The sequence below is a fragment of the Lucilia cuprina genome, chromosome 5, assembly GCF_022045245.1.
Source record: "Lucilia cuprina isolate Lc7/37 chromosome 5, ASM2204524v1, whole genome shotgun sequence".
In the NCBI taxonomy this organism is placed as follows: domain Eukaryota; kingdom Metazoa; phylum Arthropoda; class Insecta; order Diptera; family Calliphoridae; genus Lucilia; species Lucilia cuprina.
This window is the reverse complement of record NC_060953.1, coordinates 60612538-60756716: the sequence shown is the minus strand read 5'-3', so window position 1 is coordinate 60756716 and position 144179 is coordinate 60612538. Positions and strand designations below refer to the sequence as shown.

At 26.4% G+C, this 144179-nt stretch overlaps 5 protein-coding genes across 7 annotated transcripts; all 5 read right to left on the bottom strand.

Annotated features, from left to right (window-relative positions):
- Positions 1–34715: 34715 nt before the first annotated feature.
- Positions 34716–37965, bottom strand: LOC111690860 (probable serine hydrolase). The gene is made up of 2 exons (XM_023453437.2): positions 35789–37965; positions 34716–35726 (listed from the first exon to the last, which is right to left on the bottom strand). Exons 1-2 carry the CDS (start codon positions 35804–35806, stop codon positions 34776–34778), a joined length of 969 nt encoding a protein of 322 aa, XP_023309205.2. The 5' UTR covers positions 35807–37965; the 3' UTR covers positions 34716–34775.
- Positions 37966–38265: 300 nt separating this feature from the next.
- On the bottom strand, positions 38266–96418 carry LOC111690859 (probable serine hydrolase). Of its 2 annotated transcripts, XM_046952852.1 has the most exons (3): positions 96289–96418; positions 76644–76780; positions 38266–39250 (listed from the first exon to the last, which is right to left on the bottom strand). In XM_046952852.1, exons 2-3 carry the CDS (start codon positions 76671–76673, stop codon positions 38315–38317), a joined length of 966 nt encoding a protein of 321 aa, XP_046808808.1. In that variant the 5' UTR covers positions 76674–76780; positions 96289–96418; the 3' UTR covers positions 38266–38314. The 2 variants fall into 2 exon arrangements, with proteins under 2 accessions (XP_046808808.1, XP_023309203.2); XM_023453435.2 differs by lacking the exons at positions 76644–76780; positions 96289–96418 and adding an exon at positions 39520–39685.
- Positions 96419–109878: 13460 nt separating this feature from the next.
- On the bottom strand, positions 109879–111583 carry LOC111690857 (serine hydrolase-like protein). The gene is made up of 2 exons (XM_023453433.2): positions 111395–111583; positions 109879–110923 (listed from the first exon to the last, which is right to left on the bottom strand). Exons 1-2 carry the CDS (start codon positions 111416–111418, stop codon positions 109955–109957), a joined length of 993 nt encoding a protein of 330 aa, XP_023309201.2. The 5' UTR covers positions 111419–111583; the 3' UTR covers positions 109879–109954.
- Positions 111584–113532: 1949 nt separating this feature from the next.
- On the bottom strand, positions 113533–115732 carry LOC111690864 (probable serine hydrolase). Its single transcript, XM_023453440.2, has 2 exons — positions 114815–115732; positions 113533–114661 (listed from the first exon to the last, which is right to left on the bottom strand). Exon 2 carries the CDS (start codon positions 114652–114654, stop codon positions 113722–113724), a length of 933 nt encoding a protein of 310 aa, XP_023309208.2. The 5' UTR covers positions 114655–114661; positions 114815–115732; the 3' UTR covers positions 113533–113721.
- Positions 115733–115867: 135 nt separating this feature from the next.
- On the bottom strand, positions 115868–119250 carry LOC111690852 (probable serine hydrolase). Of its 2 annotated transcripts, none has more exons than XM_023453429.2 (2): positions 119089–119250; positions 115868–117555 (listed from the first exon to the last, which is right to left on the bottom strand). In XM_023453429.2, exons 1-2 carry the CDS (start codon positions 119122–119124, stop codon positions 116566–116568), a joined length of 1026 nt encoding a protein of 341 aa, XP_023309197.2. In that variant the 5' UTR covers positions 119125–119250; the 3' UTR covers positions 115868–116565. The 2 variants fall into 2 exon arrangements, with proteins under 2 accessions (XP_023309197.2, XP_046808330.1); XM_046952374.1 differs by lacking the exon at positions 119089–119250 and adding an exon at positions 118384–118569.
- Between the last annotated feature and the right edge of the window lie 24929 nt (positions 119251–144179).

The following is a 144179-nucleotide window of genomic DNA, read 5'->3' as shown; positions in this document are numbered from 1 at the left end:
AAATTTGTTGAATATTTCATGGTAGAAAGAAAAATTACCTCAATCTCTAATTAGAAGTCTAAGACTAGTCAGTAGACTATCCAGAAGACTAATCAATATACTAGTATATACAATATTCAGAGGATAATTGTCAATAGACTAGTAAGTTGTCATAGAATAGAATAGTCAATAGATCAGTCAATAAATTATTTCATAGATTACCCAATAATTTAGTCAATAGAGCATATAGACTAGTCAATACTTATTGTATTGACTAGTGACAACTAGTGAATATAATAATAACTTAGAATATAAGGTATTAAATTGGACATATAAACTAGTGAAAGTCGGGAACTAGTTAATATATAATTAATAGACAGGGGAATAGTCTAGTAGATTAGTCAATGGACTAATCAATATTGTAGTAAATGACAAGTAAGAGATAAGTTAAAAAATTAGTCAATGTCATATAGACTAGTCAAAGAGATTGAGTGGTCAAGTCTATAAATTAGTAATTAAACTAGTCAGTAGATCCAATCCAATGGCCTTATCAGTAGACTGCCAATAGACTAGTTAAACAGATTAGCCAATAGACTAAAGATAATAGATTAATCCGTGTCAATGACTTATCAAAAGTCTAATTAATAAATAGGTCAATGTTATAGTCTAAAGACTGGCCTATAAACTAGTCAATTGATTAGTTAATAGATTAGTCAATCTATTAATTAATAGACTAGTTAATAGTGACATGTCAATAGACTAGTTAAGAAATTAGTTATATAAACTAGACAAACACATTCAGTGGACTAGATTAGAAATTGATCAGTCCATGTAAAGACTAATCAACACACTAATCAATAGACAACGGTATTGTCTATAGACTAGCCAGTAGTCAATATACTAGTTATTTGCTAAGTCAGTGAATTTGTCGATATTGTAGTTACTTGACTAAAAAACTAGACAATAGACTAGCTTATATACTAGACAATAGAGTATTTAGCAAACTAGCTGACTTGTATATGTCTAGTCTGTAGTGAATGAATATATCAAAATACTGGTCTATATACTTGTCAATAGACTATTCAATAGATTTGTCAATAAACTAATTAATCAACTAGTCAATAGAATAACTGAAGGATTAGCTATATGATTAGTTATTAATAGATTAATTTATATACTTTCCAATACACTTCCAAAGATAGACTTGATAGACTAGTTTATAGATAACATTGGAAATAAAATTAAAATTATTTCTTCTCTTACCGAATTATTTGTTATTTATTGCTTACATATGTACCTTTTAACCATATATAGTAGAATACAACTCCACACACATTAACACACAAGCTTATATTGTTTTACATTACTTTTTCTTTTTTCCCCTAAAATAGAGTTTTTCTATGGAAAAAAATCTCTAAACTGAAAATTTAAAAATACCTAAAACTTGTTTTGATTTTTTTATATCAAAATATCTTAAAAAATGGTAATAAACTTACTTGCAGCAACACAAACTAAACAATAGCCAAAACATTAGCCTTTTATAAGTCATTTGACACAAGAAAAGTGAGTGTACTTAGAGCTCATAACTCTTTAATTTCTGATGTTTCTCAAATCAAAAATATATTCTTTCAATTTAGAGGTATATTTTCTGTGAAATGCCATAATAAAAGAAACATTTGCCACTTCTGGAGAAAAACATAATCTATAATAGATTTAGAAAAAAAAAAAAAACTGCAGCTCGGGAAACTCTGTAGTATTTTTACCGAAAAAATATTGTTTTTATTGTATTTACAATTTAATTTTTTAACCAAAAAACACCAAAAAATTATACAAAGTTTATTTTCTATAGAAAAGAGAAAATAAACAACATTGACGAAAAATATTGTAGAACGAACCACACAAACTTTATTAAAAGCTTCAACAGGAAGAAACATGTCGATAGCTCTTTAAAGTGACTACAGATTTTTGCTGGTTTTTTTTTTTTTTTGTAAATTCTCTGGTATGGTATATATATACTACACATGAATATTAGGGTGGTCTCAAAATTAAAATTTAGTTCATTCTAAGATACCAGTTCTGAAAATTTTTGTCTTGACGCCAATATTTGGTGAGCTGGTTCAAAGGATAAAAGGGTCCTTTTTTAAGGATTTTATAATTTTTTCATATTTTGGCGAATAAACCATATGCAAATTTAGTATCATATGAAAGGTCTTTTAAAGACGATTTTAATGACATAACACAAATTTGTATACAACTCCAAAATTATATTCAATTAGTCTATGTTAAAATGTAAAAAATCTGAAAATTTTACGAAAAGTTACAAAATTTTTATTACTTTACTGTTACACAATTATATGCTATTGAAAGCGTCTAAAGGACCTTTCTTATGAAACCAAAATTTTATATCTTTCCTTTAGAAGATATATGAAAAAAATCGCAAAAAAAACCCAAAAAAGGACCTTTTAATCCTTTGATCCAGCTCGCCAAATGTTGACCCCAGAACAAAAATTTTGAGAAACGCTATCTTGTTATCAATTAAACTTTAATTTTAGTCGGGAACATCGACACCTTTTTTTCCTCCATACAAACCGGGCCACACTAATGTATATACATTTTCTATGTATACATACATATGTGATTTCCCTTTCTACGCTAGATTTTTTTGCATTATTTCATTTTCTTACATTCAATAATCACACAAATAATTCATAATTTTTGTGTTCTTTTTTTTCATCTTTTTGTTTCATAGGGTCTTCATGTCCTTAAAGATTTATGATGTACTCCTTGTTGTTCTAGTACAAGGATCAGGTCTATAAGTATGTATAACAGGAAATAAAAAAAAAACGAAAACCATATTCATAAATAAATCATATTTAAAGATTAGTCTAAATGATGACATTTTTATTCGAATTCCATATCGATATGTATGGTAAGAGTGCGAATATTAAATTAGAATTTGATGCTTTCTTTACTATTGAGATTTATATCATCACCAAATCAACTTATTCATGGGGGACTTTATAAAAATATGTGATATTTGTAGGATTGTACGTGTATTGTGTAAGATAATTGTGAAATATGACACGTGTTTAGAACAATAATTTTATTACAATTTTTTGTTTAATTTTATTAAAATATTTTATTTAATACAAAAAAAATTGAAGTAATTGAGAAAAAAATTTTGTAGCTTAATCAGAATTACAATAGATACATATATGTTTTTTTTTTAAATATAATTAAAATAAATTCCAATAAACTTCATTATAATTTCTTTAAGTTTGTCTGTTTACAATATAAATTCCTGTGGATTCAAATTTAGCTTTTTCTTAATTTTGAAACAAGGAAAAGATACATACATATTTCTGTAATAGATTAACTTAAAGATGTCAATTTGTCATACTAATTTAGAAAATTTGTACAATTACTCACTCTCATAATTTATGTCTAAGTATTTTAGTATAATACCGCCGGAAATTTTGCTTATGTATGTTTTAAAGCCGAAATATTAATAAAAATAATACATGTAAAATAATGCTTATAATGACATGTAAAATAATGCTTCATTTTACATACAAGCCTGTAGACATAAATTCATAGTGAATGAAGGCAATAATTTGGTAAAAAGAGGTATTTAAGGCTCTTTTTCGCCTCACACTTTAACTATAATTGTTAAAATTGTTTCTTTATATAAGAGGTACCACGTATATTGTACCTCTAACCTTTTAATGCATACATACTTTTAACTCCATATTTAAAAATGTTATTGATGGTTTATAGCAGAAATTTTGTATAGAAAATGTACGTAATAAACATAAAATAAGCAATTAATATCTTTATGAATACAGGGGTTAAACTTTAGTTTAAAAGGCCTCTTGAGGGGCTCTACTGCAATACTTAGTATGACCCTTTAAAAATATAAAAGAATTTAAACAAAAACAAAGTGTTAGTTGTCATATCTTTAAACAAAATAAAATTGTCTTGGAAATCTACAAAAATTTTCTTACACCAATCCAATACATATACCATACATGCAAACATACATACATATATTTTCAAGGATATACTGAATGAAAAAGAACTGTTTAAAATGAAAGATGTATTAGTGTTTATAAAGATTACTTGATTACATTGTCATTGATTAACAGTAAACCATAAATAATAATATTCTTAACATATTTCTGTTGTAGTTGTTATATTTGTGTGCAAATAAAATTTATTTCAATATAAATTTATTCATTCACTCATATTCATTTTACCAATTATTTGTGGTTATTAGAAGAGTAAGTAAATCTTCTTAAGAGGAATGAATCTTTTCTGTTATAAATTATATTAAATATTAATTGGTTTAAAGTAACTTATTTTGCATTATTAAAATGTTTTATGGAAAGGATATTTATAAATGTATAGGGAATATTGAAAATAGAAAAGAAAATGTTAGGACATTGAAATATGTTTTATGATTATTACCTAGCAAAAACTTGTTTAAGAATTACAATTGTAACAATTTACCTATTAACATACTTATCAATCATTACTACATATAATTCTGATTATATAGAAGTACTTTACTTAAGTCTTATTAATAATGTGTTATATAATTTTTTTTTTGTAAATCGTTAGTCAGCTTCTGAGTGAATATATATGTATAGAACGATTTGCATTGACTGATTTTTCTCATTACTTGTAAACGATTACTGCAAGTACTTGTCTTCAATGACACTATCTTGTTAAAACAATGACTTTGCTATTGTTTAAGTAAATTTTAGTATTTTAATCCTTTACCTGGTAATGAATGAAAGTTTATGCTGAGTAAATTAAATATTGTTATATATGTTTTATTAGAGCAACATTATATTAATATGAGCTGATGTTTGTAACATCAAGAAATTTTGGTCTTTCATGTATATCAGCCCACTCAGAATCATTTTATGAGTTCTTCCGTACGTCTGCATATCCATTTGGCAAGTAAGCCTTTTTTGGTTTAGGCAATAATTATAATAAAAAGGATTGAAATAGGTCAATTATATCATAGCATTGGACCACCAGAAAAGTTATAGTTATTTAGTTAGTTAGTTTGAAAGGAGGATGTACAAATATATATCAAATCCAATAAAATACACCTAGGCATCTAACGGGCCTGTTGTGCGTTCCTTAACCAGTGCCTCAGGTGGGAATCGAACCCACCACCTACGGTCTACCTGACAAGAACACTATCCACTAATCTAACGGAGGCCAAGGTAAGTAATTACAATTAAAAGCTATTACCCAGTTTTTGCTGGGATCATAATAAAATTCTAAATAAATTTCTTTTATAAAACGAACCGTAACTTCTAAAGAAGCGAAAATAATCCAATTTTTTTTATTTGAAGGTATATTCTTTGTACTGGAATTTTTGAAATAAACTAATTTTAATATTATTTGATTCAAATTAGTTGTATTTTATAAAACTACAATTTCACTTCCTAATGATTCCCAAAAAAAAAAATTACTTTCTAAGGAATGTCTTCAAATGTAGTGAATTTTGTATCAAATAAAAAATTTTCAAATAAATGCCTTCTATGATAAGCTTGTGTTAAAATCATCAAATCTTCAGGCCTATTTCAGTACACACATGAAGTAAATTCTACTTCTTTTTTGCTTCCTTGAAAGTTCTTTTTTTGCTGTATCTTTTTACAAAAAAATATAAATCCCCTGTTTGTTAAATGAACCCCTAAGACAATTGTGATATAACAAATCCAAATTGTTTTGTTCTTTACCAGTAATAACCTATTCAGCTAAATGTAATAATTTCAGATTTTTTCTTGGTCCATATAGCTTCATATTCAGGATATCTCTTTTTTGTCAACAAATTTTTGAAATATTTGAGAATTAAGCCAATGGTTAAGTACTTAAAATAATTTAAATTTTTTCATACCAAACTTTTACTTCTTTTATACTTCTTTTATTATTTGACAATTTAAATTTCCTTTAAGAGAAAAAAGTCTCCATTTTTTTTTTTGAAGAAATTCAACTATTTTTTTTCTCAACTCATTTCAAACAATTATATTTGTAAATATTCAAAGGATATATATTTTTTTGTTTTTTCTTTGGAACAAATCTTAGAAAAATATTTAATATGGACAAATACTAATACGTATGAAAAAAAAAAACAGATATGTATACAATTTCTGTTGCCTTTTTTATTTGTATTTATTAGATTTTTCTTTTATGTATTTTTTTTTTTTTTGTTATTTTTATTTACTTTATTTATTGCCATTAGACAAGTGTCAAAAATTGTGTGAACAATATACTATTTTTATTTTTGTATATATGTATTTGTGTTAGATTTTGCAAGGGGTAGATAATAAAATATTTTGTGCAAAAAAAAAAAAAAAAATTTGCAAAAAAGAAAATTTATGCGATATTTTTTGTTTTGCTCTCTACTGCTAAACTTATGTAACATATAAGGTTTTCCACTACAATATTGCTTTAATTTCTAAGAACATTTTGTTTATTTAAATTATTGTCAATATTAGTAAAACTTGCTAAACAAATATTGTGTGTATTTATTAACATCATAAAGAAAATGAAAAGAAAAAAAAAACACAAGAATGCAAATATTTTTTGTAGTTGTCATAATTTGATTAGGATTATTAAATTAGATAAAATAAAAAAGGAAACAATTTTCTTTGAAAATAACAATGTACTTGTATGAAATCTAATAAAAAAAGTTTTTAAAGACTTTTTTTATGGTGACATATAAACATAAAGATTGTTAAAGTTTTTATTCTAAACTACTGTAATTTCCTTAAGAACAACATTTGATTTTGTTAAAACAAAATTTAAATAATTTTTAACAACTTTATTACTGCATATTTCAATATGTATTAAATTTGAAATTCATATTTCTACTACAAATTTATCAGCTTTATTTGTATACTGTTTTTTCTTTCAATTATTTTCTTTTAACTAAGTTGTTGATACACAATCTATTTACTAGGATATAGTAAAGTATTAATGTCCTCATAAACTAAAGCATAATTTACGGCACTTTTCTGTTCTGTACAACAAAGTCGTTCTTTAACCAAAATTTTTTGATGCTGCTTGATAGAAAGATGGAAGGAAAATAATTTTTGCAACATTAAAACCATGACTACATGTAAAACAATAGTAACTAATGATTTTTGTTGCTATTTTTTTTTTTGTCTTCCGAGAAACTATCATCATTTTAATTATTCAGAAGATTGTCTCTCATTAAATAACCGAGTAATATTTAATGTCCATACTGAATGTAAAAGTTTGTAAGTCTGTCCGTTATTTAGTCTGTCTGCATGAATATTTGAGATGGAATAATAACGGCTACATTTTGTGCTGCTGATGTTGATAATAATATTGTTCATGACAGTGCTGTCGAAGCTGTTGATGATGCTGGCAACGTTCAAGTTTGTTGCTTCACTGAGTTTGCTTGAGTGTCTGTCGTTGTGTAGAGTCAATGTTGTTACAATGTGAACTTTAAAAAAAAAAAAAATAAAATAAAATAATAAAAAATATATTTGAAAAATGTAGTTGGATATGTTCGACGGTATCACACCCCACATCACCGATTCTCTTAAAATTGGTTAAAAAATCCGAAATAACATCGAAATTTCTATAAATCCGATTGTTGCATAAAATTAAGGAATTATATTCAACTGGAACTAAACAGGAATGAAAACTATGATTAACACAGGCAAAGAGTACAAACTAAATATACCTTCCCAACTATAGCACTGTAGACTATAAAAATAATCTAAAAATCCAACAAGAGGAAGAAAACAATTACTATTGTTTTAAGAAATTGATGATATAATTGCATTATTGTTTTTTAGTATTCGCAATGAAAACAATTGCAAAATGTTTTCTTGCTTTTTTTTGCAGTTTTTCAAAACTATTATGAGAAACTATTCAATAAAACTGCTGCTACTGTGAAATATCCTTAAGATATTTTTTGAAATAATATTTTAATAAAAGGTACTTAAAACTAGTTCCGTAGTTTTGATATTAAAATATATTTTTAATATAACTTAAGATATTTAGAGATCATGATGTGTCCATAAGAGATGTAATTTAAATGATCTCATGCTCATACAGATTTCACTGTCCTTAAAACAAGACACTAAAATGAAACAACACAGCATCGACAAAAAAAAAATAAATTTAAAAAAGCAGCTGGTACCAAATTTGCAACATGATTCTTTTATGATGTCGTTTATTTGTTGCAGTGAATATAAATTTATTTTTATGCGATAAAAAAACAAATATTGCAGTTCTGGGCATTATTAGTTTCAATTGATGCTCCGGAACGCGCAATGCATTATAATTTAAAACAATAGAAACTGGTTAAATTGAAACTAAATTTTTCTTGCACTATGTTTTTTTTTTATAGAAGTAAAATTGTATTGTTAAGAGAACAATACAAGAATTCTGAGAAAAAAGTTATGAAATATACTATATAACCTTTTGGAAATAATATTGTAAATTTAAAGGATTCTTCAAAAAATATATAAAAGATAAATCAGCAATATTTGTTTTTTCAAAAGATTAAAACAATTTTTTGTAGACATTGGTATATATTGATAAGCGCTCATTTTATGTAGGGTATAATTTATTTCTCATAAATTTTATCAACAAATTTATTTGAATATTTATAAGAAGCGGAAAAAGAACCCTTTACTGTATGATAGGTCAAGCAACAAAACTATTTATTTGTTTCTTTTACGATTCATTTAATGTTTGTATTCTTAATGAGGAAGGTTTGCAAAACAACATAAAATAAAATAAAGGATTCATTTAAAAAGATACAATATTGTGAAAGTAAATAAAAGAAAATGTAAAAGTGCTATTTTCCTTTATTAAGTGCCAGGAAGCTGTTTGTAAGCGCTTAATTTAGAAGTTAAAAGTTTTAAGGTTAGATATAAAATTATGTTTTGTGAGAAATACTGATTAAATAATAGAACTGATCTGAACTAGAGCTGAACTTGAGCTGAACTAGAGCTGAACTAGAAATGAACTAGAACTGAACTAGAACTGAACTAGAACTGAACTAGAACTGAACTAGAACTGAACGAGAACTGAACTAGAACTGAACTAGAACTGAACTAGAACTGAACTAGAACTGAACTAGAACTGAACTAGAACTGAACTAGAACTGAACTAGAACTGAACTAGAACTGAACTAGAACTAGAACTGAACTTATTCTTTGATACAACAATTTAGAATTAAGAACTTTAAATATAAATGTTTGTTTTCTGATTACCATGTTCTGTGCAGTAAAAAAATTGCATAGAAAAGTTTTCATAATTTTCACAATTAAACTTTGTTCACCTAATTTGACTTGAACTTTTGTTGTCATTTTAATTATTCACTGTCTTCTATAGTTTTTCCTTCTTCTCATTCAGTTTGTGTAGATTCAAATTAGAAAAATAAATTGTTTTCATTTTTATAACACTATAATGATTGTGAAAAGTTTTGTAGGAACAGTTTGTTGCAGTAAATTATTAAAATTGTCTCATGTAAATAGCCCGCGAAATTTTTGTTAAGTACCAGGTATAAAACAAATTTCAGACTTTAGTTTCACAAAATGTTTGGAATTTCCGTATATCTAGTTTGTCTGCAAATGCTGCGAATAATTTAATGCAATGATTATTATAAAAGTTTAAGAGTATATTACAAACTCACTACAATAACTTTTTAAATGTATACAAATTATGTTAATTGATAAACATTTTTAATTGTTAAGAATGAAATTACCCTATTAGTAAATAGAGTCTAATGAGTTTATTATATTATGTAAAAATTTTATCCCCCATATTCATAAACAAATTTTTATTTTATAAACGACTTATAAATCAAATTTCGTATGAAAATTTTGTTTTATAAACCTTTTATAAAATAAAGTGCTGTTTATGAATAAGGGGGTATATTAATAACATTTTTTTAACATTTTAACATTTTTTTAGAAAATTTTCTTGTAAATTTTATGGAAATCATTTATCAATTTTCTTCATTTATTTCATGAATTTACTCTCTCCCGTTGACGTGTTCACCGTCAATCTCTTTAATGACATCAACACATCAGGAGACACCTTCTATTATTTCACAAAGTGAAATAATGAAAACAATATTTTCTAAAACCAAATTTTTTCCAACATTTCCATCAGAAATGTTTGCAAAAATGTGTCACATGTTTCCCAACACACATTACAGCTAATGACTCTACAACAAAACTTTGTTAATTTTCAAAATGTTTTTTTTTCGACTTGTCATGCTCTATTTTTATATATTCTGTCGGAGGGAAAAAGTTGATAATGTTGTCCAAAATTGTATGGTAACTGGGGATATTCGTACATACTTAGAGTATGAATACATATTTGTATTTTTGTAAGTGTTGCATAAAATATACACTTGAAAAAATCATATAAACCTAAAGTAATACTGAACTAGTGAGCACTGGAAATGAAATAGAACAGAAATAGAATAGAACTATAACTAGAACTGAACTAGAACTGAACTAGAACTGAACTAGAACTGAACTAGAACTGAACTAGAACTGAACTAGAACTGAACTAGAACTGAACTAAAACTGAACTAGAACTGAACTAGAACTGAACTAGAACTGAACTAGAACTGAACTAAAACTGAACTAAAACTGAACTAGAACTGAATTAGAACTGAACTAGAACTGAACTAGAACTGAACTAGAACTGAACTAGAACTGAACTAGAACTGAACTAGAACTGAACTAGAACTGAACTAGAACTGAACTAGAACTGAACTAGAACTGAACTAGAACTGAACTAGAACTGAACTAGAACTGAAATAAAACTGAACTAGAACTGATCGTTTTTAAAGAAATTTTGTTTATTACATAACCAGTTCTAATTTAATATTTCATAAGTTGGTATTTTCAAAGTGTATTTCACGAACCGACAACACATCTGCGGGAAATAGCGGGAGGAGCTATGTAAGGACTTTAGTTTGGTTGAGCTTTGCGTATTTCATTTTAGTTTTTTTTTTCACTTTCTGTATTTTTATTAACAAACTATAAATGTGTCGGCGGAAAATGCGATATGTAATCTAAAGTTTTATTGTTGGCATTTCAGTCATTGCAACTTGCTATTGCTTTTTTTGTTGCTTTTTTTCTCACATAAGTAGTGTTTATTGTAATGTGTATGGTAAAGTGAATATAATTACAGTAATGTGCAAAATTATTGGAGGTGTTAGATAGAGAAAACCCAAGAGGTGAAAAAAGTACTTAGCGAGTAATTGTAACATTGATATACATACATACTTACGTATGTAGTTAAACATTTTAGTATCTTACATAATGTAAAAAATATTAAGCTGTAGGAAAAATTATTAATAAAAAATTAAAATTAATATGAAATGTTTAAGGTCACACTTTTATCCTCTCACTGTATACTTACACATATATGTATCTGAATATAATTGTTTGTATATCTGTCACAGTTGTTAAAATTACTACAGGAATCTCTATTTTTGAATACACAAGCATGACTATGACTAAATAAATGAATGACAGACTGACTGACTGACTGACTGAATGTATATATGAATAAATTCATGTTTCTATCTACACATTTACATTAGAAACGGTTGTTGATGTCATTATCTTTTTGTTTATGAACTGTAAAACATGTGCGGATTTTAATTTTCATTATTATTACTTTTTTTGTTCACTTTTGCTATAATTGTTGTACTTTTCAAATTTTGTCAACATCATCATAGCAAATGTTGTACATATTTAGTTGGCAGCAACTTTAATTGTCAACAAACTGTTGGAATTTGTAATGAATTCATTATACATACGTTTCCACTAAATATTTTTTAAATGGGATATCAAATATTTTTCATAATACATATTAATATGCATATCTTATAATTTTAAGTCTAAGGGTTTTAAATATTCTTTTTGATTAGAATTTTGTTGGTATATATATTTTAAGAATTTTATATAGTCTGAAGTCTGAAGTTTTACTAATTTATTTTTCCTATTCCCTCGTTCTATTTTATTTATATCGTGTTATTTAAAATAGAAGACCAGATCTGGATCAGTAGACAGACAATATATCTTTACATTGTTCGATATAAAAAATGCATTTTAACATATATGAATTCAATTGCTTAATGTTCAATGCTAACAAAAATGTATTGTAGTTAACACTTGAATCAAACTTGTCAAATAAAATTGGCTGCTATAAATTAAAAATCTAAAGTCATTATTTTTATTGACAATAATCATAAAATGTATGCATTGTAAATATCGTATTTTATTTGCGTTAGCAAAGGGTACAGGAAAAAATTACTTCATAAAAAAAATTCTTAAATTATTGAAAATTTCAAATTGTGATGGTAGGTGGCTTACCGAGTTACTGCAATAAGCCCTTCAAATCATCAAAAATTCGTATTCATATTCATGTAAAATTATAATGCAAAATCTATACAATTCTATCAAAGAAAACTTTTTTGTCATTGCACCAATATTCATTAAAAATTATGATAGAAATTGAAAAATATTATATATATATTCCCAAATATCCTATCTGTACATTTTCCACAAGCCAGCGAATAAATGCATAAATTTACATGGACAAATATGCTAATTAAAACTAAGCCATTCAAATAAAAATTTTCCCTTATCTGTTATTACTGTTGAAAAATTTAATATAAATATACAATTCTATTAAATTTAATTTTATAGAATTATATGTATGCATACATACGTAATCGAGTTTATTTTACAGTATTTTCATAAACTACGAAAAACTTTATTTTTAAATTTAATTAATATTAAACTTAAATACAAACAGGTTATAAAGTAAATATGTATATCCTAACAAATAGAAGAAAGGGGGTGAAAAGTTTTAATTAAATCATAAATAATTTTTGTTGAGGGTTTTCGTATTATTTTTCGTTTAATAAAAACGTTTATGCAGAATATTAATAGTAATGACGTGGATGTGAGTGTGTAAACTTAAACAAATAAAAGTATTTAATATATATTTATTAATATTGAAGTAGTATAAGTAATAACTAATATATAACATTATCATACGCAATAGTGTACTTCAAAACACATTTCAACATAACTGTGTGAGATTTTCTTATCAATTTATTTAGACGCATCACAGCTTCCGTTACTTCTTTTTTTATTGTGCTTTACTCAAATAAACTTTCAATATTATGCATTTATTCGTTTCGCTCCATTTAAAAGCAATTTATTTGTTTAAGAACATGTAAACAAAATATAATCTACTACGGGAATTGCTACATTGAGTTAAATAAACTGTCTATCTAACTGACAGGCAAAATGACTGATTCAGTGACTCTGGGTTTCATTTTCTTATACTATACTTACATAAGATCTTTTATTAAAAGAAGCTAAAACACTGTTTTTTGTTTTCTTAAATCTGAGAGAATTTAAACATAACAAGTAGGAAAGTATAGTCGGGCATGGCCGACCATATATTACCCTACACCATGAGTATATTTTTAAAATTTTTACTTTTTATAAAATTTTTATTTTTTATAAAGAAAGTTTTATGTTGAATATTACCAATAATTCCAAAATATTTAAGCAATTTATTGATAAAAAACTAAAATTTCTAAATGAGGCTTTATATAGGTCAAATATGGACCGATCCTCGGTTAATTTGGGAAAAGGATATATTTCTAAATAACAGTTAGTTTTGTTGAGTTTCATTGCGATACAAATGGTTACAAGTAAATTTTAGACGTTTAAGTAATTTTTTGAAGGGGGTTTGTATGGGGGCTAGGGTCAAATATAGGCCGATCCTTACGAAAATCTGCAGTGTAATTTATACTTATATAAAACTTATTTGTGCCAATTTTTATAGAGATAGCAGAATATTTGACGTAATTATGGCATAAAAAGTTCAAATCGGGAGGTACGGTTGTATGGGGGCTAGGTGAAATAATTTACCGATTTCAACCATTTTCAATAGGCTTCGTCCCTGTGCCAAAGAACATGCTTGGTCTAAATTTCATCAAATTATCTTGAAAATTGCGGCCTGTACCTTGCGCACAAGGTTTACATGGACAGCCAGCCAGCCGGACATACGGACGGACGGACATATCTTAATCGACTCAAAAAATGATTCTGAATCGATCGGTATACTTTAAGGTGGGTATTGGACCAATATTTTTGTATGTTACAAACATCAGCACAAACGTATAATACCATCCCCACTATAGTGGTGTAGGGTATAAAAACAGCATAAAACAGCATGTTTCGATATCTTTGTATATAAATAAAAATTGTAAATGTAAAGCATATAAAAAAGTCATTACAGGTCAATTCTCGTTACCCTAAAGCATGATAGCTTTTAATGTAGTTTATATTCATGCTATTTAAATCGAAACAAAAATCTAATGGTACATATTAAAGTGCTTTACTTAAAACATGCACTTTTAAATATACACAATACTGGTGATACTTTTTGTTTTCTTGAATAATATTCATGCGTTTGAATAAACACGACCTTGGCTTCTTAAACAAATTCATTCAATTCCATTGTTTATCCTGCAACTTTGGCATTCGGAAAGAATGGAAACAAAACAATACTGAAAAATAAAAATATTTTTTTCAACCAGAACTTATGAATGAATTGTTTTGCATTTTAATGTTATATAAACATGCATTCTGTGGGAAATACTGTTTTAATATAAAATATATATAAAAGGCAAAAACTTAAGTGCTAAAGTTGAATGTGTTCTAATAGCAATTTAGCAGAAAATGTTAGAAATTAACATTTAAAAGTGATAAGATGGAAAACAACAGTTTTCCGATATAATAGATATAAAAATTAGAAATAATCGTTGTATAAAATTTTTTTTATTCTAAGTTGTCGAAATTGTATATGATTGATAATGATGTCTTAAGTAAATAAAACCATATTTGATGCACAAGGATCGTTTTTTATATTAGATATATATAAAAGATTAGCGTTACTGACTGACTGATTCATCATCGCACAGCCCAAACGGCTGAACCTAGAATCATGAAATTTGATGTGTTTTTGGTTATGTAGATCCACTAAGTAGGAATTTTTGGAAATTTACGGGTAAAAAGGGGAAAAACGAGTAAATCAGGTTTTTTAAATACCTTACATAATATTAGTGATACAAGAAAAATTTTAAATGCACCTGTATCTACTCTTAAAATGAGCAGATGGGTACCTGGTACTTTTTTTAAATTCGTACTTTTAAGGGGTAAAAATGTGTAACAAAGGTGATTTTGGTACCTTTTTCAGCCCTTTATAACTTTTAAACTAATTAACATAATCAAATTTTTCTAAATATTTTGGATACATCTCTTAAAATTATGAGACACCTGTTTCGTACTTTTTTTTAAAATTCAGTCCTTTTTGGGTGTAAAAGGAAAAAAACTAAATTTATGGTACTTTTTTTAGCACATTAAGAAAAATGTTTCGGTTCATATTAAATTACGGACTAACTCTGTTATATTTATTGTAATAAAATTTTTGATATTTCACTGGGTAAAAAAGTACCAAAAAGGGGAAAAACGGGAAATTTAATTTTATTCAAACTTATTGAGCCAACTTTTATAAAATTTCAAAAAGTAGTTTATTTACTCACACAAAATAAGCTTTTTGTATATTATTTTGGAATTCGAGTACTAAGGCATATATAGGACAAAATCGAGTAAATTGTTTGGTACCTTTTTTAAAGCACAATTTTTCTGGAATAAATGAATGCAGATTTGAATTGTTTGAGTTTTATCTGTGATATGTAGTAGATTTATATACGGAACATTTTGTAAACTTAATTCTCAAAAAGTATACTTCTAAGCGAAAAGGGGAAACATTGTACTCTTTTTATTAGTACTTTCCAATTAGGTAAACTTTATTCCACTTTTGGTACTTTTTCTTCCTTCAAATTATACTCTATGTATGTTCTTTAATATGAACTGAAGACATATTAAACATACACGGTCCTCATTGAATAAGATCCTTTAAGAGATAACTTTTCAGTACTTTTTATCTCATAAATTGTACTTTTTTAATTTTCTAAAATATTTAACCTGGGAACATTAATTTTAACATACATGGTCTTGACTGAATAATATTCTGGAAGTGGGAACTATTTGGTACTTTTCTATTATTCAAATGGATTCTTTATAATGGTTAACAGGAACACACGGTCCTTATTAAATGAGAATTTATTGAAAGAGGTCTTTGTACTTTTTCGTTTTTCCGATGGTACTTTTTGATATTTTTACGATATTGAACTTAGATAGGGTAGGGAAGCACCCAGGGTATGCTAGTTACAGAATATTTGAAGAGCCAAATATCGAGAGGCTCTTATACACACGTCAGCACAAAAAACATTATACCCTCCCCAATATTGTGGTGTAGGGTGTAAAAAGTTTTGACGAATAAAATGTGTAATAAAAGTTCATTTGATTTGTTTCATTAAATTCATATTCAAATTCTGTTCGATTACAACATTTGTAAACATTTTAAAACAATGTCAAACGATATTAAAAATATAATTAAATTAAGTTAACAAAAAATTATAACAAATATATTTTAATGTAAATTTCAAGTCCATATGTTAAAAATTGATCAAGACAAAACGTATTTATTGAATGCACAATGAGATTGTTCAAGTTTGCCAGTCTAACTAGTCGATGAGATGGTTTTGAACGTTTAAATGAAAGCCGTTAAGAGGTGTATTTATAACCAAGGGAAAAATAATGACAAACAATAACTTTTCATTTCAGCGATATATTTTAGTTATTTCGTTACATTTATAAATATAAAGGCAATATATTATTAAACTGGCTCAAACAAATAAAATAAACGTTCACTTATGAATATTTTCTTTAATAATATGTTAAATTTTTCCGATACATATGAGATCTAAGGTTTTGCTCTTCTCTTTTTAGGGAGTTGCTTTAATATGAATACTGTATAGTTATATACATATGTATATATGTATGTATGTTGTAACAGTTAACAGGTGTTAAATATTCAGCCATGTTTATTAATGGTAATTTTCTTAAGCAACAGTAAAATATCTTAGCACATTTCTTCCACTCTAATGTTAATAGTTTGTATAATGTGTATAATGGATTCCCAAATGGATATTATGTGTTAATTTTGCATTACTATGTTAATAATAGCCCACTATATATTACACCGTACTAAATGATTCTAAAGGTATGGTGTTTAGATATTGTATACGTTTGAGAATTGAAATTTTGCTTTATTCTTTATAATTACTTTGTAATTTTGGTGTTAATGATATATTTTTTTAAACAAAATATAACCCTTTGACAAATTATTTTATTACAATTCAAGCATGAAACTAAATTTAACATTTTATATTGTTGAGATAAAAATGTGTGGTTTTATACTTATTTTTTTATCAAAATTTGAAAATTCTTTTTTTTATCTAAATATCCTTTACCTTTTGCTTTGTTCATTTTTGCAAAGGATATTTTTAATTATACATAGTAACAAAATACATTTTTCAACATCCTCTAACAGAGCAAAAGATAATTAAAGGAAAATAAGAAAATATTTTAAAACAAATAATGAAAAAAATGTTGTTTTTATATACAAGTTTTAGGATGAGTTAAGAACAGTTAATAGCTGTGATGTAAAGCAAGTATGTATTTGAAATCGAAAATTTTAGAAAAAAATTTTATAACACATCAAAATTTTAAATAAATTATTTAAAATTTTTGATGATATTTAAATAAATTGAAATTTTTTTAAATGATTTAATTCTTTAAAAGTCAACTGTGACGTATTTATTACTTTCTTTATAATGTCTTTTTCAACTACAAGGTACTGAGTTTAATTAAAATTATTTTTTCTTTTTTTTTACAAAAGTATTGCTTATTTAGTTGTATCATGTTCTAATAAGTATAATTAAAGTAAAAAGTAGTATATACTCAAAGAAAACCCCAACATGGAAAAAAATGTAAAATCCATTAAAAGAAGATAATGGAAACATATGTATGTATGTGAAAAAAACTAAAGTAAAAGGCGATTTTAAAAACTTGCTTTATCATTCTACTTGAAATAAAATTATAGCATTAAATATCATGAATAAAATCAGACTTTGTCATAATATATTTTAATTATACCCTACAGCACTATAGTGGTGGTTGTGTTTGTGGTGGTGGTGGTTGTGTTTGTAACGCGCTTAAACATTACTATACCCATCTTAAAGTATAAATTTCTGATTCGATTTAACGATGATTGTCTGTTCCGTCCGTGTGTCCATGTAAACGTTGTTATCACAGAACAGGTCGATATTTTTAAGATAATTTCTTTAATTGTATCTCGATAAAAGGTCAGTTAAAAAAGGGCTTTTATTTGACCCAGGCCTCCATACAAAGCCCCCCATCAGAAAGTGACTGTAATATCCTACACATTTATTAATATATTTATTGCAATAAAATTTACAATATTTTAGTTTCGTTTTTTGTTACTATTCTGATTAATTATAAAAAATAAATCACATTTCACATTCAATACTGGTGTAGAGTATCATATGGTCGAATACGCCCATTACTAGTTTTATTCCAACATTTGCCTGTTTATTGTGCAAAATTAAAAAAATAATTTTTATATTGTTCGAAGGTATTGACATGAGCACAAGTAGTTAAATATTTATATTTAAATAACTTTATTTATGTGTAAAAAAGAGCTGACACATTTTCTATAATGATTTGCTTTTTACATAATTTTGCTTGGTTATTTTAAATGCGAGGTGGGCGTGAGAGTTTTGAGAGTTTCATTTACGAGTTTCAATATTGAAAATTGTATGTGTTTGAAAATATCAGAAAACAATTTTGCTAATTTTTGCATATTCATACAAATATATAGCAACATAAGGGTGGTTTCAATATAAAAGTAGCTGATAAAAATTTAAGTTTTTTTTAAATACTATTTCTCACAATTTTAAGAAATTTTGAAAAATATATAAAAGAAATTATAAAAACGTTAGGAAAGGACATTTTTTATACTTTGATCAAGCTTGCCATATATTGACGCCAGGATACAAAATTTTGAGAATTGATATCTTAAATTAAATTAAACTTCGATTTTAGTGGAAACTTTGACACCTTTTTTATCCTTCATACAAACTAGGTCACCCTAATGTACATATAGTCATATGAAATCCAAAAAGCCCTGAGTTACATTGAATAAATTTTTCAGGAAAAGCAAACAACCGTCTAAAATGATAAATAAACCAAAAATGTTTAACATTTTTTCAAGTTAAGCTTATTTATTATTGACAAATTATTATTTGAAGAAAAGTTTGATAACGGATTTTTTATTTGAAAAAATTCTAAAAACTCTAAATTACAAGGAATCGCTAAAAGTGCATTTCACAGTTTCGAAGTTTAAAACTAAAAAGTATTTTAAATTTTTTTTATGAATTTTGGAACAAAACCTTTTAGAATTTCTAGATTTTAATTGTAGGAGTGTAAAATTTAGCAGGAACATGTATTTTTATAATCAATCAAAAAGTCGATTTTGATTTTTTTGTAACTTGGATTTCATATGAAGATATGTTAAATTTTATCTTACTATCGACAGTTATAATGGTGTTTTACAAACTAATATGCATGATGTTATTAAAAAATATACAACAGGATTTAACAAATTGTTATAAAGTGTTACAAAATCTGGTACAAGGCATCACATAATCAATAGGGAAATTGCCACAAGGTATTTCTAGAATTACATTCATTCATTATTAAAGTTCTTAATGAAGCCGATATTGTACTTCCGATGAAGGTTTGGTTCAATTGGTTACGATTCAAAATCCATTAAAAATCTAGTGGAAGGAATTATAACTCAATATGCGGTACGTAAACTTTCGTAAAATATTTGTCCAATTCACAATCGTTGTTGTACAGTTGTATTGCAGTATGTCGTGATTTTTTATTATTTATTTCTTTTTGTTTAAAAGAAAATATTTGAAGCTCAGTCCTAATGATCTATAGTTTTCTAACTCACCTGAGTTGTTAACAACTACCCATATATACACACAATCTGTTACTAACATTTGTGTATTGACTTTCTTACATTCAGGTACATACTTATTACCCATGTCAAGACTAAAAAGTAACCTTTCACTTGCATTGACAAATGTAATATATTGATATAATATGTGAAGAAAATTTAACCATAAAAGAGAATTTATAGAATCCCTTAAATTAGCAACCCTATAACAGTCCTACGGTACATCATGATCACTCTTGATTGATTATGTTTCTGTTTTAATTTTTACCTTTTTTTCCAATCACGTTTTACAACAAATCAATCAAACCATTTAAATATTAATAACATATTCAGAGAAAAATATAAATACAAATAAAAATATCCGTAACAAAAGGGTGTGAACTTTGTTAAGTGTCACGAAATTATTTCCATGTTCTAGAAAAAAACTAAATGAAGTCATGCAGACAAAAATTCAGCTTTATTTTTTTGCATGAAATAATTTGAACAAAATTTTATAGCATTATATTTATGAATGTAGAAAAAATCAAAATTAACTTTTTAAGTATTTAAGCATTTGATAAGGGTTTGACATTAACTTAAAACTCAAGACTTAAATAACACAAGTGACAAAAAATTTGCTATAAAATATAAGTAAAAACAAGTATGAATGTATAGTCGGGCGTAGCCGACCATATGATACCCTACACCAGACAGTATGTATGTTCAAAATGGGGATTATTTAAAAAAATAAAGCATTTGGTTTGTTTTTTTAACTTTATTTCGGAATATTTTTACTTTTTTTTGGGCAAAAAAAGAGATTTTTTTTAAGAGGGTCCAAAGGGGAGTAGGGCAAAATATGGCCATATCCTTAAAAATGTTGGTAGGGGGAGTAAGTCTTCTTCAATATTATTTATGTAGAATTTAAAAGTGTTATTAGTGTTTGTAAGTGAATTTTGACCTTTAAGTCATTTTCTGAAGGGGAGTTTGTATGGGGGATAGAGTCAAATGAAGCCCGATCATTCAGCCCGGTAGTGTCATTTAATGTTCTATAAAACTAAGTTTGATAGACTTTTGTTAACATAATAGATCATTTAAATTAATTATAAGCCAAAAGGCCCTATTTGGGGGGTACGGTTGTATGGGGGCTAGTCGAAATGATGGACCGATTTTAACAATTTTCAATAGGCTTCGTCCTTGGGCCGAATTTGTGTGCCAAATTTCATCCAATTATCTTGAAAATTGCGGCCTGTACCTTGCGCACAAGGTTTACATGGACAGCCAGCTAGCCAGACGGACATAGCTTAATCGGACGAATATTTTTGTATGTTACAAACATCAGCACAAACCCAATATACCCTCCCCACTAAAGTGGTGTAGGGTATAAAGAGGAAATTATGTTTAAATTTATTTTCTTTGAAATTTTTCTACTACAGCTTAATTAGGCCTTATTGCCAAAACATAAGTTAATTTTTGGCAAAAAAAAGGAATATTAAATAACAAACAAAAAATAGGAATTATTATTTTTTTGCACATAGAATACTAAAATAGAAAATTTCTTTTAATGACTTTTTAATTCTAAATGATTGGGGATGCCTACCAAGCGTTAATAAAAGATTGATAATTAATTTTATTTAAAAGTTAGGAAAAACTTTTTTTTTTAGCTTCTTGTCTGTTTTGTGGCTTCATTTACATTTTAATAGATATGAAAGTATTTTAAAAGAAAACAAAAATTAATGCGGAATTTTTGTATGTGGAAAGGCAGTCGGTGTGTTATTATTTTATAAAACTATATAATAACATGTTAATCAAACTCAAGTATTATGGAAAAACCAGAGTAAATACTTAATTTTTTTCAGTTTATTCTACTTGCTTCAGATTTACAAAAATCCAAATTATGGTTCTATTTGTCTAAAATTAAAATCATCCTTATTCTATAATATTCAACTTGTACAACTTTTCTTATATATATATATATATATTACCCAAATATTAAATATCAATTTGCTAATTGCTTCTTTTACAATTTTTGTCACTTCTTAAATATAAATTAACAATGAATTCAATTAGCAAACAACTAACAAAAAACTAGCAGCTACAAATTGCTTAAGAAATAGACAAAAATAGAAAACCATTTGGTCACTTGAACCCCAAAGACATGCCCCACAGACATCTAAATTGCCAATTTGCTTTTGATAGAAAAATATAAAAAAATCTAAAGCAGACAAAATGTAAAAAAATTAAAAAAAGTATGATAAAATAGAAATAAGAAAAAAAACGGCTTCAATCTATTGGCTCCTTTTGGCCAGACTTATAATCAGTTTGTTGTAATTGTTGTTGTCATGTTTATATATGTATACTGCATTTTAAGTATCTGCAGCTACTGTGGCATCAACAGCACTTGTTTGAGGTTCTTGTTCATTTCTTTCCTTACTCCATGTTGGTGGTTAAAATTAATATTGTACTAAAAGTTTTTTTTACTTTTCAAATCCACTTCACAAAATTTTGGAAGGATATTATAGGTTTGTTATAAAATTAGTAATGTTGAAAAAAATAACGATCGTATAGAATATTTCATTTTAACCTTCTTGTATAAAAAAACGCTTTACCATGATAAAGATTCTAGATTGTCAATTTTTGTGTTTCTAGCCATGAATTGATCTACCTATAAGGATTATAGTAAAGAAATTACAAACGGAACAACAAACTTATGTATACCTTTCTCAAGCACGCCAACAATCACCCCCACAGGATCATGTTTTCTTGATGTATGATCCACATCATGGTGTATTGCATTCCAGGGGTAAAGAGGTGATACTAGTACCTCTAGTCTACCGGGACTACAAACTGGTGATGCCACTTTACACCTCGGCTAGTTCTTGATATGATTTTACACGGAGTCTAACCAGAGCACCACATATTCTGGCCAGTTGCCGTTAACCAACTGTTCAGTATTTTGGCTGATCAGTTGATTAAATTTCCACGCAGTGGCTGTGGTTTAAACCTAAACACGCTACTGAAATAACTCTGTTAATAAAACTTTGATCTGTTTCCTTGGCGCATGTTTAAAAATAAAAGAAGTCATTTTAGTAGTATGGTTGGGTGACATAAAAGGTTTTCATGTGTCGATGTTACATTGAGCATATCTCATGACACCTGTTGTTCCCCAACGGGGCTACTATTGCAGGGGATTTGATAGCTCAAGTACTTGAGCAAACTACACGTATACTGGACCGATTATTCCATAACGGCGTGTAAGAAGAACAATGGGGTGGCGCTGAGTCGTATAGAAGCTTTCTGATGCATAAATAAGTCCGTCAAGGCATATGTTCACATAAAGCTCTTGGCTTTGTCACGAAGGTGGAGCATTTAAAGAAGATGCTTATCATACAACCAAGTTTTCTTTGTTCTGTGATAAGCATAAGGAGTGTTTTCTCAAGAAAAAGTGATTGTCAAACAAACCAGTTTTCCATAGAAGAAATAATTTTCAAGAAAGCATGTTTTATATAGCAAAGCAATTTCAATCGACAAGTTTCCCATTAAAAAGATACTTGCCACTTAAGCAAGTTTTCTATAAAAAAGTTGTTTGCAAAATTTGAATAAAAAAATTATTGCCGAACTGAAATTTTGTTTGTCTTAACTACAGAGTTTTCTATAGAAAAGTGTTTTCTCAAGAAAAAGTGATTGTCGAACAAACCAGTTTTCCATAGAAGAAATAATTTTCAAGAAAGCATGTTTTATATAGCAAAGCAATTTCAATCGACAAGTTTCCCATTAAAAAGATATTTGCCACTTAAGCAAGTTTTCTATAAAAAAGTTGTTTGCAAAATTTGAATAAAAAAAATAATTGCCAAACTGAAATTTTGTTCGTCTTAACTACAGAGTTTTCTATAGAAAAGTAACTTTAAAGCAACGTTCTCATGCATGGTGTAGAATATCTATTAATCGGACACAATCAACATAAACTTGATTATATTATTTTCCACAAAACGTTGGCATTTACAATTTTTTAATTAAAAAATCTTTTAACTTTTCTCTTTAGAGCTGTGGTTAATTGACGTAGTTATCTATTGCTGCTAATTCTACTATAGGGTTTTAGTTTTCTATTAAGTAAACACCAATATAATGAATTGTATATATTTCTTTTATTTATCACTTACTTAAATTTGTCTTAACAACAACATGATATAAAATTATTTTATTAACATTTAAAATTAAAGATTTGTCTTTAAAGTTTTTAATACAAGATGTGAGCTACGTTGCGTATGTGAATTATTTAATATAAAATATTTAATTAAAAAACTTTGGTATACAACAAATGATTGCTTTTCTCTATTAAAATAAAATCTACAATAAAATAATAAACTATGCTTTTCAATTACATTAAAAAAACTTAAATTTAAAAAAAATTCCTTACAGTACACAAATTGATTTGCCAATATCTATGTTTGTATGTATTTGTGTTTATAGTTCTTCAAAAAAACCAATTCCCAAAGTTTTGGCCAAAATAACAAACAAGACAAATAAAAATATTTGCATAACTAAAATGTTGCATTACAATTGATTGCAATTGCAAACCAAACAATTGAAATATCAAAAAAAAAGAATAAAATTCCAAATAAAATCTATTCGTATTCATTTTGCCAATCAATATGAAAAGTTTCGAAAAAAAAATCATACACACACAAACTTTTATTAAGAAGTCATTTTGTGGCTGTAGATTTAAGTGCTAGGAGATAACTGTTGGGTTGGTTGTGGTAGTTTGCATGATTTAAAACTGCAAAATGTTTTCAAAAATATACAAAATTCTTTCAAAGTTTATTCATAAATTGATATTATGGCCCATAAGGATAAAATAAACATCAATTTGAACTACAATATTTGGCATTTCATTTTTGGATGTGATACAAAATTTATTGAGTGTCTACACAAATTTGTATAAATTTTTAAGTTGTTTTAATTTTTTTTGTTTTCTTTTATTTATTTTTTTTTTGATGTTGTACTAGACATACAAATTTTGTAAATGTTATTTTAGGTCATAGTTGGGTTTGGCTTTAAACAACACTTGCATATTACTTATGTGAGATAAATATTTTATGCATCTAAAACATAAGCATTTAAAGTATCAATTTAAATTATTATTTTTTTTGGAAATGCTAAATTGCCATATGAAAATATATGAGTTTTACTTTGCATTTAACATGATCTCTGAAATGTTAGGAATTATATATTTGTACTAATTTTTGTCCGTTAAATTGTGTTTTTTTATTTAGACATGAACCACTTTTACAAATAAACCTTGAAGAAATCTACTTCAATTTTATTACATACTTATATTTCAAAAGTGAATGTTACAGCTGTAATTAATAACAAAAGTAATGAAGCTATTATATTTACTTTATTGTTGTGATATGATGACAACGAAATGACACAACTATTACGAGAATAATAAAATATAATGCAGACACAAAGTATAAATAATTGCTGTATCTTAGTTGATATTTTAATATGATGTGTCCATTAAACATGTAATTAATATAGCAACATTGAAACTATTTATGAATATAGTTGACTTGTGATGTGGTAAATTACGATTAGAATGGTTTTAGTAAGAATTTTACTAAAAACAATGAAAAAATATTTTTGAATAGAGTTGAAGTTGTTAATGCGGTAAAGAATAATTTTCAACAATTTACGTTTACTATATAATTGTTTCTCAAAAGACATTGATAACAAATGTTAGTAGTTTGCTACCAGTCTATTTTATTTATGTTTATTTCATAATTAATTGCGCTACGTATGAGTAATAATTATGCAATTTTTTAAATTAAATATCAATCATACGTAACCAGTTGTTTTACAATTAAAGTATAAAGCAGTGGACTGTTGTTAGGTGAATAAATAAAATTTAATCAAATTTATTTAAAATCACTTATTGTATTTAAGAATATCTGTAAATTTATGTTACTCATGGTCAACTATTCGATAGGTACATCTCTTAAACGAATCCAATGTATGTCTATTAACTGTCAATCTATTTGTACCTTATACACCACTATAGTGGGGAGTGTATATTAGGTTTGTGACGATGCTTAAAAGTTATATGTCGGGACTTATTTGGCCTTAACTTCTATTCATATTCCGTTCAGAATGTTCACAATTGACTTATAAGCACCAATATCGCAATGACACAAATATATATTAATTTAAATTTATATTTAATATAAATCTATGCTCCATATTTTATCGTGATCAGTCTATCTGTACTCTTAGAAGCCATATCAAAATAACGATCTAATTTTTCATAAAAAATCGTTAACCAAATCCATTTTAAAAGCGGCGTTTACATTTTTAAAAACAATACAATTATCATTGATATCATCTGCATTACTTTGAAATTATCTTATAATGACTTACATATAATCAGTTAAATAAATCACATTATTTTTAGTTTTGCTGTTCTATTTGCACATGGAATTGTGCGCTAGAAACTGTTTTTCACACACACAGAAATAAAATAGCTTTTATGTGAAAATAATTATTATACGCGTTCTAAGTCAGACAGCGAACTTAAGAACCAGTAGCCCTGATTCGTATTCTGTGTGAGCATTTTTTGTTTATTTTAAGATAATTTTTTAACTCCTTATTTGTAAGAACTTATATAAGTAATGTTTTGTAATCTAGCATGATATATACTTGCCTCTAATATCATCATCGTGTTAAAATAACAATTGAGGTTGTAGCATAAAAATATAAATAATTTTATTGCTACTTTTGAAAAGTAGAAATAGAAATCTTTGCTACTAGCTGTTCGTTCTATTGCCACCAAATAATTGAGATAGCAATGGAATAAAAATAGAGGTAGCAATAGAAAAAATAAAAAACTTCGACAACAAAAAATAAACTAACGAATACACATATCCCAAAAATGTTCAGTATAGGGGCCTTACTAAAGGCATTATTTTATAGACACATGTACATCCATTCGCATTACAAAAATCGTTTCAATTTTACATGCTTATTTAAAAAGGCCTGTAGTTGGTCTTCTGTCGAAAGTTTTTTTTAAGATTTTCAGTTGAAGGATTTGTAAAATGTCCTTATAAGAAATTGCATTAATAATCATATTGACTTATTCATTAGAACTTATAAAAATTGTATGAAGCAAATTTTCATACAAAATTATATACATAATCCTTTGATAAATGTACATGAATACTTTTAGTAGTGGAAATAGAATATCTCTTGCGAAAAGGCAATGAGAAATTAATATCGCATCTGTATAATATGTAAATATATGTTTAGAAGGTCACAAATCGAAGTCCTAGAATTTTATACCGCAGCTTGTGCCTTTTTTCGGAATGATGTAATTTTTTTCGTTTTTTAATAAAAAAAATGTATTTTTTATGCTACCAAATATTTAAGTAGCAATGCTACCTAGAACTGCTACCTAAGTAAAGTAGCAAAAATATAATAACATTTATTGCTACTTCAAGAAAATATTTACTGCTACTATTTGAAGTATTCAACTGCTACTTACATTAAAATATTTAAATACCAATGACTCTACTACTGCTATTAAAATTTTTATTTCTTTACTACATGTATATAACTACTGCTACCAAAATCTAAATGTAGCAGTAGTAATAGTAAATATTTTGCTGCTAGTTTTTAAACATTTTTAACTACAAAAGTAGTTATTTTTACATTACTACAGCTACTTGTAGTCTAGTTATTTAAACACTGAAAATAACTAGTTTTTAAGTAGTGGTGAAAAATGGCTTCTTTAGATTTTTAACTTATTACTTTTCAATTCAAGCTTTTGCTGGGATCATATAGCTATGTTTACATAAAATGGTTGCAAAATTTTTTACAAACTTTATAGAGTTGCTTTTCATTTGCTTACTTGCTCATTTATTCGTATAATTTTATACACATGCAATATTACTTTCAATTTTTTTTTCATCTGAGAAGTAATGATGTTTAGCATCAAGCAAAAAAACTTTAACACAGTTACTTTAATAACTTACATATTATCAGTCCATATACATAATATCAGTTTTTTTCACATTATACAAGATTTTTAATTATGTATAACCTTCATATCTTGTGTAGCCATTTAGTATTTTTTTTTGCATTTTTGTTAGAAAGTTAAATAAAGATTTTTATTTACTTTTACTCTATTTTTACTTTACTAAAAAAGAAAAAATGGCTCCTCCATCATTATTACATCTCAAAAATATATGTTATATATGAAATGTATGTTAGTATATTGTACAAGTGTGTGGCATAAATTTGTTTACTATATTTATTCATTACTGTAGACAAAATAAATACATGTCTGAGTTTTTGTGTGTGTAATTTTCTTAATTAAATCATTTTTTCTTTCTTTACTTTTTCCCCGTTACCCCTTTTCTGTTCCATTATCTATGCTTTCATAATAAATGTTAAATAAATGCAAGTGTCTACATGAAGAAGTAAGTACTTGAAAAATAAAATCTTTTATATGCAAATGTTGCATATACAAATTTATAAATGTCATTTATAAAAGATGAAAAAAGAGGTGAATAATTCTTTTTGATAAAATTAGCAGGAAAATTAATTTTGATGAATGCTAAAGATTACAAGTGACACATTTATTTTTCTACAAATGTTTGTATGAAATGATAAATACATACAGGTGTATGTAATTTATGTTGTAAGTAGATTAAGGTGTTTTTCTTTAAGGAATCGCGTGCTATTTATTAAGTTTGTTTTTGATGCATATGTGTTATTCTACTCATAAACTTCTCAATTTATTAAAAGTTACTTTAAATTATCCCAGTAAAGAATTTCAGTACAAATTATGGGGTAAGGTGACTAAAATTTACTAACAAATATTTTTGCTGGGTTGACAATAATTTCACCAAATAAGGAAAATAGAGAATAGCTGATTCGATTGATACCAGTGATTTTAGAATAGTTTTTATTCTTAAGGGATTTACTGTTATGCATCGTGCCCTTTATTAAATGAAAATATAGAAAAATTCTATCAAAACCTAAAGGATTTTTAAAGAATAGAATACATTTAGCACCTTTTTACAATTATATTCATCCATTATATATGTCGATCTATAATTGTCCACAATCGCAAAAAACAGTTCTTTTTTTAAATATTTTCGCGTATTTTATCTGACATGGTTATTTGCTGTTGTAGAATGTTCGACAATACAACACTTTAGGGGGGAGATAATATTAACATTATTTTCGGAATTGTTTAAGTCATGGTCGTTTTTTTATCCGTCTGTCCTTCATTTTGGCCCAAAAGCCCTATTCGGAGGGTATGTTGCTTTAGAGGCTTGGTAACAAAATTTAACGATTTCAACCATTTTCCTTCTAACTACTGACTTTCGGCCTAAAGAAAAGTATGAGTCAAATTTCATCAAAATTTCTTAAATTTAAACGACGGACGGACAGATGAACAGACGAACATAGCTAAATCGACTCAGAAAGTGATTCTGAGCCGATTGATATACTTTAACCCTCCGTCATACACATGTATCTGGCCCACTATAGTGGGTATAAAAAATAAATAAATAAATAAATAAATAAATAAATAAATAAATAAATAAATAAATAAATAAATAAATAAATAAATAAATATTGTATTAATATAAATCTATGCGCCAAATTTTTTTGGGATGTACTTAGCCTCTTTCAGAAAATTAGTTTTTATTAAAATTTTATTTTTATACATATAAAATTCAATAATAAATTATCTTTGAAATTAATGAAAATATTTTATAAATATTCTTTACTTAAACAAAATTATTATATACATATTTATTCTTTGTCAAAATATTGTTCAATAGTTTGTGGAAACAAATTAAATTGTCTATATAGAAGACATGTGTATAAATGTCTATATTAAAAAGTATAAAATTTTGTTGACATGCTGCAGCAACACAATACAATAGTAATGAAATATTAAAATCTTTTATTATATTTTTGTAACACAGTAAATAAACCAAGCATAAATTGAATACATAAACTACAATTTTTAGTATAAGTGTGATTATTAGAGGGAAACCAAAGATTTCTTATAAAAGAAATCTTATAATTAAAATTTGTTCAATAAAAATCTATTCTATTCAACTATTTTTTAAAATTTGGAATAGTTATCTGCACTTATTTTCTTTATAATATTAAAAGCAAAAAGCTTATTATTAAAAATTCGATATTTCACTGTTGAACTTTTTACAACAAAAACTTAGATAAGAGAAGATAAAACTAATTTACTTATACAATTGCATTTTAAGCCATTATTTTAACATTCAGATGACATTGGTGGTGTGTACTTATATCCGCTTACGAATAGGGAGTTAGGTAAATACTTATTGCGATATCTTGCAAATAGGTAGTTAAGTAAGTAGTTTTGTTTTTGAGATAAAAATTGTGTACTAAGAAATGTCCACTGCGACTACTATTAGTTTTAAGAATTTTTTTTTAGAAACTTAATTACAATAATTGTGTATTTTATAAGTACGTGTGTATATGTGTACTATGTTTTAAATAGTACATACATACTAAATATTGACAGTTTTGTTTAACAAACTTTGTAAGTGTAATTGTTTGTATATGTTGATTATATGGTAACAGTACATTAACATATATCGATTGGGAGATATTTTTACATCAGATTCCAAAAAATGTTGTTCCATTGAACACGCTACACTTTTATAATTACTACATTTTGTTATTATCCATATATCAGTTATATATTTTGATATAATGATATCAAAATATATAACTGATGAGGTCTTTCGCCTCAATTTGAAAATACATACATACATCCAATGTGTGTATGAAAGCTACATGAAAAATTTAAGAATTTACCAAATGTTGTTCGACCATACATTAAATTTAAATGTATTTATAGTAAAGACTGCATTAACCTTTAGTTTACAACAAACTGTCCAAAGTAACTACAAATGTATGTGTGTGTATATAAAAAAACAAAAAAAAAATATTTTTTCTAGAGCCATGTTTACACAGTATTTACAAAACCTTGATGTTGACATGTTGATTCCTACTAGCATTTAGCAATATGTACAACACACAGTAGTTCAAAACAAAAAAATTTCGAAAATAAATGTTGTATATATAATTCAAATATGAACTTATAAATTTAAAAAGCTATGCTCAAATATGCTCTAGGTTAAGACCTTGCCAAAAACCAAAAGTTTATTTACAAAATATTTTTATTTTGGCCCACTATGCAAGAGTAAACAAACAAGACAGCATGTATATACTTTTCAAATTGTTGAATACATGTTTTAAATTTTATTTCCTTAAATTGAAGATTTTTTTCCAGCAAATGAATTTGCATGCATATAAATAACTTAATAGACAAACTTCTATACATCGACATGCAAAAGCATTAGAAGCAAACCCATTTATATCCATTTTTGAAGAAAAAATCTTTTTCTTAAGTTTAGTTTTAACTCCAACAAAACTCTGTAAAAATCTAGTCATTTTAATTAAATTGTACATTAGTATTGTCTATTGTGGTTTTACTTTTATTGCAAGATCGATTTTTCCTACAAACCCCTTCGACAGTTTAATTAAATATTTTAAGGAAAACGTATTGCTCTTTTATTAAAAGTCTGTAAAAATGAATAATAATTATAATATACTTTTTTAAATAAGTATTTTAATATATTTGTAGCACTGAGTTTAAAATTTTCTATTTTTTAATTAGGTATGTTAAATTTTTTGTTATAAAAAATGGTGATTACTAACTTTGTCTTTATACCCTTTTACATATTTACAAAGTAAATTCTTGTAAAATGCTGTAAAAATAATTTCAACATCAAAATCAGTATGTATAGTCGGTCATGGCCAACCATATGATACTCTAGATCAGTGTGGATTATTTTTGAAAAAATAGAGCATTCATTTTGATTTTTACCTTAATTTAGAAATATATTAATAATTTGTTGACCAAAATATATACAAAAATAAATAAATAAAAAATTTTGTAAATTTTGGTAGAGGGACCTCTGCATTATAGTTTTTTTATGCAGAATTTCATCGTGATATTAGCGTTTATAATTAGTTTTTTACTTTCAAGTTATTTTCTGAAGGGAACTTTGTATAGGAACTTGTGTCAAATAAATCACAATAATTAAAAAAATTGATAGTATTATTTAGACTTATATAGAACTAATTTTTGCCGATTTTTGAACATGTTTATAAGCTAGAGCCCTATTTACTTTTCGTCCTCGAAAAGAAGGGTATTTGCTAAAGACAAGAATTATTATGAAATTTGACATGTGTACCTATTTTTGTCTTAAACAAGCGCTTTTGAAAAGAATGGACCTCATTTGACACTAGCCCCCATACAAAGCCTCTTGTAAAAGTTACTTGAAGATCAATAATCATGGTAAAAAACTAATTAACATTTTTTTACTAAATTAAACACTGATGTTATCGGCCATAGCCGACTATGCATTCTAACTTTTTTTTAATAATATTAATATAAATATTTCTAAAAAATGTCAATACTAAATATATGTGGGTGCATTAGGATGACCCTTGAAACACTTTTTAATGCAATAAATACGAAAAAAAAAACAAAATGATAAAAAAATATATACAGCGATTTAAAAATCTTAATAATAAAAACATAACTGGAAAATAACTGCATAATATTTATTCATTTAATTCTTTAATTGATATGAAAAAATATGTTTAATATTTTTTATAAAAGGATTAAATTAACAAATATTCTTTCCAGATTTTGGTATCAAAATAAGCCCTAATATTTGTGTTATCTTACACGATTAGGATGATTTTGTATTTAATTTACGATTGCAATACGATTTAGCTAGGTAATGTATAAAAAGTTTACATGTTCTTCTTTTTTCTTTTTTGAATAAACAATTTAAACTGTTTTACTTCTGCACCTTTTATTGATTGGAGTGATTCCTTCATTTGAGATCCTTATACAAGTACCTTATACTAACTTCTTCCTATTTTTCATTATTTTTTTAGAAAAATTATGCATACACAGAAAAAACTGAAAATGAGTTTTAATTATCAAAATAATTGTATCAAGCAAGTTTTGCACCTATAACCAAAATGATGATATCAATTACCAAATTTGTAAAAAAGTAAAAATATATATTTTTTTTCCAAATAATGAATTAATCAGAACAATAAATGTCAATAATTGAGACAAGATTTAAAATTGATTAATTCATTAATTGTATAAATTAAATATTTAATAAATATAAAATTGATTTTTTATTAAATTATTAATCAAATAAATTAAACTGTTTGATAGAGAATTTTTTATAAATCAATTAAGATGGTGATTCAAACAATCAAATTATTAATCGATTACACACAACGTTAAAGGAATACTAGACCTTTAACAATGCGTTCAGCATTTTCAAAAATTATCACTTTATTGACACAATTTAACATATAAAGTGTTTCATAAATTGTAAAGAAACTTGAATATTATATGCCTAAAATTTTATGGACTATTTAAGAATTATAAATATTGCTAGCACAAAAATTCAAAATAAAATATTTAAAAAAAATCTAAAATGGAAAAGAAGGCCAGAAAAAATTTTTCAATCAATTAAAAAATTAATTGAATTAATTAAAAATTTAATCAAAATTTTACACTTTAGTTTCAAACAGTTTCAAAAAAACGAGATAATTAAGACAAATAAAAATTTGTTTAAATAAAAAATAAAGAAAATTAAAACATATTAATTGAAAATAAACTACCGATAATTTTTTCTGTGTATGTTTCTTTTGTCGCCATTTTTTATTAATATTCAAGAAATTTGATGTATTTTGAAAATTTTTTATATTATTTAATAAATTTTCATTGATATAGCAAAATAGATTTGTGCAACTATTTTGTATTTGCAAAACATATTAGTTACGTGGTTTCAACTGTTCACAAACAAAAAGTTTTCTTTTTCAAACAAATGTATTTTATTAATACCAATAACTAATTGAATGTGTGTTAGTATGAATAGTTTTTGGAATTTTTTTAGAGATTTTTAGAAAAAGGAAGTGAAAAACAACAACAAATACAGACATACTGGTTGATTGATGAATTCCTCTATTCAATTTCAAAACTACAAACAAACAGACAAAAAGAAACATAAAAACTTGAACTATTTTTCATTCTTATCAACAACCAGTTCATGTTCAAGGATCAATGCTATTAGCAAAAAATAAATAAATAAATAAATAAATAAATAAATAAATAAATGGCAACAACTTTGTACAAATCTGTTAAAAAATTGTAGAATAAAATACAATATATAAATAGAAGAACATAGTTTTAAAGAATGGAGAAAAAAAAACATTCCATCAATTCGACAAAAATATCCATAGAGACAATCAATCTTTTGTTTTTAGAAGCTTTTTATTAGTTTTGAAATAAGAAACAGACAAAAGTTAAACTAAAATAAATGTTGTTTTTGGCGTATTTTTGCAGATTTTTAAGAACATTTCTAAATAATTTCAGACAAACCTAATAAAAAAAGTAAAAATAGCCTTTATGGGAATCATTAAGTATGTGTTATTTAATAATTTATTGGATTGGATCATTACGGAAAGTATGTTGGACTATAACTTTTTAATTATGTTAGTATTATAAGTGGTAATTGAATTAAAATTTGATATTAACTAATTATTACAAATATAATAAGAAAACATTTATTAAATATAAATAAAAATCATAATTACAATTTGCTTATTTCACTATAATTCAAATATTCCACTTGGCGATATTTTTTTAAAAAGGGCACAATATATGCTTCTACTTTTTCCACATCCGTTAAATGACAGTGATGTTTTACACCCGGTATTTTATTAAAAATGAAATTTGGATTATTTTCTTTAAGAATCTCTAAAATTCTCTTAGTTGTTGCCTGTTGCTCATTTAAATGATACGAATGTTCTGCTCTTAAAACCAACCATTTAATGTTAAACATTCTCTTGGCCATTAGTTCGGTTAACTTTGGTTCTGTATAGGTTTCCAGCAGGTATTTTATACCACCATCTCGGGACAAATAATATTTATTAGAATCTTTTTTGGATAAAGTTATATTACGTTCTAATATATATTTGGCTTTATCCACGTCCACTGATCTTTCGGAGGCTTTATATATCATATTTTCTAATTCCGCAAATGTATAGTTAGGTGGTTCAACATCAGGAATTTGGTTTATCACTTTACGTTCTGTATCGATGAGAAATTTTTCTATACAAAAATTTAAAGTGTTTATTTGTTGATCCAAAGTAAAATATCGTGTATGCAAAACATCTATGCTGATTATAATATCTACTAATTCGGGAAATAATGCAGCAAAATGATAGATAACAGCACAAGACATTGAGTGACCAATAAGTGATATTTTTGACCATTTATAATAAGTCATTATTTCTTTAATAACTCTAACATAATCGGACGTGTGGTAAATTAAACCGGTAGGAAAATGAGAAGATCTACCATGACCTGGTAAATCTATAGCTAAAATTGCAACATGTTGACTTAACTTAGGAGCCAGTAGAGCAAATGATCCCGCGTTGTCTTGCCAGCCATGCATAGCCACAATAGGTCTTTCATTCCGATTACCATACCAGCAGGCAGCTATGTAGCCTGAACGTACAGGTATTCGTAATTCTTGATTCTGAAAATTAGAAGAGTGAAATTAATAATTTCGTTATTTTCTTGTAAGTTAATATCATTTACCTTAATTTTTGAGTTCATTTTTATAGACTTTAAAAATATTTAAAATAAAAATTATTAAAAAGTAGGGCAAGCATATTTTTGACGATAACTTACTGGTACAAAAATTTGTTACCTTTAGACAAAATTCTAAAGAAATAATAAATCTATAATCTCTCGTAAATAAAACGATAAGTTAAGAAAAGGCTTGCCAGAATTTTAAAATATATTAAAATTTTTACTCCAGATTTGAGCCAATACCGTAAGTAATTTGTCTAAATTTATTGCGAAATAATAAATAAATCTTGAAGTAAAATGTGTTTTATTAACCAGAAAGCTTTTTAACGTAAATGTTATATTTTGAATAAAAAATTTTCAGCTTTTCTTTTTTCAAATTTTTAATGGCAACCACTTAAAAAAAAAACACCAAAACGGTAGTGAAAACACTTAGTTGACAACGTTGTGTTTATTTTTCTCTTTAATAATTGGTCTCTTTTAAAAAATTACTCTTAAAATTAGGAAAATTTTCTCTCACAACAAGTTTGAATTTGTTGTAAAATGGAATTGGTGAGAGATAGTAGAAAATTCTCTTAAAACAAATAACTAAGAGAAAAAAATTAACAACATCAGTTGTTACCGATATTTTTATACTCTACACCACCATCAATGGTGGTATATGTAGAGTACACCTTCATAAGTTTCTGTCATTCTGTTAATATTTATCTTATACCCAACAAAGTGTACCTGTATATTCTGGGTCCATATGAAATTCCGATTCTATTAGTCCTCTGACAAAAAATCGTTCATGTTAAGACTAAGCTAAAGTAATCAACCAAATTTACCATATATATTCATTATGAAGTTATAAGTAAAAATTTCACACATTCTTGAAACAATTTAATTATTTTTTTAACTTTTGGTACATATTTTCGAAAATGGATTTATTTTTAATAACTTGTTCAAAACTATTGCTATCACTACAAAATTAAATATAAATCTAAAGATATTTAATATATTTAATACAGATCGGTATCGGTCCATAGTCATAACTTCCTAAAATAACTTAATTTTCCAAATTAATTAAGAAAGATAAATAATTCGATATATTTGTGTATGTATACTCACTCTAAAAGGCGTCATGAAATAACTCCCCACGAAATAACTCCCCAAAACAAAAATGAAATAAGTCCTCAAATTTGGGGACTTGTTTCATTATGAAATAATTCCCCAATTGAAAAATGAATAAAAGTCCCAATGAAATGAAATAACTTCCTAAATTAAAATGAAATAACACCCTATTTTTTGGAGATTTATTTCAAATGAAACAAATCCGTAATTTTAAAATGAAATAAGTTCCCATTTAAAAATAACGAATTATGGAACAAGTCGGTTTCAGTGACATTTCTAAAAAAAAGTAGGTCGCTCATACTTTCGAGTAGGACTTCAATGTTTAATGCATTTCAGTTTAATCGCATAATAAAAATTCCCTTAATAGCAGGCCTGCGGCCGAGCGCAATGACTTTCTACTCTATGGTATGTCCAACAACGGCTTCACTTACTAAAGATTTCCTAAATAGCCGACATAAGGCTGAAAACTCTTGATACAGAGAGAGTGTATTCTTAGCGAAGCCGGTGTCCAATGTACCCCAGAGGATAAAACCCTTGTGCCCGGCTGGATGCTGGCTATCAGACATATATATTATATTATTTCGTGTGATAAATGTAATATAATGAAATAACTCCCCAAAAAATATTTTTAGGAATATATTTCATTTGTGAATTTTGAGGAATTATTTCATAATTTCATTTTTGTTTTGGGGAGTTATTTCATGACGCCGAAAATTCTACTTGATCATGCTTTGTGTACATATAAATCAATCTAGAACATTTTCCCGTATCAGTTCATAATTGAGCAAAGTCCTAATATAAAATCCACTTACTATAGTCACTTAATCCACATGTTTTATAATTTATATTAAATAAATATCCAATAAGAACATTTTTCGAAAAATAACTTAAGAGAGAATAATTCAATAACAAATAACTATATCTTAATAATACCTTATTTTTTTGGATATGCCCATAGCACATTTAAGGACCTAATCAAAATTATATTACGAAAGCAACATTTAAACTTTAACTATTTGTTAAATATCTAAAAATAGTTAGGTGAAGTGTATTTATGATTCAGCGTAGCCGAATATGTATAATGGACATTTTTAAGAGAACAAACATTTAGTCTCTTAATAAAAGAGTGCAAAAAAAGAAATAACATATTTTATGAGTGGTTTATTGATCTCTAATAAAAACAGAAAGAGATAAAAATACTTAACTAAAGAGAAACCAATATGAACGATTGATTTTAATAAATAATCTTACTCAGATTATACAAACACCTATTATTACTTAATAAGTACATATATAAAATATAAAAATATAAAATTAAATATTGCAAAAATATAATAAAATTTACATACATATGTATGTGACTATATAAAATATACATACATTAAACAAATTTTATTAATTAAGTGTAAAATATAATATTAACTAAAGTTTAGATTTTTCAAATTTTGAATCTTTTTCTTCAAATTTATGCAAAAATTGTATTATCAATTGTGCCACCGGTTTAGGATTATTCAAATGTAAGTGATGTGTACCCATGGGATAAATATGACATTCAAAATTTTTATTATTTTTCACCATAAACTCATCTAATTGTGTAGCTTTAGCACTTATATTTCTTGATTCACCACCTTTTAGAACCAAATAAGGTATAAAATGATCACAAATTCGTTTAGCCATTTCCAGACTTAAACCCCAATTGGGATTCAATTCACTTAGGTATTTTAAACGACCATCTCGTGAAAAATAGAATTTATCTGGATATAATTCTGATCTTTGTATATTACGCTCCAATATATATTTACAGTTTTTCAATTCTACCGATTCTAAAGAACCCTCATATAAAAGTTGTTCACATTCTGCAAATGAGTAACTAGGTGGCTCTGAGGGATTATCTCTTTGTAGGCGTTCATTGTCAACTAAAGCTTTTTCAATGGAATGTCTTATTACGGAGGGATATATATGTGGTTCCCAGTAATAGTTTTTGATTATATCCAAACTAATGACCATATCAACACGATCCGGATAGAAGGCAGCAAAATGAAAGCATACCGAACCACCCATAGAATGACCCATTAAACTAACTGTTTTCCATTTGTAGGTCTGCATTATGCGTAGAATAACACGCACGAATTCTATATTATGATAGAGCATGCCAACTGGTAAATGGGAGGAATGACCATGACCGGGTAAATCTATGCAGAGTATACTACGATATGGAGCAATTAGAGGAGCTAACTTTGCAAATGTTCCACAACTATCTAGCCAACCATGTAGGGCTAAGATTGGTCTTTCCATTTGATCACCATACCAGCGACCACTTATATGACCCCAGGGAACTTTAATGCTTATTTCGCTGTACTGTGAATTTAAAAAATATATATAAAGAAAATTGAAATTATTATAGCACTCTTTCCTTTACATGTAGTGTGAATTGAGATTTTATGTAGGTAGCTTGATCAGAAGCCAAAGTATTTATATGTTTTTAAGAGTAAATATTTTTTTTATTACTTGGAGAGTACTACTCTCAATTTTTATCTCTTTCTACACACACAATACTCTTTAGACTTTTTCTTATCTTGCAAGTAAATATTTTTGTTTAATTTTCTAAAAGTAAATTTCATACTTACATTTATAGGTTCCAAAGATTGCATTTTGTTACCAATTTAAAGTTTATTGTTTATAAATTTGTTGTAGTAAATAATAAAATCAACTTATGCTATATTAATAATTTTTTTTAATGAGAACAAATGTTATAACCGTATTAAAACACTTCTAGACTAATACTGATTCTATCAAAATAAAGCAAAACTGATTTTAACAAGAAAGATAATTACAGGGTTGCCATATTGCTCTTTAAGTGTACGTTGAACTTTCATCGAGATACATTTATATAAAATATAATCATTAGCTCAAAAGCCCTTTTCTAAGTGAAATAATAGACCGATTTTAACCGTTTTAAATAGGCTTCGTCCTTGGTGTTTTCCACATTCCTTCAAATCTTTTTTGAATGGACATCGATAAATCGACTGAGAAAATGATTAGGAATCGATCGGTATTCTTTAAGATAGTTATAGTACTATTTTTTATGCGTTACAAACATCAGCATAAAATCGGTATATTTTTCACACAACTGTACTCTAAAATTAATATACAATGGTAACTCTTTTAATAATTTATCAAATAATAAATAAATAACTTTAGAGTAAAACTCTCTTAAATTATAAAATTTAAAAGTAAACATTAAAAGAGTAGACATCGGTGATGGGTGTTGTAGTTTGTAAATGAGTACAAGAACCAAAGTGTATCATAGAAGTATGAGTACCTTACAGTGGATTTGGTTTGGAATCACAAAGCGGTTTTTAATAGAAACTTTTTTAAAATGAAATAAATCAAGTAAATGTTAAGTTTTTATATTTAATATATATTTAATAAAACATTTAAGTTAAAATTTTTTGCTTTTGTACTATCGTTTAGAAATCACTAAGTAATTTCTTTATATGTATTCCATTAATTTAATAAGGTAACTATAGATATAACCAACTATAATATGAATTGAAAATGAATCGCAAAATTTGTTCGAAGTAATTCCAAAGGAAAAACATTTATCATTATCCATTTTAAAGTTGAAGGTATATTATTTTATACTGATTATTTTGGAATCAAACCAATTTTATTTTGGAGTTAATTGATAATGCGTGTCAAATTTGTTGTATTCTATAATTTTACTTCCTAATAACTTCGATTTTTCAACTTTTGACAATATTGCTAATCAAATTTTAATAGTTATAAATTTATCAAAAGCATTAAAAATGACTGACTTTAAATTCTTTAAATTATTATTTAAAAACAAAATCATGTTGAATAAAATAAATGTTGAAATTATTTAACTTTAAGATATTGAACCCTTTAATACGTATATAACAAAGGACCCTTCTCTTAAAACAAATGATTTGCTTATTTACACACATTTATAAGAAAAGAAAAAAAAACATTGTTTTTACCAGAACATTTGACAACGAAATGAACCAACATGCAAAACAGAAAAATATTCATAAACATTTATTTGAAAATAAACTATTGACATTTTTATTTCCCAAACCACCAAAGCTACCATTTTTACAACACAGCACAAAAAATAAGGACCAAAACTATAAAATAACAACAAAAAACAAAAAAAAGGGCCAACGAAACATGTGTTAATGGTACGAAATGAGAGATGTCATTAAATCCTACTCAATACTCACATGATTGACATGTTTATAAGGGTATTATTGTTGTCTCACTTTAGATCCTTTTTTTAGTTGAGTTGTTGTTTTTCTTTTTTTTTCTAAGCTTTACGCTTTTTTGCTCGGTTGTTTTTAAGTCCTGATGGAGTATAGGTTTCTTTTCTACTAAGTATTTAACATATTGTAAAGGATTTTTCATAAACGCAAACAAGTGTAAAGAAATTTTTTGTTGAACATGACAAATCAATATGCTTAATGAATATGCAAAAACTATTTTAAAGAACACAAAACTTTAAATAAAATGTCCCTAATATCTACACATATTAAATTCATAAATATTAAAAAAAAAACATTTAACTTTTGTCATCTTCAAAATAAATTTATAAATATTTCAATTTAATTCAGTTTTCATCTCCTCAATATAAAGTAAATGACTGGCTAGATAAGTCAATTGTCGTTAATATTTAGTAATAACAATGGAATTTGCTTTCTTAACTTGGTTAAGGAATTTTTCCCATTAACACATACAACAATGAACATTCAACTGTTAAGCAAGCAATCAACATCATTCTTGAGGTCCACTATTGTTTGTATTTTTACTTTCTTTTCAAAAAAAAAAAAAAAAAAACATGGAAGAAAACATAATGTAAAAGAAAAATGTCGTTTCAAAATTTTATAATGTAAAAAGTGTACTTACTAAAGCAGAGCAAATGTTAGAAAAAGGATGTTATTTAGTTCATTGATTTTTATTTTAATTTTTTTTACGCCTTTTCTTTGCTTTGGATACGTTGATGAATTTTTATGTTGATTTCTACTAAAAGAAAATATATTAAGAATTGTTTCTGATATGGAAGAGTTTTTAAACTATTGAGAAGTCGATTTAGAAAATGTATTTCCTTCTTACACTGAAGGGAAAGAAGTGATAGTGTGTTGAAGTTATTTTCTGAATGTGTATTGATATGAATGGTGTGACCAGTTATAAATATTTGTGTGCAATTTTAGCGTTCTACCTCTTTCTTTTACAAACTAACTACCTAACTAGCTAACTAGCTAACTAACTAACTAACTAACTAACTAACTAACTAACTAACTAACTAACTAACTAACTAATTAACTATCTAATTAACTAACTAACTAACTAACTAACTAACTAACTAACTAACTAACTAACTAACTAACTAACTAACTAACTAACTAACTAACTAAATAACTAACTAACTAACTAACTAACTAACTAACTAACTAACTAACTAACTAAATAACTAACTAACTAACTAACTAACTAACTAAATAACTAACTAACTAACTAACTAACTAACTAACTAACTAACTAACTAACTAACTAACTAACTAACTAACTAACTAACTAACTAACTAACTAACTAACTAACTAACTAACAAATTAACTAACTAACTAATTAACTAACTAACTAACTAGCTAACTAACTAATTAACTAACTAACTAACTAACTAACTAACTAACTAACTAACTAACTAACTAACTAACTAACTAACTAACTAACTAACTAACTAACTAACTAACTAACTAACTAACTAACCAACTAACTAACTAACTACCTAACTAACTAAATAACTAACTAACCAACTTACTAAGTAACTCACTAACTACCTAACTAACTAGCTAACTAACCAACTTACAGACTAAAATTTCGTGTTAATGTAATCTAATGAAAATCCATTAAAATACTTCTTTAATAAACATTAGCTCAAAATAAGTTCTCAGAATTTTTTTAAATTAATTTCCATTCTTTTTCAATTTTATAATTAATCAATGAGTATCTAACAGAAAAAATAGCAATGGATGGTTATGGCATTCATAGCGTAACAATGGCGTATTTAAATATTCACTTTAACTGTGGTTGGGTGACAATATCACTGCGATTGATTGTTTAAAATATCTGATGTGTTTGAAGTGGGTTTAACAGCATGCGTTTTTTTTTTCTACACAAATTAAGGTGTCACAAAATGATTAATTGGCATTTAATTTGTTGTATTTTTATGCTAATTTAATAAACACTTTCTTCTATTGTAATCGATTAAAATATTAAGTGAGGGAAATTGATTTAAACAAACTGAGGTAATGATTTGAAAAGCAAATTTAAATTTTGAATAAATTAAGTAAATTAAGTAAATTATTTTTATCTTAAATTAATTATTTTTTTCGCTGTCCCAAGTAATAGTACACAGAAGTATTTTTTCATGTATTTCAATCTTTTTAGCATTTTGAAACCCGTTAACAATAAGAGGCATAAAGTGTTCGAAACAGATTTAAGCCCAATGTTAAAACTACTTTAAGGTAATATGGATACAAAACGCTGATAAAGTAATTGAAGCTTCCAAAATTTTATATTAAAACTGCTGGTCTTGTTGTTGAAAAACACATTGCATTTACCTAATGTGCTTTTATAATTTGATAATCATATTTACATATTGTTACTTTCAGAGTTGTGTGGTATTTGAGTTTTAAATAGCTTGCAAAGTTTTAAGGGTAAAACTACATTTACTTCGTAATTAAAAATTTAAAAAAGGAAAAAAAAATATTTTATTATTTTGATATGTGGGCTTACTTATATCTACGAAACTACTTTCATTAAAGTTATGACGATCGCATTTTTTTAAATTTATATGAATATTGAGATCAGAATATATGTTTGTATGTATTTATGCTTTTAATAAATTTACTAGAAAATTTCAAAAACATAAGATTATTTAATTTCATGTACAATGTACATTTTACATACTTAAATGATTGCAAAATATTTACACATGAATGTTTACCAATCAAAATCAAGTTCACAGTAATGATGATGACATGGTAATTGTATACATACATTACATAAATTTAAAGTTTGTTTACATATGCATATGAGCAAATATCAAATTAAATTAAATTGTTAATAACTTCGCTAAATTTAAATTGTCAAGTAAATTTTTTACAGGATTATGTACACAAGACTTCGTTATTATACTAATTAAAGAGATAAAGGAGATAAATTCTTTACAAGCTTATCCGTGTGACATCACTTAACAGATTGGAATATAGTTGTTGAAATTTGTCACCAGATTTTTTTTTCCAATTTTGATTTTTTCAGTTTTTTTGACCGGGCGCTGACGCCCCTTAAGAATATACAAAAATTGTGACAACAGTAGTTAGCTGATGTAATTATACACAGGAGATACATTGAAGATGGGTACTACAGTTTTTGGTGCGGCACAATCGCACTTACGTTGGAAATAATTTGAATTATTATTATACCCTATACCACTATAGTGGGGATGGTATTATACGTTTGTGCTGATGTTTGTAACACACAAAAATATCGGTCTAATAACCACCTTCAAGTATACCGATCGATTCAGAATCATTTTTTGAGTCGATTAATACATGTCCGTCCATCTGTCTGTACGGCTGGCTGGCTTTGTAAACCTTGTGCGCAAGGTACAGGCCCCTATCCATCTGAACGGACGGACAGACGGATGGACATATCTAAATCGATTCAGAAAATAATTCTGAGCCCATTGGTATATTTTAAGGTAAGAATAGGACCAATATTGTTGTGCGTTACAAACATGAGATATGAAGAATTTTATTCATAACTCAATTCGTTCTTAAGTCTACTTAGGTGGTTTTTGAGTTTAACGACAACGATAACATTGAGAAGTTAAGTAAACATTTTATGTAAAAGACCTTTGTTTCTGCAATACACATTGTCAGTTGCAATTCTGGTATGTAGAAAATTTAATTAAAAACCTGAATATAATTTAATATAAATGTTATAAACAACATCTACATATGTTTAATCGTCATAGTAAGTATCTAGCAAAAACTTTTATTGAAAAGTAAGGAGTTAAAATGCAAAAATTTGCAAAAAAAAAATAACAGCATTTTTAGTGAAAATTTTAACATAAGTATAACATTGGAGGCAAGTTATTATTACAATCGCTAACAAATAGGAAGTTTGATAAGAACCTACTACGATGACCTGCAAAAAAAAAAAAAAAAAAAATACTGCGTCTATAAGTAGTTTTCTCTGGGTTTACAGCAAAAACATGGTAATGAGTTTTAAAGTATCAAAATAGTTTTCAATGACTACTACATATCGTTCTGTTACATAGAAGTACTTTATTAAGTACTTTATTAATGCATTTGCAGCTTCAGTGTGATGATTTTAATTTTAAAATTATTTAACTGTACAATGAAATCAATATTATTTAATCTTTATCTAAAATTTTAAATTCTTTAAATCTTTTATAAGTTTTTTTTTTTTGAAAATCATAAAATTCTACTGCTATTAAGCAAATATGACATAAAACATAAAACTGCAACCACTACTATATGTAGTACTAACAATTTCCTTAAACTTTTGCACACATAAATAGTTTAGCATGTTGTAAACACATGTGGGCTGCAACATTGACCCGAAAGCCACATGAATATGGCCGTGTTATTTGGTTTAACACATAAAACGCATTTTCAGACAACATATTGGTTGCTGAGTTGTAAACGAAGTATGTAAACGGAACGCAGGCTTGTGGCATAATTAAACCTACAAAGGACATAAGTATTTAACAAATCTATTTTTAACCGTTTTGTTACTAGCTTTAAGGCATTTTTACACCTTTAGCACCTTTTTACACTTTTCAATTGTTCTCTTAAATAACTTTTAGTTTTTTTTATTAAAAACAATTTATTTTAATTAAAAAACACCAGCTAACAAAAGACAGGAAATTTTTTCAACTTTTATATTTTCATATATTTCCATGGAAACGCATGTTTTCCTGTCAGCAAGGGTTAAGGAAATTTAAAACTTTTTTATACATTACAACAAGTTCAGGCTTATATACATATATATATATATATATGTGCGTATGTTTATGTGATAGGGGCTTGTTGTGAAATGTTGCACAACTTATTTCAACATAAAATGTTTTATACTTAGTTTTTAAAACAGTTGACTGTTTGTAATTGTTTTTTTTTAACTGCGTTCTATATAATGTATACACACATTTGTATGACAGAGTGACATGACTGACATGTAATAATTTTTTCGTTAGTGTTATAAGTAAGTGTAAAACGTTTAAGTGTAATACAGCATTTACACTATATTAAGTGAGTTGAATAACACAACTGTAAAGTTAGCTTGAGTATTTTTTTTTAATTTTCGACGTATACAGCGATGTTGTATAATACTTTTACCGATTTGTTATAAAGAACAGAAATTTGTTTTATTTAAATGTTTCTTTTTTATAGCATTTTTTATAAATATTTTTACGAGTATGCATAAAACTTCACAAATATATAAACATTTGTAAATGTATGCTTGTAAATGTTAAAATAAAATATTCTTAAAAATAAATATTTTTTATGTTTATTTCGAAATAAATTAGTGTAGTGAGAAAACAGCCGTAAAAACTAATGTAATTGTGTAAAACTCCTTGTCCATGTATTTTTTATTGTTGCTAGGAGAATGTATTATAATATAAGTGTATACAAGTGCTATCTATTCGAGCAGTCACAGATAAATATCTTGTCATCTATTAATCTATGATGAGTAGTTACTTCTTAACTATTACTTTTTAAATAGATTCTAACAAGTATTTAATTAAGCACAATGTTACGCTTTCATGTCTAGCCGCGTATTCTGAGAGTTGTCTACCAATGCTCATATAAAAGAAATCGGTTGTATTTGGCATACTTGCATTTATCAGCACTCTGTAGAACCATCAAATACAGAGCATTTCCACGTATGATTTTCATTTAAGGTCATTATAATCAAAACGTTTTTCATCGCCAACAATAATTTGCTTTGATTTTACATATCATTTTTTTTACATTAAAATAACTGACTGAGTTGTTATAAAGCCTATTTTAGTTGGTAAGTTTACGGATGGACAGACATCATTAGGTGAAATTAGAAAGTGATTTTGTGTCAATTGAAATATAGTCTGTGATGTGTAAATCCTATATTTCTGTTTATCATAGACAATATTTACATAGCACAATTTAGGTTAGTTTTCAAGAGTTAGGTGTAGATATATATCGAATGAAAAATAATAGAACAAACTTGAACAACTTGTCTTGGCAGTGTTATAAAGTCTCAAAAGTGGTATTTTCTAAAAATTTACGACACGATATTTCAAATCCCAAATCTGGTGTAGACATTCTAAGGTCAGATTCGTAGTCAGCGCTGCTCACTAATTTACAAATGCTTAACTTAGTCTCAGGGTTTTGATTTTTTCTATGAATTTTATATTTTTAACCAGAGACAGTAACTCTTAAAGGTACTTTACATTATCTGATTTTGTATTAGTACAAAGTATTATTTAAATATGTTTTGTAGTCTAAATTATTACTAGAATATATTGTGGTTTGAAAAAAAATTTAAAATATTTTTCTTTACAAAATACACAATTTTTTGTTGTTTTCTTTTAGGTTTTGATTTGTAAATTGGGTTTCTTTTATTTTTCACCTTAATTTTCATCATGATCAATTTGAAATTGAAAACCAAAAAATAGGTTTCATAATACATGAATGAAAATTTTTTAATTCATTTTGGCAACAAATTTTATTTTGTATTATAGACAATAAAATTCTGATATTAATGCAAATGTAAAACCCTCTTTATAAGTTTTAATATGGAATTTTAAATTTAATAATTATTTTTCAAGCAAAAAAATTTTAATCTAAAATAAATCTTCTTTTATTTTTTGTTCAAGAAATAATTACTATTTTTGAGTTTTATTTTTTCCATTGAAAAAGAGAAATAATTTTTTAGTTTTATATTTTCGCTTGAAAAATAAAAGTTTTTCTTAAGTTTATTAATTTCTTTAAATATAAAACTTAATATGAAAATATATATTCTTACAAATATAAATGAAATTTTGATAAAAATGTTATTATAAAATTATAGAAAAGTAGCTGTGTTATATTCGGGCAAGCCGAATCTTTTAATATATTATAAACTTAAAGTGAATTTCTATTCGAAGTTCTTTATTACGATTAACTCACTTATTGGATTACCACATACATATATCAAAATAATATGAGCAAGAGTACTTTTTATGTGACTTATTTATATACCAAACTCTCCGTTAAACTACCTTTTTAACTTTAATTCGAACTACTTATACTGTTGGATATTATTTGATCACAATTGCAATTTAATAAACATATTTTCAAGAGTTCAAACTTTATTTTGGAAGGACTTTTTAGAATAAATTTCAACATCCTTGCTTTTCCCGTTTGCACTATACAGTACATCCAACAAACAGACGTTCGTATTTGACTAGATCATCTTAGAATATTATAAGAACCTAGACTGTAAGTATGTTGAACTTTTGTGAGTCTACGACTACGATGAATTACAATACTACAATATTGGTGGGTATAAAAAGAGAATCTAAAAAAAATTAAGGAACTAAATAGTATATTCAATAAAATTTTACTCTAAATCCTTGTATTTGATTTTTTTAATACAAGGATTTTTATTTTCTCTTCCTGGTTTTAACTTAACAAATACAAATACATGTCTAGTGCGTATACTTAATATTTAATTCGGCGAATATTTTTAACACACATATGCAACTATTCTTTTTAAATTAAATGAATGTATAAAAATACCAGACAAAGTTAACAAGATAATTTTATTTGTAAGTACAATTAACTGCAAAGCAACCAGATATCTTTATAGTCAATTTAATTGCACAATTTTACAATATATAAAATTTTTAAAAAACCTTTTTTGCTAGACATTATTTTCTGTGCAAATTTTATCTTTTTTATAAAATTTTATAATTTATGTCTCCCAAAAAGGCAACAAAATTATCTTTTCTCTGCTTAACATTAGATTTGGATTAAAGAAAAATACAATAAATGGAAAAAAATAATATGAAAGCAGACTATTAATATCAGCTACGACACACATACATGCATAAATATATATGTAAATACTTAAACACATTATACAATTGGGACTTTAATAGTCAATGTAGTATTTACACTATTCTCTTTAGATTAGTTTCCAAACTGAAACTTAGTTGTAGACCTATGGGGTCTCTCTTAAAATGTCTACAAATAATTGATAATGCTGATTATTTTTCTTAAAAAATATGCTTAAAGAGTTTTTTACCACAATTTGAATACATTTTGCCTTAAAGACTTTTTTATAAAAAATAAATATTTATTTTTGTTTTTCATATTCTTTAACGTGACTGGGATTTTAGTTAAAACACTTAAATATAAAATCACACATTCAATCAAAATAAAAGGACGTAAAAGCATTAAATTATTTTAGTAAAAAATTAATTATACTTCTTAAATGTATACATTTTCTAATGCAACGTATTGTATATGCATGAATGTACTCATACATACATTTGTACTGTTTAAATTAATGATGTTGGTTTCCACTAGACGGCTTGATAGATATTTATATGCTGCTTCCCCGGTGGTTAATAAAGGACATTCAAATAATTAATGATTGAAACTAAAAAATAGCTTAAATATAAAAATCATGCGAACAATAAATTATAATATTAATATAAATAAAAAATAAAATTAGTATTTAATTCATAAATAGCAAAGAAACATATTTTGTTCGCACAATTTAAAGTCTAGAATTCAATTTTTTTCTTACCTTAAAACTCAAGAAAAAACTGTATTAAAAAAAAACTTTTAGCTGAAAACCAAACAATAAAGCTGTAAAGGTTTTAATAATTAAATATTAAATATTATAAATTAATAATTAAGTTTTAAATTTGCCCACTTTCGTAATAATTATTCTTCTAGAAAGCACAATGTGTTTAAATCTTGTACAGCGTTGCCACTCACTATTTATATTTCTTAGCAAAATTTCTACAAAAAACTACAAAAACTTTTCAAAAACTACTCAATTTTTTCCTTAGGGGATTTCGATTACGATATTGTGTAACCTAATATTCATTTAGATCAGTCTAATGATTTTTTTGTAAAGGATTTTCTATTGACATATGCTTAACTTAAGTACGGCATATTTAGTAAAATTCTTATACTTTGCCCTAACAAGGTAAGAAGTTTTCATTAATTGACATTGAAGGGTTCAAAATTAACTCATCATAGACCTACCAACCAAACTGTCAAAAGTTATTTTGGTAATTTGGACATATGTAGATTTGACCAATATGGCAACGCTGATCTTATCTGCAATTCATTAAGAACAAAAAATAATAAATAATAAAAGAAAACATATGTAAGTACTGCAAACTAGGGTTATGGTTTTAAAAAAATTTGAAGTGGTTTAAATATTTGAGGCTTACAATATTTACTCTAAATTAAAAGTTTTATTTACTAACCCTGATTGTTTGGTCCACTAAACTTTCATGGGATAAACAACATTTACCATTCAAGATGTTTGCGATTAGTTTTAGAAAATCGATTTGACGCGAACGGTTATTGCACCATATAGACCCAAATAGTTCTTCTCGGCAAATTTTGGTTATAACCCTATTGCACACGTATCCTTATACAGGACCTTAAGCTGTGAAACCAAAAAAGAAAAGTTATAAAATAGTCACGCCAATTGCATGTCTTGTGAAAACATGAACCAAACAGCACAATATCTTGCATGAAGTTGTGTGTAAAATGCCTTTTTTAAGAGTTCATTTGTTATACTTCATTTAATGAAAAACCATTAAATTTTATTTTATTTCCTGTTGAAAGTCATTACTTAAATAAGCTCTTAAGTCAGAATTTTAAAGTTTAAAATAAAAATATTATTTTAAAGTTTGTAAACTATGCTATAGTAAAGGCTTTAAACTACTTTGAGGTCTAGTCTATAGTTTAGTACCCAATAGCCAAGTCTGCCTGCATTATAGCTTAGTTTATAGTGAACTCTAGTCTAGTATGTAATGTTTACTTTTTAGTCTTGTATAATCATTAGTCTAGTCTATATTTTCATCTTTAGTCTATAGACTTGTCTATGGTCAAATATATGTAGTATATATGTATTCATGGAGTCTATAGTCTTGTCTTAATCAATATTCCACTGTTCTAATTCCAATAAACTCTTTTCTACATTATTTATAACTTTACAATTCAGCTTTTGATATAATCCAATTGATTGTATTGTCCTTGCTACACATACAATTGATAGAAAATGCCATGAAATTGTCTAACCACTAATAACAACAAATAAAATTAAATATTATACAATTTGATTATATTTTTATCAATATGTTAGTTTCTTTCCGGTTTCCTGTGCAGTTTACAATAAAAGCACAACTACTAGCGGAGAGGTTTAAAAGACTCAACGACAAACATAAAATATCAGTAATTTTACTGTTGCTACCACAATGTTAGGGTGGTCCAAAGTGGTTAAGTTTATTAGCAAATCCAAGTTAAAATGAATTCTTTAATACTTAAAACTCTGAATTAGTATTTTATGTCAAAGCGGAAATTGGTTATAGAAGAGCATAATCATGCAAGTAAAACGACGATATTCTGATTTTGCATCACCCTAATGAATGTGTATATGTACATATAAAACATTAAATGACATTCATTTATTAAATAACAACCACTTCCGGTTACTTTGACAAACTCAAATGACAATAGATACTTAGCTTTACGCAATTTTTTGTCTTTTATATATTTATTTATTTTATGACGACATTTGAGTTATTAAATAATCATGCAATTTATTGCTTTATTTTCTACAACAATATGTAGTTTAACGATATTAACAAAAGAAATACTTTTAAACTGAATATGTACATGTGTATGTACACATGCTTCAAATGTTTTGAAGTGTAGATATTTGTTGATAATTTGATAAGAACTTATGTATAAATAAATACAATTATGTGACATTTTTTTGTAAAATTGAGTTCCTTTAATACTAGTGTTAAGGAAAGATTGTCATATTTTTCTCAGAATAAAAAAACACTTGTCATATACAACTTCCATATTTAAGTTAATATTTCAACAATTTTTTATTCTATTTAATAAAATCCAAATATATTATGCTTAAAAACATTTCAAATTTATTCCGCAAAAAAAGTGTACAGTTTTTGTTTTGTCAAAATAAGTGTTCCCTTCAGATCTTGCTCCACTTTTTACAATATACTTGTAAATGAAATTAAGTAAAAAAGAAAATTTTAGAAATCAAAGAGACTCCCCTTTTCTGTTGTGGCAATTGCACCAAACAAAAAGCAGGAAAAACCTTAAAAAGTGAAAATTTTCAAAAAAAGAACAATAACAATTCACTTTTCAAACCACAATTCTAGCAGTTGACCTAATTGGCAATATTTCAAGAACCACAAAAAAATGCGAAATATTTATGTGTGAGTGAATAATATTGCATGTTTTAAGATCCCCCTACCCCTGTCCTTGTCCTGTTTTTAGCAGAACTACTGTGAAGGGCATAAAAATTGAAGTAGAGGGGTTTAAAAAATATAGTGAATACATTCGTAAATAATGTAAAGAATTTTTCACATCATTCCTTTATGCGATTGTGTTAAGAAACAGAAACTTATAATGAAAAGAAAATGTAGATCTACATCCGACATAAATTCATTATTTCATTGTTTGCGTATGTGTTTATAAATTGTTTCATCTTTTTTACTACCAAGAAGTATTAGAAGAATTAAATATACTTTTATCAAACTTATCTACATATAACATGCGATTCAGAATTGCTGGGTTAGCATACCACCTTGCTATTCTATGTTTTTTTGTTAGGTATGTTTAACCAGAGATTGTTCATTCATGACTATAGTTGTATATTTTATTTTATGACTATTTATAGTTTAAAGCGGGATGATCGATAGCTTATAGTAGATATTAAACATTGATTCAAGGTTTATTTGCTGAGAATTTTATGTTTTCCCATCACTATTAGTCTAGTCTATAGTCTAGTCTATAGTCTAGTCTATAGTCTAGTCTATAGTCTAGTCTATAGTCTAGTCTATAGTCTAGTCTATAGTCTAGTCTATAGTCTAGTCTATAGTCTAGTCTATATTGATATGATATCAGTGGTATTAAAACTTACATTGCTTTGCTGGATTAAGTGTTTCAGCGACATTTGTACAAAAACTCGGTGAAGGTATCTGCTAAGGGAAATATTTTATATATTCCATAATGTATATAGTCTAGTCTATAGTCTAGTCTATAGTATAGTCTAGTCTATAGTCTAGTCTATAGCGTAGTCTACAGTCTAGTCTACAGCGTAGTCTAGTCTATATTCTAGTTTTTAGTCTGGTCTATAGTGAAGGTAAATAGTCAAGTCTATTCTCTAATCTAATCTATAGTCTATGCTACTTTATAATCTAGCCCATGGTATAGTTTAGTCTATAGTTTAGTTTTTGGTTAAATCTATATTCTAGTATATAGTATATTTTATAGTCTAGTCGATAGCCTAATCCGTGTTCTCGGCTTTAATCTAGTCTATTATATAGTCTAACCTAAATACCTGTGATTGCATCTTTATCTGTCCCATATTTTAGATAATGGCATAACTGCTTTATATTCGTATTCCTTCTCAGAACTAAAAATACAAGATAAACAAAAAAGCAATAACAAAAACTAGACAAGACTTTGGTCATATCACCACTAACACGGCGATTGTTGAGGCAGAACGTTAAGGCAAATAAGCACAACAATAAGAACAATAGCAAAAATTGTATAAACGAAAAAAAGCGCAAATAAACTGGAAAAAAGATGCATTTAAAGCGGATACGGAACTATGACTATTGGCGCCAAATATAAATAATAATAAAAATAATGGCGACTAAATGGGAAGAATAAGTTTATTTTTTTTGTATACACAAACATTTAAAAGCTAAAATAGAAAATGCAAGTTTTACAATACGAACTTTGCTAAAAATAAATGAATAATCCAATTGTTTTTTTTTTGTATATTTTCATAAAATTTATAATATAGTTTTTATCTTTTAAGGCTACAGCATGAACAAAGCAAATACTGCATCATAATTTGTTATGTTGGGTTTGTTTTAAGAAAACGGCAGATAAGAATAGTAAATAATTTTTTTTTAGGTTTTAAGGAAATTTTTCATTTAAAAAAGAGCAATATTTTAGTTTATTTTATTATGATTACTTAGAATATTCAGACTTGAATATATGTATTTTAGGGTTTGTATGCAGATTTCATTTTTAAAATACATTTATTTTAATGAAATAGTAATTACTAGCAATGTTGCTGTTTTTGTTGTTGATATTATGCAGACAAAAACTCATTTTTTTCAAATTTGCAAACTTATCATTAGATAATGGCGGAATTTTGGTTATGTATTTAGTGATTTTATTATCTACAAAATTCCCTGCTACAATGATTTGTAAAAAGTTAATGTATTATTTTGTTACTTTTCCGAAGTATGTAAAAAATTTTCAAATTTTTAATGAGTTTCAAACTAAATAGAGCAGAAATTGTACTGTTAATTTAAGATCGACTTGGTAGCTAAGGATAAATTTAACGGTAATTGTTTGTTATTTCTACAAAAAAAATTAGAGCCTTAAGTGAATATGCTCTTTTTACATGTTACCTCTGGTTCTATGTATGTTTGTATTATTTTTTTGAATTTTATTTCTTTAGATTCTACGTTGGATACATGATTTTTGGATAAAGTTATGCATGAATATTTAACGAGTTTATTAACTTTCCGTAGTTTGTTGCTAATGAAACTAACCTCTAACAGTGTAGAAGAGCCAAATTTAAAATTAAAATTTCAAACTACATATATATTTTTTAGTCGAAACTCGAGTTTTTTCTAGTTACAAAAACGTACAACAAAGTTTGTAAGTATTACAGTTTAATTCTACATTTTTTCCTTTTACTCCAACTCAATCCTCGTTATCGTACAATCCAATTTTTGTAAAGCAAATATTGGTTTTTGGTTTATTTAACCACATGACTAGGGTTAAAAATGCGTGTTTAAACTAAACTTTGTAGCAAAGTATCAAAATCATTTCATTAAAATGTATTCATGGTTTTTTTTCATGCAGCAAAATTGTCAATTTGTTTTGTAGCAATTTTATTTGTTGGTTTTGCGTATTGTTTGATACTGTTTTGTTACTTTCTGAGTGTGGCTTTGTTTATGAAAAATTAAATTAAATGATAATTTTTATTGACCATTTCATATAAACAATTTTTAATTATACAATTTTTGATTATTTGTGTCATTAAACCGTTCCATGCATGTAAATTTGTTTAATTTACCATAATGATGCAATATGTAAGTGGTTGGTGGACAGGTTTTGTACTTTGTAAAATATTTTTGTGTTTTTCAAATATGTAAAACTTTTACATATTTTATTTGATATAATAAACCAAATATTTTCTTTTTTGTAAATATTACAAAAATTAATATTTTTCAGGTGATTTTTCAATACTAAATCGTAATTGATACTTAAACTCTAAGTATAATTAACAAAGTTTGATTTAGTTTTGAAATTAGTTCTGAAGTTATCATATGGGGCGTATACTAAATTTTGAATACACGTATATTTGACGTAACTTATACGCATAGTATAAAACACCGTGTTTAATTTAGTTTTGAAAATGTCTTTCTCCAAAGAGTATGCTACATATTTCTCATTATTTTTTTTTTTGAAACGTATACGTATTATGGAGAGAGATGACTGATATTCTTTCTTTTTCTCTCTCCCGCAAAATCGAAAGATTCCCAAAAAAGTTTCCTAGTGTGGACCGACAGTTTGAATCAATGTTTTTTTTTGGGTTGTATAACTAATACTTCCAATACAACCAAATGAATTTAAATTTCGTGTGTGATTGTAAGCAGAAAATATGATACATAAATTATATAAATATTTAGTTTACTAATGATTCAAATCTTACATTGTTTTGAGCCTCAATAATTTAAAATCATGGCATTTAAGATATTTTAAGATAATATTAATCTTTAAAATAATCCAAACTAAAATGTTTTAGTAACGCATATAGACATTCTATATATACAAAATGCTACCACAAATATCCCATCAAATCTTTTCTAACTAAAATCCATCTGTATGAAAATTTCATAAATTTTACTTTATTTAATGATTTCAAATTGGCCATTGAATAGCAAAGTTTTCTTTTATAAACATTATTTAATATTCCAGTCACGTTCTGTGGTAAAGGTTATAAAACTTGTATATTCCCCCAATGAAGATGAAAACGAGAAAAACCCAAAATAAAAAAAAACAATTTACAATGGTCACCCTCACCTTCTCATATACTGCCAAAACTTACTTGAACATTAATTGTGGGACTATAATGCTACGCAGAAACGATTTAACTAGAAGTGTTTGAGCATTTAAGATGCCATTGATAATGAAAAGAAATTGTTACTAACCGAAAAACGACTGTAAACTAAAATAACCCTCTTCCTTTTCCTGCAAGTACATAAGAAAATGTATAAAGATAGAAAAAATGTTTATATTTATTACAAGACAACAACAAAGAAAAAAAAAAAAAAGAAATGTTAATGTTTTGCGTTTTTTGCTGTATTTGACCACAATTGGCACAACAAAAACAACATAAGTTGTTATTGTAGTATGAGATTGTGGTTAAAAGGGAATGTATGTATATGTGTTAATGTTTTTCTACAATTTCCCATAGAATTTTGTGGCCGGTTAATGGAGTTTTTTTTTTACTTATTACTTACAAATATATGTTTTTGGTTTGTTTCCTGTCCCTTTTTCTATGTATTTTGTGACCGAATTATATTTATGTGGTTACATATGTATGTATGTATATGGTTGTGCTTAATGTTAGTTATGGATTATTTGGTGGGTATGAGAGTGTGACTACAATTTTCAAATTCATGTGAGAATATAATATTTTTTGTTTAAAAGTGCAAAATAATTTTTTCATGTGAAAATGTTAAAAATAAACTTTTGCCATCAAAAACAGTTTTATATAATTGAAAATAAGAAAAAAAAGATCAGATCAAATACTAATGGATATAAAAGGTGAAATAGTTTTAGCCAACCTATTGTTTTAAATGGCTAAAGTGTATAGTTGCAAGCTAAATGTTTTTGGTATTTATATTTAATTGCAATGAACAATAATTTCTATTTCTGGTACAATTTTTAACTATTTAATTGAAATGTAATGAACAAAATATACTTTCAGTTTTTTTTATTTCAAAATTCTTTACAATATGTTATAATTTCTCATAATTAGAGAAGCTACACACATTAATAAATTGAAAAATTTTTATTTTAATTATAGCACAGTTGGATACCTTTCGTCATCATAAAATAACAAACAAAAAATCATTCTAACTCACCATTAAAAGAATAATAAATATTTTACCTCTATAAATTTTTAATTTCTAAAACATTGTCGACAATTAGGAAATATTTAATGGCTTTTGTTTTGATGAAATTACAATGTACATAAGACAACGGCTAAATAGTTAGTAAAAATTAAACAATCAACATTCATTATATAGATTTAGCGTTTGTTGTTTTGTTTATGCTAAATAATTTTAATTATTTAAATAATAAAATATTTACATGTGAATAGTTTGCATGAGCAGTAGGATGTCTCGTTGATAACTTCTTTTGTAGGATTATCATTTAAACATTTGTTCAATTTACAATCAAGTTGTATATTGTATCTACTAAAATTTAGTAACAGTGATTGTGAACAGATTTTTGTAGCCAGTCATAAGTTTATGTTCACAATGAGAAAAAAAGGAACAATGCCAAAAGTTAAAAAAATCAAATAATATTAAAATTCATTATTTATTTGAGAAACATATGAAAAATTGTCGCAAGATTTGTATAGAGATTTTGCATAGAAAATACCAACAACATTGTTATGACTATTGTAGCAGCTGCTGACATACAACGCTACAACATTGATTGTGAATTGAACAATTGTGTATTAATAAAAATCCTGATTTTGGTACATTATGTTACAAAAAAATTGTTTTAAAATCATTTCGAAATAGATCAAAGTTGGACATTTTGGTCATAAAGGGTTTTATTCAAATTGGTGTATAACTTCGGTTTTTCATATATATTTTTTCCATGTTCAGTTTTGTATCGTTAAAATAAAGATTTTTAAAATCGCAGTTCATTGGGACACTCTAATAAGTATTTAAAAATAAAGAATTATTTATTAATGAAAGTAACTCAAATAAAATAATTAGTTAAACAATTGGGTAATTAATTTGCAGAGGAATCAGATAAAAAAGAAACTTTTTAAAAACTTTTCATTTCTGATACTAATGGGAACTCAGTGGATGTTGATGTACATTTGAAGTTAGTAATGATTTTGTAGTGTATATTAATATGTGTACCACATTGACAGGTGTTGAGGCCTACAAACAAAACATATTAGTTACATTTCGTTAAATTTATAGGAAAAGGTATGTACTACTTATTCACAATTAATGTAGTTCACTATAAAAATTTTTGTTTAATCCTCTTAGCAATGATATGGTTATCAGTTGTACTAACTCAACAACTTATCCATTCAATTACTACTTTGACTTTTACTATCAAAAACAAAGCTGCTTACTTAACGCCGATCATTGTAAGTACTTATTTAACTCCCTATTTGTCAGTTAATTACTTGTTGTCAATCTTACTAACGTGTTAAAACAACGACTTAAAATACTATTCTGTAAGTAAATTTTCCTATTTGAATTCCTAACTTTATTATAAACATTTTTGTTGTTCAGTTCAATATGTCATATACTTATCTAAAAATTTACTGTGATTAGAAACATATTCATTCATATTATATACATATATTCTGCATACATATATATACATATGTATTTTGTAATACATTTTATTTGTGTAATTTACATGTGTCATGAATCTCAATTATCTTTACAATTGATTGAATACTGAGTTGCGGGTGCGATTTTGCATATTGATAAACTGGTACATAATATTTATAGAACATATCTAAAAATTTGCAAATTCCTGGATATTTATCCAAAATTTGGCAATAAACTAAAATAAACGTGACCCAACTTTAAACGCAAAGTTTTGCAATTGCAATGTAAATTTTTACACAGTTTTTTAACATGATTGGTCTAATACTCTTCTAGTTACAGTGGGTCAAGTTTTGGAATTTTTGCAAAACATGTGCTCTTTCATCTATATATATGTATATAACTTATTACCGTTTTCATAGCAAAATTTGTTATAAATTCTTTAAATAGCTATTTATTTAATCTATTGGAAAATAATATTAAAAATTTGGACTTTTTTGTCAAACAAAAAAAAAAAAAAAAACTTTTTTATTTTCGTTTATGAGCTTCTTGGAATATTGGTGTTTACGAAATCTAAAAAAAAACTACACATATACTGAGCTATTTAACCATTCCGACGGTATGTAACATGTCCTATTAAAATCTCATATAGTCCATATTCTAATACCCGCAATAGAGACGCCCCTTTAAAAATGAAACTGAAATAATCTGCATCTACTTTAAAACGATTACACCAGTCGCTGGGAAATAAAAAATTTATTTCTAAAAAGTATTAGTAATGCTTTTACCAAATTTAGTTTTGCTCATAATTATCGTAGTTTTATTTGTTATGTAGGTGAACGTTTAATTAGAATTTAATTTAACTTTAGCTATTTTAAATACATAATTTACAATATTATTTAAAAATTTCTTTTTTACTATATGCCTTATCTGTGAAAGCCATATGCAACTAAATATAAAAGATACAAAAATTTTATATTCATTTAATCGCTATTTATTTAAATATTTAAAATGCTAAAAAATATTTAAACTAATTTGTTTTATTAAAATTGCAAAAAATAAAAAAAAAAAAAATATATATATATGTATTGGCAAGTCATATAATAATATAAAGTAAATAACAATTATTTTGAAATAACCATTTAATGCAAATACTTTTCACATTTTTTCAATAAAAACAGAGTTCATTTAGATAAGGCGGCAGTTAGAAAATTATTTTGTGAAAATTTCACTTGTTTAAAGAAATTTGTTTGAAACCAGAAAAAGATTTTTATAATATTTAAAATCATGGTTTGCAGTTTGTTGGGTATTTTGAAAATATATTTTTAAATGATTTTTAAATCTGCCATTGCAACCATTTCATGGCTTTTTCCATGTTTATTACAAGACCACTTTATTATCAATAATAATATATAAAAATAATACAAATCTATTGTAATATTTTGGTATTTATTTTAGTATTTAATAGTGTTAAATAAAAAACACTTTCATTCATAAAAACTTATGTATACAATTTTGTTTAAAGATTGGATATAAATATTTATTTATAAAATAGAGAAAGAATTTGTAATTTTAAATAATAGTGAATTTAGTGTGAAATATTGAAAACAATCATGGTATATTTTTGCAAAAGTAAAAATTAAGTAAATAAATAAATAGTTTAGTGGTTATAATAAAACTTAGAAAAAAAAAAAACAGTTTCATATTTTAACTATATATTTAACATTTTTAATTGTAGGTTTCAATTAAATTTTGTCCCCTTTAGTGTTAATAATAAAGCTGCTGGAGATATTTTTTGTATGACTTGAATAATTGGCTTAACGTAAAACTCAATACAAAATGAACAAATTATTTAAAATTGCTTTGCAAACTAAAAAAAAAAAATCAAAACAAATTGATATGTTTTGAAATGCATTTCAAGTACAGAAGCTATACATTCTGTGTTGTTAATAAAAACATGTTTATAAATTTTATAGTAAATATTGAATTAATGAAGCATTTCTTTAAATATTATTTTTAAATATTAAGAATTATTACGTCTAATTATAAACAAGTATGAATGTATAGTCGGGCGTAGCCGACCATATGATACCCTACACCTGTCAGTGTGCATGTTAAAAATGGGGATTATTTAAAAAATAAAGCATTTGGTTTGTTTTTTTAACTTTATTTCGAAGTATTTTTACTTTTATTTTGGCAAAAAAAGACAAGAGGGCTCAAAGGGGAGTAGGGCAAAATATGGCCCTATCCTTAAAAATGTTGGTAGGGCGAGTTACGTCTTCTTCAATATTATTTATGTAGAATTTAAAAGTGTTATTAGTGTTTGTAAGTGAATTTTGACCTATAAGTCATTTTCTGAAGGGGAGTTTGTATGGGGGATAGGATCAAATAAAGCCCGATCATTACAAAAATCGGTAGTGTCATTTTAAGTTCTATAAAACTAAGTTTTGTCGACTTTTGTTAACATAATAGATCATTTAAATTAATTATAAGCCAAATGGCCCTATTTGGGGGGTACTGTTGTATGGGGGCTAGTCGAAATAATTGACCGATTTTAACCATTTTCAATAGGCCTGTACCTTGCGTACAAAGTTTACATGGACAGCCAGCCAGACGGACATAGCTTAATCGACTCAGAGAATGATTCTAAGCCGATTGGTATACTTTAAGGTGGGTATAGGACGAATATTTTTCTATGTTACAAACATCAGCACAAACCCAATATACCCTCCCCACTAAAGTGTTGTAGGGTATAAAAATGTGATAAAATGTATTTTTGTAAGCTATCCATATATGTAGTTTATTGGGGGTGATACTTTTTACTCAAAGTATATATAAAATTCGCTTATCTTTAAAACTTTATTTTCATTGCCTTTAAGAAAATTTATCTTCTGCACGAATTTCCTTTGTTTGTTAAATTTTCATTTTAAATTGTATTGTTGCAACACGTATTGACACATTAAAATTAAGCAATAAAATTGAAGCAGGCTTAACAGTTATTGATATAAATCTAGTAGCAACAATAAAAATAATTTAATGAACATATACATTCAGATAAAATTTTTCGACACACTCAAAAAATTTAAATTAAATTATTGCAAGTTATAATGACAACATGTGTTGTGTGGTAATGATGATTCTGGTGGCATGCTGTCATTAAATGTGTCACGATTGTATGTACGATTGTTTCTGTAGACAGTGATAACCACATAAGTCGACTAGAAACAATAAGTATGAGAAACAAAGTAACTAACTAACGAACAAACTAACTAAGTAACTAACTAACTAACTAAGTAACTAAATAACTAAATAACTAAATAACTAAATAACTAAATAACTAAATAAATAAATAACTAAATAACTAAATAATTAAATAACTAAATAACTAAATAACTAAATAACTAAATAACTAAATAACTAAATAACTAAATAACTAAATAACTAAATAACTAAATAACTAAATAACTAAATAACTAAATAACTAAATAACTAAATAACTAAATAACTAAATAACTAAATAACTAAATAACTAAATAACTAAATAACTAAATAACTAAATAACTAAATAACTAAATAACTAAATAACTAAATAACTAACAAACTAACTAACTATATACAAGCATTTCTTTAAAACTATTATTTTAGACTTATTCCCTTATCACTTCTAACTGTAGGTTTGAAATATACGTATATATGCATATGTATGTGTCTCCTAGGTCTGTAGGTATGTGTTTTCCTAGCGTTGTATTGTATGTTAATTAAGTCATCAATAAATGATGAAATTTTATGGATTTCCTTATCGATGACATTTTCAAAGGCGTTTTTATTTCTCCAATAATTTAATGACTTCAGTTTTAAGTATATCAGTTTAAAAATGTTTCATGCATGTCATGAATAAAAAATTAGACAAATTATGCTACAAACATACAAAAATACTTTTATCAGATAAATCGAAAACAGTGTTTATTATGTAGAATATAAAATAAACAAACAAATCCCATTTGGATTGTATCAAATAATTTAAAATAATTGATAACTTCCTGAAGACAAATAAGAATAACAAAGTCGTCAGAAATGTGAATATGTGGATTATTTTTTTAACATAAGTAATTTTGTGTTGTTCTTATACCCTACACCACTTTAGTGGGGAGGGTATATTGGGTTTGTGCTAATGTTTGTAACATACAAAAATGTTCGTCCTATACCCACCTTAAAGTATACCAATCGCCTTAGCATCGTTTCCTGAGTCGATTAAGCCACGTCCGCCCATTCTTCGGTCTGGTTGGCTGTCCATGTAAACCTTGTGCACGAGGTACAGGTCGTTATTTTTAAGATAATTGGATGACGCTCTTTTCTTGGCCCAAGGACGAAGTCTATTGAAAATGGATAAAATCGGTCCATTATTTCGCCTAGCCCTAATACAACCGTATCCCCCGTATAGGGCCCTTGGGCTCATAATTAAATTAAATGTTCTATTATATCAACAAAAGTCGTCAAACTTTTAATGAAATTGCCGAATTAAAAATTGCCGTCAGAATATGATTTGAAGGTTAAAATTCATCTATAAACATTAATAAACATTTGAAGTAGACGCTAATTCCTCTACTAACATTTATAAAGATAGGCCTATATTTTCCCCTACTCCCCCTTGAGACCTCATATAAAAAATCTATTTTTTTGCCAAAAACAAGTAAAAATATTCTGGAATAAAGTTAAAAAAAATACTGACATGCATACCATATTTAACATACTGACCGGTGTAAAGTATCATATGTTCGGCTATGCCCGATATATTTATACTTGTTTTAACATAATTCTGAAATAACTGACCAATTTTTTTGCAAACAAATTATTTTCTGAAAAAGGACTTACTTATATGGTGATAAGGGTATGCAGAGTATAGGTATTTAATATAAATATATTTTTTAAGTACAAGGAACAGAACACAAACAATAGTTTGTACTTTTCCGTTGACAAAACAATATTTAAGAGTTAACTTCTTTTTGGTATCCTGATTTTTATTGTATTTACTTTTGTATTTAAAGTTTCTATTTTTAAAGTTTCTTCTCTTAAAGCTTTAAATTTATATATTTAAATATTTCATACACATATGTATAATCCTACTTCTAACCTATTTAATCCTAACAAAAATACTCACATATCATTTCAAATTGTAAGATTGTGTGACGAAATAGAACACGAAACCTTTTACTAAATATTAATTATGTCTGACAGATTATTATTGAATTCATATCAATTTTATTACTATTATTAAATATTATTAGTTTTCATGTTTAACACAATCATCACAACCACTCAGCTATCGGTTCATTTGAGCCACAACATTCGCAATTATTAACAATGGTATTAATATTTGTACATTTTATGAGCTGATTTTACTTACATACATATGTATCTAATCAACCGTTTGATGTTCTATTACAATTCAACAAATCTCATCATTAAATCTAAAGGCTATAATCCTGCAAAAGAAGGTTAAATATATAGTTTTTTTTGTACTATAAGGATTATTGTATTTTCATATATTCATTAATTTATATTTCCCTCCGTCTGTTTGGTGGTAATAATTATGGAAAATCTAGATTCTAGAACATTTTCAGACAAAATGATTTTCATGATTTATTTAAAGGTATTAAATCTTTTGGAGAACTTTTTATCATATTGGCATATTTGCTGTTTACATTATAAAGGAAAGTAACCTGTTAGTCGAATGCTAAGATATTTGATTCTTTTTACGATATGTTACCAACCAATATGTTCGACGGCATCAATGTTTGCCATTTGATACTTTCAACATCATTTCATTATTGCTTATTATATGAATTTACGAGCGAAATAAGGTTTTGTTTGAAATACCGCCATACATGTATGTATAGTAGAGTGGTTTCAAACTAGAAGTTGCATGAATATGAACGTTGTACTCAAGAAAAACTTACATTGAAAAGTAATGAGATAAACTTCTAATTAAAGCTCTTTAAAGATGACATCGGAGGCAAGTACTTATACGCTCGTTTACAAATAGGGAGTTAAAGATGTACTTCCAATTTCGCTTACAAAAAAGTCACTAACTAAGTTGTTTTATTATAATAATAAAAAGTGCAAGCGAGAATATGAATCAGAGACTATGGTTTATCCGTAAAACGATCTTCCACTGCACAACTGTTTAGCTATTTTATACTAGAGTACTTCAAAGTAATGCAGGCGGTAAGTGGTAGTGATTGAAAAATAAGTTGTAGGGTAAGTACAACCCACTACTGTTTTTTTCTGGGTATGTAATGGTAGAACGAAAATTAAAGTTGGAGGCTGATGTTCATTCAAAAATACGATTTCTCAATTTCCGGGTCAATAATAAAAAGTATTTTTTAAAAATTTTTGTCTCCATTTTAACGGTGTCATCCTAATGTATATGCTCACTAATAGCAAAATACCCTGTAGTTAGGCAACAGTAAGAATTGTGTTTTTGTCAGAGCTTTAGTATTAGTTTTATAAAGTTTTTTTAGTACTACTGGGTACTCATGGACCAGTTCCACTTGCTACTATAATCAAACACTTCAAGTTAAAGGACTTTCTGAAGTATATGAAGAAGAATGAATGAATTAATAGCAATAAAAACGCAAACAACAAACGGAAGTTCATTAAAATTTATTAGTTTCTTTTGAAAACGATTTTCTACAGCCACAACTCCATAAAAGACCACTAGCCCTTTTAACACATACTTATATACAAATACTACAAGAAATAATGAAACTTAAACCCACATTATGAAACTTAGTAAAGCATATTTTCAGGCATTTTAGTTTATGATAAAGAGAAAGGAGTTTGGGGGTGTGTGTGAATAAATGAATGAGTATAAAGGATTGTTATTTTACCACGTTTAAAAATAGCAACAACCACTTGATGAAATAAAACTACAACAAAAGAGAGAATGAAAGCAAAAAACTAAATAGAACTACACAATAAAAACAAAATATAAAAAAAAACTTTAATGTATTTTATTAACATTTTCAGCATGAATTAAAACTTTGTCAGTATTTATTTATTTGTTTAACTGGCAAAATAAGAATAAACTTTTGTATGTTTTTGAAAAGAGAGGGAATGCCTTCCTAATGTTGTATTTTTATATACACATGCAAATAACTTCGTAAGAAGTTAAATTTAAGAGATTTTAAATTAGAAATTTCTTTTTCTGAAAATAAAGAAGAAAAAAACTTCCCTAATGTTCATATTACAATTTCCTTAACAATTCGTAAGTGAGCAAAATATTTAAATATTTTTCATTCACTTATGTTTCTTCTATGTATGTATTCTTAATGTAATTACAATTGACCTTCCATGTAAATTGCTGTAAATGTTACAAATTAGTAATTGCAACTGCTATATGTTTCTCAACATGACTTGTAATAATTTAAAACAAATTTTTAATGAAATCAAGCTTATACATCAATTTGAAACTATTTCTTTAATTTTCTTTTATGTAAAATTTAGCACGCAATGTTTTACATAATGTTGGAAATTAAAATTGTATATAGTAGTTGATTTAATTAAAGACCACTGGAATGATTGTACTTGTGGAAAATAGGGCTTAAGTTGTTATTGTTTAATATAAAACTATATGAAATATGGTCTAATCATAGTTTTAAATAAAGTTTAGCCTATGTTATATAGACAGGACTAAAGAAAACCCTGGACTCTAAAAATTAGTTCGAAGTAACTATTAGAATAAATAATATTGATTATAAGTAATCTAGTCTATTTTCTAGTCTTAAGACTGAATCTATTCTAGAGTTTATTTAAATCTTCTTTTATAATTTGGATTCTAGTCTAGTTTAGTTTAATGTCTTTTGTGTAGTTTATACTATAGTCAGGAATGTAGCTTTATCCCTAGTATAGTAGTGGTATAATACATCAAATTCAAAGAATACTTTTAGACCTCTACAAGTCCTGTTGTACGCTCCTTTGCCTGTGTCTCTGATTGGATTCAAACCTACGTCCTCCAGACTAAAAAACTGGAAAAACTTTCAAACTAAATACTAACCACAAACAAACCTATATAGTGTAGACTACAGTCAAGTCTATAGACTGGACTGTAGTCTAGTTTAGTGATATAGTGTGTACTATTTTTAGTGATATAGTGTATACTATTTTTAAGTCTATAGTCTGAAATATAGTCAGCCTCTAGTAAGGGCTACTGTGTAGTCTACAGTCTGTAGGAGGCTCTAGTATAAGCCTGTACTATTAGCTAGTCTATTGTCTTGCATATAATCAAGTCTGTAATTTAGTCTTTAGTTAATAATATAGTCAAGATTATTCTTTTAGTCTTCAATCTGGGCTATAGTCTGTAGATTTCTCAAGTTTTCTGTGTAGTCGAGTCTATATTTCGTTTTATAGTTTAGTCTAGTTTGAAATAAAGTCTTATCTATAGTTTGGCTTAATTTCACAATTATAGTTTCCAAGACCATAGACTAAACTATTTAGTCTATGGTCTTGGCTCTTGACTTGATCTCTAGCCAGTGCTATAGTTTGGGTTATACTTCAGTCCAAAATGTGGATTATATTATAGTCTATAGCCTAGACTATAGTCTAGTTTATAAGCTTGACTATATACTATTATATAACCTGTAATAAAGCTTATAGTTTTTAAGATTAGAATACCCTGTTATTACTGTATAAATTTTTTAAAAAGCACGCAAAACACTTAAAATTTTACTCCAAATATGAAATTAATTACAACTATTAAATTTAACTTTTTACTGTTAAATGAGGTGGTTTTCTGTTAAAACTTTATTTGAACTTAAATGAAGCGAAAACAAAACATGTATACATACACATATGAGAGCTAAACATAAAAGAAATGCCGCAGGTTTAAAAACTATTGAAATTTTAAACTAAGAAATATTTTTTTTATTATACATACATATATTTGCAACTAAGCTATTTTTCAACTAATCTATTACTTTATTACAAAAGTAGTTTATATAATTTGTTTGAAACTTGAATGCTACTGGGGTTTGCTTTATTTCTTTTATAAATATTTCCACAATTTTGCCTTGAAATTTCAAATATATTTTATTTGCTGGTATTTAAACTAATTACATGCGTATTTTATACTACAACTCTTTATGCGAATACGTCATTCTAGTAGCACTTTTATAAAAGTTTTTCTTTCTTATAAGAAAATTTACATTCGTGGTTTACAACCGCAATGTGTTTCATTTAAAAAGAAAATTATCTTTAGTTAAGATCGTAATATTTTTCAAAGGTTTATTTAATTTTGCTTTTGTTACAACTGGGTTGTAGCTAAGATAAAGTTTTTAAAATTAAATTCAATTGCTACATATGATTTGTTGGGTACATGTTAGTAATTAAAAGTGTTGAAGAAGTTTACTTTAATTAAGTAAATTGATTTAAATTTTGAAAGTAAATATTACATTATGTATGTTGCAATACATTTTTTCGATGTTAAAATATTTAACATTTTTTTTTCTAAATTTAATGTCGTTCAAAATATCTTTCTTAATTATGACATTATCCAAACAAATTTTAAAACTTTAAAATATATTACACTTTAAATAGCACGTACCGACAAATGTTGCTTTTCCTCAAAATTTCTCTGTCACATTCGTCACAGTCAGATTCGAGCCAAACTTATTTGTAAAATGTCAGGCTTAGCATCTGACGTATCTTTTTTTCTTCGAGATATCATCACATAAATCTTGATACAACAATAAATTTAAAAAATCCACATTTTATTGTACAAATATTCTTATTTTTATAATTGTTGCAATATTTAATTTAATTACTGAGGTATCATTCGTTAAAGTTGACGGATAGACGGACATCGTTAAAACAAAACAGAAAGAGATTTTTAGTGGATTGGAATTTACTCAAATAGGTACAGATCCATTTTTTTCTCGTTATAAACAATTTTTATAAATTAAATACAAAAAATATAAATCAAGCGAATTTTATTCTCTTTTCTTTGTCATACGGATGGAATTTCATTTTACTTTTTCATTAAACTTGTCGTACTTAAAGTGTGATCGTCTGATAGGGCCTTAAATAATATTCAACATATTTTCAGTAAAATACCTTTTAATTTTTAATAAGGTACTAATACTCATACTTTCTAATATTTTGACGTGTATATGCAATTCGTCATAGCCAAACTTCCTACTCTTACTTGTTCCTGGCTAAAAAGTCAGTTTCCTTAAATATATTTTATCTTGTAGATTAACCTTTGTCCAAGGATAATTTTTTTCCACTACATAAAACTTTTGTTATAAAAATTATTACTTTATAACCTGAATACTTTTTGTAATTTAATGCAATTTTTTCCAAGCGAGTTTCCTACAACCGACATGTTGGTGGTTTTAGTTGTAGTTCGTTTACTTGTTTTTATTTTCCGTTTTATTTTCTCTATATAATTCTTTAGCAACTAACAATTGTTGGTAACTGTCATAGACGTTAGGTAAGAGCAACCAACCACTCTAGTTATTTTACTTTAGCTTGCCAATAAATGTCAAAAAAAGTAAAGAGTGTATGTATAAAGATGAAGAAAAAAGAAAGAAATGAATGGTGAAACTTCAAAGTTTTTCTTTTAAGCTTTTCAATGAAATAAATAGAATGATGGTTCATTAGTGCAAGCGTCAACCTGCTCAACATTGTTGGAAAAGGTGAACGAACACTCCTGTGGTACATTTAAAGTTAATCATTGTATAAGATTTTGTACAAAGTTTCTAACAATTACTTAGATTAAGGACTATAAGGGAGGGTAATTTTAGTTAACGATATGAGTAGTCACAGTGGTAAAAAGTTCTAGTTTTTGTGAATGGAAACATAATAGGAGTTATTGGGTAAAATTCTAAAAACAGAGTTTGAAATATTTGAACATAAATAATTCAGTAATCTTTGATAATTTAATTTAACAATTTCCTTTGGAAAATTTTCTATTCTAGATCAACTTCTCAAAAAGTTTTGTTTATTTTTGTCATTTTCTTTTAAATAATAAATTTTTAAAACTTCTTTTAGTAAATTATATACTCTTTGTTAACATCTAACTAACTACTGTGAGAAACTCCCTTGTCGGTATGTCAATATAAATAGTTCTCATTCATTGACTTAACCTTGCTTGTATGTAGTTGTTGTCAAATGTGGTAGAAATCATTTTATGGCTTAAAGACAACGACCACAACCACAAAATGAAATAAACGAAAAAGTATAAAGGAGGTTAACATGATGGTTGGGTAACAACAATATAACAAAACTTAAGAAAAACTATTCAGGTAATATTTTATATAAACCTAAATAGATACATAAAGATATTCGTTTATTTTAGAGAAGTGAAATTATATAGAGATACTAATGGTAAGAGGCAGGAAAACAATGAAAGAAATTTAACAACATTTTCCAAGAATTTCGATGAATTAAGTGTCGAAACTTACGATAACAAAAATTGCATAAAATATAACTTAGGTGGTAGACCAAACAATTTATGACAAGTGTTAAATGATAAGATGATGGTTTTCATTCGAAAAGGGTTTTGTTAGTTAATGTATCAAAATGGTGTAAAAGGAAATTAAATCAACATCTTTTAAAAGTTTTTTCTAATGAACATAGAAATTATGAAATTTATTAGAAAGTGTTAGATATTGGGATAGTATTACCTTTAGTAAAAATATATTCAGTAAATCTGGATCAATATTGCTATGGTTCAAAACTTTATACAATACCAATTTTTTAGAATATATATGATAATGAATGTGATAATAAGTAAGGCCTCCTTCAGAAAATTACTTTAACATATAAAACTGGCCTAAAAGTATCAGTCTAGCAAATGAAATTGGACATAAAAATGTCTTATAGAAAACTAACTGCACGTTCCTCTAAATGCAAACGAACATTTCTTTCTCATTTTATATTGAAAACAATAACAATTTTTGGAATTTATAAGTTGTTTTCAATATAAAACTAGAGGAATAGTCCCTAAATCTCTTTGTTAAATTTCTTAAGGACCGGTCCAAAATTAACCCTACCTCCCATAAATGATCTTTTTATAAAATAATTTAATCACTTATAGCTGACTGTAAGAAGCATAAATAGTGATAAAATTCGAAATAAGCAAGTTTTGTTAAGGGAACGGTCCATAATTAACCCTATTATATGAAGAAAATTCAATTTACAACGATCATAATTGATTTAAAAATACCAGTATAGAAATATTGGATCCAAATCAAGAACCTTTTCAAAAATCACATTAACAATGACAAAACAATTGTTATTGCCACTAAAATCTTTATAATATTTGATGAGAAACCCTACCACGAAGTAAACTCTCTCTGAATAATACTCTTACGCTTAAAATGTATATATAGTGGGTAAATTTTGCAAATGCCAAAATTTTATAAGGATCAGTCCACAATTGAGAATACTCTTTTTAGAGATAAACTATTTACTCAATAATTGTTGAAAAATTTCTTAAAATACGTCAATAAAATTTAAAATAAATTCATTCAAATTATCCTAAGAATTAAAGGCAACACATATACATGCGATATTAATATCATTACTGTAAATACCAAAATGAACAATAAATAGGGCCACCTTGCGAAATTAAAATTAATTTTAAAGGTTATGATTTGATAGTAGGTATATAAAATGCTAACATATTAAATGTATTCAAATTATTTGTCTGTGCAAATTTTTTTATTATTATTTTATTTTTTTTTTTTTTTGTTGAAGTACATGTTATTAAAATGACACTGTGGCGTATGAGTACAAAACAAATTTCTTAAATGCCAATACGCCACAGTGTCATTTTAATTTATATGTGTACCTTTTAAAATAGATAAATCTGATTTAAAAAAGGCAAAATAATAAGTTTCCTTGCTGTTGTAGCGTAACACACTAGAGTCTTTGTTGGGATTCAAATTTAAATTTTTCCGCACTACCACCCTATTTATTCAAATATTTTATTAAGAAATTATACTTATGCAAGATTTATTACACTTGTTTACATATTAATACCTTTTTGTTTGTTCTCGGAATAAAACATACATTTTTGGAAATTATTATATTGGTGTCGTTTTTTTTTTTTGTTTTTACATAAAAGGCCTAAATACAAATTAAGTTGGTAACTATTTGTGCTGGTATTCGATCGTGCAACAAAGGGTGACTATATACATTGAAAACTATATACTTGATCTAATTATTTGTAAAAGATTTTTAAAAGAAAGCAATATTTTGATTTTATCTATTTTGTTTTAACTGTGTGAAAAACATTTACATTTTTTACTGTCTATTGGATATACATATATAGTGAAAATGTATCGAAATAAAAAAATTTAAGTTCTTTAAAGATAAAAAGTAATATTTAGTAGGTAGGAGTCAATGAAGCTATGTCCGTCCTTCCACGCAAACCTTGTAATCAAACTACAGGCCGCAATTTTAATATTATTCAATGAAATTTGGTACATGATCTTCTATTGTTCCATTGCCTACTGATCCGCCCCGGGTCAATTATTTAACCCCAAACAACTGAACCTTCGAATATGGCTTGTAAACCTTGTAATCAAACTACGCAATTTTGGAAAGTTCAATGATCTCCTATGGTACCGGAGACGAAGCTGTAAAAAATAATTAACATCGGTCACCTTTTTCTTTTTAAATAAGTAGCTCCTTATTGAATATGATTACATTCTCTGGGTAAGTAAAAAGTTTGAATGTATTTAGAAATATTGTTAAGTTTCTAATTCATTCTTAGTTTTTTTTTTGAAACTTTTTCTGAGAGACAAGTAAAGGCATGTATGTAAAAGTGTTTTACGATATGTTTGAAATTGTTATTATGTTTTCAATATACACACAAGTGAGAATTAACAGTTTTACATGACCGACCTTATGTTAATCTACAGCAGTGAGCAGTTATGTTAAAAATGTGGTTTATTATACCTTTTTATGTTTCATTTGCCATTGTAGTTGTTTTTTTATTGCTAAAGTCATGGGAAATAATAAATATGTATGTCTAAATTTTATAAAATTAAACTTATTTCAATCACATTATAGTTAAGAGTATACAGGATTCGATAACGCCAAATGTTGAATTCTTGTGTTCAGATGTGAATATTTACTATCAAATGATTCTTACTTTTTTGTATATTATTAAATAATCTTGAAAATTGATAACTGTTGCCTGGACAAAAGGTGACATACGGACATATATTATACTCAGCTTAAAAGAAGTGATTCTGAGCTTATTGGTCTACTCTAAGGTAGAACCAATATATTTGGATGTTATAAACATCAGCAGAAACACTAGAGTGATGTATCATATATATATTTTATAATAATGTGATAATTTGCGATAACGAGTCATTTCAAAGTTACTACACAGAAAAAACTGAAAATGAGTTTTAATTATCAAAATAATTGTATCAAGTAAGTTTTGCACCTATAACCAAAATGATGATATCAATTACCAAATTTGTAAAAAAGTAAAAATATATATTTTTTTTCCAAATAATGAATTAATCAGAACAATAAATGTCAATAATTGAGACAAGATTTAAAATTGATTAATTCATTAATTGTATAAATTAAATATTTAATAAATATAAAATTGATTTTTTATTAAATTATTAATCAAATAAATTAAACTGTTTGATAGAGAATTTTTTATAAATCAATTAAGATGGTGATTCAAACAATCAAATTATTAATCGATTACACACAACGTTAAAGGAATACTAGACCTTTAACAATGCGTTTAGCATTTTCAAAAAATATCACTTTATTGACACAATTTAACATATAAAGTGTTTCATAAATTGTAAAGAAACTTGAATATTATATGCCTAAAATTTTATGGACTAATATTGCTAGCACAAAAATTTAAAATAAAATATTTAAAAAAAATCTAAAATGGAAAAGAAGGCCAGAAAAAATTTTTCAATCAATTAAAAAATTAATTGAATTAATTAAAAATTTAATCAAAATTTTACACTTTAGTTTCAAACAGTTTCAAAAAACGAGATAATTAAGACAAATAAAAATTTGTTTAAATAAAAAATAAAGAAAATTAAAACATGTTAATTGAAAATAAACTACCGATAATTTTTTTTGTGTACAATCATCATGGATTTTTTAACCCTTAAATTTAGTTAATAAATGTACACTTTTAAATCACATTTTTTTCGTTTGATGAGTTTTGGAATTTTTGTACTAAAAATTATTAAGATATATTTAGAAAAAGTTTTGTAAGAATAAAACTAAAGATTAGGTTATTTTATTACTTATAAGCTAATCCGTTTATTTCCAGTTATGTTTAACTATTAACAACTAAATTTTCTCTCTTGAAAGAGTGTGGAATTTTCTTTAAGTGTATTTTGACAATGTAAAATTTATGTGAAAATTTAACAATATTTCAGAAAAAAAAAACTTATTTGCAAAAACTAAACTTATATTTTCGATAAACTAAACTTTTCTGTAAGTACTGTTAAGATACTTGTATTGTATAAAAGTTAAAACAAGAAATATTTTAAATACAATATTACTGTCAAGGGAAAAGAACTTTCATCAAAGAAACTTTGTACAATTTTTTTGTTAAAAAAAATAAATTATAAAAACGAAAGAATATAACATGAATTTAAAAAAAAAATGTGTTTTACCTAAAAAATTTAAAAAATCACTTTCGTATATAAAAGGTTTTTTATTTATTAGTTATACATAATATATATTCCTTTTTATCTTAATTTTTTAAATAAATTATCAATCTAACTACTGTTGTCCTCCACAGAATAAGAGATTAGAAATACAATTTTATATTCATGAAATTTCACGCATTACGTACATAAAGTGCAAACGTAACATGGGTTTTGTTATGCCAAGACTTATGCGTGCCAAGTGAAACCAAAGTTGAGCGAAAAGAAAATTTTTGTTGCATTTATATTATAATGAAATGTTAAGGTTCCTTTAAACAACAAAATGATTTAGGGCTATTTTGAAATATTATTTAGTTTTAAGTTTATTGCATAACGAGTTTCATAATGAAATTTAGTTAACATACGAATATTTATTTAAATGCAAAAAATGCTATATTTAATTATAGAAAAAAAATTATAATCGAATTGCTTTTATTCAATAATTAACAATAACTTCATTCCGTTTCAAGACCATACAAGTTATATTTTAATTTAAATAATATTTTCTAAAACTCAATCAATTAAATTAAGTCCTGAAGTGTTAAAATTCACAGCAATCGTTTGATACTTTTTAAATTAAAAAAAAATATATATTAATTTATATCTAGTTTATTTTTGTAACGTCCTCAATTATATATTCTTTATAGTTTTGTATATAAAAATATGTACATATTTATTTAGAGTGCATCCAAAATATTTGTATGGTTTTGCAATAAGGTAGTCCCATTTTTTATAATTAAATATATATTTTTTCAGTATTTATATGTATATTTAGTTTATTATTAAGGGGATAAAATGAATATCTTTAACTACATTTGTACTGTGAAATACATTTATTATAAAAAATCCCCTTGTACTTTAACTTCATATTACATGAAATGATGTGATTAAATCTATTATTGCTGAAAAAATTCACACCTTAAGTATATAACGTATGTTAAAGAAATTCTTATAAATATTTTTTTCTCTGATAGACATAAAATATTTATGATATTCGATATGTAGAGGCGTATTTTATCTGTGTCTAGACACATTGACATAACATGCATCTAATAACATGAACGAATAAGATATGTTGGTATATTCTTCTTTCTTTTAAAGATTAATACAAAATAATAGATTATTTTACATAAACTGATAAATGCAAATAAAACAAGTAAGAGATTTATATTCGACTGTGCCGAATTTGATATACCCTTCACCATTACGTTTTAAAAAACCGAAAGGTCCTCTTATAAGTTCTCACATAATGTTCAATTTATTACAGCACACCATCTTCATCTCGCTCCATAAAACTTTAAATTCCTGCAATTCGTTTTCTCTCTATCCTATTCAGTACCTATTAAAGAACAAAAAAGTAATTTTTTGTATGATCTCATATAATCGGGGCTCTATATATCTAATTTCATGTCTCTAGGTTCAATATAATACACAATTTACAAAGTATGTTTTGAAAACCGAAAACGTTGCCTTTAGTCTATAGTCTAGTCTATATTCTAGTCTATATTCTAGTCTATATTCTAGTCTATTTTCTAGTCTATAGTCTAGTCTATAGTCTAGTCTTTAGTCTAGTCTATAGTCTAGTCTATAGTCCAGTCTATAGTCTAGTCTATAGTCTAGTCTATAGTCTAATCTGTATTCTAGTCTATAGTCTAGTCTATAGTCTAGTCTATAGTCTAGTCTATAGGCTAGTCTATAGGCTAGTCTATAGTCTAGTCTATAGTCTAGTCTATAGTCTAGTCTATAGTCTAGTCTATAGTCTAGTCTATAGTCTAGTCTATAGTCTAGCCTATAGTCTAGTCTAGTCTATGGTCTAGTCTATAGTCTAGTCTAAAGTCTGGTCTATATTCTATAGTCTAATCTAAAGTCTAGTCTGTAGTCTAGTCTATAGTCTGTCTAGTAGACCATAGCCCTCATATATGTCTAGAAACTATGATAGTGGGTACCGAAAACTAAGTTCGTATTTAACTTTAAACCACCGTAGACTTATACACCGTAGACTTATACATAAGTATGTATGCACTCTTGCATGCATGTAACATACTAACATATACTTACATATGTTTGTAAATCTGTCTTATATATCATCTTAAAAGTCTCTTGACAATTTTATGAAATGTTCATCAAATCTTTACATGAAGACACTTTTACAATGCTTCATTTTTGTTGCAAGAAGAAAACGGACGAAAATGTCACTGCAAAGAAAAAATATCAAAAGTAAAGTAAAAAATTATTTTAATAGTAAAATGAAATAAAAAAAAAGAAAAAGTGAGGAGCATCAACATTTAAAGTGATGACACTTGGTAATTTGAGGGAAAAACATTTTTTCTTAAAATCTACCAGACCATGTATAAATTTTGGAATTGTTTAAGATTCGCTAGTATTAAATTATGTGGTAATGGAAAGTTTAAATAATTTAAATACTTTCTATTTGTAGTAAAATAATAATTGTGGGTTAATTTGCATTGCTTGTAACTATGTTATGCATGAATATATTGAGTGTTATTTTTATATTATTTATATTATGTTTCTGTGTCGTAGGCCGTTAGTTATAGGCCAGTCTCGGTGGGAATAAAATTCATAAGAAGTAGACTGATAGATTATCATATTATAAGTTATTTTTATCACAAATTTATAAAGTTATTATGCTGAATAAAGCTAAATATTTAATGAGAGTCTCCTATATTAAAATAATAGTTGTTGTGTCTAGTTAGGTACATATTTATATTAATTTTGACTTCTTATAAATAATTTTCATCTCAGATTATTTAATTCAATGCAAATACATACAAGCTTTTAAATCCTAACAATATTTATCATAAATACAAGGTTCTAATTAGCAATTAAGTTTCTTGCAAAATTAAATTAACATTGAGTGGAATTAACTAAAACGTATTGTATAAATTAGTTAGTTAATTAAGAAAACAATTCCAAAAATTTCAGAAACACATAAAATTATAAAGTTTTAAAGAAAATGTTTATTTAAAAAGACACAGTTAAATAAAACATAAGTTTTGGCTTCGTAAAATATTTGCTTTTCTTTCACTTGTTGTTTTACAAAACCAGTGAGATGAAAATGTTAAAAATGTTAAAAATTTTCAACATCAAAATCAATCAAGATTTCCAACTTGATGAATAGACGCTGAAATGAATTTACGTCAATTCATAAAATGTATCTCAATACTCATGTGATTGATATATTTATACACACGTATTTTCAATACAATGTTCTTTACAATGTCATGTCCTTAAACTCATGCAATCTGTATTAAAATGTTTTGTATTGTCTATAGTTACACATATTCTTTTTGTTTTATTTTAATCATATTATAGTCTTTATAGACAAATATAGTCACATATGTAAGTGTATTCTACACAGGTGTATTATGTTGGACCCAAATATTGTAAACAATTTGGCATAGATTTTTTACATGTCATCACGTTAGAATAAATTGATTAGGAAAATATATTTTAATAAATAATAGTTTTATATATCATTTAAGATTAATAGATTTATTACTTTAAAGGAGACCTACTATGCGTATGATTAATATAAATCATACGCTTAGAAAATTTTATTTAAATTACATTTTTTTACAAGAAGCAATGTTGTTTTTGTGTTTTTATCAAAGCAGTTTTTTCAGAGGTTGTTCATATCTCCATTATTTATAAACGGATTTTGCTGATTCTATATAGAAAACATTGTTAAATCATTTTTGATGGAATAAACATTTATTAAGATCTTTAGAATTTTTTTTTTTTAAAGACGGATGTCAGGCTTAATAGACTTTTTCAAATCGAAATATTTTATTGTTTTAGCTTTTTTATCAAAGCAGTTCTCCGTTATTTATAGTCGAATTTTGTTGATTTTAAATAGAAAACATAGCGAAATTTTTTTTGGTAGAATAAACGTTGATTAAGATCTTTAAAATTTTTTAAAGACGGACTGACATGGCTTAATTGACTTTTTCAAATCGAAATATTATATTGTGGAAATTACAAACAGAATGATAAACTCTTTAAAGGTTAAGGATATAAAAATAAAAAAAATATATTTTTTCAATTTTTTAAAAATTTTAAAAATAGTTTTTGATTCAAAAATAATTTTACATTAGTGTGGTTTTAATTGTTAAGCCAGTCTAATAACTTATGTAGAGTTTCTCATATTTATATAAAACAATTTAATATTTGATTGCTGCAGAATCAACATGAACTCAATTCTTCTTTACGTATATTGTTGCTTTGAAAAGAACATATATATGTATATTTTCTTTTTGTACCCTACGTCTATATAATGGGAATATTTGTAACAGTTTGTACTCACTTCAAATTAGAGCAATCTGCCAAAAATTACTTTCGCTTTTTATTTTGAATAAATTTTTTGAAAATCTTAAAATTTTAATGGATTTTTTTATTAAAAGAAAACGCTTTCAATAAAAATAATCCAACTAAGAACTAGCAGAACTGGCAGAGTTACTAGACGTTTTATAGTCCAGAAAATATAGAAAAAGCGTTTTAAAAGACGATTAAGGTCTCGATAAAAATTTTGAAGCTTTATGAAAATTTACTTGCAACATTGTTAAAACATAAATTTTGGATATCAACCCCAGATGCTACAAAGGACCAAATTTCAAACATTGTTTAAAAACAGCAGGTTTAGAGTGCCATATGTTTGCGTATATCCAACCCTACAATCTTATAGCATTCGACGTGCTCTTTGTAAATGATGCTGTGTTAATGATTTGACGCATTTTATTATTATATGTATATTTGTATGGCGCAATATTTTCCAGATTATATCACAGTTGTGGAAAAATCAATTAAATATTCATAAAACGTTTATAAAAATTGTTGTTATCAATACACGTAACGAACATACTCGCTGTTTTAACCTGAATCATTGACATTGGCAAAGTGACTGCGAAAGAATTTCCACAATGAAATGTGAAAAATGGTTTTCATAATTTTTTTTTTTTTTTGCTTCATGCTTTTGAAAGATGTCATTGAAAGTGTTGAGTGTGTTAAAGGAACAAATAATATTGGTTGAATAATAAAATTTTGCCTGAAAATACAATAAATTTTATAGACGTCATAGAAAATATTCGGTGTGATAAATGTGTATGTAGGTTTAAATTGTCAAAAATTCTAATTACTCTTATAACGTACCCAATTTACCCTTTTCTATATACCTTTCAATTAATAAAACTCATACAAGTTTTTTATATTCTACCCCTATTTGCTGTCGTTCCCAAAATTATTGTAAAAAAGTGCAAAAAATATGACATAGAAGCTTAATTAAATATTTACCTCTTGTAAGCTGTAGTAAATTCCAACACTTATTCAAATTAATTAAGTCAGCTTAACAATGTATTAGACCTTCTTAAGTTTTCACTATATTTTGCTGTTTTGCTATTGAATTAAAACCCTTTTCAAAATTTGTTACAGGGTCTTCTTTCTAGTGCCTACTTGTATTTCGTTTCATATATAAAGTCAAACTTTCTACACGCTTTATTATTTGCTTTTAAATTAATTTGGTTGTTTTGTTGAAAAAAAAAACAATATAAAATAACATTTTGCATGTTTTCTAGTTTTTTTTTTGTTTCTTCAATTTATTTTATTAGTTAGTTAAAAAAGTTCTACAAAACCCAGGTGTCATATTATTTTTTTCATATAAAATTTCTTTTTTTGTTTGTTTGCTTTTACAATTTTTTCTACATTTTATTCGTAAGAAATGTGTAACACAAGTAACAGATTCAACAACAAAAACATTGTTAATTTTTAATAAGCTTCATTATTTTACATAAAAAACATACGCCTCTAACCATATATAAATAACACCTAAAACATCATAATGTTGTGTTGGTAGTGAGTCAACTAAATATACCTTACATTAGTATTAATGCATTTTTACAAGATATATGCTTTACAAACTTATTAAAGGATGAGACTAATATGTGGAAAATATTGTTTATTATGGATGATTCTTCTAAAATATTAGCACAGAATCAGTTTTTTTTAAACTGATAATTTTATGCTTACATGAAAAACTTCTCGACTTTTTGAATAATATTCAAAATTACCACCCTTGGGAAAAAACGGACAAATATGCAGATTCGGAACAAATTTTTCCCACGAATATTGAATAAATGTTTCTAGTTGTTACATATTTAGGAAAGAACGTTTATTATCCTTGCTACTATAGCAGAATGTACTACAAAAACAATAACCTTGTCAAGTTGTGTAGCATAAACTCATAAAAACAAAAAAAAAAAAAAAAAAAAATTAAAGTCACACACAGATGAAAATGCTTTTAACAGAGGATTATTTCCTTTTAGAATTTAAGATTTGTTAAAAAAAAAAAAATATTATTTTGATAGCAGAATTTTTGAGGAAATCAAAAAAGTCATATTGTTTACCCAATATTACACTTTTTAATCGATTCCCAACTATGGTTACCATTATCCATTTTCAGTTAGCTTAAGACACATATTCAAAAGAAATTGATATATTTTTGGACTCTAAACAGAGGGAATAAGATACTTACACACCTGATATCAAATTGTCACCAAATTGTTTAAAATTTTTTAATAACATCCGTTGTCAAAGTATGTATATACGTACGACAAAACTCGTTGTTGAAATCTAAATTATAAACACATGCGTTGTCTAAAAGTTAACTATCCAAATCAACCTTGTCAACAAAGAAATATGGGAAGACAAATGTCGATAATTTAATAAACGAAGTATAAAGACAAAATAAACTATGCACAGTGGTATTGAAATAAAGAAAGAGGGAAATAATTAAGCATTTTCTAAATTGTTTGTCCCTAGGTCTTTGGTGCTTCAAATTCAAACTTTAAACTCGGCAACATAGAAATCGTTCCAAAATTTCTCATTTCTATAACATTTTTCTTTAAAGGTAATTTTCATAGAAATTTTTTAAAAATTAATCTTTTTATTAACATTTTTGAAAATTTATCCTTTATGAAAATTTTTGTTTAAAATTTTTTTTTTGTAGAAAACTTCACTTTGATAAAGTATTTTTTTTAAATTATCTTTTTCTATCTCTTTTTTAAAAGATATTTATACATTTTTTCTTATTATAAAATTATAAAAAATTAAAATTTTTATGTAAAATTTTATAAAAAAAATTTCAAAAAATAAAATTTAAATTTTTTTTTATAAAAAATATATATATTTTTTTTAAATTTTCTAAAAAAAATATCAAAAACAAAATTTTTACATTTTTTTTGTTATAAAAAATATATATTATTTTTTAAAATTTTTGAAAAGTTGTTTTGTTTTAACAAATTTGTAATAAGAATTCCAAATATTTCTCTATTTTTACAATTTTAGAAAATTTTATATATATTATAGAATATTTCTCTCTTTATAGAAAATTTACGAAAATTTATTAGAATCTGACACACCGTTTATAATTTTAAAAAAAAAAGTTCTCTTTCTTTATTTCTTTTATGTGAAATATAATATCCATGTCCAGGACGTCCTGATATAGGGTTCATAAATATACTTTATGTAATATAAGATAACCAAGAAAAAAACTGATCGACCATATGACTATTGAAATCAATAACCTTGTATCTTCAACTAGGATAAAGCGATTAAGAAAAAGTTATATAAATATCGAGAGCTTATTTACAAACACAATATCAGTACATAATCTATTTCATATGCTATTGCCCGTAAAGTTATTAAATGGATTAAAATACTTAAATTTTTCCTAAAATGCATCCTCACAACTGTTGATTTCATTAAATTGCAGTATTTAATAACAACTTTCCGTTCAAAAGCAAATACAGACAAAAACTAAGTATAATATTTTATGATGAACAATTTTATTTTCTTAGAACCAAGAAAAAAATGGAAAATAAATAAAAACCGTTTTAATAGCCATTCGAATATTTAAATACACAGTATCAAGGAAATAGTATAAACAAGTGGGAAAGTATAGTCGGACATGGCCGACCATATAATTTATTTATTATTTATTTTTAAAAAAGAAACTTTTATGCTGAATTTTACCTAAATTCAAAAGTATTTGAGCAATTTATTGATAAAAACAAAATTTTCTAAATGAGTCTTTATATAGGAGTATAGGGGCCGATCCTTGGTAAATTTGGGAAAAAATATTTACTTAAAAAACAAGTAAATTTTAGATGTTTAAGACATTTTTTATAAAGGGGATTTGTATGGGGGCTAGGGTTAAATAAGGGCCGATCATTACGAAAATCTGCAGTATCATTTATACTCATATAAAACTTATTTGTGCCAATTTTTAGAGAGATAATAGTATATTTGACGTTATTATGATATAAAAAGCCCAAATCGGGAGGTACGGTTGTATGGGGGATAGGTAAAATAATAGACCGAATTCAACCATTTTCGATAGGCGTCGTGCCTGTGAAAAAAACATGCTTGGTCCAAATTTCATCAAATTATCTTTAAAAATTTAGCCTGTACCTTACGCACAATGTTTACATGGACAGTCACCCGGTCAGACGGACGGACGGACGGATGGATAGACGGACATGTCTTAATCTGAATCGATCGGCATACTTTAAGGTGGGTGTTACATACATTAGAACAAACGTATAATGCCCTCCCACTATAGTGGTGTAGTGTATAAAAAAGGGATTTTCTGTTGCAAAATATAAAATGAAAGTCATGCCCTTGAAATAGTCAGCAGCATGAAAAACCCCAATGCTGATTTTCAATAAAAAAAACTTACAATACAAACAATTTAGTACAGCCAGCAAACTTTTCCTACCATTCTCTTACTCTCTCTTCATGTGTCATGAGTACAGAATTCGTTTAATTAGTTTTAATTAGCAAATTGAAAAGTTTACTTTTTACATTTGTAATTGTTTTTGCTCAGGGTTCTGCTGCGTAACAAATTTGGTTGAGCAGAATTTTGTATCATTGGAAAAATGATTATTGAATTGAGCACGAATGCGACTCATTAAAATGTCTTTTTGTTCATTGTAAATCAAAAGTACTAGTGTGTGTGTACTTTTTTTATTAAACTATTTTAAAATACTGCTGTCTAAATTTACTGTGGTGGGAGTGGTGGTGCTAGTGTTAATTGAGCTGTAGTAAGGGAATAGTGTTTAATTGAAGCACAATAGCTGTTTGATGATTTTAATTGGAAGAATGTTTAAATTATAAAACATTCAATAAAAAGCAGGAGTTTGTAACTGTTTCTAGAAACTGTTAAAGTTTTAAACCTTTTCAAATTTCTTTCATAACTATTCATGTCAACTCGAGTGAGAGTAGTTAATTATAAAAGTTTATTTCAAATGCGACTAGAGAGACTTTGATTAGTTTAAATTTGAAATTGAAATGTTTAGTTACCTTGCAGTTCCGGTAACTATAAAATATGTTTTTATTTAACCAATATAAAAGGAGAAATATTCGGAACAAGTTTTAAAAAAGAATCAGAAGATTAGTAAAAATCAAAATGAGCCCTCTACTCCACTAATTATTTCACTACAAGTCGGAACTTTTTTGTTCCCACTTGTATTTTACAAAAAAGAAAACAATGGCATCTGAAAAAATATTTGACATAAAATTAAATAGAAAGCAATGGTACAGTTAATTCAACATTTAACTCACTGGCTCTTTTTTTACTGTTGAAAACAAAACAACTTTTTGTGACCGAAATTGTAAGTAGTTCTTTAACTCCCTCTTAGCAAGCGAGCGTAGAAGTACTTGTGTCCAAATTTATCACACTATTAAAATAATGAGAAGAAGTGAAAAGATGTTTCATTAGCATTTTAACTCATTAGTTTTCAATGTAAGTTTTTCCTGGGATATTACGCAAATACGAGAAAAATAATTCAAATTTTTTTTAAGTATTTCTGACCTAAATTTCAGTGCATTTAGATTACATCTAAGTGTCAAAATAATCTTAAAATTTTTAAATTAACCAAAAAATTTAAGTAAGTTTTTGAATCAAAAACGCTCTACAAAAAATTTAAATTAAAAATTTAATTTCTAGTTATCAGCTTAAAGGTCATTTTGAGACACACTTCAAAAATCTATATGGGACTAGTGCTAGTCAATAAGATCCATATTACAATATGATGAGTAAATAGTTTTGTCCATTATAATCACATTACCTCTCATTGAACAAAATCTTCGAAACTTTTGCATATACCTACATAACATACATACATACATACATACATACATACATACATACACATTTATTTCACTTCCTTTAGGCTTAAACAAAAAAAAGGTATTTCAAAGTCACAAATGATTCATTTGTGGGCATTTTGCATAATTTAAATAAACAGGGATAAATGTCAAAGTTCTTTTTCTATTTCTGGTTTTCTTTATTAAAATATATTCTCAAGTTTAGTGTTTTTTTTTTTCAAAAAATTTAAACAAATTTTGTTATATTTTTTAAACATTATAAATCACTTGTAAAAAATGTTGATTATTCCCTTAAGTAATATAAAAAACCCAAAGCATCATTTACTTAACATGCCACATTAAATATTATTTTAATTTTCTTAACAACCAATGTTTTATTCTACTACTTTAACTTGCTACAAATATTTACATATATACACACATACATATTTATGTATGTTTGCATTGAGAAATATGGCAGACATGAAGTTTTAATAGGATTTATGAGTATGACATTAGTTTAGATTAAATGGCAACAGCAGCAGCGGTTGTGGTGTAAAAAACCCCCTTATGTGTCAACTAATAGATGTGAAGCATTATTTTCTTTTACTAATATGCCTTAACCATACTTTTATATAACTACAATTTTAATCTTAAATATTTAAGATTTGACACATTTCCACTAACAACCATTACAAAAGGCCAGTGTGTCAGCAAAATAGATTCATTAATAAGAAATGTTATGAAAAAACACAATAGAAAAATTGTATGGGAAATTTATTTTAATTATGTTCATTTAACTATTCTTTTACGTTGTGTTGATGACAAGATTATTTCATTTTCTCTTATAGTCATAGGTTCAGTCATTTAATTAAAAATGTCACTTGGCTCATTATAATTGACTGATTTTTAATTATCACCATTTATGCAGGTAGTATTTTATGTTCATAAATATATCTGTTTGACAGGTAATAATTTAATTTAACTGATTGGTGTGTGAACATGGTGTATTATGAATTTATTATGTATTTATTTTATTGTTACATTAATTGTTTAATATTGACTATTTAGATAATGATGAGCTAATGTTTATGACTTTATTATGGTTAATAAGAGATATGTATTTGATCGGTTAAATTTTATTTGAAATTTGATAATAGAATGAAAATATTTTCTAATTAGCTGATTTTGTTATGTTATTTACAGTCATCTACGTAAATGAGTATTTTGTTTGATATTAATTCCATAGAATTAAAGGATAAATATGCTAATTTATATAATGCGTGGAAGTGTTAATCTAATTTAAATTTGAGAAACTAGAATAATTTAAATGTACGTAAATAATTAACAAAAGAAGATATCGAAATAAAATTCAATGGAACGGTTTAATGCATATGGGGAATTTGGTGACAAGTGAATAAACTTTAAAAATCGGATACTGGTAGTACTATGATATAGTAGGCCAGACACAAATTTTCAGCTTCATTGGTCAAGAACTGTCGGAGCCAGGGGGGTCAAAAAATAGGACACTTTGGTCATACTAGGTTTTATTTAATTTTGTGTTACTTTTCACCTAATGGTCCTAGCAAAAATAGTCCAAATAACTTCAGATAACTTTTTCTTCATTATTTCAAAAAATATTATTTTTTAAATTTTTTTTGTTATTTTCTTTATTTTTTTCAAAATAAGGCCTTTTTGCTTAGAACAAATATTAAACAATATCCTTGAAGGGCTAAATAGTTTTATAATGGGATGCGCTTGGGATATTTAATGAAAAAATTAATCAATTAAGCTATACCCGTCCGTCTGGCTGGCTGTCCATGTAAACCTTGTGCGCAAAGTACAGGTCGCAATTTTCAAGATAATTGGATGGAATGTGGCACAAACGCTTTCCTTGTCCCAGACGAAGCCTATTGAAAATGGTTAAAATATCTCCCACACAACCGTACCTTCCGAATAGGGCATTTGGGCTCATAATTAAATTAAATGTTCTATTATGTCAACAAAAGTTGGCAAAAATAATTTTTATGGAACATTAAATGTCACTACTGATATTTGTAATGATCGGTTTTCATTTAAACCTAGCCCCCATTCAAACTCCCCTTCAGGAAATGACTTGAAGATAAAAATTCACTTATAAACACTAATAACAGTTTTAAATTCAACACGAATAACATTGAATTAAACATAATTTCCTCTAAAAACATTTTTATTTGATTTAACTCTACTTCCATATAAGCCGTCTTTTAAAAATCTCTTTTTTGTCAAAAATAGGAAAAATATTCTGCAATATCTTTTGCTCAAAAAAAAGCATAAAATACTATGCGAAACTTTTTTATTTAATAAATAAAAAAATTCGCATTAAACATTTCCTAGAAATACAAATTACCAAAGACATGAAATCATTCATTAATTAGCACCTTAAGAATTTCTATTTTTTTTAGCATTCTTAACTTTATTTTGTAAAAAAAGAATTTCTATTCATGCATTCTTGAGAGTCTTCAGTGAAGTCAACTGAAAATATGTTCAATGAACTATTAAATATTTTACAGTTCATTAGAACTATACTAAATTTCTGTTTCAGTTATAACTATGTCTAAGAAGTTGTTAAAAATTCTTAACGAAAAAGTATATCATAAGAATGTATTCTAAGAAACATATTTGGAAGATGAAAAAAATGATTTTTGTGAAGAAAAATTAAAAATGCTTTATACAAACAAAATAAATGCTAGATAAGAGGAAATATTAAATTAAAAATCATGAATTGAAATTTATTGCAAATTTTTCTTTGTATAATATGTAGCAACTTAAATAAAATACATACTTGGCATGGAAGTTGAAAATAAATCTAAGAGATTTAAATTATACGTATGCATATGCATGTTTTGAAGAAACTTCAATAAGAAAATTTTAAGTCAAGTTTTCAACAACTTAAAAGATTAACATAAACGCTTAGAGGACAACTTTATGCAAATAATAAAACTACTCATAGATTCTTATATAAACACTTAAATATACTACAAACATGTATGTATTTTGCATATATGTGTTATTCGTATTAGTTTAGTTTATTTAATTCAGTTTAAGTATTAAATGGATTTATATTAAAATTGCATTCACTGAAGAAAATTCTAGAGAGAACATTTTAAGTTTTTAAATGCAGCAATCATTTAGAAGGCTTAAGAATTTTCATTGTGGTAGAATTGTTTTTATTTTAATCTTTATATTAGGCGACTAAAGTGACTATATTGCCATATACAAATTTGGTGTTTATTTAGAAGTCATATTTAATATAAGCTCAAATACAACTTTATTTCATTTTTTTAAATTCTTTTATTGGTTTAAATATTTTGTTCATCATCGTTTTTTTATAGGTAACTGATACAAGCGGTAACATCCAAAACAAAATGTTTTCTGACAAAGATATAAAGTTATGTTTGCATGTACATATATAAACATTATATATAATTTCAAATATTATTAAAGCATTTTTTAAATGTTTACCTAAGAGAAATATACGTTTAGATTAAACGACTTCTCTTGGCAAAAATACTAAAGTGGAAAACCTACTAAAAATAAATGTTTCATTAAGTGTGACAAAGAGTTCATGTGAATGGGAAACATGACATGTTTAAAAACATTTTTATTTAATAAAAATAAGGAAATGTACGAAATAGTGCGATTGTGTAGTTTTTTCTTTATTTTTAAGTTATCCTGTGCATTACTTGTCATTACCAGGGAAAACGAAAATATGCTTTAAAAAAGAGTTTTAAGCGCTTAAAAATGCAGTAAAAAACTTAAAATATGCTCTTAAAATTTTAAAAATATGCTCTAAAAATAAATTTTCTGTTTAGTTTTTAACTAAAAATGTAATGAAAATGTCATAATTCAAGGTACAATATTTTGATATTTGATTGATCTTCTTCTTTAATAAAATACCGTTTTATGTTCCCAAAAAAAAAACAAATTTCAAAAGACTAAATTTGAACACATTTCTTTCATTTATATCCTGTTCAAGTTTTACACACAAAATTAAAAAAATTTAAAGTAATTAAAAAAAATGAAATAGAAATAAGTTTTAAGTTTTAAAAAAAATTAAGATTAAATTTTGAAAAAATAATTTTCAAATAAAGAAAAAAATTAAAATATGCACTAAAATAGTAAAATATGATAGATATGCTACAAAAGTCAAATCATGCTAAATTATGCTCTTATTGGTAAAATATGCAAAAATTCTCTATCAAATCAATGCCGAAATTCTTAAATTGGTCTGGAACGTCCATACGACACACCACAAAAAACATGCATTACAGTAGGTGTAAGGTAAATATGGACAGTAAACCTAAGATTATTTCACATCTACATATGACTTGTGTGGGTATAAATATTGATCTTGCTGTGGTTGACAGCCCATGGCCGAATATTTGCCGCCGAATCATTCCGGTACATAGACCCAGATGTCTGGAAAAAACTTAGGTATAAATAGTTTGGTTAGGTTAGATTAAAAGAATATATAATACATAAACTCCGAATAAATAAACTATCGGGCTTGTTGTAGTTAAAAACCGAGTTTATTGCATGAATTATCTTTCAATATGTTTAGAAACCTGGATGTAATTCTTCTTTAATCACTATTCGTGGATTTTATATACGGAATTGTATCATTCCCAAGTTGTTAAATTTTAATAATAAATTTTTAACCTAAACGTATGATTAATGTATGATGACTTGATTATGAATTAAATATTAATCATACGCTCCCCTATTAATATATTCTGGCTGCAAAAGAAATGCTGCTCAGTAAAAGCTATGAATTTGTACTTCATTAACCGGGCTAGGTGAGTGTTCATAGATTCTAAATTTCCGGTATTTATGTAAAAAAATATTTAAAATATTCTCAGTTTTTTATTTGTTAAGATTTAAAAATATTTATTATATTTCAGCAAAAATAACTTTCAATTGAAATTGCTCATCTAATAACATAGTTCTCAAAAACTAATAGATGTCGTCTGGATTACTTACTTGGTAATAAATGTTGTTGCTAAGATATTTCAAGAACAATATACATATATTGGAATATATCCATATATAGAGTCCAAACGCAAAAAGCTAGATTATTTAAAGAAAATATCAGTCTACATATAAGACCCTGGTTTAAAAAATAACATATCAATATCTAGATCGTCTGATGAAACTAACAACAGAGTTCCTTCCAAAAAAAAAGAATATACTTTTATTTAATAGCACAGTTGGTCGTAAAAAGAAAAAAGAACAAGACACAATATTTACTTATAATATTTACACTTTGTAGCAAAGAATCCCAAAAATGGAACTATAGCACTAGAGGTTATCATCCAAGTTTTTCTTGTTTCAATAAAAATATTTTGTCCATTTTCTGAACCAAACATTTATAATATTTTTGCCAAATTTCGTTACGTAAAGCAAAATATAATACATATTTCTCTAGATAATGTCATAGTTATATTCAAATCCCATTTAATAAATACTTTAACACACAATGAGTTTTCAAAGAAAATTTTCTTCTCAAGACTTAAAAGCCCATATTCAACCCCTTTTAGGAGAGTATGTAATATTTATAAATAACATTCGTATTAATACTAATAGCACTATCACATACTTAATTTTAAAAAAGAATTTTTAAAAAATTATTTATTCTTTATTCGTTTTATGAATTTTAATTTTGTACAAAGTTGCAGGCCATAAAATGGTCATTGTTGAAAAATTTGGCCAGTTTTACTTTATTTCTAAAATAAAAATAATCTTTTTCAAATAGAAGTACATACATGTGTATGTACATATTTACACTAACAGTTATATGGCGCCACATTGGACAGCCCAAAAATAAATTCAAATTTTGTTTCTTAGTTTTAGAACAACAAAAAATAAATCGAATTGTGGCATCTCTTGCGGAACCTACACAATTATTATTTGACATTTTTCTACTATTTGGTTCAACAAACATTTTATCCTTTTTTTTCTAGTTTTCTTTTTTTTTTTTGTTTTAAATGTCCACAAAAATATTTTGAACATTATTGAACACTGAGTATCCAATAACAACGAGACAATTTGCTATAAATTGTTGATGTTGTAAACGTGGTTGTTTTTATTATTTTTACAATTGTTTGGGTAGCTGGCTGGTTGACTGGTATTGCTAACATTTGCCAATGTGGCAAAGGCAACAAAATTTGCCAAAATTACAAAAATAGTATAAAAAAAACAAAAATAGAAGAACAAATGACTCAAATATAAATAAAACGTTTACATTTTACAAGATTTGTTTTAAGTATATATGCTAGAAGTTGTTTAAATCCGTTTGTCGTTTTTATCAGTCAATACTTTAATGAATTATTCGTGCTTAAAATATTATTTTACAAAAAAAAAAAAAAAAAAAAAACAAGAGATCAACTTTAAAATATTTTGTATTAAGTAATTATTAGGCCAAACAAATTAAATTCATTTTCAGAAGTATTTCTTATATTGTAAAATATATAAGAAACCTAACCGATCCAAAGTCTGAAATATATGCCATAATCTTGAATCATGTGGTAATTAAAAGAACATTTTACCAAAATGTATGCTTTACTTTTCCCACATCCAAATATTTAATGATTTTTTTATTTATTATTGTTTAAGTCAATCCAATGCAGCATAATTTTTTGTTTGCACAATCAATAAAGTTGATAAATGTTTGCTTAAAGCGTTTTATTCCTTAGGCGCCATTTTTGACAACTAAAATGCCTACAACTATACATAGAGGGAACAAATTCAAATTTATTTCTATGATCTAAACCAACAAAACCTCTTTTGAAATAGACGTATTCATTGTTGCAACTACTGCAACCTACACAATTACTATTTGCCATTTATTTCACTATTGGCTTTAAAAATATCAACTAAAGACAAATATTTACTGGGGCTGCAATACCCGGATAAGAGTGTACAAGTATTGAAAAATCAATTTTACAACAATAAATATTGTGAGGGCTTGAAAATGGGTACATACTGATAAACTATAGATAGGAAATTGTTTGTGTCATTTTAAGTTTTACATGTTAAGGACGAATGATTAATAATAATATATGTATGAATTACATATTACTTATACGTTATTAAATATTTTTCGTAATTTCTCCTTAGGAGGCCACACCACCATTATTAATGTTATTAGGAAATTTTAAATCGATTTATCTTACGTTAAAACTTAGCAAAGTAAATAAATTTAATACAGCGAAAGTATTCATTATTAAGACAATGAACATAGTCTGAGCTTTAAAATAAGTACATACTGATAAACTTTTGACAGTATGTTGGAAACGAATTGTATGTATCAGGGATGGCAAAATTGATACGATGAGACTTTTTTGGATTCTATTTGATGTTCAAAAGAACCTTGAGTCCTATTTGATACTTTCAGATCCACAATCTCAATATTCTATTATCGTGGCCTCCTGTAGGTTAGTGGTTAGTGCTCTAGTCTGGTAGTCCGGTGGAAATCGAACCCACCACGATTTCCACCTGAGACACGGGTTAAGAAGGCCTAGGAGTATTTCTTAGGATTTGATGTATATACATCCTCCTTTTAAACTAACTAAGTATTTAACATTATAGTTTAACAGGTAGTAAATCTGTCTGTTATAATAATTTTTTGTATGAGAACTTTCAATACATCGCAATGCATCGTTTCTTTAAAATATCAAATACTTTTCCAAAAATTATTTCTATCAAAAATGTATCAAATAAAAGTTTTAGAAAACAGCTAATAAAAGTTTAGAGTATTAAATTACTCAATATTATGAGACAAAATGTTAAAAAATTTGAAACCCTGAGAGGCTTCTAAGAGATTTAACAGCGCTGAATTAAAATCTGACCTCATATTTTCTGAGATTTGAATTATGTTCTGAGTTTTGAGAAAACGCTCTTTTTGTGCCCTTTCGAGACGTTATAAAAGCACCAAGACAACTTTATTTGTAAAGTGTTGTACGATTCTAGAAAGTATATTCTTTTAGCTTTTAAAAATTAAAGCTTTAGAGAAGTATACTTTGATTAAGTTAAATAGGGCTAAATGGGACTTGATTTTCAATATGACCGGATTTATTAAAATATAACAAATTGTATCATAATTGCTTCAAATATAAAATTTTTCATTTTACGTGGTAATATTTATATGGTAGGCCATTTCGTGGGCAAGAAATTGTGTAGCAATTTTCATCAAATTATATTCAAATTCATATCAATATATAATGCAGATTCTACTTCTGTTTAAAAATGTATAAATATAAATATATTTCAAAAATTACAAACTTTTAGTACTCAGAGATCTAAAAAAGTATCCTCTGAAATATTTTTTGATACTGAAACAAAATCTCTTTTTTCCATCCCTAGTATGTATAATTTTAAGTTTTACATTTAAGGACGAATGATTACTAATAATATATGTATGAATTACCTATTACTCATACGTCAATGTGTTATTTATCTATTTATTTATTCATTTTATCAACTACAATACAATTATAAATTATACTCGAACCTAATTTACCGAGCAGAGTGACAATGATAATACGCCTGTTGTAGTGTAGCAGACCAGAGTCTCTGGTGGAAGTTGAACCGACAACCCCAGACTGACTGGCTTGTTCACTACCATCTAGTGATGATAGAGTATAAATTTTAAGTTGATTAATCTACAAGTGGAGATTTTTTAAAATATAACAATCTAATTTGTTTTATATAATAAAAAGACCAGTAAAGGAAACAAATTTAAAGACGTTCAATAGCAGGTCTGTTTTTTTTTATAAAATCGTTTTCAAAATAAAAATTTTTGTGAAAGAAAAGCAATCTTATTTAGAAATTTATTAAGATAGAAGGTATGTAAGTAACTTAAGTGGGAGTTTATAATTATTCAAATTATCATTGTATCTAAAAATATAAAACTTTAATTAAAAAGAGATATTTTAGTGCGTTAACAAACCTACATAAATACATACCTACTTTTTACATATAATGCAACGCATCAGATCCCAAAAACTATTGTAAATATTACTCTCTAAAAAAACGTATAGTTGCTTTTGAAACTTACACTGCGTACAAAAATATATTTATATGAAGAAATATTTTTGTGTATTGTTGACATTTGCCAATTGGGTCAAGTGGCAACGACAACAATGTTTGCCAACCAAAAAAAAAAAAAAGAAATGGAAATGATAGACTTAAATAAAGTGAAAACTTTCCTAGCAATACAATACTCTATACATACCCTTTGTACTTACATGTCCATGCACACTTTGCCAGAAAGCATAATGGTGGCAGTGAATGTTGTTGAATGCATACATGCATTTGTTATTTGTATGCATAAAACTTTTACTTATACACATCCATATAGGATTTTATGCACATATAAAGCGGTAAATATAAATATATGTAAGTATTGCAGACTACTGTTCAGCTGCAAACAAAAACAAGTATGAATGTATAGTCGGGCGTAGCCGACCATATGATACCCTACACCAGTCAGTATGTATGTTAAAAATGGGGATTATTTAAAAAATAAAGAATTTGGTTTGTTTTTTTAACTCTATTTCGGAATATTTTTACTTTTTTTTGGCAAAAAAAAGAGATTAAGAGGGCTCAAAGGGGAGTAGGGCAAAATATGGCCCTATCCTTAAACATGTTGGTAGGAGGAGTTAAGTCTTCTTCAATATTATTTATGTAGGATTTCAAAGTGTTATTAGTGTTTGTAAGTGAATTTTGACCTTTAAGTCATTTTCTGAAGGGGAGTTTGTATGGGGGATAGGGTCAAATGAAGCCCGATCATTACAAAAATCGGTAATGTCATCTAAAGTTCTATAAAACTAAGTTTTGTCGACTTTTGTTAAAATAATAGATCATTTAAATTAATTATAAGCCAAAAGGCCTTATTTGGGGGGTACGGTTGTATGGGGGCTAGTCGAAATAATGGACTAATTTTAATCATTTTCAATAGGCTTCATCCTTGGGCCAAAAGAAGCGTGAGTGCCAAATTTCATCCAATTATCTTCAAAATTGCGACCTGTACCTTGCGCACAAGGTTTACATGGACAGCCAGCCAGACGGACGGACGGACATAGCTTAATCGACTCAGAAAATGATTCTAAACCGATTAGTATACTTTGAGGTGGGTATAGGACGAAAATTTTTGTATGTTACAAACATCAGCACAAACCCAATATACCCTCCCCACTAAAGTGGTGTAGGGTATGAAAATAAAGTCGAAAGAATCAAGACAACTTTTGCACTCAAACATCAAATTCAACAATACACATGCATACTGATACAATAGACCATTACCAACATTTTAAGGAAATTCAAACAAGGCGCCCTTATAACTAAGTGAGAATAATTTTTTTTTACAAAATTTTAAAACCCGATAGTTTATAGTATTTTCCTTATAGTTGAGCTCCTACCTACCTATCTATTCTACATATAAAAAATAAGTAAGAATATATAGAATTTATAGCCATGACCGAACATATGGTACACTACACTAGTGATTATGTTATAAATCTTGATTTTTTTGATAATAAAATAAATAATTTAATTTTTATCCTAATTCAGAAATATTTATACAATTTGTTAAGAAAAAAGTGTTTTCTAAAAGAGTGGTTATATATACATATATGGGGTTGTAATATGGTCCTATATTTTTTTATTTTGGTTGAGATATTTACTTCTTCTTTACTAATTTGTGCAGAATATCATCGTGATATTAGTATTTATAAGTAAATTTTGACCATCAAGTCAAATTTCTAAAGAGGATTTGTATGGGTGATAGGATAGGATGGAGGCCCGATCATTATGAATCAGCAGTATTATTAAGACTTAAAAAAAAATAAGTTTTACCGATTTTTGAAGCTTTACAAGAATATTTAATATATTTATGAGCCCAAAAGCCCTATTCGGCGATACGTTTGTTTAAGAGATTTATGAAATAATTTACAGCATTTTCAATGCGTTTCGTGCGTATGTGATAGATAGACATACAAATTTAAATCGATTTAGAAAGAATATCTATTTATATTCTTAAAGGATTTGGATAGGACAATAGTTTGGGTGTTACAAACATCAGCACAAATGCATAATACCCACCCCACTATAGTGGTATTGGGTATAACAAATATTATCGGGTCTCTCATGTGCATGTATACACAGGCACAATAACACTTTAGTCCTGATTGTTCATGAGATTTTGTTGTTATGTTTATAAAGTCGAATCTGAGTATATGAGTATTAGTAGTGAATACTATTTGTAGTATTTATGATATTGTTCTTGGTGTATGATATTTTGTAACTTTAAATAACAACAAAATAATCCCATTTATTGAACCTCTCTGGTGACGTAAAAAAACTTTGTGGAGCCAAATATTTTTATTCCATTTGTTTGCAGTTTTCAGTTGGTTGTTATCATTGCAAGAGGGCTTAATGTAAGTTTTTATTTTATATATACAGACTCAATGAAAAGTTTAAAGATATTTGTATTTTTGGTACTTACTATAGGCAATTTATAAATGTCTGATTGCTTTACAACAGTTTTTGGACTTTTAGTAAAAATTTAAATGCATTTTTAAAGAAATTTTAGAGAAAGAAATCAAAAAGCATAAAATTGCTTATATCGATTTTATTGATTGAATAACAAAAAGTGACTAATTTCATAATCTTACAAAAATGAATAAATTGTAAACATTCATATTTATTAAATTTTAATATATATTTTTAAGTAAAAAGACTTTTTTCAAACTGATGACTAAGTTAAAAATTTACATTTAAATTATTTCGATAAGTTCATACATACAAATATATGTATGTACGAACATTCAACTTTTTGTTAAGTTAACGCTTCGAAAAGTTCAAGTTGTCATATTTATATATCAAGAGTAGACAATAAAGAGCTGATGCTTCAGGCGTTGTTGAACAGATGTAAAATAAGAATAAAATATACAAATATGTATAAAATAATATGTATATAAACTGATTTTACTTTGAGTCATTACATGGTGTTGAGTTTCAATAACACATCGTATTTACATTTACTTAAAAATGTGTATGAGTACGTGTATTCATCGAATGTAAACAATATTTTGTTCGTGTAAAAAAACACTTCTGATCAACTGAATAGGTTCGGAATGTTATTTTTGAGGTAATTTAATTATTAATGTAAAAAATTGATATCTTTTAACTTAAGTTTTGCAAAAAGATTTTAGTGAACTTATTGGAAAGAGTATATGTATATATTTCAGAATATTCTACAGTTAATATTTCTGCATTAAATTTATGCATTGTATAATATCATGGGAAAACAATAATAAAATACAATTTAAATAAAACAAGTCTTTAAGGCTTTATATTGCACAAAGTCAGTGAAAACAATGCAAATATGAGTAAGTGTTATTAGGGAAGAGCACATTTTCAAGTGCGATATTTTATCACTGAATTTTATTTAAATTTTATAATTAAATTCTAATTGTCTAAATTACAAATATAATATAAGTCATGGATCGATACAAATCTAGCTAACTTATGCTAAAAATTTTGACACATATTGTGGCCATTAAATATGTTTACGACTAAATGGTCTACAAAATATAATATGCGAAAACGTGGACTGATGTAGCCCATATTTGTGTAAAATGTCATTTTGATTATTTTGGTTAGTACTCGAAGGTGCTTTTCTGCACCCATTCAGATTCGTCCGTTGGCGTCCGTCTGTCTGACCGTCTTCTGTCCGTCCGTCCGTCTGTAGGTATGTGTGTATTTCCGTCCGTATGGCAAATCAAGGCAATTTGATAGAATTTGGCACATACTCTTTTTTTGAGTCAAGGACGAAAGCTATTGAAAATGGTTAAAATCGGATCATTAGTTTTATTAATTGTTGTTATATTTCTACAAAAATCGTAAAAACGTACTGCCAATTTTCGAAATGTTCGTGCCCTCGTACAAAGTCCCATTCAATAAATAACTTCAATTTCAAAAATCATGATGAAATTCTGCATATATAATATTAATGTTTAAATCGCTTATTATTTTATTGTTTAAAAAATTCATACTTTTAACATAATCATTGGTGATTAGGGCATCGACCTATACATTTACACTTACTTTCATGGAAATGAGTACAACCCTACTTAAGGGGCCTTTATACTATACGTATAAAAAGTCAAATGAAATTTCATCCAAAAATTATATTATATTGCGTTTAAACTATCCCATCCGTTCTCTTCTACACAATATTTTTACATATCGTATTACTCGTAGTATAATGTAAAAGTAGCTTTAGTAGTTTCATTGTGTAAACAATTTGTTTTAAAATGTGTACAAGTAGGGAGTACTTTAAAATGTTTCCTACAACCTTAAGGAAAAATTTTAAGGTTCAGAGAATAATTACTACGAAGTATTTAAAAGTAAATATTGTATATTTTACAAGCGTAAAGGTATGAAAACTTTTGTAATCAATATTTATCTTGAGATAAAATTTGTAATTAAAAATTCGCTGTAATCTTCAACACTTACTTAAGGTCGATATAAATTCACAAATTTCACTTTTACTTTATGTTTATAGAATATTTTTTCAAATCTTGTAAATTATGTTTATTAATTGCACAATATGTATAGATAAATTTTTCAATATAGTATATATTTCAAAATAATTGCATCTGTCGAACTTTGAAATTAATTTTTAATTTCCATTTTTCATTCTATATAAACACTGTATGTCTGCAGGCTTTTTGTCATTATTCCATTTCTGTATTTTAATGTTCATTTTAATGATGCAAACATTTTTCAATTTAATTAATTTACATTATTTCTGCTATTATTTCATTGATCTTTTTTTTGTTATTTCCTTTTGTATATTGTTAAAGAGGCAAAGGCGCATGAAAAAACGTCATTTCATCCGTAAAGCTAAAGTTTGTCCTTGTTCTACTATTAGAGTAGATTTCCTTTTTTATTGCAAACAAGTAGATAGTAATGAGACCAGTTTTAATATAGTTTTCTTAAGAATTTCGTGAAAATAAGTAATTACTTAATAAATGTGTAAATCGATGAGGAATACTTAAGGCAAACTGTTGAAATTTTGATTAATTTGTTATAGTTGGTCACATTAAATATGCCATAGATTTAAATTTTACACCAGAATTAATAGTGTGTGGCTAAATATTTAATCTATACATTTATATTATAAAACGTCACCAGTTAATTACAAACAACAGGTGGTTTCAAAGAATAAAACAAAACGATTCGAAATATAATTAAAAAAGTTTTTAGTTTTTGATGCTTTTACAGAACGTTTTCAAGTAAAATTGCCACTTCCTTTGTAGTTGTAGTGTACATTGAGTTTAAAAGTGGATATTTTAACAATGAATAAGTAAGGACAAAAAACTTAAGGAAATAAAATATTTAATTAGTTTTTAACCATAATAATCAGTTATGGGAATTGCAAATTCTCATACAATAAATAAAACTCACAAATCTCGATTAAAAATTTTTTTTTAAATTTTGTTTTATTTTTAAAAATTTTTTTCTCTTTTGGATAACATTTCAAAACTTAAAACAATTTATACACATTTATCCTTTATTATACGTCTTAAGATTGTCATTTTTTACAATCGACAATATTGTTCTACATATTTGTTTAAACCAGAAGTTATTTGTATTAGTTAAACCAAGTGAAAATGGTAGTTTTTCAAAAGAAACATATATTTCATTCTAAAAAGCTTAAAGAAAATATCTTGGCTCAATTGCCAAAGTGTCAATTTTAAATTAAGACATTTTTCTTATACAAACACTTTTGGCAAAAGTATATTTTTATAAAGTAAAAAGGAAACTGTTTTACTTTAAACATGTGTAAGCAATAAGCAAAAACTTAAAGATAAGACATTTAAAATTGCCCAGCAAAAACTTTTTAATGACTTGCAATTGTAACCACTGACTTATTAACATACCTTACAATTACAACTACTTATCGTTCTCTTTACATAGAAGAATTTTGATAATGTCTTATTAATAGTGTGTTATATAAATACGTTGTAATTCATTAGTCAGCTTCTGCGTATATCTGTGGTTTTCACAAGATTTATATTGATTGATTGTTTAAATTACTTGTAAGCGATATAAGCAAGTACTTGCCTGATATTACCAAGTTAAAACAATGACTTACATTGATGTAAATAAATTTTACATAGTTTTGAATGTTTTTGCTGGGTGGTAATTTAACCAAAAAATTTAACTGTTTTAAAAAATGGGATAAATTTTATGTTTTAAAAATGTTTTTAATACCAAACAAACCTCAGTTATAGGGAATATTTGTGTAAAATTTCAAAACCTCTAAATCCTTCCATTCGGACTCTATCGTGCTTTCAACAGACAGACGGACGGACAGACATGGCTAGATCGTCCTGGAATTTAATAAAGTCCCAGAATATATATTATTTTTTAATATACCCCTATCTGTTTTCATGGTGGGTATTAAAAGCATAGTTTAAGATAATTCCTTTTTCTTGTAAACATTTTAGCAAAGTCAGCATAAATTTTATAAATTGTGTGAAAAATATATTTTAAATTTCCATAAAAAAGACACATTCAAAGTTTTTGTATATACTTTTAAGAAATGTAGCAATAAAAAAAAAAAGAAATCATTTGCTTTATTTAAGCTAAAAAATGTTTAAATTATACTCTTGTAATCAAATCTCTATTTAAATGGTTTTTAACGCCTATACTACACACTTGTGTTAAATTTATGACTACATATGTATTATATGTCTGTAAAAATTTACATACATACAAATATACAAACATTTGTCTTATATAAGTATATTTGTATGCATATATGTATTATTTTTTATCTATTCTGTTTTTTCACTTTGTTTTCTAAACACCATTAACATTCTATTGCACCATAATAAAATCACAAAAACGATTGTAAAAAAAGGCTACAAAACAAGTTAGAATAATACATTCGGCTATACAGAATCTTCAGTACCCTTCATCTGTAAACTAATTTAATAAAAACCTGTAATAATATTTTTTAGATATTTAATAAATTGTGAAAGTTTAAATGTTGCTTCTTATCATTTATAGATTTTTATGAAATTTCTTTATACATATGTATATGAAACTAATTGTGATCAGGTCCATAACAAATTGATAGCCCTCTTATTGGCAATGTGAGTAAATCCGAAACAAATTCGGAGAAAAATTCGTATATATACAAAACAAATTACTATCGTTGAATTCTTTTGCTAAGTTTTAAGGTGAGCGTGTGAGCCATACGGATATATAGACAGACAGACATACACAGCTATATCGATTTAGAATTTCATAAGGACCCGTGATATATACATATATACATTGTTAAGTATCAAAAGAAAATTTCACACGGAATGATAAAGTTATATATGTACACATATACTCTATCTCACTGTTGGTGGTGGAGAGTATAAAAAGAAATCACAAACGCACATATAACGAAAATAAAATTGTGATAATAATTGTATGCAAACGAAGACAAGCTAAAAAGTTACTTCGAAAAGTTTAAATTAAATTTCTGATTTGTTTTATTATCAAAATAAGGCCTATTTATAATATTATGTGATCCTCTTTTAAGATGCAATTCAAAAAGGATGATTTGATTCAAGAACATTTTCGGTTTGCTAAATATACATACATACATATATATGTATTTATATGACGTGCTATTTCACAGATTTAAATGATGTCTCTTTTTGCCGCTGTTACCGTTTTTTTTTTAAATTATAAAACGCAAACAAACTAAAAGCTAAATGCGGAAGTTTAAGATTTTCAAAATCAGTTTGTTTGAATGCATTTTTTATGTGTGTATATAAAACTCGTACTTTTCTATGTTAAGATGAAAATAGTTTTTATTTAGAAAATTTTATATACACATATTAGGGATAAATAAATAAAACGTTTATGAGTTTTATTTTTAAGTATAAAATAGATTAATACCTCTAATATACAAAGTACAACTTTTTTATCTTTATTTTTGAGTTTCAACAAATGTTCATGACAATGAAAATAGTTGTTAATTGTTTTTATACTTGTCTGCGTACCTGTATTAAAGCCTTGAAATGGAATACTAAAAATCAAGTGACGTCATTAATAAAACATGGAATACATCATCGATATATAATACTATGATGCAATACTTTTTGCAATTGATTAAAATTAGTTAAATGCAAAGTATTATTACATTAGAAATGAATCTTTTAATTATATAACTAGCGTACGCTGGATGCTTCGCTACCCAATCAAAATTAGATACAAAGTACAAATTAAAAAGTACCAAAATCTCGCCCATATAGAGCATCAGAAGGCACAGTCTACGATTAGTTTCTAGTGTTTTAGTTCCAAACTTAAAAGAATGTTAAAGTTCAAAAGATTCTCCTTTTAAATTTTTATTTAGTCTGGACCTTGTATGGGATGAAAATGTACTCTTTTAAGCAAATTTTATTCTATATGAAACGCGAATGTTTAATGTGCTTTATGTTTTGTCTTCATATTAGAGAACATACAAAAGTTAGCAAAGAACCATCTCTTATTTAATCAGAGCCATGCAGATTAAAAATTAATGTTTTTATAGCTCATCATTTGCGTGAACAAATTAACTTTTTTTATATGTTATACAAGTTGGCTCAATAAGTTTGTATAAGGTTAAATTTCCCGTTTTAGCCTTAGTTGGTATTTCTTTTCTTCTCAGTAAAATAGCAAAAATATTGTATTTTCTAAAATAGCTAAAATATCCTAATTAATTAGATCACTTCAGTGAATCGAAAAAGTTTTTCCATATGCAAAAAAAGTACCAAAAATACAGTTTTCTCCCCTTTTCACTCAAAAAGGACTACATTTTTAAAAATATATGTCAAAATATTTACAAAAAATGTATTATACAAAATGTTATAAATGGCTAGAAAAGGTACCAAAGTCACTTTTGTTACACATTTTCATCTCTTAAAAGTACAAATATGAAAAAAGTACCAGACACCCATCTATTCATTTTAAAATTAAATAAAGAAGCATTTAAAATTTCTCTTGTATCGCTAAAAGATAATTAAGAAAACTATTAAGAAAAATATACAAATTTTCAAAAATTCCTCCTTAGTGGATCTACTTAACCAAAAACAAAACGACTGTCAAGAGTTCATGATTCTAGGGCTCTGCATATTACAATTCGCAATTTTCAAAATATTTAATTTAAATTTGTCACATACTCAAATTTTTACCTATGGAGAAAGTGTGTTGAAAATCGTTAAAAACGGTCTATTATTTCGTATAGCCCTTATACCCTACCTCTTGAATAGGACTTTTCAGCTCATAAATATTATTGTATGTCTCCAAAAAAAACCTACAATTTTTTTACATAAATTTCAAATATTCTGCTGATTTTCGTAATGATCCTATTATTTGTACAAAGTCCAATTCAGAAAATGACTTGATAGTCTAAATTCACTTATAAACACTAATATCATAATGATATTCTACGTTAAAAACTTTATTGTTGATGTAAATCCCTCTATCAAAATTTATGTGAATAGGATCATATTAACCCCATTTTATAAAGTTTAAAAAAATATTAAAATATTTCTGAATTAAGTTTATAATGAAATTTAATGTTCAATAAGTCGGCCATGCCGCCCTTTACATTCTTATATATCTTAACAAATTTTATTTTATATTTGAAAATCGTAAAGAACTAACTCCGGCAGTTCTTGACCAATAGAACTGAAAATTTGCGTCTGATCTACTCATCCACATTGATATTTAAATACGAAATCGTCCATATATATTTTTGAAATACATGTATTACTTTAAGTAATAAGTACTTTAATTTATTCAATTTCATGTATGTTTGAATATGTTTTACAACACATTTCTTTAGTTATTTAAATTTAAACATTCATTTTAACTCTTCTAATGTAGGCGAAATAATTCTTTGTATTACTAGCTAATGTTTTATGGAGTTCTATTTTTATTTTCTTGTGTGAGGGGGCAATAAATGAGACTGTGTAAAACATTCATGTTTTGGAAACAAAACTCAATTGTTGTTTAAAAAATATATACATATGTATATCCTTAGTGTCAAATGATTTGGTTGTTGATTTTTCAGTTTTTTCATTTTGTATTATGTACATGTTGTAGATATTTGTTGTATTTGTTCAAGGATAAAAGCATTTAGAGAATGTGTTAAATTTTAAGACGGCATAATAAATGAACCTTTTTAAGCCGAATAAATTGTCTTTCATTTACACAAAATACAATCTCAGGCTCTTCATCTTTAAATGAATGAATGAATGAATGAATGAATGGAATGTTGGCTACACAACACAGTTAGTTCATACTGTAAAGTTGAGTAAATATGTAATGAATGTATGTGTATTTATGTATTTACTATATACATATTTATATATGTGTGTACATCAGCATTATTAATGTGTTCGTATGTATATAATGTATGTGTAAACTATGTATGCGTGTTAAATATAATATGTATAGATATATGCATTGTAATAAATGTTGTTTACTAACACATACATACATATTTGAGGCACAGTGGACTTATTTGGATTTAGTTGTTAAAATAAATAAAAACTTGTTAATCATACAAAATAAGAATTTTAAATAAATTGTGTTAAATTTCTTAAATGTTGCAGTCTGTTCCACTGTTTTACAGATGTTTTTCTATTATATCCAAGTTTGCTTGTGTGTTTGCGATTATTTACAATAGTGTCCTTGTTGCTGGCGCTACAACTACTGTCATTGTTGCTATTGTTGTTGTTTGCCATTTCTTCCTTTTCCTTTTCTATCACTCTCTTTTACTTTTGATATTGTTGTTCATATTACATTTTCCTATAACGAACGTATACAATGAATTTGTGCATTTTACCATGGAATATTTGTTTGGCATGACAAAATATGTAGAAGTGTAAAATATCTACAATACAAGAATAAATTTAAAACAGAAAAGCATAGTAGAAAAAATGGAACTTATTTACCAACATCAATGACAACACAACCACAAATGCCAACAGTAAAAGCGGCAAAATAAGACACATAATACTAGAACAAGTGCTAAACAAGAAGTACCAAAAAGACGGATGTTTTTGTAAGAAAAAGACATTTGGAAAGTGTTGAATATCTTGTTGGTTTTAAGGCAATCACGACATATCCTTTAACAATTTGCAATAAACATCTATAATGGGCTGACAGCGATGAAAAGATCACATACAACTCTTTAAGATTATATGTATGTACATGTGTAAAGTAAAAAAAATTTTCCCTAGATTTAAAAAATTAGGTCATCAGTTAAAATAATTAGAACAAGTTAAAGTATTTTGTTGGTCAGTGGTTCTTTTTAGTGAAAGGATTAAAATGAGTTAAAAATGTCTTTATACTCTACATTACTACAGTGGAAAATAAACTATGCTGTTGTGATGTTGGAAGCACCAAAAATATTGCCTTTACACCAACTGATTCGATTTAGCTATGTCCGTCTGGCTGTCTGTCTGTCCGTCTATATATCCATGTAATTTTAAAGATCAGTTCTATGTCTGTTGTTACAACAACAAAACAACTTAAGTCCAACACCTCATCACATATGTGGTTTTACAGGATAATAAAATGATTTGAAATAATTCTCATTTGGTTTATATCATTATATGTATAACTATTTCATATTGTAGTTATGTTTTTGTGAATCAAATTGAAATTTGTAAATCGTGTCATGTATTGAAGGTTCCGACTTTTTACTTTTTTAGAAACTGTAATTTTACTGATTCAGTAATCAAAATATATTTGATTTCGATAAATATTTTTTAACGACGTTTTGATCACATTTTCTTTATTAACAAATTCTTAAAATATTTCTGAATTACGTTAAATGTCTTATTATTAAAAATATTATTACAGTACACATTTTTAAATTAATCGGTTCTGTAGGTTATTATATGGTCGGCTATGATCGTACATAGTTAGTTTTATTTACGCAAACACGGTTATTTAAACAAATGTGTAACAAATTTCATGGAATATGTAAAAAAAAAACAAATTATAATTGTATGTAATTTTTTACAATATTTATTTTTAAATTTCAATATTTTCAGGTTTTTAAAGCCAAATGTTTCATGATTACATAATATAAGGTAGAAGGGGAACTATACGCCGCATTTCGAGGAAACCCCAAACTTTGTACAAAGATCGGACAAATAATTAATAGAAATAGAACAGACAGGACAAACGAGCATTAAACCGGTAACTACCAGAACCACTTCTTATATTCGAATACAAGCCCTGATAGGCTGCAGACTCATGCAATATATGTTCTAAAATTTTCTTGGTTCAGATATTTAGATATTTTGGCTTTAGTTTTATTCATTTCAATCTTTCATTAGCCATTTTAATATACATATTTCTTTAATTTTTCTGTATTCAACTAAATCGGCGATACCGCCCAGACTAGATTTGTGTACCAAAAATATTATTGAGATTATTTTTCTGCAATCAACTTTAAATTATAATTTTTTATGTCTACTTCAAGTATTTTTTCTTCACAAATTACACTACACATAACAAAATTTTCGATAAGTGGTAGGGAACTGAGGAGCCTTCAAAATAAAATATACAATAAAAACAAATTCTTCCGTATTCAATACATTAAATGATTGAAAATTCGATAAAAAAAATCTGTTCCTTTAATGTACATAAAATATTTCCATTTCTATTACATATATTGTAGTTTTTTTCATCTATTACAAATCGTTACAAATTACTCTAACTGCTAAATTCCTTTTGCCACAAAAACATATGCAAATAGATTTATTTAAAATAAATTATCTGATAGTATGAGAGAAAATTACAAAAATATCTTAAAAGAATTTATCAGAGTGTTTAACATAAATTACACAGACAATAATGTATACAATACTTTTATGAATGTATGCCTTTTGTATAATCTATTTTTACCTAATTGCTTAAGTATTTCCTTTTTTACCTTAAACGCAAAAAAATATACATATATTTTGTAATCTTTTGCAAAAGTATCTTTTGTACTGTGTTACAGGCAAAACATTATGCTTCCACCGTTTCCACCGAAGAAAATAGCATTGAAAGAGATTTATGTGCGAGTTAAAAACTCTTTATGGAATATTAAATTATTTTAATAAATTGCTTTTTAGTTACGCATTTTATTTAATAGTTAGTTAATCTTTGTAAATATTTTTACTAAACAATTAACAAATAATTTGTAAATATAATTGAGCAAAGTTGAATAAACTACAAATTTATATGCCGGAAGGTGTTTAAAGTGATGCTTTGAACTATTTAAATTATAAGTTATTTTTAAACTAAGTAAACTAGTTAGTAGTTAATTAAAGGAAAAACATATTGTTAGACAAATTATTGAAAATTAAAAAAAATATATATCAAACATTATTTTGCTTATTTTAACTCACGCTTATTTTCTCATATATTTGTGTAATATGACCTGCATGAATAAAACTAGATTTTTCGCCTAATTTAGCAGTAATTTATATAAATCTTTTTATAGAATTCTCTATACCCTTTAAACTTTGCCACATTAAATATTTTCTTTACAGTTTTTATCTCTCTCTACACACATTTCTTAAGAGAAAATTACTTTAAAGTAATAAATAATTCATGACTATATAATTAGTTTAATTTGACCAAGCAATTGTAAATGATACAAATAGAATACATTAGATAGAGACACTTAGAAGAGCTGGTAATTTTCTTTTAAATTAAAATTTTATTTAAAATATTTAATAATGTGTAAATACATATATGTATGTATTATGCTTGAATATTAGAATGATAATTTTACTTATATGCTGATTAAGTAGTAGTTCATAAGAACTACTAAAACAACAAATTACTCTTCCATTCGTTTACTAAGTGTTCAGAATAGTTTTACTCTGCCACTAGCAATGTAATTTTACATTTATCTTTAAGGCACTATGGGATGTATATGAGAAAAATATACAAATTGTTGACATATGTTTGCGTAGAAAAATGGTTATTTGCTGAATGGGTCATATTACTGTCTATAAATGAGGCCCGTTGCTGTCTTCATTTATGTCTAGAAATAGGTCATATTGCCTAGTTGTTGGCCATATGTTCGTACAGAAATAGGCATAGTTGCTGGCCATATTTCTGTTTAGGAATAGGGCCAGTTGCTGGACATATTTTTTTTCTAGGAATAGGACGAGTTACGGGCCATATTTTTCTTGGAATAGGGCGAGTTGTTATATTTCTGTCAAGAAATAGGTCCAGTTCCTAAGCACATTTCTGTCTAGGAGTAAGCTCCCCGGGGGCATGTTACCTTGGTGAAGCCACCGCCTTGGTGTTATTGCAATCCCGGGGTATATGGTACGGGAATGTAAGGTATGGCGCGCCTCACCCCACCCGTTTACCTAATGAATGTGTCGTATGTTTTTCTCTTATGAATGTGTCGTATGAATGAAATGTGTGCTGAGTTTAATGATGATGGATGAAAGGTTCATATACATATAATACCATTGAATTTTCCTTTCTTGTCCTATGTTCAGAGTATACTCTGTTCATATCAGAATTACCACAGTGTGTCCCTGTGAGTAAGAACAATGTCTACGGCTTATTGATGGATCGTACTTCGGTCCATCGGTTACGTCTCTAGGTGCTGTTGCCGAATCAACAGAAGCCATCCAATGGTCAGAGATTGGATAGCTCGAGTACTCCAGCAAAGTAATTGTGCATGGACCGGTCAAAGCTAATGTACAAAAATTGCCACCTGAGTTCTTCATTGAAGAACAAAGGGACGATGGTGGACCGTTCTCAAGTCTACCCAGTGGATGAAAAATACCACCGTGAGATAAGGCTGTCATATTTCTGTATAGGAATAGGACCAGTTGCTGGTCATATTTCTTTTTAGGAAATGGGCCAGTTGCAGTCTATTTTTCTAACCAGTTGTTGGCAATATTTCTGTCTAGGAATAGGGCCAGTTGCTAGCTATATTTCTGTGTTGGAATAGAGCCAATTGCTGGACATAGTTATGTCTAGCAAAAGGGATCAGTTACTAATCATATTTATGTCTAGAAAAAGAGCTACTTACTTAGATGATGATATATTTCATAAATACAATTACACTGAACCCACTGTGCAGTATAGTGATGTGTTAACATGCATTTGTATTATATAGTTCTGTTGTTTATAAAGTGTTTAATATATCCCTGAGCATTTGTTGAACGTGATAAAGGAAATGCTAACTAACTTTGACATTCCTTTTGCAACAGGATTAAATATTACCAAATATAAGTTGTTTGTGGTTTTAAAACAACCGAAAATTTGCAATGACATAATCAACGAATTAGAAAATTTTACAAATTAGAAAATTGTTTAGAAAAATGAAATGAAAATCGTAAGATAAAATAGTAAGCCTTATTCACTTTGGAAACACACTACATGTTGTTGATTTTTTTTTTTTTTTTTGAAAATTTGGCAAAAAGTAATTATAGGATTGTATGTCACAAATAATTTCAACAATATTACATTGCTATTACATTGCTTTATATAAAAATAGCGAAACTGCTGTAGCCACGTACACATGGTAAAATTATTCTATATGAATTACTGTATATGTATATAATTCAAAACAATGTTTACATCGTGTAATAGTTAGTGAAAGTACGTGTTGAGTAATAGTTGTAGAAAGTTAAATATATGAAAAGAAATTACATCTAAATTTAGGAAATAAATTTCAGGAATAGCTTATGGTGTTTTCAAGTTAAAAATTGCTGCCAGAAGAAATATTTATTTACTAACAAGCAGAAATTCATATAAGTTTTTAAATTTCTAATTAAAGTTTGAATATATGAGTTAAATAAATTGGTTTTAATTTTGCCTTTTATGTTTGTTTCTTATAACAGCATTATAGCAAAAGTCAGAAAAATTTAGTAATTTTATGAAAGTTTAGATATTTTGTTATAATTTTTCAAAAAATCTATAGAGATTTTATATGTAAATTTTAAATTTTATAACAAAACACGATATATAATAAAAAAAATTACAGAAACTCAAAACATATACTTTTTTTAGTTAATTTATTTAAATATTTATTTAAGTACATATACACATGCATATTTACATGAATTTAAAATTTACAATTTACTTTTCTTCTCCGGCTGATTAACACCCTTAACATTATCATCTACTGTCCAGGTATCCAGTATTAAAGGTCTATATCTCAAAATAAATGGATTAATTAAAGCTGCTACAGCCTCAGCATCATTTAAATGTAAATGATGGGTACCGTCATATCTATGATACTCAAAATGTGAGTTATTAGCTCTCAAAATATCAACTATTTCCTCATCAATGGCTGACATTAAACTCAACTTATCCGATCTAACAATCATATAGGCAATATTCTTAATACGTTTAGCCATTTCTATAGCTAAACCATGATCACCTGGTAACTCCACACATTGCTTAACGCGTCCGTCACGAGAAAAATAATATTTTGCCGGATACAATTGGGATTTCTCAATGCTTCTATTTAGCAGATATTTACAATTATCCTTCTCCACCGATTGCATAGAGCCTTTATGCAAGAGATCCTCCAATTGTTGATATGAATATGAAGGTGGTTCTTTTAGAGACATTTCCTCCATACGTTCATTTTCGATTAAAGATCTTTCTGTCATTATTTTAAATTTCTCTATTTGTCTGTTAACCTTGAAATATTTAGATTTTATTATATCTATCTGTATTAACATATCCATCATATGAGGATAAAGGGCGGCATAGAAAAAACTAACAATTGCACCCATAGAATGACCCATTAGCGAAACCTTACGCCATTTGTATTCCTTAACAATTCTAACTATAATCTGAACGTAATCAAGAACATGATAGGTCATGCCCACAGGATATTTTGAAGATCTACCATGACCGGGCAAATCAATGCATAAAATACCAATATGACGTGGCAGCAGAGGTATTAAACGATCCCATGTTCCGAGATTATCTTGCCAACCATGAATAGCAAGAATGGGTCGTACTTTTCGGTTACCATACCAACGTCCAACAATATGACCCCAAGGTACATCAATGGATATATCTTCGAACTGTAAATGAGAATTGTAGATCTTTATTAAAACTCAATGAGAAATTTAAAACTTATTTTCAATCTGTAAACAAAACTTTAACTGCCTTATTTGTAAAAATTTATCAAGGGATTATAAATCTTAATTTGTATAAACAATTGCTTTTGGCTCTAAATATTTTTTATGCGTTTTTTTATTTAACAATTTTGTTTATTTTTTTTACAAAATTTTTAATAAATAGACAACAATTCATTTTGCAATGTAAATATTTTAATTTTGGAAATTTTCTCTTTATTTTTGGAAATTTATTCAAAATTATATTTTAACCTAAAATACTCTCTTCTCTTAGTATATTAGACATATGTATATTAAATTAATTCAAGAGTACAAAGGTTAAGAAATACTAGTCATATTTAAATGAGATTTATTTAATAATTGTTAAATATTAATGTTTATATAAATTTTATTAATATTAGTAATATTTATACTTACTACTAATGGTTGTTTAGTTTCCATTATATACGTGTTATTATTAAATATGATTCTTTTAATTTATAAAATACATTTTTAAAGCAAACTTCCAAAAAATACTTATTTGTTTTCAAAATATTTATCTATTTTAAAGCGTCTAACATCAACCACTAACGCTGACTAATCAAAACACCCTAAAAGTAACAATATACAAAGGCAATGTAGCCAACTGTGTATTTTTAGTCATTACTTTTAATTTGAGCTAAAAAAATATATAAAGGGCTTCAGTACCTTACCAGCGTTGAAAAATGTTGATCTCAGTACAATATGTTGTCTTCAACCTTTTCGAAGTGGGTCACAAAAAATCTTAAATATAAATAAAATGTTTTGTTTAATTATATCTGGTTCGCGATAACACATTTACTGCATTATAAATGGTATAAAAATTCTAAAATTATTTAAAAAAAATTCTAAGACAAATCAGATTGAAAGCGAATAAAATATATATTAATGTCTTTCTCAAACCCACTAAAAATTATTTTCAGAGTCAAAAATATTCTAAAAAAAGGAATTAGTTTCCCATAATCAACTCAAAATAATTGAATTTTTGAAAAAACCTATAATGACTTACCTTACTTACACCATAACTTAATTTCTAATGACTACTATATAACTTTAATTATTTACATATAATGATATACATATGCATGTATTTATTTTGAGTTTTGCATATATTTTAACAGCCAACAAAACAACATATAACAAGAATTGCAGAATATAAGAACAACACTAACAACATGGTTGTGCGACCAAGCGGAGTTATTGTTTGTACGACTGATGAATAACAGCCATATTTTCGTACTTATTTAAGCAATTATTTGTAAGCAAGTGTGGTTATTATTTGCTTTAAAATAATTTCTCTGTTTTTTTTTTAGTTAAAATGCTAAAGAGCTTTTAAATTCATTACTTTTCTTCAAACTTAATTAGATTTAGTCTAACAACAACATTTTAACTTGTAAGTATATATTTGAACAATTATTTGTAAGTAAGGGTGATAGGTATTTGCTTTCAAAGTCATTACTATGTTAAATTATTGAGTAAAAATGCTACAAAGCTTTTAAACTTATTACTTTCCTTAGTCTAATATGCAATTCATATGTGTATAAAACAAAACAACATTTTAACTTTATATTTGTAAGTGCTTATTTAAGCAATTATTTGTAAGCAAGAGTGCTTCGTATTTGCTTTCAAAGGAATCACTATGTTAAATTAATAAGTTAAAATGCCTCAGAGAGGATATTTTTTAGTTGTTAGGTGTGCCTCAAGGCTTTTAGATTACAATTTCCATTTTCTGGTAAAGAAAAATAAAATAAAAAACATTTATAACAAAATATACTTAAAGGTAAGTATAGGATCAATATTTTGGATATTACAAATAAATACACAATTAAACAACTTTGTTACGACCTTTGTTTAGAACAAAGTTGCGTATATTGCATACAAATATTACAATTTTGAAAACAATCTCTTAATGCAACTTTATTTTGTAAAAATAATTTTTAAGTGAAGTAATTGTAATTTTTTTCAAATGTTTTAAAATGAACAAAGATCCGTTTATAGAACTTGCAAAAATATCAAAAAATTTTTATCTTTCGTACAACAAACTTAAAACTTCTAAAACCAATACTACACATTGTATCAGCATACACAACTATTCAAACTAAAATCACAATTAATAAATTCTGATTTCAGCGATTTTTTTAGTTTTTTCCGTTTACAACACTACTTAAAACACACGAGAGGCCTTGAAAAACTACAAACACAATTAGAGCAACAAACTACACTTTCGCCACAAAGCGTTAATAAAATAAATTATTTTTCTTAAAAAAAAAATTGTTCTTACAAAAATATATAGATATTAATAATTTTATTAATAATACTTCATGAACTTTTAGCTCATTGTTTAAATGTATACTACAACTAACAACAATCACTTCAAAGAAAACTAGTATTTTACTATCGCACATTTATACGATAACGCGTGACGCAATGATTGTGACTAAAGAATACACACAAGAGAAACCTACTAATAAACAAGAAAAAAAGAGAACATATTGATAAGAGCGTTATCAATTCAATGAAAAGTCTCTTAATATTAAGCATGTTTTTTTAATTGTTCAGTAAACGTTCGTTCAAAGGTTGTTGTGTGCTCTTTTATAAACAAAACACTTAAATATACACTAAGAAAAATATTATAATCCATATCAAAATTTAATATACATTTCAAAAATATTTATTTTTTTATTTATTTATTGCTTTATTTTATAAACAAAAAATATGATTATCATTTATAATTTACTTTGCATTCTTGTAGTTGTACCCGTTTCTGGCATAAATCTCAAAATAAATGGTACAATTTTAGCTGCCACTTCAGTGGGATTATTCAAATGCGCATGATGGGTACCTTCTGCTTCGTTAAACTCCATATTTAGATGGTTCCTGCGAACTAAATCTAACATGAAATTTTCTATATAATCAGATTTATTAAACTTAATCACCAAATGATTGACATTTTTCAAACGTTTAGTCATAATTTGAATTAATTCTAGAGTAGGATTGAATTCATGATAATATTTTATGCGACCATCACGTGAAAAATAATATTTTCCTGGATTCATTAGAGAAGCATTAATACTACGATTAAGTAAATATTTACAATTTTCTTTCTCAATTGATTTGTTAGAACCTAAATATAGTTTTTCTTTTAATTCTTCATAGGAATATGAAGGAGGTTCTTCGAAATTTAATCTTTCTAAACGTTCATTTTCAATTAAGAGTTTTTCTGTACCCATTATCAATTTTCTTATTCTGTAATCAGGACTTCTTATCGGTGTCATTATAATGTCTAACTGTATGAGCATATCAACTGTTTGAGGATATAGTGAGGTGTATATAAAACCTATAATACCTCCCAAAGAATGACCTAATATGGATACTTTCTTCCAATTATATTCTTTCATAATTAATAGAATTGTGTCCACATAGTCAATCATATGATATGTTATGCCATTCGGATATTTGGAGGATCTACCATGACCAGGAAAATCTACACACAATATTCCTATATGCTGGGGTAATAGGGGAATAAGTCTATCCCAGGTTCCTAAATTATCTTGCCAACCATGTAAAGCTAGTATGGGTCTTACACTGCGATTTCCATACCAACGTCCAGCTATATGGCCCCAGGGGACACTGATGAGTATATCTTCATTGCTTAACATTTTGAAACTGAAAGAATATTTAACATATATTTTTTTAAAATTTTAAATAAATTGAAATTATGGTAATTTTTTTCTGTGTACACTCTTTCTCTTGTAACTAAACCTAATACTATTTTGTTGTAATTTTCATTACAATTAATAGGAATTAAGTAATACTTACATTCAAAATCATACTCTGAGATTGTATTTTATTAATTCTGCAAACATGTATTTGTTTTTAAGTAATTTGTTAATTTTTTTTATAAAATTTTTAAAGTCTTGTCAACAGAAATCAATGAAAAGTATTAACTCGCTTATGAGTAGTGTGTTCTTTGAACTAAAACTAAAGAGGCTGCAAACTAAATATAAAATAATTTATTATTAAAACATATATTAGCTGAATGCATAATTATTCTCTTAAATATTTACATTTGTGTAATAAAATTGAATCAGAGAAATTAAACTTCTCTTTGAAATTGTACAGAAATGCAATTTAAAAAGTACTTTTATAATTATGATTATAATAGTTATTTAAGTTACTTTTTTGGTAGTATGCCTCCGTTAGGTGGAAAGTTAGTTGGTTAGTCGATGTTACTTCGAGTTACTTCGACGTCGAGTTACTTCGACGCCTATATCCCCATTGTGCCTGTTGTGCGCTCTTTTCTATTTCTAACTAACTAACTAAATTACTTATTAGACGAAGAACCTCCCATATGAATTAAATACTAAGATTCGTACATTCGGGAAGCTATTTCAGCTAGAATCCTCAAATTTTGCAAAAAGTATATAATCAATTTTTAGATTTTTTGTGATAATTATAATTGAGTTATGTAAATTCTCATTCTTGCCGCAAAATTGTTTCTATATAATTTTCTTTAATTTATAATTATACATAATTATCTTTGCTATAATAAATCTTTTTTTTGTCATATTGATAAAAATTCCCCACACAAACGCAATAAGATAGATTATTGGAAATTTTGTAACATTTATCTATTTATTACGGCTTCACTAACTTGTCAAGTTTATTGCTGTACAGTGCAGTAATGAGATAGTAATCAGTTTTGATTTTATATTTTGCAAAGATTCTGAATGATTTAATTGTTCCAAATATATTGAACATATGTTAACTACATGTGTTAACTACATGTGTTAACTAGCACTAGTTACGCCCAGAAGTTGATCTTTTGCCTTACGACAGTGAATTATAATTTTTTGGTTCAATAAATAATAATTAGCGTATAGATTAATTAATTTATTTAAATTGTTATAAGTTTAGGAGACTAGAAAGTATTACTAAATATTATAAAATTAAAATTAAATAAATTAACTTTTTAAGATAAAAAAAGAAAATAACAAACAATTTATGAAAATACATACTAACAATCTTACAGGAAACTTTTATATTACTTATTAACATAAAAATATTACTTTTAATTATTATTTAAGGCGAAACGCATCCAAAAATATTGTAGTTTAATAAATGTTAATGTTTTTAATTATAATATAAGTTATTACAATCAAAGATATTGATGGTTATAGCTGTTTACCATTTAAAATGTTCAGTCTAAATGAGCTATCAATTGACATTATAGCATGCATTATAAAGCTCTGCAGAATGCGCCAATTTGTTTAAAAATACCATATCCGCTATCATAAGCACTCGAAATTTTTTTTTTTAGCAAATTGTCGCAGTTTTTTATGTGTAATCGTAGTAGTGGATAATTATCACATACACGATTTTGACTTATGACCCTCATAATATGTATTTAAAATGCATAAAGGAGCTTTTTATTTTAATCACAAAGGAAAGATTTAACTTAAATTTAAAACTCTTTACAAACTGTTTCGCAATTAAAAATTGCTATCATCGCTCGACTCCTCATCGGTATCTATGGTGTCCAAAGCACAGTTTGTAAAGAACGGTAATAGTCATAATTTACTTTTTCGTTTTTTAGTTTTAATACTCCAACGTTCCATGGTTTCACTCATGACAACATCATTGAGAGACCAACTTTCTATTAAAGGTGGTCGATGTCTGTTAATAAATGGATTGATGACAGCCGCTACACCTTGTGGATTATTGAGGTGAACATGATGCGTACCCTCAACTTCATGCAGTTCAAAATGTGGGTTTTTACTCTTTAATATTTCGATCACTTCTGTACTTTGTTCATCTATATAATTGGACTGTGAACCTTTAATAACACAATAGGGTACATCGTGAATTCTACGGGCTAGTTCAGCAGCAAATGGCGGTGAGGTAGTGAACTCGAAATAGAATTTAACACGACCATCACGTGAGAAATAATATTTATCGGGATATTTAACAGATTTAGTTATATTACGTTCTAAAATATGTTGACAATTCTCTAATGCCACAGATCTGCCGGAACCCTCATACATAACTTGCAGCAATTGTTCTTGTGTATATGCTGGTGGCTCAATTTGTCCTGCCAATTGTAAGCGATCATCTTCCACTAAATATTTCTCTATATTATTACGTATGAACTCAATTTGTGTTGCAGGATCACGATAACGTGTTCGCACTACATCTATACTAATTAACATATCCAGACGATTGGGATATAAAGAGGCAAAAATAAATGATAACATTGAACTCATAGAATGTGCTAATATGGAAACTTTTTGCCATTCATATACTTCCATTATACGTAGAATAACACACACATAGTCGACAGCATGATAGACAATACCTCTGGGAAGTTTTGGAGATAAACCATGGCCGGGCAAGTCGATGCAAAGTATTCCCAAATGTTCGGGTAGTAATGGTATAAGAGTATTCCAAGTGCCCATATTATCTAGCCAACCATGTAGCGCCAAGATGGGTCTAACTTTACGATTGCCATACCAACGTCCCGCTACATGACCCCAGGGCATGGGTATGGTTAGGTCTATGAACTATAAAAAGAAATGAAGGGATTAATAATATTAGGAATTAATTAAAATGTGTAAAAGAATAAAGTATAAGAACTGAACTAGAACTGAACTAGAACTGAACTAGAACTGAACTAGAACTGAACTAGAACTGAACTAGAACTGAACTAGAACTGAACTAGAACTGAACTAGAACTGAACTAGAACTGAACTAGAACTGAACTAGAACTGAACTAGAACTGAACTAGAACTGAACTAGAACTGAACTAGAACTGAACTAGAACTGAACTAGAACTGAACTAGAACTGAACTAGAACTGAACTAGAACTGAACTAGAACTGAACTAGAACTGAACTAGAACTGAACTAGAACTGAACTAGAACTGAACTAGAACTGAACTAGAACTGAACTAGAACTGAACTAGAACTGAACTAGAACTGAACTAGAACTGAACTAGAACTGAACTAGAACTGAACTAGAACTGAACTAGAACTGAACTAGAACTGAACTAGAACTGAACTAGAACTGAACTAGAACTGAACTAGAACTGAACTAGAACTGAACTAGAACTGAACTAGAACTGAACTAGAACTGAACTAGAACTGAACTAGAACTGAACTAATAGAATTTAACTATAAATATAAATATATCAGGTATATTTGTTTAAAAAGCTTTTCGAGATTTAAAACAACTATATATGTATATGAATATAGCAACTTAATTAAACTCAATATGACATCGGATGGTTTGAGTTGAAGTTAGTTAGGCTCAAATTTGAACTTTATTTGTCAAATTATGTAGTATTTTTCTGAATTTACGAAAAATATAATAAATAATGTTTTCATAAATAACCTCTTTTGTTGAGCTGCAGTCACTATTTTTGTGCGTGCAAGTATTCTGAAGCAATATATAAATTAGGTCGAAGTCCAATATATTCACTTTTATAGAAAATTTTAAACAAAGTTAAAACAACAACAAACACACACACGACGATTACAATGTAGATGTATTTTTTACTGCAATTTTCATTCATTTTTAGTAAATAACTAAATAAATAAATTAAAATAATTTAAATTCACTTTTTCTTTTTAATTTACACAAAACAATATTGCTCAACTTATGTGTACTTTCCGGCCAAATAAAAATATTTTATCAATGTTTTATTGAATGAGGCGATTTAAACCATAATGTTATTGAAATTCTAAAGATATTAAATAGAAATCTTATCTTAGTCAACTAAAGTGTGACCGATACTAAAATTATAATTATAAATATTTGTATAGAAAATCCAATGTACATATTTACCAAGTTTCTAGATTATCAATAAATAATAAAGTATTTTTTTTCTTATTCATATGAAAATTACATTTCTTTATAATATTTATATATCCATGATTTTAAGTTTATTATATTGTTTAACACTTTCTTTATTTCTTATCTTTTTTGTCTAAGGTAAAGGTTTAAAGTCCAGTTTAAATTTTTGTTTCGCTGAAGTTGTTTTTAGTTTTACAATTTTTAAAAGTTATATTCTATAATTATGTCAATTATTTAAATTACCTCTCGTTTTATTTCTTTTATAGGATTTGCTGCCATTTTGTAGTTTATTGTTCTACGAAATTTATTTAATTTTTATTTAGTATTTCATTTCAACTCTATTCAATTAATTTTAATTTAGGTACGATCTGTTGACAAAGAATGTTGAGCACTTACTAAATGTTGAAGTAATTGTAGATCGTTTATTTATTTGTGTTTCTATTATGAGAGTACATTAGTTTAGTACAAGAGAGTAAAAGTAAATAGTGATCAGTGTTGACAAATTATAATAATTAATAAATTCAGAAGCGTCATAAATTTTTTAACTTTATATTTAAAACAGATTCAGTGGTCAAAGCGTTTGAATCTATATTATTTCTAGTTATACATTTTACATTTTCTAACCAAACAAACTTAAAAATGTTATTTTGATTTAGTTTTATTAAAACATTATCTAATCTGTAAATCAAGTTTGATAATAGTTTCTTTTTTAACTAATTCTATTGTATATTTGTTGATTGAATTAAGAGAATTATAGCTCTTTTACAATTTGTCCACATGTTCATTTAAGAGAACTTTGACGTAAAACTCAAGTTCAGCATTTTCTTATCAAGTGATAATATATTTAAAAAAGTCTGCAATAAATCGGAAGGAAAAAAAATTTTTTGTTTGGAAAAAATAAATATATTATGGGTTATTTTGAATATTGCATACACTTTATAAAAACAAGAAATTAAATTACCACATATTGAGACCACCAAGAACATTTATCTACTTTTAGTAATTAATAAATTGTTTCGATAAAAAAATAATAGGTTTATGCCAAATAAAACCAAACACTTTGCTATTATAAGCTTTTTATTTTCTGTATTTTTGTAAAATTTAATTGCATATTTTAAATTAAAATTTTCTAAAAATCCATTGAAAATTTAACATTTTAAAATATTTTATTTTTTATTTTTTGTTGTTATAAGTGATTAGCATCATAGTTTCAATTGCTTATTTCTAGCTCAGTTTATGTTCAGTGTTTATTAAGTTCTAGTTCAGTTCTAGTTCAGTTCTAGTTCAGTTCTAGTTCAGTTCTAGTTCAGTTCTAGTTCAGTTCTACTTCAGTTCTAGTTCAGTTCTAGTTCAGTTCTAGTTCAGTTCTAGTTCAGTTCTAGTTCAGTTCTAGTTCAGTTCTAGTTCAGTTCTAGTTCAGTTCTAGTTCAGTTCTAGTTCAGTTCTAGTTAGTTCTAGGTTAGTTCAGTTCATAGCCAAACCTAAAAAAGTACACTTTTATTGTAATTTTATAATGTAATAACAACTATTAGTAAAATACGTAAATTAGTGTCATGCTAATCTTACAAAAACTTCATAGATCATAATTTAAAATTTTTAGTCTCCACTGAATAATGTATCGTTAACATTTCGTTAAAAAAGAGGAAAACTGGGAAAATAAAGAATTTAGAGGAATTTCTATGGCAAACAATTTCAAATGCATAAAATTAATAAAACTGCCTTGAGAATTAAAACGACACTTCAAAAGCAATTTAATGACATTGTCATTCACACGAAAGGAATTCATGGCAACGCTTAAGGTGACACCACAAATAATAATAATAGTGGATGACGACGATGATGATGATGACGACGACGATAAGATGCTGATGAGAAAAAGACGAGCACTACTCTGCCGTAAAATAGAAAATGTGGTACATTCTTTCATGGATGGATAAAATCAAGATGTAAATAAAAGAGAGATGCTAAAAACATGGCACGAACTTTAGCACCTCAAGTATTTGTTATTCAATTTGTGCACTTTACCAAAGAAAACCATTATGATGAAAAAATGTAATATATTTTATATATTTTTTTCACTTTGATAAAATATTTACAAACTGCTTATCACCAGTATCAAAAGTGATAATGGTAAAATAAAGAAAAATGTAATTTTGTCTCCTTTTTTAAATTTCCATTTAACTATAATTTAAAAAGCATAAAAATCGTAACAAAAGCCAAGTAATTTCCTGTAGAAACTTTTATGTAAAATATAAAAATAAACATTTTGATAACCAATTTAATGTGACCCATTGATTTCACAATGTTTGGCACTTAAGGTAATATTTGAAGAAAAAAATGTTATATTTATATTTAAGTCTATTTGTATGTTGTAATCATTCTAAATAAAAATCATTCTGGTTATATTTTGGCTTTATATTATTAAGTCATTTCCTAATCACTAAAATGTTAGCGACACTCAATTTTCAGTCGGGCTTATGCATTATGCTTATTCGAAATATTGCCTCTTATCTTTTGAAATATTTTTTTTATCCGTATATAACAAATGTAATCATTTAGTAAAATATCATCGCATTCAGTTTATCTTAGATTCATGCTAAGTCTAATCTCATTTATTTTCTTAGATTTGGTTATTTACTACATTCCCTCCGTATAGACAACATACATGTCTTCTGCCATGACTAATATATCTCATACATTATCATTATTGTCATCATCAACGCCTGCATTGTCGTCATCAAAACAACCAATTTTCAAATTTTCAGTTGCTGCTTTTATAAGTTGCCCTTTTGTCAGAAAAGACACACACATACATACGGGCTTGCATACATTTAATCATAATAGTTACACAATTTAGTTTCTTTTAAGCATCCAAACAAATTCCCATTTTTTCTGGTTGGTGTTGTGTGGGAAAAAAAATATACATATAGTATGTTTACTTGCAAATTGCAACCATTCACACACATTACTTCCTCTGCCTGGTAAATGACATCACTTTTTGTTAATGACAAAAATGGATGTCATAGTGTAGTATAGTCTAGGTTGCACAATGGGACTGATTGAGATATTTAAACAATTCTATTAGGACATATATATGATCTCATCTGAATACCGTTTTATATAAGGTCTTACTTTGTGAAAATATTAAGATATGTAAGTAGTGACTCAAAGACCACGGTACTAGTTATCTACAAGACAGTTTCCTATTTTGGTTATGGACAATATCACTGCTGTAGAAATACAAATTGATATATTGATAAAAATCCATTGATAGTGGCATATTTTGAGTTACCACATAAGTATATTTGAATTGATAATATATCGGAAGTGTGGCTGAGTGATCTTGGTCGAAAAAATGTTGTAAAGGAGGAGTCTGATATTTGCTAGTAGCCACCGATTTCCACTACTGTCACGAAATGCCTAGCGGTACATGATTACACTTTTTTATTATTTATTTTCTCTATCCTACTGTGCAACTATACACAAACAATTTCAACTAAAAAATATATAAAATAAAAGAACGTTACGATTCCTATATAATTTTTTGTTCATTGTTGTTAAATTATGTTCAATTGTGGCATTTTGCCAAAAGCAACATTAACAGTTGCATTTTGTTTGCATGTTTTGTTCGCAAAAAGAACTACTAAGGAAGCTGGATGCCTCAAAAAATATCCAACAATATCAACAACAATCAACGGAATGTTTACAATTGTGAAGTATGAGTAAGTATGTTTTAAAGTGGATAATTTTTGGAGCATAGCCAATGTGTACTTTCTTTTTAGCTTCTCTGAAAAAAATACCAGAAAAACATTCAGGATAATGTTGGTTATAAATTAAAATATCTGTAGTTAAGAGTTTTGTTGTTGTTTTTAACATAAAAATAATCTTTGGCTAAGGGTGTCACATTTTCATTGGTTTTAGTTGTTCTTATTTATTTGTGCCGAAATTTGAAATTATATTAAATGTGTGTTTTAACGCAAATTAATTAATTAATTTTCTTTTTATGCAGCAGAATTAAATGCTAGCTATGCCATTTTTGGTCAAAAAGTGTTGGTTTTTATTTTCTATATGTAAGGTTTGATTGGTATTGAAAATGGATGTTATTATAAGCTCCATACTAGTAACCCTACGGAAAAAGCGATAAAATTCAACATAAACGAATATTCGACGAATTTTTATTTTGATCTGTTCATGATAGAATCTAGCCCCTCTCCGCTCCCAGAAAATAAATTTATCTCAAAAATTCGACTTTAACGAGATTTGTATAAAAAAAATCTTTCAATTAAAGTGCAGGGATGAAAATCGACAAAAATTTGTTTTATAAACCGATGAGTACGGTCCAAACTTAAGCCCTCATTAAAGGTCCTCTTCCAAATAATATTAATATTAATATCAATATGTGATAATAAAACTCAACATGAGCGATATATAAATTTAAAAATCACTTAAAGATTAAAGGTAGGTATATGGTTTTTGGAATATTTTAAATTAGCAAATGTGGTTATAATAACCATATTTATTAATATTATTATCTACCCACTTACTACCATTACTTGCAAAATATATATTTCCTATTAAATCTGGTTAATATTTCAGGTTTTAATTACCATCCTCACCTTTTTGTAATTTAATAAATAATAAAAATTAAATCCATACGATTATAATTGTCTCTTGTGAATTTTGTGCAATCATTAATGTAAATGCATAAGAGACTGAGTATAAATTATATTTTAAAATTATTGTTTATTCAGGTCATTTTATATCATATATGTATACTTATAAGCAGGGAAACCGAAAATGAGTTGATTTAAGCTGTATGAAGTATGAAGGAAAAAAATTATTAATCGTCCCTTTAGAATTATTTTTTGAGTTGTAAAACTATGCTCTGAAATTTCCACGTGCATGTACAAGGGGAAGATTTTTTTCACTTTTTGATCAAATTTTGTCATTGTGTAAAAAATTTGGCACCTTTTTGTGAAGAAATCGTAATGTTCATAGAAAAAGCATTCCCAAAAGATATCAAAAACACAAAAATTTCAAAAGTTATTGCAAGTTCCCCAAGCCATTAACGCGTCTCACCGCACATGAATTCGAAATGTGGCAAAAGCTTTACTTTTTTTGGATATATTCTAAAACACATGTTGTTAATTAAAATATATCTATAATTACTCGAATATTAGTTTTTGTCGTTATAAGATAATGCAAATTTGTTATCAGCTTTGGTCAAAAAAGATTGATTTTTTTAATGCCCGTTTCAAAACTAAAATTTTAGTTTTTTTTAAAAAGTAAATAAATTTCAAAATTTTTAGGAGATCTCATGGGAATTTATAGAACATAAACAAGGTTTTTAAACGGTAGAAAAATTAAATAAAAATTTTTTGCAGATTAGCTATAAATGCGATTTGAACTAGGCGGATTTCAGGAAAATCGCATTTTATTATAATTAAAATAGGACATTCTTAACCCATAAACTGTGGAGTTCAAATGTATTTGGGAATTCTCAGTGTACAATTAGAAATAATATTTATTGGTCGGTCATATTTACAAAAAATTACTGGAATTTATCGTATATCGTCCGATCTTTAAAATAGCGTGAAAAAATCTAAAACAACCCTTTGAGGTCCTTGGGAACAATTTAACACCAAAGTTCAAAAACTCGAAAAAATTCTATTTTTTTTTTTTGTAAAATAAAAAATTTTATATTAAGTATAAAAAAGTATAATTAAACACTTTTTGTCTGTAAAGTGTTTTTCAAAATATTAGATTAAAAATCGACAATAATTTTGAAAACCAAATTTGTCTTGTAAAAGTATTTTCCAAGTTCACTCCATAAACTCCATTTTAATTTGGTCTGAAAATTTCTTATCCATGACTCCATACGACGCGCCACATAAAACATGCATTTGCATATTTTGATTTCCCTGCTCATAAGTATATAGCATTATGTATATGTGTATGTACATATATGAAAGAAATATTCTTTATGCGGCCAACTAAAAGGCAGCACTGAGATTGTATAAAAATTACTTACTTATATTAATGAATATTTCTTTGTTTACTGTTACTTCATCTTTGGTAGAAATTAATGTTAAATTATGGACTTAAGAAGTATTTATGATTTAATTTCGAAAAATTACACTTATGTTAATGGAGGCAATTGCATAAATTTATTTATGTATTAATGTAAAAAGGGTTTTAATTATGCAGTCGCACAAGATTGTTTTAATGAAAAAATTATCCTTCAATTTTATGTAAGTTTCCGTGTACTTGGTTATACAACATTAATATAAGGTATTGACAATGCGGAAATTTTGCAGCATGCAAGAGTCAATATTTGTAATATATTACACAGATTTTTTAAAATGAAAATTTTACATACATGTAATTTCGATTTTAAATTTTCATAAATAATTTTTGTAAACAAGTGTAATCTAAAAAGCACCACTAAAAACACACATTTTTTTGTTTAAAAAAATATATATTTTTCCCACCTGTAGAGCTAAAAACTTATACACTTAAAATATTTTCTTAAAATTGAAAAAAATGTTTTAAATTTATATTCCTCTGACACATATTCCTATTTTAAAAGTATGTTTTTCTAAAAAAATCTCTTTACTACATCATTAAATTTACCACAGTAATAAACAGTATATAGTAAATATTGATTTTTATTAACAGACCAGCACCACACAAAGTATTTGTAAAACTTTTACTACAGTTTTGCTTACATTCAATCATTGCAAACACACAAATTGCTAACAAATTTGCTGCTGCTATTGTTCTGATTTTTTCATATTTTACTTTTTCTATTCCTTTTCATTTTTTTGCTTTATTAGAAGCAACACATAATACATATGTGTTCATATACAAATATGTACACAATTTCAGTTTTTTGTGATATGTATTTTCCTTTAACATGTGTTTCCTTTTTTAGTACCTTTCTTTTTAATATTTCTTCACCTGTTCTACACATCAGTTGTCAGTTATTGAATATTGTATGTATGTACATATGCATTTTTTTTTGCTCTGTTAACCTTATGAGTTTTTCTGCTTTTTTCTTACTTTTTGTATATTTTTTACACAACGATCATAAATCCTTTACGAAAATTATGTTTGTGTGAAAACAGTATGCCTGGGTGTTTGTCTTAGTATAAATATGTAAACATTTTGACACTATAAACACTCAATATGATAGTACCAATTTTTTTAATATAATATATGTAAAATTTTTTTTAAATTATTGAAATTATATGACCAAAGGATTTATTTAAAAAGATGTAACTATATTGGTTTAAGCTGAAAAATTTTCCACTTTTCAAAAATTTCTAAGGGATTTAAATGTTCCAATATTTTGTGACGAGTTACTTGCTATTGCCCTAATTTGTATGTACAAGATTATAAATATTTTTTCACATAATATTTTTGTTATGTCTGCGCTGTACATTTATATGATTTCGATAAAAAATAAAGTGTTTCTTCAGGTGTTTTCTTTTTTCGTAAAATATTGTTGTGATATCGAAAACTTTAAAGTGCACATTTAAAATTGTATGTTTTTACATGCATATAAGATTAGCAGACCAAAAAAGTTAGAACTAAGCAAAAAAAAAAATGTAGCACATGGCCGTTCATATAATATCCTACACCATTAAGTATGTTAAATAACTGGGCTAAGAAAACAGTTAGTTAGTTAGTTTTACTCCTCTTTCATACATATGTACTTTACTTTACTAATTACTAATTCTCCCATGTTTACTAAAGTAATTATGTTCAGATATTACATTTTCAACAACTTTGTTTTCTATTACATTTCAGGTAATTTCATAATACTTCACTCACATTGAATTTCCAATATCAATTACCGACAATTTCACCTTATTACTCTTAATCAGTACAAAAGTGTTTCATAAAAGCCAATTAATTTCTTGTGCTTCAAGTTAATTATAATTGTTAGGTAAAAATGTAATTATACTATTACCAATACTTTCCATTCATTATACGCATCATTTGTAAGATGAGTCAAATAGAAATGTTTACAATATTGTAGTTGGTCTTTTGTTTCCACTATAAATTTGTCACAAAATCTTTAAAAAGCATCAAAACTGTAGGGTTGTTATGGGAAGAATGTATAGATAAAGACAAAAAATGACGAGCCTGCAACTTCTCAATTCGAAATCAGTTGTGGCAGTAAGCCAATATCATGACATTTAAATCCTTATAAATACATAAAACAAAGAGGTGATAGATCATAAGAGTAGAAAATAAATAGGTTTGCTTTGCTGTCATATATAAAATTGATGTTTCAGATCAAAAGTCAATTATTTTTGTAAATATTTTGTTCAGCTTTAAGTTTTGTGTTGCAAAATTAAAAAAAAATGTAAAATATTTAAAACCTACTTTTTCAAATGAATACATAAGCCTAGAAATGAAATGTAAAAAATAGCCACAAAATATGTTTTAACGTGAAAAATTCCTAAATGTGCTAACAGTTATTTCTAATAAATATTAAAATTAATTGAATTATAAAATTTTTTAACAATTTTGTACAAATTGCATTTATGTTTTTACCTATTTCAATAAATTATTAAATTTATATTTTATTAAATTTTGAGCTTGACAAAATTTAAATTATTTGCATTGAAATATGACAAAATGCTTATACAGTTTAGAAATAACAATAGAATTATGAACAACAACTAACTAACTAACTAACTAACTATTGATATATACGTATGATTAATATTTAATAATAATATAATAGTAATATACGTATGATTAATATTTATTTATTTTCTGTTAATATTAAGTATGCGTTGAAACAATCCCTTTTGTGTACTATCATTAATTTTTCTTTTAATTTCAGACAATTAAGTGTTCTTTATCTCTCAAACTCTTAATGTTGCACGTTAAATTGATATTTCATTATTTTTTTTCAGTTATTCTTCTTTCAGCATTTGGAAACCGGCCAAATATGACAGAGATTTTAAAGGTGTACATTTAAGTTATGGCAAGTTTAATTTATGTGGAATTTTTTGTGAAAAAAATTTTGGCGACAATACAACATTAAGTTGTCTGCTACAGGTATGCTTGAGTAATTAAGTATGTTTTTACATTTTAAATTTATAGAGTGTGTTTTTTTTTTGTAAAATTGCATTAAGTGTTGTATGTAGATAAAATGTCTTGTGTAAGTTACATCATACTTAGGGCAAATAATGTTGACAACATATTAGTAATTGCGTAAATTAAAAAAGCTTGCAAGCTTATAATATAAGTTGACTTAAATAAGACTACGCATAAATGTCTTTTTAATTTATCGTTTAATTTCCAGTATCAGCCTTGACTTAATTTTAAGACGATTTTATTTAATATTGAGTATGTTCATTTGTTTAATAATTTTTCAATATTACATTGACTATATATTTGACAATATGTATTTAACGTTATTAATTTTGGTTTGATTAAGATTTGTTTAAACTAAAAAAAATATTAATAAATTCTAATAAGGGCTTAGTATAAATTTCTTACTTTATTTAACTAAAGCAGCCATTTTATAATTTTCAAATTATATCCAGTGCGAAGACTATGAAAATCTAATATTACAACAGAAAATTTGATGAGCCATTTTTTATTTTTGTTTGCACAAAAGATTTCATTGTTATAACTATTTTACTTGTTTTCTTTCTGCATCCAAAAGATGCATCACTAATGACTGCTCCATGAACAGCTCTAAGCAATAGTTTATAAAATGGTTATGATGTTGTTGAAAAACATTTCTCACAAAATGCATTTATTATATAATCATTCAAATAACGTTTAAGTTTATGTCAAGGTTTTACTTTTTTTTTTTGTATTTTACATAATTTTTTATGTTGTTATAAAAAAACTAGAGATTTCCTGGTATTTTACAACATTCCAAGCCGTGCCATTATGTCTTTATGTTATCATCCCAAGTGAGAACAAATAATTAAAGTGAATATTCTATAGTAGTTTTTTTATCCTCGAAAAAACTCCCCCTAATCCTACTTTATTACAAATAATTTATATTTTTATTTAGTAGGAAATTATATTATTAATTTTTACAACGCATCCTTGACCACATATTTTCACATACTTGTGAAGCAATAAATAGAGATAATTTATTTCAGAAAATATTTGATAATATAAAAACTATTGCGGGAGAGAGCAAACATTTTATACTGGACTGCAATTAAATACTTATTTAAAAAGTTTATAAAAGATATTAATATATATAACCTACAACTCTTCCTTTTTTTCTGTCACCTTGGACAAGCACTTAGGGGATGACTGGAAGTAGGAAATAGGATGTGGGTGGGAGGTTAGAGAGAGTGATGTTTGCGGACATATGATTTAAAACTTTTCAAATAGAAAGTGGCAGTGAATACTTCTGTAGGAAGTTAGTTCCACATACGAACATGGCTTAATTATTCCGGTTATGTGTTGTGCGGTCCACTGGCCGATCGATCACAAATGGATATGTTATTGACGAGAGTCGTGTGCTACGTCAAAAATATTCAAATGAATTCATAACATTATTGTATATATAGAACAGTGAAATACATCTCCCAATTTTTAAGAAGAACACAAATTCCAAAAATAGTTATAAAAACCAGCATCTGAACCAAGTTCAGATTATATAAAAGGAATTTTGCGTAAAACTTATATGTGCTAAAAATAGTATAACGTAAAACAAATCATCTATATTCGATGTTGAAAAATGATTTGAACTAAAAACGATTTAAAATAATTTATAATTTAATTTTGTTTTAAATTAATTAAAAATCTTCCATATATAACATGTAAAAGTATATTGACATTTCTTTGCAATAAATGTTTATTTAACACGTATATACTAAAGAATGACAGACAAATTCACAATAAAAGCCAACATTTTGTATGTGATCTAACACCTTGTTCAAATTTTACTAAATGCCTAAGAAATCAATACTAAAAATATTTAAATATATTTATACCCTACATCACTATAGTGGAGAGGGTATTATGTGTTTATGCTGATGTCTGTCCATTTGTCTGTATGTCTATGTAAAGCTTGTGCACACGTTATTTTTTTGAGCCAAGGATGCATCATATTGAAAATGATTGACATCGGTCTATTATCTCGCTTAGTCCCCATTAAATCCCTACCCCCCAATAGAGCCCTTAAGCTCATAATTACGATAAATGAACTAATGTGTAAAAAACAATCGGTAAAACTTCTTTTTGTAAAAGTCTTAATGACACTGCCGATTTTCTTAATAATCGGGCCTCGTTTGACTCTGGTGTAGGATATCATATAGGTGGACATGCCTGACTATGTATTCATACTTGTTTTACATTTGACCTTAGGTGTCTAAATGACATCAATTTAATATATTTGTGTATTTTGGGGAATTGCTGTCAAAAATACAAAATAATCTCAAGTAAATTAAATTAAGTTTTCAAAATTGCATTTAATTTTCATTTAAAATCTGCATATACATACATGCATACAATTGAAATATATTTATAGTTGTATTTAAGTAACACGTCTATATGTATATGTTTGTAAACATTTTGTAAAATTATTATTTTAATTGTACCTACACATGCAGTTTGAATACATATTTATATTAATATACATGTGTTTGTATTACAAATATTTACAACATCAGTTGCCAAATAACTCATATGTATGTATAACTAACTACAGTTAGAAAATTGCTAAAACAATCATAAAACCATAAGAATAGTTTATAGTAACCCAACAAACATTATATTTTACACATTTAATTTTCAAAATTTTATGCAAAAGGTTGATTATTAAAAACCTTATTAAATATAAACTATTTTAAAAATTGTACTTTTGATATAAGTTTTTTAAATTGGCTTCTAATAAAATTTGTTTGCTTTATGTTTGCTGTATCACTTAAACATTTTACTAGAAGTAAACCGAGCATGTAAAGATGTGTAAGCGACTCTTGAGAAATGCAAATGTATTTATGGATAAATAAATTAGGCTGATATCAATAAATCTTTAACGTTTTAAAAATATTCAAATATAAAATGCCTAATCTTTAAATTTTATAATTACATTATTTAAAAAGCAGAAATTCTTTGATATCTGAAAATTTGATATATATTTCAAAAGCTTACAACTGTAGCAATTTTTTTTGATTGCTCTAAGTTAATCCTAAGTTAATCTTTATGAAAATATACATTATTATACAATATGTATAAAGGATATAAAAATTTCTTTTGGGTCATCATTTTAGAGTCTTTTCTAAGACCTTGAATATGATAGAGGATAATCTGGGCTTAATCTTCCTGTGTATCTGGAAGTAATTATAGGCTAATTTTTTTTTTTTTTTGAAAGTAACAATTCAAGAATTTAAGACATTTTGACATCATGACGTGAACAATTTGAACATAAACAAAAATGCGGACAAGGTCATTGGGCGTGGCATCTATATTACAAGTAACATTTGTAATTAGAATATATAACCGCTAGAGTCGTACATTTTTTTCGGAGCTATTTCAGTGTTATTATTTAAGACAAAAATGTGCGGACTTGCGATAGGGGGAGTGGCATCTCACTGAAAAGTAAAAGCAATAATGTTGAAAACTATTAGAGCTAGAATATTCAATTATAAAGTAGACCGACTCTTTCATTTTAACATTTAAAAAGTGTATCTCACTTTTTTACCTCTTTATGGGATCGTAAGTGAAATTTCACAGGACGAAGGATACACGTTTATGAGAGTGTCCCGAGGTGCGGTCTTTTTAAGAATTTCATTTTCGAATACCTCTCAATCTATTCTCATTAATCTACTGAACAGGTATATATATATATATATATATATATAATATATATATATATATATAATATATATATTATATATATATATATATATATATATATATATATATATATATATATATATATATATATATATATATATATATATATATATAATATATATATATATATAATATATATATATATTATATTATAATATATATATATTATATATATATATATATATATATTATATATATATTCGGGACACTCTCATAAACGTGTATATATATTGTTAAATGGTTCTAAATTACCTACCAGCGATTGAAAATTCTGGCTTCTGTATAGTTTATGAAAAATAAAATATCTTACAATTTTCGAAATGGGTTTCAAAAATTTCGCAATTAAGAGCTAATTACGGAGAAAATAATCTTAAAATTTTTGTACAGTATGTTTGGTTCACAAAATGATTTTAAGATGTTGCAAGTGGCATATTAGTTTTGCTTTTTATTGAAATTTCCGTAATTTTAAGAAAGATATTTAAAAATATTTTGGGATTCGATTGGATCCATTTCAGAATTTTTAAGATTTTTTTTTTTTGAAATTTAAAAAGCACTAAAAATCTTTTTTCTGATCACGAAAACTTTTGAGATGTATTTCGAAAACATTTCAGAGATTTTTTTGAATTGAGTTTTAGATTTTTAGTCGCTGGAACTGAAGTCGTTATCAAAAGAAATGTTTTTAATTTACTAAGAGAAGTATTTCTTCCAAAAGTTGGAACACAGAACAGCCCAATATTTATATAAGTATAGTTTGGTGTTAGATGAAAAAGTTGAAAAAAATTTTATGGATCAAATAATAAAATTTGTATAAATAATTCGTCCCAATTTAATCGAATATAAAACACACTGATGATTAAATTAATAATAAAAATTATATACTTCTCTGACATATAACTGTAACTGTTTTTTATTTTTAAATCAAAGAAAACATCCCTAATAGTTATGAACAATTTTATTATAACATGCAATATGTGCATACATATGCACTTGCATATAAAATACAAAAAAATTCATATATCTGACAGCAATGCAAACAAACATATATACATACATAACAGAAATGTTCAAAAACATTCAAATGTTTACTACCACCAACATGTTTTCAGTTTAGTTTCTTGCGTATATTAGTACTTGTATGAAAGTGACACGTACACGTTGAATCCAAAAAAATGTCTTGAATATAAAGATTTTTGCAAAAAAAAATCTTGCTTATTCTTGGCATATTTGTATTTTACATCTCTAGCATACGGATATGCAGACATGCAAAAACAATAGAATAAAGCAAATGTTTATTTAAATATGGATGTGAACTACAGATGTACCCAATTGGCCCCCAGCTAAATGTTATTGTTTTCATTTGTTCTATTCAGACATTATTTTGTTGATAAAGAAGTGTCTTGACAAAATAATCATGTCAAAATGATAATAATGATGTTGTTATTTGTATTATGTTATTTATTTTCATAATTTATGAAAATAAAGAAAACAACGGTGGCAAAATTTTCACAGCTGAGTAGATTTGTTTGGGTTTTTTTTTCTTAAATCATATGCATATTGTTGTATCGTTTTAAACCGCATATTGATGTATGAATGGGTGGCATATATTATAAATAATATTTGTTTTTATATGTATATATTACTATTTTGACAATAAATAATATATACATATGTATGTATAAACATTCAAGACAGTTGTCTTGGCAGTTGTTTTATTCTCTTAAGGCGGTATTTACTTTTTACATTGAATATATAAGAATTTTGAATTTTGCTATATATTGTGTTTGATTTTAAAGTTTATATGTTTTTGTGATTAATATGTATATATGTAAATGTATATTTTTTTAAGACATGTGTATTTCATTTGTAAAGATTTAATATTTAAAAAAATAACGAAATTTTTTTATCTAAATTCCTACTCATGTGTTTCGTTTACTAACAAAACAATTCCAGTTTTATGTTTCAAAGATTTTATGATTTATGACTTTAAACCATTTTTTGTGCAAGGTATTTTTTCTATTTTTATTTATATACATTTGATTCGTTTTAGAGTCGGTTACTGAAAATAATAAAATACTTGTTGCGTGTTTTATATTTTCTATTTGGTTATTGTTTGTGGAATTTTTTAAATTTGATGTTGGAATTGTTTGTTTTATGTATGATAAAGAAAAAATTTTATTGCTACGACTTGTGGTATTTTTTTTTCACCATTCTGCTAGGAACACGTTGAAAAACCACTCGCATACTTTTTTTTAATGATCTAGAAGAGACACAACATTAATTTAAGGAAAAAAATATGCGTTTTCAGTTTGTCATTTCGAGATCTTGTGTCCTTTTAAAAGGATTTCAAAGTTTAAAAATGTCCATTTTTTAACAAATATTTTAAAACATTTCTATTGATCAAACAATGCCAAATTTGATGTCATGGTAACAAAAAGAGTTGTGAAATATTTTGTATTATTTTTGTTTATTCTGTCAGGATCAAAAGATGTATAAAAAATCTGTCAAGATTTTTTTTTGAAAATAATAATATTAAAATTTTTACAGATTTTTAAGAATAAGAATTTTAAGCATTTTTGACAGATTTTCATTCTAACTGTATAAAGTAAAAATAATTCAAAATATTTCCCAACTCTTTTTGTTAGCTGGACATCAAATTTAACATTGTTTGATTAATAAAAGTATTTTAAAATATTTTTTGAAAAATATGCTTTTTAAAACTTTGAGGTCCTTTTGAAGGGACTCTGTATCACGAAATGAAAAACTGAAAACACAGGTTTATTTTCTTAAATTTATAACATCAGACGTATATCATCCGGTTCTTGTTTAATGAATTTTTTTTACATTCCATTCAAAATGTTTTAAAAGAACTATGCGTCTGTATATTTCATACAAATCTGATAAGATCCAAAAGGAAAAAGATATGGTGTTGATATTTTACACAAAAATTCTCCATTGACATATGTATTTAAAGATCTTATTATATTCTAGGATAAAGTAGAACTGTACGTCTGTCTATCTCTTACCACTTATACTTTAAAAAGTTTTACGAAAAAAAAAAAATATTCATAAATGAGAATAAAATACATAAACTGTAAAATTTTAATTCAGATCCCAATAAAATTACATGGACATCTGTAAACAGCGCTAAAAATGCATTTTTACTGTTTTCCCAGTCGACAAAATAGCTCGGATTTTTCTTAAGGTGGCAAAATTTTCACTTTTTCTACGGAAACTTTATATTCAGAAAATTCAAATATAGAACAGTGGAGCTCAAAAGCATACTACCATAGACTTCCATAGTTTTATTTGTGTTTGTAAAGCAGAAGAGAACAGAATTCGACTCAAAATAAAATTGTACTAATAAAATTAGTACAAACTATACAGAATATGCCAAATTTATTATGCATTTTGACAGCCAACTGTTCTGTGTCATTTTCATTCATTGATTCGGCTTTTTAAAAATTTTGTTATTATATTTATTTGTGATGTGCCCATGTAGCGTCAGTAACATTTTTTTCCCCTATCATTCTTGCTGTGAAATCTCAATATAGAACTCCTTTGATATAGAACATTTGGTTTGATAATGGCCCATCATTGGTGGGCATGAACGGTTCGGTTTAGTCGAATACAAAATTCTCAATTGATGGTAATATTAGCTATTGTTAGCAATAAAACTCAATAAATTTTATTTAAATTCAATAGTAACAGATATACAAAATAACTAGAAAAAAAAAATCAATTTGAATAATCTGGAATAAAATTGGATTAAGAAGTCAAAAGATTATTTTGAAATAAATAGTGAACAATTTGCAAAAAAAAAAGTTCACATATAGTGAACTGTATTTAAAAAAAAATATTTTTTTAATTGTATGTAGTACCTTAAAACGCATCCTTTTAGGTGTTTGCAGTTTTATTTATAACTAATTATTGCAGAAATTTTTATAAATAAATAACAAATAGTGTCCTTTAGACTGGTCACGTTACACTAACCATTACATAATACAAGAATTATAACAATACTTTACTTTCATTAGCATCTCTTTAATTTCCTTTCAGCCTTAATTGTTTGACATAAAATCAACATTTCTTCATTTAACAAACAAACAAAAAAAGTTCATTAGAATTTCGCACAGAATATTTGCACAAGCGAATTTCATTTGCAAAAAAAAACTTTTAATGCAAAGCATTAAGAAGCATTTGGTGTTTACAGATGACCAATAATTAAAATTCACGCACAAACAACAAAACTCTATTTACACAAACTACAGTTACAAATAAAAATCGTTTCACTTTGCTGCTTATGCCGTGCATTTGCCTTTGCCCGCATTAAGAAACCAGAAAAGTAAAACAAACTTGGGCATTAAATTAATTACAAAACAAGAACTAACACGAAATTGGGTGACTCTGTCTCCTGCTATTGTAGAAATTTTGTGTTGAAATGTCACAACTGTGAGTTTGTGTTTTTTTCCTTTCATTTCCATGTCGGAGTCATGCCATGTTGATGTGTTGATAGGGCGCAAAAAAAAAAACACCAAATCCAAAAACTTTATTTAACCATTTTAAGCTGTTAACCAACAATGAAAAAAAATACTTGGAGTGTTATAATCGGCGGTGGCGGAACTTTAATACCCTCTTATTCACAAAGTAGAAATATCTCACAATCGACGCGTATTAGTGTACTGCTCCTTTTTTACTGTTATAAAGGTTTTTAGTCGCTGGAACAATATTTTATATTTTTCTTGTATTTAGTACTTGACTACTCATCATTAGGATGTATTCCTACAAAAAGTGGTACACGGGCCACTCTATTATACATATATTCAAAACTTTGACTTACAATTTTTTTGAATTTGACATGAAGGAAGAACATAACATTTAATATAGAAAAAGATTCGAATTAAAATGTTGAACCTTAAGAACCAATATTTTCATGCAATGTATAATAAACTTCTTATTATATTGGTGTAGGGTATAAATAGTTTATTTAGAAATGTTAAGAGATTTTTTCCGCGTGTTGTATAGTTATACAAAGCCGCATACAACTGCAGATGTATGTACATTAGGCGAGCCCCAAAATAGTATCTTATGATACCAATACTTCATACCTTTCCTTTGGAAATAATATGATCAAAATATCAAAAAAGGACCATTATATTCTTTGATCCAGCTAGCCAAATATTGACAACAGAACGAAAATTTTGAAAAACTGAATCAATTAAACTTTATTTTTAGTTGCAAACATGGACACCTTATTGTTCCTTCAAATAAACGGGACCATTCTAATGTATGTATCTTCGTTGTTGTATACATTAGAAAATGTTGTTTGTTATTTAGCTGTTTTAACTAAAAATTGTGTAGTTTCTGTTGATTTTAGTGTTTTTGAAAATGTTTTTTAATTAGCTTTTTTTGTTCTTTGTTTGCAGTTTTTTATTTCATTTACAGTAATTTTGTTGTTGTAAATTCATTACTATTCCAACATGTGAAGTAAAATGCTTTATCCTTCTTAACTTTATGGCATTATGCTCTCATTTGGTTGCTGCCTTTGAAAAGTTTCATTGTTTTTGTTGGACTTTTTTATGGTAAAATGTCATTTGGGGAAAATGAGTGAAAAAGTTAAGAAGGAAAACAATTGCTGTAACAACAACATTGACAGGAAGAAAAACACACTCACACACATAAAAATGTATATGAAAACCTACTAGAGGAAATAATAAACAAAGCAATTAATTTAAAGTAGTTTATTTACTTTTGTTGCAATTTCAAAAATAAACAATATAAAATTTTATGTTGACTTAAAGCAGGGGTTTGTTAAAATTTTGTTGAAATGTACAAAAAAAAAAAAAAATAGAAGTCATAAAACTCAAGGTTGCAAGCATAAAAGGGTTAACAAGTTTTTAATAACATTAAAAGGATCAAGGGAGAATAATAAAAAAAGAAGGATTAATTTGTAACAATAAAACCAATATTATTTTTAGGTTCAATGCAAATTAGTTTGTAATTAAAAAAAAAACTTTGAACAACAAATTAATTGGATAAATAAATTTAAAAATTGTATTTTAGGTTAAACAAAAATGAAAAATGCACTCTTGGTTTAAAAAAAATTTTGAAAATTTTCTAAGAAGTGCTTCCTAATCGTATGTTATATATTTTTGAAATTTCATCCAATTAAGTTTTTCTTAATTTTCCAGAAACACTTTAGTAAATTTATCATTTGCTATGCATAAAACGAATTTTTCTAATTAATCTCTTTAACTAACTGATTTAAAAAAATAAAGTGCTATTTTTTTCTAAATAAGCAAAATATATATTTAAATAATTGTGAATCTAAAAATCTTTAAAGGATATAGAAGAAACTAGAGAAGAAGTAAAAGATGATTTCATTCATGGATACAAATAAAAGGACGGAGAATAAACTACACTGCCAGCAGTTCTTTTTATGTATAATGCAAAGACAATTAATTAAAAGAACAGTATAAAGAATCGTATAATCTAAACGAAATGAAACTGTGGACAAGATAAATAAAAGCAAAAATATCATGGACTTAAAAATGTTTTTTTATTAGTCGCCTTTTATTTAGTTCTTTATTTATTATTAAGTGGAAAACTAAAAGAACAGTGTTTTAAGAAGGCATTCTTATGTTTCCAAAGAAACGTACATATATTTTTATATTAAGAATATAAAATCAGCTGTAAGTTGTTAAAGAAAGCTTTTATTGCCATGAAAAATATAAAGAAATATTCAAATAAAATATAACGAATATATATTATATTATATTAATATATCTATTAATATAGATTTCATATAGTGTATTTATATATATAAAAAGGTGAATGAAAAGTGTTACAAAAATAGTACTACCTACAAAAGTTGATTAATTAATTAATCAACTTTTTTTTTAGTACAACAACAGTACTAAACATTTGCGCTATTTCCATTAATAAATTTATATGCTTACGTGTGATTATTTACATATGTATATAAATCTAAGAACTATATTATGTATTAAATTAAAAAAAGTGCTCGTTATTAAATTGCTAGTGGTCATTTGATTTTAATTTTATTTGGTTCTATTAGATAAATTAATTCATAAATAAATTAATTAATCAATCTATGCTAAAAAGAGAATTTTATTTTGGTTTAGTATTTTGTTTAATTAAATGGTTACTAAACTGCGAAGGTAATAGTGTGAAGTATGAAGCAGATATACAACTGTGGAGAGCAAATTGTACATTACGGCTTCCAGAAAAAAAATTATTGAATGTTCATTATTGAATAGATAGATAGATAGATAGATAGATAGATAGATAGATAGATAGATAGATAGATAGATAGATAGATAGATATATAGATAGATCGATCGATAGATAGGATCGGTCTATAGTTGCATTAGTTGAAAAATATCAAATATTATTAAAAAAATATCGATAATATCAATCTTTATTAATGAAGATGGTATATACGATTCGGCATGGGTAAATATAACACTCTTACTTGTTAAATTAGTTATTATTTTAAAACTGTTTTCCTGGGAGCCAGTTGTACGAAGGTTATACGGAAACTTCGACCGATTTCAACAGACAGACTGACGGATATTATTTTGAGGGTCCGTTAGCAACACATCGAATCTATATTTCGAAGAAAACAAAATTATTAAAATTAATCTTTTTGAAAATATCATTACAAAAGGTTAATGCCTGGCAGTTATATATTACTTGTGTCGATGTATTAAAAACCTAAAAAAAAACTAAATTATTTTTATTCGTAAAATATAAAATTTTCAAAACATTTAATGCAAATGCAATCATCATTCGCAATAAAGGTTGCATGAGTATCAATATCAAAATAAAATCGCATTCATCGATAAGAAAACAGCATACAAAATACCTGCATCATAAAGAAGCAAATAAAAAATAATGTTGGTTTGAAGAGGAAACTGCAAAAAAATGAAACTGACAAACTAAAAGAGAAAAATCATAGAATCACATTGTGACAAGATGAAGTGAATTGTTAAGTAGACTTGTACGTTGACGGAAGACAATAACGAAAAAAAATGTTTTCTGCCAAACGGAAACTGTTTGTTGTTGCGTTACAATAATAACTAACACAATGCTATTTTTGTGTTCAAAAAATATATATTGAAAAACTAAAAAGCAGCAAACTAAGTAACAGTAAAGGAAATACCGAAAAAAAGCTCAAAAAAATAATTCTAAAGAAAACAAGCTTGAAGGGATTTCTATTTTTGCTTCCTTTAAAATTTTTTTCTATGTCTAGCAATTGCTTTGCTGCGCTATAATAAAGTAGAGGGTACTTATGTGTATTGATACTTACACAATTTTATCTTTATTGTAAATGTTTAGTTGCGAAAGCATAAGTAACATCCGCTTCCGGTGTCCCTTTCATATACCCCGCAGTCACGGCTCTCTTCCTTTCAACCATTTTGTGTTTCCTTTACGGTTTTATGCGATGCTTCAACACTTGTTTGTAACCAATTTAAAATATTGAATTCTATCGTTGTTCGTTTGTCAAAATGTTTTTTAGTATTTCAGTTATTGTCTTTTTTTTTTCTTGCAAAGTTACCTTGTCGTATTCAATGTATTTTTTTGTTGTTGTTGAAAGCATTAGGGGAATAATATATAACTGAAAGCCGTTTTTTGTATTTATAGTTTTTGTGCTCTTTTTGTATAGATGAGTTTCGTTTCAATTCAATTTTATATTGTATAGATCTACAACATTTTTATAAGCTCAATAAAGGATAAACAACTATTTCTATTGAAAATCGAACTGCATTTATTCAGTTGTATATTTGAGTTAACTGCACTTCTATTTTGATATGGTTAAGGACAAATTTAACAGTAGTGTTTTGGGCCACTGGGTGTATGCTTGACATTTTCAATTTGTTCGCTATAAATTTTACACAATTTTATATCCTATACCACTAACGTGGGAACGGTATTATGGAAATACTGGTTCTACGTCTAGCTTAAAATATATCAATCATCATTAGAAACATACGCTTATATTAATCTAAAGACGAAATTTACTAAATTAGTCATAAGAGTTTTAATTATTGTTTTATGAATTTTGTAGGGTATAATATTGTTGACAATATACGGCTTTAGGTTTAGAAATAAATAAGTATAAAAATACATATTTTAGCAAAAGCTATTTTTTGTTTGTAAAGAACTATAAACTGTTAAATTAATTTTACTGCATACCTGTCGATTCAGATGGTTACATAAAAATAAACACAAATACAATATATATTTTTAAAACAAATCTTTTATGAAAATTCGTCTTATAAACCTAAATTGTTATCAATATGGCTCTAACAAATTATTGCAAAGCAATAACTAAGTAAATACGTATGAGTAATATTTGAATGCTTTACGTATTAAAAATTACTCATACTTTCTGTAGTATTAAAATTAAAAAAAAACATTTTAATTGTCTACTACTTAGTTTACATAAAAAATTATAACAGCAACTTATGTATGTAGATATTTTTAAAAATTGGTAACGCACCGTTTTAAAGTCGGTCTGAATAAGCGGATGAAAAATATAATGTTACCCAATGGAAAGAGCTAAACGTCTTGAATACAACCCCTTTCTCCTAAAAGCGTTCAAAATAAATTACTTTTTAAAATTCTGTAAGACTCGGTTTTTAATTGAAGATAAAAAAGCATTTTTATTTCAATCATTACAAAAAGAAAACAAACTTTTATAATTCATTTCTAAAATAGAAGAAAAAAACAATATATCGTCATCCTTTCCAAGACATTCCTTTTACGACCAGTAAAAAAAGGCACTCATAAACACTTTTCTACAAATTACTGCTGTAAAAAGACCACTTCGTTGTTAACCATTCATTTAATCCTTAAGTTAAGTTTTTGTAATGTGTTAATTGTGCTGTTTTTATTTAGATCTAAATAAGAAAGTTTTCCCTGCTTTTAACCGGAAGGTTTATGTAAATATACAGATTTTAATAATTTTATAGCTTTATTTTTTTTTTGTTTTTAATGACATAAAAAGAATTCTTTATAGTTAGCCAAATGGAAAGGGCCAGCTTTTATAATTACCTGGTCAATATTTATATAAGTGTTAAAAAGTTGGTGGTAGATAGAAGTGGAAATAACATTTATATCCATAATATGTTTAATATTTTATATCTGATTACTTTAAAGTTAAGCGAATAATTAGCAAAGTTTTAAAGTAAGATTTAATGTTCTTTTCTATTTATGGTGTAATGAGATAAATTTTGAGTAATTAGGAGTAGGCAAAATCTTAAAGGAAGAATAATTAATGTGTTGTTTGTTATTATATAGTATTCTTAACAAAACATATTTGATTTAAATTGAAAGTATTATTTTAAATAAAACTCTTTATGGTTGTTTTTTTTTTTCAAATAATTTTTTAATGTGGTCAATATAATCATAATTTGCTTTTTCAAAGCCGTTAAAAAGTATTTCAATATAAACCTTAAAAAATTGGACAAAATATATTTATTGACAACTCTAAAATAAATAAAATGTTGGCAACCCTAAAATAAATATAATACTTATATTTTTTTGTTTTACTAGCTATGTTCAATGTGTTACGTTATACTTTCTATTTTTTATTATGTGAGGCCACGCCCAGTACTGTTGCTCTGCCCACTTTATTTTTTAGTTAAATTGAGTACTACTTTTTTCAAACGAATTGCACAGTTTTGCTAACAAAATGGGAACCTTTGTATATAATAATTTTATTGTCAATAATGCTTAGTTGGTATGAATGAATAGAACACTCTCTTAACTTTTGATATAGTTCCGTAAATCATAACATAAACGTTTGCTATTTTTAGTATAATAAAAATAAGCGTTAAAGATATGATAAAAAATCAAAATATCTTTATAACACAACAATAAGAAAAACGATAAGAAGACTAATTTTGCATTCAAACTATTTATGACACCATAAATATATGTATGTATTGTAGAGTTAATGTTTCTATATTGATGATAATGATCATGGGTTTTTCTTCTATATTCAAATAAAGAAAATCCTTTAGAAAATTCAATGTTGTTGTTTTATTCTTTATTTTGTAAATCCATTTAATAACAAATAGAACACACATTATTCTATATGTTTACTAGTAGTGTTGGCCCTACAGATTTCTAGTATATTAAAGGTCTTACTGTTTGGATAAATTCTTTTGGTTTTTCTAGGGTATATTTAATATTTTTAATGTATAAAGGAATTACATCATTATTTTATTGTCGCTATTATATACGTATCTCACAGATAGTAGTCTAATCTAGAACAATTTGAGTCAAATCACTCCGTCACTCCGAATATCAGGGTAGAATTTAGTATTTACTACTAAATACAGCCTACAAATAAATAAACGCAGTCATGTAAAACAAACATACACACAAATAAAACATGAAGCTATACATATGCTTTAAACATTACCCATATGTTTATGTGTATTAGAGAAAATGATCTTAAACGTGTGTCATTTTAAAGCCATTTGCAAGAAATTCTATATTGGATTTTAACCCTTTACGCCCGCACTCAAATGACGAAAGTATATTAGTTCATACGAAGATAGTCCTAATAAGAAATGCTATTAATGTCAAATATGGTTTGTCAGTTATCAAGATTTCAATTTCGTTCTAATAAACAAGTGGCTAATAAACTACATTGTGGCGAAAAGATTTAATTTTTTTTGTTATAAATATTTTTTTCTTATGTTGTCTGCGAAACTAAAGGAAAACATAAAATTTGAATATTAACAGTGTCTTCTTAAACAAAATACATATGTATAACCAAAATAACTAAGTATCTAAATCATGTAATTAAAAAAAATAAATAAATGCTGTTTTAGTTTGACTATTTTCTCAATTTTTTCCTTTCACCTCTAAACATTTATACATTCGCAATATTTAATTTTATCATATAATTTAAAATCCACAATTTCCCTTTTGAATACTAAACCTCTAGTTCACAAATTATTTGAATCAACAACATGAGTGTTCTCACATACACCGCTAACTGTGGATTGGGAAAACTATATAAAAGTTAATAAGTAGCAGGAACTAAATATTAAAACATATTCTTTTTACAAGAGTTTCTAAGAAAACATACATATATATTTATATACATCGTGGTATCTAGAGGTTTTTATAGTAACACATATCCTCAGGAGTAAAGAAAAACTATTTTCACTACTATAGTGGGAAGGGTATTATGTGTTTATGCTGATATTTGTAACACCTTAAAATATTGGTCCTACTTAGGACCAAGGTGGCATATTATGCAATTCTGGGTTGATTGAGCTATATATGTCTATCTTCTATTGTTCCAAGGAAGACTATATACATATGGATATGTATATTATTTCGTTTCGCTTCCATACAACCGTACCCGTCAATAAGGCTTTAAAGCTCAATTTCATGTTAAATATTTCACCTTTTCAACAAAATCGGACTTTATAAAAGTC

Coding starts and splice junctions, on each gene's coding strand:
- LOC111690859 (XM_046952852.1), bottom strand. CDS start 76,673: ATGATATATAAGACAGATTTACAAACATAT. Junction 39,251..76,643: donor AGACAGATTTACAAACATAT/GTAAGTATATGT, acceptor TTAAATTCACAG/TACAGCGAAATAAGCATTAA.
- LOC111690857 (XM_023453433.2), bottom strand. CDS start 111,418: ATGGAAACTAAACAACCATTAGTA. Junction 110,924..111,394: donor AAACTAAACAACCATTAGTA/GTAAGTATAAAT, acceptor TCTCATTTACAG/TTCGAAGATATATCCATTGA.
- LOC111690864 (XM_023453440.2), bottom strand. CDS start 114,654: ATGTTAAGCAATGAAGATATACTCATCAGTGTCCCCTGGGGCCATATA.
- LOC111690852 (XM_023453429.2), bottom strand. CDS start 119,124: ATGGCAGCAAATCCTATAAAAGAAATAAAACGAGAG. Junction 117,556..119,088: donor TAAAAGAAATAAAACGAGAG/GTAATTTAAATA, acceptor TTCTTTTTATAG/TTCATAGACCTAACCATACC.